The sequence below is a fragment of the Melopsittacus undulatus genome, chromosome Z, assembly GCF_012275295.1.
Source record: "Melopsittacus undulatus isolate bMelUnd1 chromosome Z, bMelUnd1.mat.Z, whole genome shotgun sequence".
In the NCBI taxonomy this organism is placed as follows: domain Eukaryota; kingdom Metazoa; phylum Chordata; class Aves; order Psittaciformes; family Psittaculidae; genus Melopsittacus; species Melopsittacus undulatus.
In genome coordinates, this window is record NC_047557.1 from 35869361 (window position 1) to 36013539 (window position 144179).

At 39.0% G+C, this 144179-nt stretch overlaps 1 protein-coding gene across 1 annotated transcript; it reads right to left on the reverse strand.

Moving 5' to 3' along the window:
• Positions 1-4647: 4647 nt before the first annotated feature.
• On the reverse strand, positions 4648-120022 carry SLC24A2 (solute carrier family 24 member 2). Its single transcript, XM_034072843.1, has 11 exons — positions 119982-120022; positions 116985-118067; positions 55404-55442; positions 54211-54319; positions 35864-35914; positions 28975-29070; positions 27513-27601; positions 13590-13718; positions 7110-7199; positions 6538-6704; positions 4648-4897 (listed from the first exon to the last, which is right to left on the reverse strand). The coding sequence occupies exons 2-11, from the start codon at positions 117927-117929 to the stop codon at positions 4648-4650; spliced, it is 1965 nt and encodes a 654-aa protein (XP_033928734.1). The 5' UTR covers positions 117930-118067; positions 119982-120022.
• Positions 120023-144179: the final 24157 nt, after the last annotated feature.

The following is a 144179-nucleotide window of genomic DNA, read 5'->3' on the forward strand; positions in this document are numbered from 1 at the left end:
GCTCCTGTAGAAATGATGTGGCCACTTTTGTGTCTCACCTACTCATGCTTCAAGTGGCTTCTAGGCTGGGGCTTACCTGGCTGGCTGGGGGCATGGACTCAGGGCCGTGCTAATATGGTTATGTGGCTTTTGGAGAACACATGGCTTACATCCAGTCAGGCAAGAGCATAGGCAGGAGAAGACGCAAACTGTTGTTGCACCCACCCAGGCAGACAAGTCCTGAGATGTCACACACTGACAAGTAGCAACAGCAGATCCACAGGATGACTTGTCTGGACTACAGCACTGTGATCCATATATGACCTCTGTATCTGATGAGGGCACTGAACTGGATAACTTCAATCTGGAAGAATTGCTCTCAGTCCTGATGTGAATGACAGACAGATAACTCAATACTGATATTCTTGTAACTGATGGCAACAGATCCAAGAAGGATAATTTTAACATCAGTCAGACATGTTGTAGGGCTGGAGCAGGACTTTTCTCCACACTGCCGAGTGCAGGCTATCCCATTTGCTAATCTCAAAATCACTTTTTCTAGCTCAAGTTATTGCACTAAACTTCTCAGGAACAGCAGGAAAACAAGAATTATCTACTTAAAGAAACTAACATTGCCTCTTTCTCAGTTAGTTTTGTCATTGTTATTTACAAGAGGTAAAATGGTTTCTAAGAATACAAGTGAATCCAATTTTTCTGTTTGCTCATAGATCCCAGGACAATTATGTTTGTTACGCAAATGCATTTATGAAATATGGACTCCTATAATAAAAATCTGTGTCTTCCCAAGTCAATGGCAGAAATCTTTGGGATTTAAGTGGGCCAGTTGTTGGAGAAGGGATTATTTCTTTGTTATAAATTAAATAAATCTACTTGATACAGATTTATGTTTGATTCAAAACATAATTTATATGGACCACAAGTTGCTATCTTAAGGAATTACTGCTGAAAAAAGAATAATTAAAAAATGCTGTATATCCCCGTTTTCATAAAACACGTAATGAGAGACAACCAGAGAAATAATCCCTTAAAAAACACCCAAACACTAAGAATGTTTCTAAGCATCTACTAATTTTATACAGTACTTGGATTAATCACATATAACCTACTGCACTGTGGACCTTCATATCCACACACAACAGTACCATAAGTGACAATGACCATAAACTACTTCAGAGTAGCATATTAAGAAATTACAAAGTAGGTTCATTGCCATTACAAACAGCAAAGGACATCTACGTAAGCTGCATTGTCACGCACTGTGGTTTATGCTTCGTGGTTATGCAAAAAAGCCACGTCAATGGAATGAATAAGCAGAGGCATACAGACTCAAGAGAGCCTATCTGCACTATAAGCACTAGCTTTCAGTAAAGTAGTTAATCTAGTCTATACTGAGCCTTGCTGAAAGATTTTGCCATGTCTATATAAGAACCCTGTTCTTGAGGAGATCATCTTCTTGTCACTCTCTTTATCACAGTTTTATAGCATTTACCCTACAGATTTGACCATGGTGGCTTCTGGAGAGAGAAGTCAGGATTTTTTTTTTTTTTCATTTATTTTTTAGTGGAAAACTGTGAGCACTTTTCAAACTCCAGTGGTATTTTATACAGCTGGGGCTATTTTCTTTATTAATTCCAATGAAGTTAGTGCAGCAAATCTTTAATTGCAATCTGACCCACGATCCTACCCAAATGCTACTGGAAATCCCTTCCGAAAACAATGTACAAAATTGGTTCTTTTGCAGGTGTTACGGTGCCACAGAGTTTTCTGTTTAAACTGATTTTGCATTTTATCTTACTTGCCGCGTTACCAGCCTGGTGCTGCTGGCCATAAAGTCAAAACAGAACCCCAAACCAACCCAAACCCCATTCCCCCCAAAAGAACCCCAAACCCCCAAACCAAAAATCAAACAAAAAACCAAACCAAAAGACCCCCCCCCAAAAAAGAAAAAACAAAAAACTAAAAACCAAACCAATCAAACAAACAAAAACCCAACAGAAAAAGAGTAATGTCCTGAACAGAGCTCTACTCATGCCCTTCCCTGGTTTCTTGATTAGAAATGTCAGGCCTGCGAATCTGGACATCTTATTTTATCATAAGCACCCACATACACAGAAATATCATGATCCTGGAATGCTCTTTTAGTTTGCTCTGTCTTGTTCTGCCCACTTGGGAAAAGATCACCTGTTTTGAGCTGTGTCATCTGAAATAAAAGCATTTGATGACTTTTCCGGAACAGATTATGCTGTGGAGCCACCTCTGTATTTTTGGAACACCTGTTCCATTTGAGGTCAGAATTTGGGTTAGAGCTGTTTTTGCAAGATTGCTGTTCTAGTCAGTAGAGGGCACTGTAGATACACATAGAGAGAGGTGTGTGTGTATACACCCTCCCCTCAGTCTTCCCATAGTGTACACCCGCAGAAACAAATGTTCAGAGGTGGACAGCACAATCGTTAAGACACGTAAGGATTCTGGAGCAATGAAAGATCTTAAATGCACAGCCAAATTTTTGCTCACAATGAGAGAATCTCAGACTAACCAGCACTAAGAAGCAAGAGTTGTTGCAAACGTATGTTTAAGATCAAATACTGATTCTGAATGTAACTAGGACTTGATACCACAGGACAAGACATGAGCAGCAGACTTTGTAACTCCTAGTTTTCTTGCTATATTACTTTTTTTTCATGATACCACATATTAAAAATTTAGTAATTTTATTATGTATTTTTTTTAGTTTCCTCTACCATTGTTTTCTGTCAAGTCCTCATCTAACCAGATACTGTTACATGCAAACACATATAACAGGAAAACAGTAAATGACAAAGGAGATGAATGAGAAGCAAACAGCACGGAACACAGAAAAACAGACAAGACAAAATGTGCTGAGCCTTCTGTTACACAGCTGTGAGTATGGCATTGCCATTGTGAGCATAATATGAATACAAAGCAATGCTGAATCAGGTCACAGAAATGTGCTGAAATTTCATGAACTCTGAACTGCACAGATGACTTGAGCAAACAAATGACGATTATCACAAATATTTTCATAACACCAGTTTCAGTCCCCCCCCCCTTTTTTTTTGTTTTGTTCTTAAAATCATCCAAACTACAGGAAAGATAAACACTTTGTTGCTTTCTCTTTTTTTTTTTTTTTTTTTTTTTTTTTGTTCTAGGTTGGGACCTTCTCCTTCTCTCAGGATTTCAGTAAAATAATATTGTATTTTCACTCTTTCCTTGGTTTCTCCAGACACTCACGCTTTCAGCAATACTGAAAAATAATTATGTATGTTTCCTGAAGTTCCACTGTATTTAAATTGTTAGTTTCTCCTACCTAGTTTCAAGATTTATAAGAGCAAATATGAACTGCTCCAGCTTTGTACATCAGCTGGGAATCTCTTCCAGCAATAGCTATATGTAGCTGTGAAGGTCCTTACACTCCAAGTAATAGTGAAAGACTATAAAATATATATCTACTTCAGCAATTAGGCTGTCACTTTTCAACTACTTCTAATTTCGATATGAAGTACTATGCATAAGCAAATTAACCTTTTTCTTCTGGCATGTAAAGGCAAACTCATTATGATAACAGCATCTGAATATTATTATTGCTTGTATTGCTGCAAAAAATGTTGTGTTCACACAGTAGCTGTATGGTGTCTGCATGTTGCGTAACTATTAATGACAGAGTATCCCCATTCTCGTCTTTGCCACTGCATTGCGTTGAATGCAGTTAAAAAAATGCACAAGTTACAGCACTAATCACAAAATGGCCAGGCCCAGGCAGTGTGGCCTCTTCAGTGCCAGAGCAAGAGTTTCTGGAATCTGACGAGTTTTGCAAGATGTAATAAACCACCATTAACATCCTGATAATTGCCCTTACGGACCTGCTATACAGAGGATGAAACTATTTACAAATACCCTGTCGTTGATGAAATCGCATTATATAAATTCACTTACAGGAAGAGCTGCTTCTCTCCGCTGTCTGCTACTCACGCGCTTGGTGTCTGTTTTCCACTCAGGAGTTTTAGCATCTTATCAGAAAGCTCCCACACCAGGGGGTGTGTGGGGGTGATGTTTCCATAAAGTTAGTATTAATGTTCCCTTACAAGATCAAAGCTTTGAGAACTGAGCACACTGTATATCTGTGTATACTAAAACAGAGAATTAGAATTTTGTGGATAGGTACGTACACACAGGAGAAGCTGTAGCTTTCACTGTTTCCATGCATGAGCAGCAGCTCTGGTTCTGAGTGGTGAGGATGCTCTGCAGCAAAGAAAACCTCAGCGCAGCTGGACTCAGTCCTTCACTTGTGATTGGACTGTCCAACAGCAGTCATTCTTCAGCTCTGGCATCCATCCTTTGTATCCTATTCTTTCTTTCTCTCTTTTAATGAGTGAGAGGAAATTTAGGAGTCCATGGGCTATTCTCACAGAAACTTTCCATTGTGGGTTTTTGCTGTTTCATATTCATGTATATATATATTTAAATAAATATATGTGGGTTTGGATGAGGGAAGGGTTTTGGTTTGTGGTTTTGGTTTGTTTTTTTTTTTTTTTGTTTGGTTTTGGCTGTTTTATTAAGGTTTTTTTGTTTGTTTTTTATTTTTTTTTTTTTTTTTTCTTTTTTTTTTCCTCAAAACAGCATTTTTCGCTAGATGGAGACAGGACACTGGATCACTTTGTCCTCTAGGAGGACACTGACAATCAGGAACACAAAATAAAGCCCAAACATGAGAAAACCCAGGATCTTATTCATCCTCCACTTGCAGAAAGCAATCGAGAGAATGACAAAGAGCAGCATGATGAAAAGCAGGACAATTGCACAGAACAGACCGTTGCTGCTGACTGTCACCGGGGCAAAGCTGTTAATGACAGCATACAGGAGCCATGGAAGAGGCAGGCTGTTAAGAAATTAAAAAAAAAAAAGTGAAACATTGCAGAGGTGCAGGAAAAGTCACAAAAAAAGCTTCTGGGGGCACTTCAAAATACCACCAGAGGCTTCCTGCAGAAAGAGAGGCAGGAAGAGTTTCAACTCTTCTAATATGTACACAAATCTGATTTGTTAACTTGCTCATGGTTCCCAAGGAGAATACACAGGATTTAGGCTCTCTACTCTTCCACCAGTTAGTTACATTGGTGAATTATATTTCCCTTGGCCGTCAAATCATCTGGAATCCTGTCTTTGATCAGGAAGACCCCTTTCATTTGTTTCTAGATTTCAGACCATCTGTGTAAGAACTACTTACACTCTCTTTCCAAGAGTCTGTGATGGGACAGTAGGTCAGATAAAGACACATCCTTCCCACAAAGAACCATCACTTTGTAAGGCACTGTCCCCCACTTTGTCCTATAAAAGCTTTGATCCATATTTACGGTATAAACCTACGTAAAATCTGAATTTCAACTGAACTCCAGCTTAATTTCTATTTCTGTATTTGCTGTCATCACATTTCTTATTTCTGATGCCACAGAACAAGGCAACATCCCTCTGGAAGATGTCAAGCTGAAATAAATATTTAAGCCACTGTTCAGAGCTTAGCAGGCTTAGGAAGCATAAAGAGGGCTGTCAGAAGCTCAGAGCATTCAACCGTTGAATAAGCAGTTCAAGAGAGAGTAATTTGTTACAGCTTCAATACTAACTACACCAGACTACAGCTCAACTGTGCCATTTCTTCTGTAAATACCCAGGTCTAGCAGATGGGTACAGAACAAGCACATTTATACTGGCAGGAAGACTACAAATTTTAAGAAAATTAAGAAGGCATGGCAAACCAGAAAATTTTTGCAATGCACCATGTAGATTTTGTAGTTCTGATGCTTCTGGATTAATAGAAAAAAGTAGCCCATTTTTAATGCTGTGTCCAAAGGTACTGCCATTAGCTGACAGAGTAAAAAAGCCATTTACAATCCACTCTAACTTCAGTTAGATGTGCAGTTACAATGGTACAATGTGCAGTTGCTTGTACATTTTCAGCAGCAAAAAATAATGACCTGACTAGGCTGCTTGAAACTGTGACTATGACTAGATCTGATCTCCTGCATGTGTGATAGGAAACAAAAATCAAAGATGGAGAAACTGAGAGTATGGACATGATTCTCGGTGCCTCTATTCCTGTATTGAAGATGGAAATGTGGGAATAAAGACAGAGTTTGTCTGTATATTTCCTGCATGTTTTTGAAACACTGAGGCATCGATCACAACATTTCTGGACCTCCTCTAACTCGATCTCAAAAAGTCAAAACAGAATCTGAATGCCAACCACATGCCACACATTATTATGCTAGAGCTGCTGTGAATCAGTGTATCAAAGAGTGAATTAGGCAACAAACTTGTAATAATTCTGTCATGCAAATGTCTATAAACTTTTGAGAACTTAGCACAGTAACATCCATTTCATATTTGCACCATTCTTCATTTTCAGCTTCAGTGGCATCACTTTTCAGCATCAACTGTTGTAGGCAACACCTTGGCAAAACCACAGCAACATGCTAAGAACAAAAGACTTGTTAAAATAGACAATTTTCTTGCTGTAGGACTTACCCCACTGTGATGTCAAATATGTTGCTTCCAACAGAACTGGATACAGCCATGTCCCCCAGACCTTTGCGGGCGACAATAACACTGGTAATAAGGTCAGGAATGGATGTGCCAGCAGCTAGAATAGTCAGTCCCATGATTTCTTCACTAATACCAATGGTCTCTCCAACCTAAAGGGTTTAAGCAAACCCAGAAAATAACAACAATAGTAATAATAATTATTATTATTTAACAATATCACCTGGATAATACAGGCAAGATTGAAGAATTATTCATATTCACAGATTTCTACATGTTTCAGGAGAAAGACTGTCAAATAGAACCAGTAGGTACAGACAAGCAGTTGCTGATGGCTCTGACGTTACCAGAATGATCAAGCCCTACGGTCAAGACAACCACAGTTCTCTGAACCTCTTTTCATTTTCTGAGTAGTAATTTACTTCATCCATGGTTGCAGTTCCAAAAATAAAGCACTACTCAGCATGCAACAGATGATGGACTCTGATTTCAAATGATGTCTCACAGTGCAAAACACAATGCAGGGCTTGTATTTTGTACCAGTGTTACCTCCTTACCTGATGCGCCCACCAGACCATTAAGTAAGAAAAAAATGCAATCCAGCTGATAGAGCCAAAAAATGTGATAGGAAAAAATTTTCTTGATTTCTGAAACAGAAACAAAGACAGACAGTGAACACCTATGTTGAAGGATGACATGCTGCACTTTCATTTGTTTCTCAGAACATAACAAAAAGAGATCAAGTTAACTACTAAAGGAAGGAAACACAACTGCAGTACTGTACAAGGCAATCACTGTCTAAATCCAATTAGTGTTTAAAACAAAATTTGCACTAAGAATGGATGCTACCAGTCTTGAATGAAACCACAGTCCTTATGGGCACTGACCTGAACACAGATCCTTACCCCAGACAAGTTCTGATGTGCCGCTACTAGAGTACTACAGGTTTTCACGAATAACCAGTAGGACTGATTTTGGAAGTAAATTATACCAGTTTGAATACTTGTTCCAGCTGCTGCTCAATCCTGAGCTACCTTTTCCTGTTAATTCCTCACTAAATTCACTTCCACTTTTTGCTACAGAGGGCCCTTCAGTTTTGGGGCAGCACACCTTGCCTGTACCTCTCTCTATTGCACAACATATCCCTGCAGCACCAGCAGACACATTATCCTAGGTGTCATTCCTAGGTGTGTGACAGCAGACAGGACTGCAGGGCTTTTCCCAAACACGACTTTTGGAGAGAAAATACCATTTGGCTTTTACTGATTCAGTTTTCTCAAGTAATGATAAACCTCTCTCTTTTTTTAGAGAGCTGTACAGCCATCTTTTCTTGTGTAACAGACACAGGAGTCATTTATAGAGAACAACCTAATGTTTAGGAACTGATCAGCATGGGTCCCTGAGGAGTAAGAGGTGCTCAGTGAATTGGGCTGGTTGTTAAAGACCTAGTCATGCAGGAATGAGACTCTGTTAGCAGAACCAGAAAAGAGCAAGGCTGGTTCGCAGCCCACTGAAACTGTGTAGACTCTGCTAATGTAAATGGACTGAAATGAGGTCATTACTAATGGGAAAAAGGTGAAAGTCAGCAATAGCAGTTGTGCACACTCGCCAACAGGACTGGACACTTAGAAGGTCCATATCTGCCCTAGCAGCAGGTGCAGCTGTGAGAGCACTTACTCCCTGGGGGAGCTTTACCTAATGCTCAATGCCCTCCTGAGCTCATAAACACTAACATGACCTATACAATTCCACAACTCAATATGCGCACAAACACACTAAATACGAAATAGATTTAACAACACTCTGAAACTCCCTTACACATAAATAAAAAATTAAACTTCTGTTGGAGTAAGAAAATCATTCCAGTAGGTGTCTTAAATTAATTATCTTTAAATAAAGGCACAAATAGCCCCAGTGGCACCTGGAAATATCCTTTTCCTTTTATACATCTATAAATTCTATTACTGTCACAAGCACTGTTTCTAGAGATGTCCCAGGCTACTTTGGTTGACCTGCTTCTTAAATCCTTCTTAACTCTTTACAGAGCAACCATTTAATTTTTCAAATCAGAGTTCTAAATCTTTATCGAATCAAAAAATCTGATGATGAGCTTCTGGTGTCTAAACCTACTCAGATGTACTTATCATTTTCAAATCAAAACTTCATATACACTGTGGAAGAGAAGACCCTAGTCTGAAAAGGAACATGATTTGGAAGGAACACAAATTGGCTCTTAGTGGTCTGACACCAGTGTGAGTAGAATTGAGGCTGGAAGGAATAAATGAATCTGGCTAGTATTTTCTTTCTTTCTTTTTTTTTTTTTTAACCAAACAGCTAGCACTTCTTTTTCACCATTCTTAGTAGCCACCTCTCTCCACTTTCAACATTTTTTGTCCTCTTTCTAAAAGCTGTGATTTTCTGGCAACACATGCGGTGAAAGAGATGATGAAATTATAAGTTTGTTGCAACCGGTCACAAAATCTACACAGAGCACCTCCTATCAATGCAATTTGAGTAATCACCATACAACACTCAAGATATTAGCACACATTGGCTTATGTAAAACTAATACAGCAAGAGCTGTACTGGACAGTAGTGGCTGTCTGTAAGTGTGAATATATATACCAAATGGTTCTTGCAAAATAACAGGACCTTGCCTGAGTGAGACACTCACAGAATTTGGATGGCTAAGAATGACAAGTCGGTAACTTTGCATCATGTGTATTCCTAGCCTGTCTTAGTCCTCTCCCAGTAAACTTACCTGATGAGCAGTGGTTCAAGACTAAGAGTACTTAAAAGGCTTAGAAGTCTAATTACCTATTTTAAAAGGTGGAACATTTAACTCCAGAAGGGCAAAATTTAAAGCTTGTACATACTACAGGTGATTAAATCAAGAATGGGCTCCATAGGTGCTGCTGTATAATTTGCTGTCACGATTTAATCCCAGCCAGTAACTCAGAACCACACAGCAGCTAACTCCCCCTCCTCTTCCCCTGCACTCCCAGTGGGATGGGAGGAGAATCAAAAGAATGTAAACCCCACAGGTTGAGATAAGAACAGTCCAGTAACTAAGGTACAATGCAAAACTACTACTGCTACCACCAATAATAATAATGATGATAAGGAAAATAGCAAGAGGAGAGAATATAAAACTAAAAGGGGGAAAAGGAAAAGAAAACAATAAACACAAGTGATGCACAACACAATTGCTCACCACCTGCCGACTGATACCCAGCCTGAATCCAGCAGCAATCTGGCCTTTTGGGTACCTCCCCCCAGTTTATATACTGGGCATGACGTGCTGTGGTATGGAATACCCCTTTGGTTAGTTTGGGTCAGGTGTACTGTCTCTGCTCCCTCCCGGCTTCTTGTGCCCCTCCTCACTGGCGGAGCGTAAGAGACTGAAAAGTCCTTGATCAGAGTAAGCGTTACTTAGCAACAACTAAAACATCAGTGTGTTACCAGCATTGTTCCCAGACTAAAGCCAAAACACAGCACTGCACCAGCTACAAAGAAGTAGAAAAACAGCTGTTACAGCTGAACCCAGGACATTTACATATAGATGAAACTTTTAAAAAGCAGTAATCAGAATGCTGATTCTTTATTGGATGATGGATTTTTATGTTTTTTTTTTTTTTTTTTCCAGAATATAATAATAATCACGCTTGTTTTGCAACTAATGACAGCATTTTCTCAAGATTTACCTCTTTGCAACTCCCTAGTTCTTGGAAATATAAAGACATGTTAGTTCCAAGCATTTTTCTGGAAGAATTAGTCAGAGACAGCAGACAGCAACCCCTCTCTTCACCTTTTCTTGTTGTCATGGTTGCTTTATAAAGACAGAGAGCCCAATGTATTACCATTTGGTTTTGTTGTGGTCATGGTAACAGACAAATGAGAAAAAGCCATGTCTGATTCTGTTCATATGCTATTCTCTTTTAACAGAAGAGAAATAATTTTGTAGTTTCACATTAGTTTGGTCAGATTGGTACTGTTCCTGTCTATTAGTAATCTCAAGGACACTTGGTACATTTCTGTATTGATGTCATGTGTGTCTGAAAACAGGACTTTAAGTAACACGAATATTTCAAGTATGAAGGTTTTTCTTCTAAGAGCCTGATACTAAAAAATAGTGCTTAATAATTTGCAAAGTGTCTATCTTATTGTTAGCCAGTATTATCATCTACTTTAACCTGAATGAATGTTTGTCTCCCACATAAATTTATTTGCATTCAAGCTTTGATTTTTCTTTCATACTTGACAGTGCTTAAATCTGTTTACTCAGAACCTGCTTCTGTAACTGGATCTGTGCAGGAACATCTTGTCCTTTTCCCCTTGGTAACAGTGCATCCCTGTATGGCAACAAGAGTTCATGTAAGTCCTTCCTCCTTGTTGGTAATGGAAATTTGCAGGGTTACAACAAATTGCCCCATACAGGTCCTGTGACAGCAGGACTACAGCTCCTATGGCCATTTTTATGGCCTGTAACATAAAGGGATGGACAACACAGCATGGCTATTATAACAGAGGTGGTGCTCAATATCTGCCACTGACCAACAGGGCCACCTTGGTTGTGTCAATTTTCCTTAGCCCTTACTGCAGGAGGTGGGACAGTTAATGTCTGTGGCCTTTACAGAGGCACTGGGGAAATAAGCTATTAGTTCAGGAAAAATACCTGCTGTTGTTCGAAACACCTGAACAAAAAGTCAGGTACAAATTTCCCCAAGGCACACCTACTCCTGGTGTACTGCCAGAAACATTATTGATGTTATAGTAAGGATTTTAATATATAGTGGCTTAATGCAAGCAGGTATGATTAAGGCACTAAACACCCATTAAAACATGCCAGCTGTCGAATCAGTTGTTAGTTGAACTAACGCATAATCTACTCTAAGTGTATAAAAACCTGCATATATGTGCACAAGAACGTAAGGAGGCAAGGACTTTGCTAACTTTGTAACTGGAGACTTGTGTATTAAACAATATTTCTAAAGCTTCTGGGTCTCATGGATGTAAATATAGCTTGGTATAGTACAAGTAAATGCAGTCAAACCATCTTCATTATGTGCAGATAAAACATACTTTAGGAAAGAGACTCTAGGAAGAAAGGAGAACTCATTTTTGAAAACTGGACTCCCACAGAGAATGTCAAAGGCTCCATATGGTCTCTCTAATCAGTATATAGCACACAAGTGTTCATTTTGTATACCCACATGCTAATCTGAACGTCCTGATGCACAATTTGGGTTTCTGACTAAAATTACCACATTTGCAAAACAAGCCCCTGATGACAGGCCTACAAAATCTACTGAAGTATTATTTTAGGTTTAACTTTGGCCTCACAAGTTTCATGAAAAGTTGTTTTCAGATGCACATGCTGAGCTGTGTTACTAGGTTTTGTTTCTTTTAGAAAGGGAATAACAGGGATGGCACCCAGGCATAAGTGAGAATACTTCACAGATAAACACACTAATGAAGTATCCTTGAAAAGTTAGACGGTTTATGCAACCGTCTGGTTAATTATTTCACAGCAATGTTAAAAGTAAGCAGCTTGTCATACTGATACAGCCTGTTACCTCTTCGGTTATTACTACATGTAACCACAAACTGCATTTCTTTTACTTCTGTATAAAAAGCTATTCCTTTCAGTGAATGAAATTTTAAAACTCTGTTGACATTGACGTATCTGGGCTTATCTTTTGTGTTATAGCAGGATATTTTAGTTGTAGGATGCCAGCATGCAAGTCTTGTGAACAATACTATTGTTAATAATCAAATGCATCACACAATTGCATGCAGCTTCTTGAGCTATCACTTTACAAAACCACTACTATTCTCATTTGTACAGTACAGAATATTGGACAAAGCTACATGTCTATTGATGTCAACTTCAGATTTTCAAAATACAAAATAATGCACATAATTATTTCTTAGCAGCACTTGTTCACTTTGGGCCAAACTATGAAAGAAAATACAGGGATGGGTTTGAGTAATAAAATGAGGGCATAGATACAGAAATAAACAATCTTAGAATTCATTAAGTATGCTCTGTGTGCTACCAGACAAGAAATGTTTACTAAAGTTGACTGAAAACTTGAAGAAAGCTTAAAGACTGGAAAGGAGAATGTCAGAAACCTTTATCTAAAACCAAATCAGATTCTTATTTTAGCTTGATTCTTGCAGTGATTTGCAGTTTTTCAGTGTGTGCTATGGGAAACTTTTTGCGTGTGTGTGAGTATGGAAAAAGAATTAAGGGTGTTGATTTATAACCTTATACACTGCACATCCCTTCTTGCAGCAATTTAAAATCCATTTTTTGATACAGATAGGAAAAGTGATTAGAAAACTACAAAAGGATTTTTTCAGTTCTTGACTTTTTATCTTTTACTTTCTATGATTCTCCCCAGTCTGGTCTCTTTATATATGTTAATATGGAAGTGGTAAGAATTTATAACAATAAGTCATTTGTATCAGTAATCAGTCTTAAACTATGTAAAGCTGTGTCTGGGACAAAGCTAGCAAGTATTTTCCACACAGAAGGACTTACGTATCTTGTTCTAGTATAAAGATTAGAAGATAATGAATAGAAGAGAAAGGTCTAGTAAAACATTCATATAAAAGAATATTCATTACTTTTGAAACATAGAGAAAATTTAGACAGACTAAAATCTTTCCACTTATACTTTTTAGTGCACTGGAAATGCACAGACTTCATCATCAATTATGTGATATTCAGTAGGGATCTAGGAATGCCAATGTGAAGGCCCTAAAGAAGTTTCAAGAGCTTTCACTTTGTATCATAAAATATTAGTGCATATGAATAGCAACCTTTATAGAGCTATTACTAACCAGTTGCCCATAGCCACCCATGTGAAGATCTGAAGACTGATCTTGTGACCTCTTCTTCAAAGAAGAAACTATCAAAAAAAGTCATTATCTCTAGTTTAACATAAATCCACTACAGTCCATTTCTGGGATTTAGATAGAGAGCCACTCTCTTGTGCAAAACATACTGACATACAATGACAGTTACTTACAGGATTTCTGACATCTGGGAGTGAAACCCACAATGGAAAAACAATGGGTAATACAAGAAGGTAGGTGAGCTGCTTGCGTGGGGTGTCAGGCCAGGCCAGGCTAAGAGGCTGGTCCTCATCCTCTTCATTCTGTAAGAAAAGCCACAGTGAGTAGAATATTAAAGTGGATGAATGAGGTTAGGGTCTGTTTAAACAGGAGTCCTGAGGACTGTGCTGCTTTGGTGAGAACCCATGGGTCTGAAAACACTGAATTACCACCACACCTACCTAACAACATTAACTAGGACAGAGTAAAAATATTTTGGCCAGACCATGAGGTATCCCTGCTGCACAGGCTGCCTGAGGATGGCCATTTGCAGCTATGCTGACTGTGATGCTGGTCTCTAGAGAAAGAGACCTCCTCAGGCTCCCTGAGCCTCAGCTCCACCACTCCACCAGCTCCACTACTAGGCTGTTCTCTTAGGGAAAAGGCTTTTTCCTTATCTCCAGCCTGAGCCTGACTAGCCATAATATAGCAGTCTTTTTAATAACTTGGTGCTAAAACTGCAGGAAAGACATCCCTCTCCTGTTTGTGTAACTGATTTTCTCATCAATCTCTAGTCTCCTTTTACATGTATGCCATTCACCTGCCACCATTATTACAGCATAGGTGTACAGGGACCTTCTCTGACAATTGAAAACATTTTGGCTACCATGAACTTCTCTTTCCTTAGGCTGCTTCTGATAATAAAATGGAGCCCTCTCAGACTGCCACAAAAAGAAAACAAAGTGAGCATGATTCAACCTTTTGGGTGTACATATTAGATTACTTTTGAACTTTTAAGAGAATCCCACGTGGATCTAACTTATACTACAGAATAAGGCTCCAGAAAAAATGGTCTAAGTGATTCTTTCATTAGATGCATGTAATGCAAACCCTACTGAGCCTGTGGAAAGATTCCTAGAGAGCTCAGTGAAAGCTAAAAGTCCAGAAGAGAGTACCTGGTGAAAACTGGTTTTGTTTGAGAACATGAGGTATATGTTTGGGAATACTCTAATTTTCTACTTTTAGAAAAAGTTAATAATTGATAATTCAGTCCTCCCTGCAGTGTGCAAGTTATTCTTCCCACAGATTTATATTATTTTTTTTTACCTTTTTATTATTTTTTGTAATATTTATAATAAGTTTCTTGTCAGCTATTGCCTGATCTTAAGATTGTTTACATAAGCCTGATGACAATGCTATGAGAAGCAGTCATTTGAATCACCACATCAGCTATTTTTTTCTAAGCAAAGCATTATCAATGAAATGTCACCACATGTTGGTATTGTGACATTTTCTACTTACTGCTGATTTTGATTGAAGAACTAGTCTTAATTATGCAACTATTATGAGCTCCTAAAATGTTCAACTACTCAACTACCTGAACTAATCAGTAACCACAGAAGCAAGCCAAAATCTTAGCTCAGGCCCTTACATCATGACTGTATCACTTGATATTTATGGACTGGAAGCAAATCCCTATTTACCTCTTAGCACATTGACAAGCTGCAGCTACTTTAGCAGTCCAGTGTAGATGTCAACAGAAGACAGTATTTTGTTCACCCCTACACCTTCTGAAACTCCCAAGTTGTATGCTTGCAAGACAACAGTTGAGCGAACAGATCATAATAGGTATAATCATTAGAAGATCTTAAAAAGTACATAGGCAAAATTTATCACACTCCTCACAGTACTTAAGAAGCTCCTGAGCAGCTTAAGAAGCTAGCTTTTGCCTTTAACTTTCAGCTCTTTACCAAAGAGGGCAGATGATCTGTATTTCACAGCTGCAATCTGGTGAAGCTTCACTTCTGGGGGATCAGGCTGGTGTGGGATTTTGTGGGGCTACTTCCTGAAAACCAAAAAAATTCCTTTTCCATTGTGGTAGATGCTGTTGGAGTGGCAGAACCAATCTGAGGTCGATGCTCAGCTCTGAAATATGATGACTGAGGTAAAATTTGAGCACAAAAGGACGGATTGAAGGGTTGCCTCGGAAACTCTTTCTAAGTGGCCTGTGTATAATTCAAACAGCGGACTCAGCTGGAATAAAGCTGCACAAATGACTGCTTCATACATCACTGAGTGAAAAAGTACTTCCTGAATTGCCATCTTTAAGAGACTAGCCATGATTAAAAACTGTATTTAATCACAATTAAAAGCTTTACATTAGTTTGATTGTGCAAAATGTATGGAAATTAATACTTAAGATTGTTCATGCAGTACTGTGCCAGTTGTTTCAACACTTGGCCTCATTCTGGTCTTGTGTCTGTGTCAAACAGCATTGGGCTAGCACAAGAACACAGGCAACATGAGTGGATGCAGCAAAGGACCACAATTACATATGGAGATTGCCAGATGTCTCCTAAGAAACCTTAATCCATCTGTTTGAGTTCTTTTCACCTTCAGGTTGTACTGCTTCATTTGTCTTCCTGAGACAACCGTTCTCTAAATATAAGTACAAAATTGAGTTCACAGTGTAGTAGGGCAAAACCCTTTTTCTTGCTAGTCTAACTGCAGGATGCATTACAGATGCTACAGTCTAGATCTCCATTTCCTATTTTCTAACTTAGAATAAGCATCTGATTTTCAAAAGTTGACCTTCCAAAAATGAGTAAGGAACTTCAACATATTTGTAAATCTAGCTTCCATGAATTTCAAAGCAATACTGAACTATTCACTGAGGCTGAAGATATGAAAGGGAAATAATTTTGGCAACTATAAAATCACACAAATGTGGGTGTCATGCTGTGGACAGTGACACAAAATGACTTAGCACAGATTTATGGTAGAGATAGTGTGCACTGTCCCTGTCTCCAGCCTATCTGCAACGTAATACTGAATATGCATTCTCGGAGTTTGTAGAAACTATTACTTTGTCCTGGGTTCAGCTGTAACAGTTGTTTTTCTCCTTCCTAGTAGCTGGTGCAGTGCTGTGTTTTTTACTTCAGTCTGAGAACTGAATGCTGGTAACACACTGATTTTTTTAGTTGTTGCTAAGCAGCCCATATGCTGATTAAGGACTTTCCAGTTTCTCCTGCTCTGCCAGTGAGGAAAGGCATGGGAAGCTGTGAGGAAACACAGACAGGACACCTGACCCAAACTAACCAAAGGGGTATTGCATACCACAGTGCGTCATGCCCAGTACACAAACAAGGGGGAAGTACCCAGAAGGCCAGATTGCTGCTGGATTCAGGCTGGGTATTAGCCAGCGGGTGGTGAGCAATTGTACTGTGCATCACTTGTATTTTATCAGGTTTTTTTGCCTTTTCTCCTTTTAGTTTTATATTCTCTTCCCTTGTTATTTCCTTTATCATTATTATTATTATTATTGGTGGTAGCAGAAGTGATTTTGTGTTATACCTTAGTTACTGGACTGTTCTTATCTTAACCCGTGGGATTTACATTGTTTTGGTTTTCCCCATCCTGCTGGGAGCAGTGGCAAAGAAGAAGGCGAGGTGGTTCTGAGTTACCAGCTGGGCTTAAACTACATCATACTGAAACTACATTTTTATTTATTTTCATCTTATGATGAAAACTCAGTATTTGCATTGGTCAAATGATGCACAATTCTCTTCTGCAATGCTAAGACAAGCATAATGATGACATGACATACACACTGGAATCCAGCTGCCAAAACACCCATATTGTGGTGCCATTTTAGATATCTTCAGGTTTTAGATATCTTCAGGTTTATCCCTTACCTTCACATGCTCTGTCAGAAGGGCAGAATATTCTGCTTGTTTATGAAACACCACTATGCAATAATCTCATTTTCTCTAGGCCAGCTCATATGGTAGTACCTACCCATCTACACACAAATGAGTCCTACCCCAAAATTCATTCCCTGCTATCACTTTGTAATTAACTAGGTTTAAAGATACTGGAATGAACGTAAGGAAAGCTGCATTAGTTGACATTATGAACTCTGATATATACACAAAGTTTAATGTGAACCCAAATAAACTGCTGCCACGAAACCACAGGTCATATTATAGTAAAACCTGATGCTATATAGACAATCATGGTTCTCCTACATATCCAAGTCCATTTCAGACTTGTCTAAAAGGATTGTCCAAAATACGCTAATGAATATAGAATGAAACAGTTTACTTATATTAATATAAACTGCATTAATTCTAAGTGTTCTAGATAGTCATTAAACTATCAGTACTCTTTCTTACAAAAATGACTGGCACCAGTATCACTTTTTCTTAAGCAGCATGACCACCTGAAGACCTTTTCCAAGGCTGCATTTAAAGCTTGATGTCTGGTAGATAAGAAATTATTTAGAGGAAGTGGGAGACGATAAAGTAGTGGAAGATTTCAACAATTTTTTATAATATGGTGAGACTGACTGGACTAAAAAAAAAAGAAACAGCTACAGTAAGTCAGATCAGAGGGGCATTTACACCAATATTTTGTTTCTGGCAATGGCCAGACACAGGCACTCAGGGAAGTCCAGGGCAGTAGTTCTGCTGCCTCCCCTGCTCTTTAGGTCTACAAGAATCAAAATGTATCATTGAATGTGTGCTATACCTAAGATGGCCTCCTTCTCTATTTAGTTCCCTCACCACCTGGGTCAGAAAGTTGTCTTCAACAAACCCCAGGAGCCTTCTAGACTGTTTCCTCTTTGCTGCATTGTATTTTCAGCAGACATATGGTAAGATGGAGTCACCCATGAGAACAAGGGCTAGCAATCGTGAGATTTATTTCAGCTCCTTATAGAATATTTAATTTGTCTCTTCACCCTGGCTGAGTGGTCTGCAATGTGGTTCTGTGGAAGAAGTTAAATTTAGGTTCTATAATGATTTCTGCCTTACTGACTTTTCCCCTGATTCTTATCCATCATCCAGCTCTAGACAGCCAAAACACCTTCTAACATACAGTGTTATTCCACCACCTCTCCCTCTCTTGCCTATCCCTTCTGAAGAGTTCATAGCCATCCACTGCAGTACTCCAGTTGTATGAGGCACGCCACCATGTTTTCACAATTGCAACTACATCATAGTTTTCGAGCTGCACAATGACTTCCAGCTCCTGCCTGCTGTCCATGCTGTGTGCATTAGTGTAGATGCACTTCAGTTGGGCTACTGATTCTGCCATCTTTTGTGGGAAAGAAGACTTAATTCTTGTGTGACTGTTCTCAGATGCTGTTGTTTCTAACACATCTACAAACCTTGCATCTCCATTCCTGCCTTCACTGAGGTGGCCAGGGTGCTGTGCACATTAGTACAGGCACATTTCAAATGTGCTCCAGTGTGCTTGGCACATGGTGGAGCAGAACCAAGGACCCAGCTAGCACCCCATTCCTCAAAGCACTGTCATGCCACCCCCAGGCTTATATCCAGCAAGCTTGGTTTTATGCCTTCCCCCCTTCAAATCCAATATAAAGCTCTTTCAATGAGCCCTGCTAACTCCTGTGCAAAGCTCCTTTTCCCTCTTTGAGACAGGTGTACACTGTTGCCAGCAGGTCTGGCATCATATAGGCCAACGCATTATCAAAAGCCCCAGAATTCTTCTGGTGACACCAGACTCAGAGCCAGGTATTGATCTCTGGCTCTTCCTGTTTCTTCACTTTCATTTCCTGTAAGTGGAAGGGCAGAAAAGAACACCGCTTGTGCTCCAGTCATTAGACATAAGCTACATTAGATCTTCATATATAATAGTAATTAGTGTGTTTCTATGAAATTCTTACTAGCTGTCCTAATTCTTTCCACTCTTATTTCTTGTTTCCTTTTTTTTTTTTTTCGCTTGCGCTTAGGACTGTCTTTTTGTTATACACACATGTGCACTGCTGACCACCACAGGCATAAACCACTCATGCCTAGATGGAGTGGACATGGTACCCTAGCAAATAATAATCAACAATGATAACCAAATCAATTCTCTAATAGAAAGACAATCCCTTTGCATATTATATGAGGGTTAATGAGATACATGTCTAAACTACAAAAAATATAGTTATGATTCCCTAATTTCAAGAAATGAGATTAGAAATGTTTTGCTCTGTTTTGTTTTACACATATATATCAAATACTCTTTTCTTTTAAACGAATCTACATAAATTATAACCCTGGTTTTGCTACTTCAATTCCTCTTCATATAACTCACTATGAACAATAAAAAAGACACCAAATCTCTGGATGCTCCATATTTCTCAAGCTGTTAATCCAAGAACATCTATCTAATACTTGCCTGTAATCACACAGAAGAAATCTCTTACTGTTTTGCTGAGGACTGGTCTGACAACTTTCCCCAGTCTCCCAAGAAAATTTTTCCAAACAGAGGAAATCATGGTATGTTTCACTTTATATAAACAAAACATATTGTGACATTTAATATATATTTTGTTTACAAACAACAGCTTATAGCAAACTCCATCTGCTAAACTCATAATCTAGTCAGTGGTTTTAGTAAACATTATTAGATCCTTGTCTCCATGGATGCTTATGCTCATCTTAGGAAAAACAGCTGCTTTTCTGGCACAACATCAAACTGCATTCTTATACTTTTTTCCTTACAGTAGGAAAAAATGGAAAATAAGTACAATTGAACACCTCAAACTTATCTGAAATACTTAATCTTCCACTATTTACCAACTAATCTGTATTGCTGCAACAGCTATAGCATAAGAATTCTAAATACTATATTCTGAGGATTATTCTGTTAGCCCAACTAAGCTGAAGAGCTGAGTTATAAATTCTCATGCTTGTATATTTCACATGCATTTTGACTTCTGATATCATCGATCAATACAGAATTAGCATTAGGACTCCAGAAGAAAGGAAGCTGCAGACAGGAACTACCTGCAGTTCAGTTTGCTTATGCTAAAGTATAGATATTGTGTCATCTATAAATAGGCAACTTTTTTTCTTTACACAATTGTACTGCAAAAGACAGCTGAGGGTTATTTTTTTCTTCTCTTGGAAGTGGAAAGCTCTGTACAACCCAACTTCTCACAGTGAGTGAATTTAGAAAAAAATATGATGTCTCCAAATGTTACCTGTCACAGAGGTAAGTAGAAATATTCAGAATTTAAAATAATTTTCCTCTTTAGAATAGCAAATCTCTTGTTAATTTATTTCACTAGAAAGGCAGAGAACAGGCAATTGAGCCTTACTGTGAAGAACTTCAGGTCTCTGTTTTCTGTTTCTTGTCTGTAACTTGAATTGCCCATTCATGCTCCACCTCTCACTTGAAGAAAAACCAAACAAATGTAAAAGAAGTGAGATAGTAAGCTCATACAGTAGAATTCAATTTCTATGGGGTAAGTAAGACAGAAAACATTTTTCCTCATGAATTCTTGAGTAAAACTCAAATAGGGAATAAAACTAAATCTCTGAGATTTCAGAATGCATTTCTTATATATGGTTACTCTTCTTAGGGCAAAGAATTTGTATTAATCCTCTCTGCAACTGTAAACTCACTAGGAGCTACCTTTTAGTGGAGCCTATGGGAAGGAGCAAGGTAGGCATTTGCTTGAGATTCTTTCTGTTTGTGTCCTCCTAGGCTCTTGAACAAATAGTTCAAAGCACAGTTCTTGCAGGTTACGTTTTATTATGTCCACATTAATGCCAGCACTCTTCGGGGAATTTGAAAAGAAATACTCAGAATGTAATAGTCAAAACTGCAGTCAGCCCACCAGAAGAAACAGCTATGGTGTGATGGAGGTACATTTGAAGAATAAGCCTTTGTCTTCATGCCATTTTTCATTATTCTAGTTTTCAAGTAAGTGAAACTGGTATAGAGCAGAAAAAAAAGTGGAATAGGCAACTGAGTAGCCTTGGGAAAATAAAGATCAATCTCTTCTGATGGCAGTGCCATTCTCATTAAGTTACAAAATGTCAAACTAGATGCGGTCATTTACATTAGAGTGAGTGTGGCAACTGAGAAAACGTTTGGGCTTCGGAAAATGTAATTTTTAAGACTGGTTAAAGAAATACTAGGGATGCTGGAATATATCATGGCCTTACAACAAAGGCTGCTCTAATCTTCTCTACCCTCTCCCTATAGAATATGAATATTTAATATAGTCCAGAATCATAGCCCAAGTCACAGAATGCAACACTACTTAGATTCACATCATGCTAATTTGATGGAGAGTACTCCAGAGTGGGGGAGACCTGTCCCCACTAGGGGCCCTATCCTGGAATGCAGCACACCATACTGCTGCTGCAATTCTTTGGTGAAGAATGCGAAATGTGCTTTACCGCACTGTTGCTCAGGTAAGCAGATTAGATCAAATGAAAAGAATAAAGCATTTGAGTAATTTTCCTAAGATGCCACCTATTTTTTTGGAAAAGCTCTCTCTGACATGGTTATCATGTAAACATTTTCCAGTAGGGTTTCTATGGAAACAGGAAAAAGTGTGTGCATGTGTGTGTGTTTGTGCGTGTATATGCATATGTGCATGTGTGTGGGGGAGGAAAAGGTGTTATCTTCAGATTGGAAACTATTTTTAGGAAAGCCACAGGTTAAAACGACTGTGACCGAGCACACTTAATGAAATGCTTGTTAAGAAGATGGCAGGGGGAAGGGAGACAATTGGACTTCCCAGAAAGGTAATTTCTGTGAAGGGCACCCTATAAAACATTTAATGAGACAGTCAGTGCTCTTTTAGTCTTCTTTCATTTTCTCATACATGCTCAGTACCACTTTATGAAGTTTTCTCCTTTGTGGCAACCCGCTAAAGGTTAAGAGACAGACTGCTCTAAGTAGAACAAAATCCTTGAGGAAGAAGCAATATCTAGCAGAAGGGAAGGCAATTTCTGTCTACAAATGAACCAGGAATGCCTTTTAGACTGTATGGTGTGAGGAGGTATTGTTCCCTGCTGTGCTGGCTAGGGTCTGGGAAGAGGACCACAGCTGTCTGTCCTCAGCTGAGGATCCTGCTTTTATCAAAGTGCTTCTCCTTACAGTGGAAGTGAGATTATATGAGTCTTACTGTCTGGGACAAATGAATGAGTTGCTAGGGACAGTTTCTGAAAGCCTTTTTGAACTCTACAAGCAGCATAAGGACATAAATTTATCTTGCTGCTCAAGGGACTGGGCTAGCAAGAGGTCAGCTGAAGTTTCTTGGAGGAGAGTGGACTGAAAAGAATGGAATTAAAGGCCTGGGAAAAAGGGAAAACCAAGACAGTGGGGTTGGAAGAGACAGATGAAGAGATCAAAAGAAAAAAAAAATAAAGTAAAATTCACCCAGTTCATGAAACCCTATGAAAGTCATTTACTGACAGTGTCCTCAACACTGCCTTGTATAGTGTTTCAGCCTTGTGTAATTGAAAAAGAAGGAAAGGAGTGAAGAATCTGAAAATAATATAAAGCTGACCAAAAAAAACCGCTAAGAAACCAGTAAAGGTATAAGGAAAACTAAATCATGGCACTTGAAGTATCACACTTTTTAAAAAATACGATTATATTACAAATACATGAAAAGTAATATACGACATAAAATCTATTTTTCCCCTTTTTCCTGCAGTCTTAGCCTGAGACCTTCCTTTTACAAGGGTCTACATCACACTATAATACATAAATAAGATGGGTTTATTTTGCACATTCTCTTTCTAGTAGTGGAACAAAAATTTTTAATGTACTTATTTTCAGACAATGTTAACTCCAATACAGAACTTCATATTACTAAAATTCTTGGGTCTAGGGATTCAGATCCAGGCACCCTAATTTGAATCACTGAAAAGTAAGAAAATCCACAAATATACTATGGTTGTTTCTGAAGAAGGAAAAGCAGGAAGACCATAGTAGAATTTGGCAGTGGAGAAGAAGGAATTAGATCCCTATTCACCCCTTCTGTATCCTCAGTGAAAACATGTTTTAGGAATACTGCTATGTGAATATACCCATTTCCCAGCCCACAGTCTCCAAGACAATTTTTTTTCCCCGAAAAAGGTATATTTGTGGCTTGGTTCCTCAATAAGGATAGTGTTTCTAATTCTCCCAGTTCTGAATGTTCATTACTGGGACATGAGGGCACTAATGGTTAAGTTTTTTTAAGAGGTTTTCTAAAGAGTGCTTATGGGTCACAAAACCATATCTCTGGCCATATACAAGTGGAAAATTGGAGAGAAGCAATGTTATATTATATTTCAAGATTACGACACTATAACACTTCCTTTTGCATTGGAGTAAAGAAAAATAATCAAAAATTCAAGCTGCCAGATTGAATTTTGTCACCCATGCTGGGCACCAAAGAGAACTGTCATGGTTTAAGCCCCGTCGACAGCCCAGAACCACGCAGTTACGCACTGACTCCCTCCTTACTCGCCCCACCCCCCACCCCCCCAACCCCAGCTCCTAGAGGAATGGGGAGGAGAATTGAAAGAATGTAACTCCCACGGGTTGAGATAAGAACAGTCCAGTAACTAAGGTATAACACAAACCACTACTGCTACCACCAATAATAATAATGATAAGGGAAATAACAAGGGAAGAGAATACAATCGCTTACCACCCGCTGACTGATACCCAGCCTGACCCGAGCAGTGATCAAACCCTTCCGGGTTGACTGCCCCCAATGGGCATGACGTGCTGTGGTATGGAATACCTCTTTGGCTAGTTTGGGTCAGGTGTCCTGTCTCTACTTCCTCCTGGCTTCCCCTCCTCCCTGGCAGAGCATGAGACTCACAAAGTCCTTGGTCAGAGTAAATACAGAGCAGCAACTAAAAACATCAGTGTTATCAGCGTTGTTCTCAGGCTGAGAGTCAAAAACACAGCACTGCAGCAGCTACTAAGAGGGAGAAAAAAATTACTGCTACTGCTGAACCCAGGACAATTCTACTCATCAAATGGAAACAATTTATGTTCTCAGTGTAAAATTGAGAACACTTGTTTTCAAAAAGATACAAATTCAAGAGCATTTGTAGGTCAAGACTGACCTGTAATGACTTCGTTCTTGTTGCTCAACTTCAATGAGCTAGGTTTTTAAAGAGAAGGAGAGACTATTGATGAGGACTGGCTGGCATACTATCCTGTACCTTCGGTATTACTCCCCTGAACACAACTGCTCTTAGAAGTGATACCATTGTCTTTGAAGACAGACTATTTCCTAGGGGTATGTAGTGTCTACCTGAAGTTTGGAAAAGCTAGACAGAAGACTTGGGAGGGCAATGACCAATGTACCTTCCTCAAAATCTAATCTTAGTCAAAGAAAAAGGACATGTGAATGCTGTATGATTCTGTTGTTGCCTACACTTCTATAAATCAGGATTAATCTTATTAGTGTCCAGGAAGCCAGTAGACAAAGCAGAAGTAAACCAAATAGCCAAGTGTTAGCTTCAGAGTGATGCCACAGCCTGGTAAAGTGTATCAAGAAGCTGTGCACAAAAAGCTACGTCATATGTTGAGGAAGGGATCCCTGTACAGCACAGAGTAGGCAGAGAACCTTTCAGCAAAATAGAGTCCTAAGTATCATAGAGATCTATTTATTTGTTACATGAATGAGTAGACTGTTTTTATTGAAGCTTTTCAAAACTTCCAATATATATTTTTAAATTTCAAAGGAGATTCCAGCATATCAATAAATGAAACAGCCTGAGATAGCAGCAGCTATCAGATTATCACTGGAAAAGTAAAAATTAGAAAGGCTACTGGGGAGGAACCCAGCACAGGACATCTCAAAATGTTATTAGGGAATTGCTATTTTTTACTGTGAGAGCAGACACCTAAAATTCTTTTTTTCAGACTGATGGAGCTGAATCTGTAGGGAGCTGAATCTGTAGAATCACTCCTCTGTCGGTTACAAACCTCCCTGCTTGCTACATGTTGCCATTTGGATAACGACAAATAATGTACACCACCTCTGATACAGCACAGTAGTTTTTCAATACTTGCCGAAATGAACATAAAAGTTCCAAACCCTTCCTCACTGAAAGTTTAAAATGTCTAGAGGGAGATGAGAGGAAGACATTGCTGAGGAGTGTACTCCTGCAATAATTTTTCCTCCTTTCTGTGGGGTTGCTTGAAATTGAAACCATTGTCTTGAATGATGAGGCTCCTTGACCTTGCAGATTTCTGTACAAGCTTAGAAACTGCTTCATTGCAATGCAAAATGATAGCATATGGACATGGCTGTGACATGTGATTACTTAAGATTGCTTTTCCTTCATTGTTTTCAATGAACAGTCTCAGTGGAAAAGATCTTACAAAGCAAGACCAGTCGCTTTCTTAAGCTACCAAACTCTATTAGAGTCAATCAGATTTTTCATCCATCCCATGTACTGATTTAAATACACCCTACTGGGTTACATCAGGCTATGTCATCCCTTATTAACCTTTGATAACAGAAGTCTAAAAGCCACTCTGCTTTGGATTTTCTTTTTTTTTTTTGGGGGGGGGGGAAGGGGTGGAGGGGTTGTTTTGTTTTGTTGTTTTGTTTCCTTCTGAAGTTAAAAAATAGTCTAAAGACCTATTTTACTGTAGTGGTAAGGGTTGGACTCTCAGAACAGGATCCAAATGGATCTGAAAATTGATCTTTCCTTACCTTAAAGTGTTGAGTGTTGAAATGCAGTGCTGAGAATCTTTATTACATAGATTTTATTAATCTCATTTACATAAAAGTAACGCTTTCTTGGGCTGACATGGGTCTTTAAGTGGCACGTCACTCTGAACAACTTAGAGTAACAGAAAAGGTGATTTACTGTTCTTACTACACTCTCCTTCCCTTGGGAGAGTTATTAGCATTACTGATCACTCAGGATATAAAATTTACCCATATCTTTTACATCCCCTGATGATCTCTGACTTTGACTAACAATTTTCTGAAGTTATAAATAACCAAGTATCAACTTGCTATAAACCTGGGATGATTCAAAACAAAACATGGCTATTTCCTTGTTTTGCATTATTTTGCTGTATGTAAATGCAACACAGCTCATCCCACTTTTAATAAGGCAAAGCACATGTTATGGTATAGACCACTGCTCAGCCATCTCTTTTAGTACATTCTTGTGTCACTATGGCCTCAAGAGAAGGGTAAGAAATAAAATTGTTCAAACAAAACCACTGAAGCTTCTGTGTCAAGGATTATTTTTAGAAGACTTTCTCTATCTGCAGCTTTTGCTGTCTCAGTCTGAAAGAGCAGTGCCCATGTTTAGCAAAATCAATTCACCACCACTTTTCCACTTGTTTGCCCACCTGGGATGCGTGTGGTATTAATAATTTTCTTTAAAAAATTAAAAACCTTACAAAAGGGCCTGTCAGGACCAAATTTTGTAGTCAGCAAAACTGGGAGTTGCAATGTGTTTAAGAAAGAAGCTAGCTCAACTGTATAGCTGTTTTAGTAGACATTGTGCAAGACAGATACATTATGAGTTAGTTACAATTTACCAAAGGTATACACTAAAATAAATACATTTTAAGTGTTTAATTACTTCATTTGCAGGTTTTAACCATATGCAAGAACAGTCATGCAAACACTAGTTTACTGTACCTCATTCACCTTATTTTCTTAGTTGTCTCAAGATAAAGGAAGACAGGCTGAGAAGTTTTTGTGTACAGCTCATCATTTACAACTACTTTTAACTATCTCACGAAGCACAACATGACACTTTCAAGAGAACAGGTTGCATACAATGGTGATGATAATCAAACAGTATCTATTAGCTATATTTAGGGTTGTGAACATCTTATCTGATAAGAAAAAATACATTTCGTAAAACAATACTTTCGAGAGTACCATTTTGCCTTATGCTGAAGGGCAGGAGCACAAGAGAAGAGCTTTTTTATATGGCAAACAGTACATTTGGCTCAGTTGTAAATGAAGATTAAATGCATTGTAAACAGTTCATATTAACAGCTTCTTGCTATTAAAATGTATACTTTGGTGAAAAGCACAATCAAGCATGCAATGTATTTACCAATATTAAAATAAAAAGAATAAAAAATACATTAACCTCTTCTTCAACATTATGTGCGATTCCATTCTGCACTGGTCCTGAATCACTTGGTGGTGTTACTGCAACTTCCACTTTCACACCTTTTTCTGTGTCATCGTCCATAAATAAGAGTGGGAAAACAACACAAGAAAATATTAAGTAACATATCTATTAGTGAAACTGCTGTCATATATTGAGTAAAAGTAAACCATCAAATACGGATGATGGACCAATATTTGCCTTTAAAAGAGCCAAACATTTTGTCTTCCATTCGACCAGTACACATTTTAATAAAATTCTTTTGAGTGATCAGCTTGCATTTGAAGAAACTATTCTGCTAGTACTCGTGTCCTAGAAAAATGTACATTCTTTACAATATTCAATGCTCTTTTTTATGCTAGACTCACTGAAACTAATCCTTCACGTAAATACTGACATATAGCATTCTCCCCAGACATTAAAGAAGGCAGCATGTTGCATTTACAGGCAGGAGGATATATTCAGTGAGATAGAAATTTTATAACACAGTAACCCCTGCAATTAGTAATTTCCAAGCTGTACTCATGTTCCTTCTCATGCAAAAATGTGTGAAAAGAGTAAATAGATAGTCTAATAACATGCAATAACAGAGGATGATCTTTAAAATAGAATCCTGTACTCCTTGTGCTAAACTTTTACAGGAATTAAAGGGATAAAATTGGGCCTTTAGTTTCTGATAGCAATTTATTCAAATTTACCCTTTGACTATCACAGAAATCTCTAAACAGGAATTACCTCTGTAAGTATGTACTAGATTTTTGGCAATGGCCAAAAATCCCTTGGACAACATAAAGTTATTGGGAATAGCAATATGAAATGTCTAACTCAAGTTCAACATGCTTCATGGTGTGCTTTTACGTACAGAAGTAAATGCAGCTGTCTAGTTACGTTACTCCTATCCTGAGATTCTATTAAATTAAAAATCCAAGATCACAGCCACAGTGGAGTGCCAGACGACTTGTAACTATTTCAGTGCATGTGTGCTGTCTCCTAATCCCACAGCTAACATTATGGCTGTCCCATCCAACTGCTTGATTTTGGAAGCAAATAGTACAAAGGCTGTTTCTTTTGTGACAAGGGTGATATCACATAAAACATATTCTCCTAGGGCAGCTCAATAAATTATTTAAATTATCACATATAAGCTGTGAGTAACTTTTGTCTATTTCTGTAACTGCAATACATATCCAAAATTAGCATTGCTTTTTTCTATCCAGCCCTGCCAGGAGGCTTTAAAAGCCTTAACTGACTTTCTCTTCTTGCACTTAACTCCCATCCCATCCAGAAGTTTTATACTCTTTTGCACAGGGAATCAGAATTTTTTACTAACATAGCACAAATGAAGTAGAAGGAGAAATTAATCCCTAAGGATTTTCAAGAAAAATGAAACAGCTAAAAAGGCCCACAGGAACAGGTGATAAATCTGTACTGCTGCTCTCACCATGATTAGCAGCTCCATTTTGCCTTTCAGTGTCTTCCACCTGGCACTTCTTTTTGGCGATCTTATGCAGAATTGAGGCCTTTTCCTTGAACTTTCCTAAAAAAAAAAGCATTTTCATTATTTAAGTGCAGCCATTTTGAGATGCAAAGTTCCTTTGCCACAGCTTAGACTCCATAAATCAGTGCTGATAATCCACTGCCATCCCTCCTCAAACAGCAAATGTTACTAAAACTAACTGATGTTTTCATATATACTTTTCTCCTTTTTTGTTTTTTTATGGATTTTTTTTATTTTCTATTATGAGAATTCAGCAAGAAATTGAGAACAAATGCTATTATTTTTCTTTGAAAGCAGTCAGTAAAGTTCCACCTATAAAACTGCAGGTGTAGGATTTCAGGCTAAACAGAAGATGAATTTGGCCACATGCAAAGACTTATGGTCAATGGCTCAATGTCCAGCTAGAGACCAGTAATAAGTGGTGTCCCTCAGGAACTGGTGTTGGGACAGATCTTGTTCAACATCTTTGCTGGTGACATGGACAGTGGGATTGAGTGTGCCCTCAGCAAGTTTGCCAATGAAACTGAGCCATGTGATTCAGTTGATACGCTGGAGGGAAGGAATGCCATCCAGAGGGACCATGACATTCTTGTGAGGTGGGCTGATGCCAACCTCATGAAGTTTAACGATGACAAGTGCAAGGTCCTACGCCTGGGTTGGAGCAATCCCAGGCACAGCTACAGGTTGGGCAAAGAAGAGATTCAGAGCAGCCCAAGAAGAAGGACTTGGGGGTGCTGGTGGATGAGAAAATGAACATGAGCCAGATTCAGGGTGCGCTTACAGCCCAGAAAGCCAACCATATCCTGGGCTGCATCAAAAGGATTGTGACCAGCAGGTCGAAGGAGGTGATCCTGCCCCTCTACTCTGCTCTTGTGAGACCTCACTTGGAGTATTGTGTGCAGTTCTGGTGTCCTCAACATAAAAACATGGAATTGTTGGAACAAGTCCAGAGGAGGACCATGAAGGTGATCAGGGGCTGGAGCACCTTCCATATGAAGACAGGCTGAGGAAGTTGGTGCTGTTCATCCTGGAGAAGAGAAGGCTGCATGGAGACCTCATAGCAGCCTTCCATTATCTGAAGGGGGCCACAGGGATGCTGGAGAGGGACTATTAGGGACTGTAGTGATAGGACAAGGGGTAACAGGTTGAAACTTAAACAGCAGAGGTTTAGACTGGATATAAGGAAGAAATTCTTTACTGTTAGGATGGTGAGGCACTGGAATGGGTTGCCCAGGGAAGTTGTGAATACTCCATCCCTGGTGGTGTTCAAGGCCAAGTTGGACAGAACCTTGGGTGAAATGGTTTAGTGTGAGGTGTCCCTGCCCATGACAGGGGGGTTGGAACTAGATGATCTTAAGGTCCTTTCCAACCTTAGCTGTGCTATGATTCTGTTCTATGATTCTATGAATACAGATAAATCAGGCTGTTATAAACAAACCAAAATAGTTTCAAGTCTCTATTAGTATCATAAGACAGAATTTCAGACGAATGCATACATAGCATGATGGTGACTGCAGTCAGCTGTGTCACTTTGGACTTAACTATGTGTCTGTGATTTCTACAGATACTTCAGAGGGGGAAGAAGAAATATCCAGAACACAGGATTTCAATACAGCTTCTCAAAGGTAAATTTTCTTTTCAATCTGACAGGTGCTTTTTGTCTCCTATGAGGTTAACCATGCAGCTCTTAGTCTAGACTGTTTCCACAGCAACTCATTCCATCCTAAGCCAGGCCTCAGGTCCTCTCACTGTTTATTGACCACTGAGTCCAAATGACACACTCAAGCTAGATCATGTCAAAGATGGCAAATTTTAAGTGAAATTAATTTAATCCTTCCTCTACAGTGGTTTATTTTTCTATGTAAGGATTCTTTGGACAGCTTATGACAGTTTGTGCAGTGTAGAAAGATTATATATATGCCTTTATTTATTTATTTATTTATTTATTTATTTATTTATTGTTACCCTCATTGCTATTGTAAGTCTTTTTTAAACATTTTAAAAAGTGTAACTGGTGAATATGGTACAGTACCCTTCTAATTAAGAATGTTATTACCAGTACACTTCTAATTAAGAACACTGATTACCACACAGGACAGTTTTAGTTCTCTATCTTCAGTTAAAAAATCCATTGAAAACTGTTGGTGCTCTGCAGCAAAACCAGCACAGGCTTAAGAACAAAAGATATTTCAGAGGAATCACAAAATTGATTAACAGTAGGAAGTGACAGTGAGAAGTCACAATTAACTCAGCTGGATAACAGTAACTATTTCCAAGCTAAACCAATAGACACACAAAAATAAATGATTAGTCAAGAAAGAGATCCCCTCTTCCCTCTCCCAAATGGGAAGTTCAGCCCCCTCCACCAACACTTTTGTATGTGAAGAAACATATGCACAGTCCACAGAGACTAGCTGCTGTCATTTGCTGGGAAGTGGAATTTGTCAACAGAAAATCACTTGGAAAGTAATAAAAATGCCACAAAGATTTGATAAGTGGTACTGTCCTTTTAGCAGTCCCTATATTTTCACTAACTCCTCATGTTCCAAAAAAAAAAATAATTAGCCATACACGAGACATTGCAAAGATTACCTTTTTTGGTACTTGGCACCTAGAGTAAAATTGCCTATAGAAGATTATCTAGCTTTAAATCATAATAAATAGAAAGCCACCTCTTTATTTCAGTGTGCAGGGTGAAGTGACAGAGATTTTTATTAGGAAGGGAAGAAGAAACAAAAGAGTTAAAGAAAGAAAAAAAGAAAGGGAATTGCTTGGGATATCAGATAAGAGAAAGAAAAAACAGAGGAAAAAATGCAAATCCTATTTCCAAATAAGTAAGCTGAAATGCTAAGAATTAAGTCTATTCCTGGTCTCTTTTGAAACACTATAGGCGCTTGGGAAGTGCTTATCCAGAAACGTGTAGATACTAAAAGATGCCACCATAATTTTCAAAGAACATGTAAGCCAGTTTGACAAAAGATTGCTTTAGGTTTCAGACTCCAGCTCAGCTATGTATGCTTGAGAATTTGGCTTGTGATGCCCCAAATACACAAATGTATTTTTTGCAAGCAATGCAAATTATGTAACTGAGATATTTTCTGAATGCTGAACCATCCATGTTTCTACCATGTCTCCAGGATGGTGCAGGACCTTGTAACTTAAGTTTCAACTAAAGAAGTTAATTAAAATGATACAGAATTGTGTAAGGATATTCTAAATTTTTGTTTGAGATTGACTGAAATGGTTTAATTTTTTTTTAATAGAAAAAACTTGAGCCATTATTGAATTGCAAAGAAACTGTCTCCACAGAGATGTACACTATTTAAATTAGCTTAATTGAAGTTGTTTTCAATTTTTTTCATATTTCTAAAAGGCTCCTCCCCATCCTCAAGAAGAATTTCTTACCTTGACTTTTAACACTAAGTTGTACTGCTTCATTCCAGAGACTGTTCCACATTTATAAGTCACTGTCATGGAAACTAACTTCAACATTTGAAATAGAACTGTGTTTTGGTTTATTTGTATTTCTCAGTACATACATGGTTCGGCCTATATTGTTTTACACCATGGCCTTCTATTTGATTTACTCAGTGTAGGTAAAACACAGCGTCAGGAATTGCCCAAAAGACATAATATTGACTATGAAAAGCATGAAACTAAGGCAAAAGCCGTAGTTCTAGCCTGCATGAAGACAGTGAGATGTAAGAAACCAGCAGAGATATGCCTCCTCCCTCCCTTTTCCTGATGTTCTTCTCCTCCAAAACAAACCAAAACTTTTTCCGCAAAGGTGAAGCACAGAGCCACAGGAAAAAGGACCAGCTCAGGATGTTTCTAAGTCATTCAAATTTACAGCACCTCCCAAAGCTCTCATCTTAGATCTTCTCTCAAGCCTTTTTTCTCATCTTTAGATGGGTTTACTAAAACATTCCATAGGAATTTTATGTTGCTCTTCTTATTTCTAGGAGAAAGTAGGAGCTTATGTTTCTTTTTTAACAGTCCTATGCTGTACTATGTGTTTGACTAGCTAAGAGTAATTTTCACACCATCTGGTACCGTAAAAGTTTAGGTAAATGAATATTCTTGATTCCATGGACCCAAAAAAGGATAGGCTGTTGTAGAAAATTCTTAATTTATTTAGATTCACTGAACTCAGATGGATTTTGCAGTTTATTTTAGTTTACAAAGAATGGGTAGAAGGAACAGGAGAACAAGGCCAGGTGACCAGCAAAGAAGGTAGCTTAAAACCTAATTAGTTTTATTTGAATATATGCAAGCAAAGTAGTATTGTATAACATAGATATGACTTGATCTGCATGAGTATCTCCAGCTGGCACCAGTTGACAGAGATTCTCCTCCTGATCAAGGATATGTTTAAAAACCAGTCCTTTTACTACAATGTGAATTGCACACTACAGATTCCCTGGGTCAGGAAAGCTTGTGCTTTGACTGGAAAATAGTTTATCTTCAGAAATTCACTATTTAAAAAAAAATCATTACCATTTGTCTAGTTTTCAGTATCAAGCGCATATTACTGCATCTATGCAGCTATCACCAAGTTTCCATGAGTTTGAACATGTCAAATCTGTATCTTTTGAGCAACCTGAACCATACTTACCATTCCTGCTTGCGGCCAGTTGTGGAACACAACTAGTGAGTCACAACTGATCAATTTCAGAAATCCACCTCATGTGCTTTCTCCTTCAACTTTAAAATCCCGCAGAAGCATAAAATGAAAATGTATGTAATTTTGTCACCTTAGAGGCTGTAGGTGAAGGTGATCTGATACCACAAATTATTGTGAGGGTCTCTTCCCAGGGTAGGGTATATTTTCTCTTCCAGTTTGGCCTGATTAATCTGCAGTTTATTTAGTCATTTTCAGACCAAATAAGAGCAAATTCAACAATAGATATCAGCTTCTAAGATATGGAGCACAATGGCACTCTGGCTCTTAGGTTAAGTGTTGGGACCTAACTTTTACTTCTTGTTTCTGTTCTGAGGCTGAAACAAGAATAGATGTGCCTGTGCTTCTCCACTGCAGGACTACCTACCTTCACTCAGGGTTTGAGGACATGGAGGTAAGGATGTACTACTTTAGAAAAAAAATCCACATATTTGTAACTGGGTTTACATATTCTTGTGACAAACTTTCCATACAAAATGTATAAAAAGGCCAGTCAAAAGAAGGAAAGAAAGAGGGAAACAGATAATGCCAATAAGCATGATCCATAATGAAAGTTATTATATTTCTGAAGATCCAAACAGCAAGTTTGATTGAAATACTTCTGGGTTGTATCATACTTGTACAGGCATTTTCTCACAAACTGCTACATTTAACTGACAATGGAGTATTTATGAACATCAGAAGGCTACTAACACAGTGACTTTTTTTTAAATGATAGATTAAATACTTTAGCGTAAAAATAAAAACCTTAACATTCCAAACTCTGGTTACAATGAGAATTGATCTTCACATCTTGTTTGTAATGAAGACTGAGATAAAACATACTGCAAAAGCCTTAGCTCTAGTAGCTGTGTCTAATTGACCTGGGCTAATGACTTATTTCAGGTGCTTGAGATAAGTATTTGAACAACAGAGACAGCACCATTTGCCTTCAGATGGTGGATCTGGGCAAAGGAGGATGATGAGGCCGAACTGCCCAATGAGCTCATGCCTGCTACAGAAGTAAACAGTATCTTCCAATATCAAGAACAAAGGTGCAAGGAACCATCTCCTACAGCCATCCCCAGAATATTACGGTTATATTTGAGTATCAATACCAGATACAGACAGTGGGAGATAGTCAGAAGTTACCACTTTCTTTGTTATGCCCTGGAGAAATGATCACAAGTAAGTCATATAAAGGTTTTCTTAAAATCTTTTCAACTTCAAGAATAATCTGAACTAGTAAACAACTGTGGTTTTAAAAACAGATAATTAAATTATTTGCCTTATATCCCCAACATTAAAAATAAGTAGGAATAACAGCTAACTTTTCCACAGGCCTCAGGCTTCCCTCTATCCTCTGTCCCTAAGCTGAACACCCATGAAACCATCTATCTGGCATTATAATCAGAGTGCTGGACAAGAGGCTTTGATCCTACAATCAGGTCGTGGTCCAGAAAAGCTTCCAAATTATAGAAATGCTGACTGCACTAGAACTGAAAGCATGGGTTGGAAATTCTGTACAAAATTAACTGCTTTTCCTAAATTAGTGTAATAACCTGCAGTGCTTTTGAATCAGCAGAAAAAAATCCTGAGATTTCACTTGGTCCAGGCTCTTAATTACTTCCTTCTTGATTGCTAGAATCAGGGTTTTAAACTGTATAATTTTTGCATGGCAATTAAGCATACAATTAATACCCCAGGAACAATCATGTCGATATTTTAAAGTTTGTTCATTACTTTTGAATAAAAAAAGTTCATTACTTTTGAATTAAACTGAAGTCCTTTAACAATTGTTCTCAAACTGAATGATTTGAACTTTCATAAGTTAATTCATCTTTTTCAATGCACTGGAAAACAGAGCATAAAATAAACATCTACAATCAATGTTATATTATGCTGTGTAATTTGTAAGTTTGACTTTGCATGTATGTTTCTTAATAAAAGCATTTAATTGTATTTCCTTATCTGAAAAAGCAAAATTGCAATGCTGAAAACAAAAAACTGAAAAAAGAGCCAAAACTGATTGCACCATCAATGAAGACATGCAAAAAGAAGTTTTTTAAAAATGGAAAAACTGAAAATAGGACTATGAAAAATGAAGAAAAGAAATAAACACATAGAAGGGGCTTAAAAAGCTCATACAAACAATTCTAAAATATTTCTTACCTTCTTCAGTCATTGTGTCATAATATTTTAGGTTTCCATATGATCCAAGCTCTACAACATCACAGTAAAAGACACAAAGATAAGGAACCAGCAGACATTCAAGAAATGTACACGTTTTTGCATGTGCTTCATAAACTCAAATAGTGATTATGCAAAAAATTCTGCAGCACAGTGAAAGACAGATTACAGAAATGGCAGTGCTTTCCCCGCCTGAAACTTCACAAGTCACTGGCTTTAGATAAGTAACTTGCTAAAGTGATATACAGAAGCACTGAAATCTAAAATTTAGCCTTCCAATCTGTTGCCTCATGTAGGAAATAAAACAAATATAGGCAGTACTTAATCAGCATGAACTTTGGAAACTAAGTTCTTTACACATTCCCCAGGTCAAGCACTCAAATATTTATGCATCCAAACTGAATAAAAAAATCTCAAAACATATAACCTAAGGAATTGTTCACAATGCTTCCACAAACCAGTGCTGATGTTGACTTGCTTTACAGGGTTTTTTAATGCAACAACTTTTGTCACTTGTGAAATCAGAAAAAAACTGTATTTATTGCATTGGGTGGCATGAGACCTAAATTAAATAATTAAATAGATCTGATGATATTGCATTACTCTATTCTAGCAAGGCAGAGAAAAGAATGGAATGCAGAGATCTCCAGATCTTTAAGGGTACTATTATTTTTCTGTGTGATATTGATTGAAATTACTTTTTTCTTCAGATGTTGCTATATTTATAAACATATATATAAAATACAGTAATTAATGTAGGTCTACAAACAGGAAAAATTAAAATTGAGCTCAAGAAAGAATTTGCAAATGATTCATATACGGAATTTGTGGATGATTTCACTCATCGTTTTATGTAAAGCCTTAAAACTGATCTTCTGAGCATCTAACCTTTGAGAGGTGTAAACATTAAAAAATGGATACCTAACAGTTCCAGAAGTGCAGTTTTCCTTGGAAATATTCTCTCTTTATGCTTATGAATCAGATAAAGCACTTAAATGTACAAATGCTGTCCAATTGCTTTGTTTTTAGCCTACATACCTCATGAGCTTTCAATATTTTTCCACAGAGGTTAATTTCAATAGAAGCCTGGCTATTAATTTTTAATGGTAAAATTCTGTGATGATGTGCAAATCTGACACTTTGAAAGATCTGTTGTTTTTTAACCTATTTGCAGATACCTGAATCTGCCAAATTAACACTTCTTACATCATTTGCAGAGTCACAGAACACTTTATGACATGTAACTAAAAAATACAGGATATTAGCACTGTTACATTTTAAAAATAATTATGATTGGATTCTTATAATTTTTTGATAGACATACTTTATCAAAACCAGTTACAAATACTGATGTACTCTTACTCATACAATGGAGTGTCTTACTTGCATATAATTATAACCAATAGAATATGACATTACTCTAAGTCTCTCTTGAAGCAAAGGAAGCTGTTATTTAAAGACATATTTTAATATATTGCTTTATAATGGTGTATAACACATATACTCTTTTGTAAAAATGTTCCTAGGGTTACAAAATAATCTTTGTAGCTGTTTTTACATAAAAGAAGCTATTATCCTACCATCTTGACATTTTTCTTAAAGATTTGTATTGCTGACCGGGGAAGAGTTCCCAGTAACTTCTGTATGGTCTTCCCTGCATACAAGCATTTGAGACTACATGTGCTGTTTAATCGGGGCTCAGTATCTGATGACTCTACAGTCAGAACCTTTGCTTCAACTTATTCGTACTAATATTTGCCTTGAGGTGTCTGGGGTCCACTTTCCTAGAACTGGGGTGATTGATCCGCTGGAGGATGAGGCAGGATTAGAAAACATATGCCAAAAGGAGTGCAAGAGTAATCAGGGAAAAGGAAGTACATGCAGGAAACAACACTGCCATGTAGGGGCTGTATAAATCATGGAGTAAGAATGGGGGTGCAGAAGGACAAAGTTGAGATGAAGTTTCTAGCATAGCAACAAACTTAAGAATTAACAGGATGATGATGAGCATGAGGCCTCTGATTTAACAGATGAAGCAGAAGAGGTTTCAGAGGCAGCCAACAACAATCACGAATTATGCTGTATCTCCATAGCAAATAAAAGCAGCAGCAGAAAGGCAGGGCACTTGATATAATGGCAATCCAATTTAGATCTGTTTGCTTCCCATCTGAAGTGAGAGATACAAGAAAAACAGGGAAGAAAAAAGGACACTATGAACTTCTGCAGAGGTGAAAGAGAAAAGAAATAAAGAGATGCATGAGAGTGTATGATGCTGATGATAATCATATCCTGGGCACTTCAGCAATTCAACATGCCAAGGATTAAACTAGGTTAATTCTTGCAGTTAGCAACATTATTTCCAGGAAAACTCTAATCTTGCTGGTGATTGCATTCCTCCAAGCCTTTATAGTCCTATACCCAGAGCAGAACATTTTATATAATCACCAGCCCACTGACTGCAATGCACAATAATGATGCCAGAAAACATCAGCTGCACATATTCATATGAATTATTTTGTGGATTTCAAGATCATTTGGGTCAGCGTTGCTCAGCAACATGAAAGGCCTGCTTTTATACAGTCTGACTCCAATATATGTTACTGGCTTCTGCTGTAAAATCTGATCTTTGGCATTTATTTTTTAAATAATAAGATTCTGTTCAATATGACTCTAAGTAAGCTGAAGCTGAATTGAAGTACTTGTTGAAAAAAAATATAGCATTGGAAAAAGTTCTCAGCTTTAAAAAAAACCTGACTCTAAATGGAATTGGAAATCTGAAATACTGTGACAAAGGGTACTTAAAAAAATAACCCAAATCCATCACTACTAAAATTTGACAATTCCAGTTTCATGAACATGCTATGTGTTCTCAGACTGACAGCCAGTATCTTCATCCCTCCTTGTCACATGAAACAAAAAGCATGAAGGATGCAGCTTAACAGCTGATCCTCAACAGTGACAGTCATTGAATTTGTTTTTTCTGTTCTGCATATTTTTACACCAGAAAAGAACAGAGGGTTCCTGATAATCCAGTCTGACACTTGTGAGGGATTACAATATTTGCTTTATTACCTACTGTTCTCTCCAGTGTATGTAGGTACCACACAATGTCAAAGTAAACAAGAATAATGTTAGTCAAAAGTGCTATATTATTTTTAATTTCAAATCAATAACTAAATTTGAAACATGATTTTGCCAGCAGCAAATGATTTTGAAATTTGAAACATGATTTTGCCAGTGGACAAATGAAGAGCTACAGCTGTCATCTTTGGCATGGTCTCCAGCAACACCCTTCTCTCTAAATTGGAGACATGTGAATTTGGCAGATAGATTGTTTGGTTAGATGGTCACATTCAAGCGATTTAGTGGTCAGTGGGTCAACGTCTGGATGGAGATCAGTGACAGGTGATCACTGTCCTCCAGGGGTCCATAATGGGACCAGTACTGTTTAATATCATCATAAATGACACAGACACTGAGACGGGGTGCATCATCAGCAAGTTTGCAGATGACACGAAGCTGAGTGGTACTGTTGACACACCCAAGAGATGGATGCTATCCAGAGGGACCTGGACAAGCTCAAGAAGTGGGCCCATGGGAACAGCATGAGGTTCAACAAGGCCAAGTGCAAGGTCTTGCACCTGGGTCAGAGATAAGCTGTCAATACAGGCTAGAGGATGAAGGGGTTGAGAGCAGTGCTGCAGAGAGGGACTTGTGGGTACTTGTGGATGAGAAACTGAACATGAGCCAGCAGTGTGTGCTCACAGCCCAGAAAGCCAACTGTACCTTGAGCCCAGAAAGCCAACTGTACCTTGAGCTGCATCAAAAGAAGTGTGACCAGCAGGGCAGGGAGGTGATTCTGCCCACCTGCTCTGCTCTGGCAAGACTCCACAAGAAGTACAGTGTCCAGCTCTGGAGTCCTCAGTACAGGAAAGACCTGCTGGAGAGGGTCCCTAAGAGGACCACAGAAATGATCAGGGGGATGGAACACCTCTCATATAAGAAAAGGCTGAGAGAACTGGGGTTATTCAGCCCGGAGAAGAGAAGGCCCTGGGAATGCCTCATTTGAGCCTTTCAGTACTTAGAAGGAGAATAGAAAAAAGATGGGAACAAAATTTTTAGTGGAACCTAGTGCAATAGGACGAGGGGTAATTGTTTTAAAATAAAAGAGGCTAGATTTAGAGTAGAAGAAGTTTTTCACTGTGAGGGTGGTGAGACACTGGAGAGGTGGTAGATGCCCCATCCCTGGAAATATTCAGGCTAGATGGGTTTTGGAGCAACCCGTCTAACTGAAGATGTCACTGCTCATTGCAGGATGGGTTGGACTAGACAACCTTTAAAGGTCTCTTCCAAACCAAACTATTCTATGATTCTACCATTCTGTGAAACAATATACCTAATTACTCAGTCTATTTTCAAAATTCACTCACTAAGTATTGTAGGTACAGTCTGTTATGAAATACTTATTTCTGCTTTTTAAGCACTTTAAAAAGTGCTGCCATAGAAGGAGAGCATGCCAGTATTTCTCTTTGTTTTCCTTCTCCAAAGATCTTTTGATACACATTATGTTAGAAATAATCCGTGCTCAGAGTTTCTCAAAATAAGACAAACAGCTATTTTAGAGATAGTAACTTGCATTGCTAGACATACGTACCCCTTCATGAAGAATGCATACTCATACTCTCAAAATAAAGTAATGCATTGTGGGGTTTTTTTTGATAAGTATAACATTTTCACTTTGCATAAAAATCATATTTGTATAACAAATCATGTCACAAAAAAATCTCCAAGGTGATTAAATAGCTTCAAACTTGACAGATCTTTTATTCAAAGCAAAACTGCTAAAAAGAAATTACTGAAGACAATCCCTGAACTTTCAGTGCAAATCCACCATTGCATTTACTTGACCTTCCTTGTGTTTGACTTCCACAATCATGAAGGCGTAAGGCATAATTCTGTATGAGCATCAGTGGGAGCTCACCTTAAAAGGACTTGTGAGGCATTCTGGAGCAAGCAGATGGAGAGCATATATTTTTCCTGAGTTTTCATACCCATAAATTGAACCTAACAAAAGGCTAAATATGTAAGATGTAAGGGAGAAGTGAAATGAGAGAGTAAGGCCTCAAAACTGATAATGAAATTAAGAATGAGCATGCAGCCAAGAACTGCAATTTAAAAACCAGCAAATAATTATCAAAAAGAATGTAGACAGGAAGCCTAACAAACTATTCAAAACAGATGTGAATTTTTTGTGTAAGAGGCTGCATACATAATTCTGAAAGTCAGCAAGTTCCTGATAATTAAGGACATTAATTTGGTAATCCACTCTTCCCCTTTGAATCTTTTTCACATGACCTCTGATTTATACTTTCTGTTGTCATCAGGCTCAAAAGAATCTCCTTTTTCTTAATTGCATTTTTTTAAAAGAAGGCTGAGGAGTTACACCAAAGAACATAGAGGAATTCATATTATATCATCAAGAAGGACTAGCTTGTCTTTCCCTAATCTTTACTGTTTCTTCTAGCTGTCAAGGTCTTGAGAAAATTCAATTAGATGATCAGAGACTCATCCATAAATAAAACATGAAGCCACATCTAAAGTCTTCCTAGATAAGTTGTAGTGGCTATCTAATCTAAATTGGAATCAAAGCTTGATTTGGTTTCATCAGTGATGTTAGATTAGGAACAAAGAACTCTCAGTGCTAAAAATTTGTAAAAGATGCAGTAGAGATTAACATTACAGGTATAAAATGAGAGTCCTAACCTCTAGCAGATCTCTAATAAAAGAGTAAACTGGGGTTGTGTAGTGTGGAGAAGTGAAGTTTAAGGGGGAACTTTACTGCTCTCTATAACTACCTGAAAGGAGGATGGATGGAGGTAGTGGCTGGTCTCTTCTCCCAAGTAACAAGAGACAGGACAAGAGGTAACGGCCTCAAGCTGCTCCAGAGGAGGTTTAGACTGGAAATTAGGAAAATTTTCTTCATTGAAAGGGTGATTAAGCATTGGAACAGAATGCTCAGGGAAGTGGTGGAAACACCATCCCTAGAAATGTCAAGAAAATGCATGCAGATGAGGTCCTTAGTGACATGGTTTAGTGGTGGACTTGGCAGTGCTGGGGTACCGGTTGGACTTGATGATCTTAGAAGTCTTTTCAACATAGTTGATTCTATGATGATGGCTTTGAGCATAGACTATTTGAGACAAAACACAATCCCACAAACTGAAGGGTATCAGGCATTGCAATTTTTAAAAAGAAAGGATTTTCTTTTTAATTAATTTTCTCTTGGAGAACCTAATTTTAATTTTGATTGCCACCTTTTATGAATCCCATAAACTTCTTAGCCTTTTCATAAAGTACTTATACCCCATTTGAGATAGACTGGGACTGCTGTTGGACTTCATGTGTATTATGACTGCAGAATGAAGAGGAGAGAAAAGAAATGCTGTTTTAAAAAGCAAAAGACTTTTTCTCTTATGGAGTTTATAATTGAATGTTGTAGACTACATTTTCACTTGTGGACCTTCAAGCTGCCATTTCTTGCAGAATAGAGGCTTTGTCCCTGAGCTGGTGCAGTGGAAAATACAAAGCAACTTCTTTTGGATCTCAGTAACATAGTAAAAAGTAACAGTTGCATGCATTTTGGAATTACATCTTCTTGGATTATGCTGCTACCAGTGCTGCTTTATTAACTGTCCTAAGCAAATAAAGAAAACCATATGAATGAAGACTTCCAGGTACTTGACCAGTAGGCAATACACTGGGAGTAACTAAATTATGTAATACTTTGTGCATCTGAGCTCTAAAAACACATGTGTTTACCTTTCATCTTGTCTTTAAATCTCAAATCTTCTATTCCTGTTCTCTCTCCTCACGTGTCCTTACTCTGTTTCTTATTGTAGGTGTTTTTGTCATGATAATAATCTTATTAAAGTTGTCTGCTTTTATTCTAATTAGTTTACTGCAATTCTATCAAATTGTAGTGTGAATAGAAATATAATTAAAAATTTCTGCAATCACACCAATAGAGTTCTGGGCAGCTCAGGATAGTCATAACACCCCCAGAAAGATCTGCCTTATTACTTTGCTCTTAATGCAATATTAAAATGAAGACCAAAATCCCACTGTTCTTACAGTCCATACTGTCTAGCAAATCTTTGTGTGGTGAAAAAAGGAAATTTGTCAAAGTATCTACAGGGTTTTAAATCATAGAGTTAAAGATCAGATATTTTAAGGAGGTGATCAATGGCATGTTTTTAATACACACATGAGAATAAAGTAATTTAAGTTACTATTATGTGTCAGAATCTGCTTTTGATACTTTTAGCTGAGGGATTTTTTTATTTTTTTTAATTTTTTGTTTATTTGGTTTGGTTTTTTTGCTTGTTTTGGTTTGGTTTTTGGTTTGTTTGTTTTTTATTTAAGTAAACAATTAAGTTACTTGCTCCTGAGGGATTTGTTGCTTTTTCCATCTTCTTTCACATGTAAATTACTCTTGTGCCATCAGCTACCAAAATCTTAAAGACGAGTGCCATACATTCTCTAAAATGTAATGACACCAAAATACAACTGGTCTGTAACAGAACAGATCCTGCCTGATTAAAAACAATTCTCACTGGCTCTGAAAATGGCATTATCTTCATAGAATTTTCAAGTATTCATGAAAATGGGAATTCCAAGATACAGAAGTGCAAACCTCATCCTGCTGATGATACTGGGAGCTTTACTACTGATTCTGATGATGTCAGGATTTTACATTAGTGTTTCTGGGTCCAGGCACTGTGGGATACTGGACACACACATCTTCAACTGCAATAAATTTCAGTGGATCTGTTTTTCAGCATGTCCAAGAAGCATAATGCAAGGGCAGCATGCATTCCTCTCTATCCAGCCAACTAACCTGTGGACGATAAAGTCATCTACCATATGCAAACTGTTCTAAAGGAAATCTTCCACTTTCAGTTTCAGTAGGAAGTCCCTCATATCTACTACTATTCCCTGATCTGTACAGGTTTACAAATTATTCATGGTCTTCATATTTCTAACAAAGAAATCCAGAGTTAGGAAGGAACTTAAAATGAAGCTGAAGCTATTAAGCATGGAAATGCATAGTCATGACAGATGTACCCTGCTCTGGGATCATGCTTGTATTTAAATATTCATGTCTTGGTTGTACACTTTGTAGGGAATCCAAAGAATAACATGCTGTCTCAGGAACAGGGCATCACTGGAAAATATGGAGATGAGAACCAAGAATTTTGCCTGCAGAGAGCAGCTTGACTAGATTCCAGTTAAAAGAATGAAATACAGCATGCAGAAATAAATTGTTGTAAAACCTGACATTTACCACAAAACAAACACAAGGATTAAATTTCAGATTTTCAAAAATAAATTTTAAAAATGCATCAGAAAACGTCCATTATTTAAAATATGCTACATACAAAGAGCATTACAGCTTTTAAAGGGAGACCTGCTCTTCAGTTTTTAAGTAGCTAGAAATTCTACCAGTGAAGCTAGCAATTAGTGCTGCCTTCTCTCTGTATTTTGGAACCATTGGAACACATCTGAAATTAAGCAGACGTGACATTTATTGCCACAGTTTGAGAGCATCACAACAAAACACTACATTTTGACATTGAACTGCCCATTCTGAGAAATTTGTAAGGATATCTTTGCACCCCAAGTTATGTATAACAAAAACATACCAATTTTGATACCTGTCATTAATTGTAAGCACATTGTATGGACAGAACAAAAATTGCAAATCAGCTCAGTCTACAGTCATGGGAGTGCAGCCACTGTCTTTAGAAATATAAAGACCAACATCCCCAAAATATGACAAGGATGAAGCTATCCCTGCATATTTGCTAAATAAACCCATTCAGTAAAATACTTCAGACTTTGAAAGTCTTCTTCTTAGGTTATAGATATACAGTTATGACTGTCATTCAAATAAATCAGATGAACCAAAACTCTATAATAAAATCATCTTCAGTAGCCTAAGATACCAATTTATCTTTTCCAGAAACACACATCTTTTAGACAGCTCAGGTTCCACAACTGTTATAGTGACATATATGTGCTGCATGGAAGTTTGTAAACTGAAGTGGTAACCAGTTCTGGCTTTGAAAGCCTAAGTGATTCAGGGGGAAACAGCTATTTAATTTCTCTCTCTCTACTTCCTGACAGAAATTAACAGGGCTATTTGAAATACCATTTCAGCCTATTCAAATAAATCTGCCCTTATCTGCCCAGAACCAACGTTTTCTATTCAGCTGCTGCTCACTCTGGCAGCGTGGAGTGTTCTACCTACAGTTTCTAAATTCAGTTTGATGTTGGAAATATCACTAAAAATACTCATTTCAACCAAAGAGGAAAGGAGGCCTCACTGGAGAGTGATGTGCCTCACTTCACCAATCTCAGCCGCTTGAAAATGTTCCCCAGGAAAAAACTTTCTTGCTAATGACTGTGTAAAGAACCATGCAACTGAACGCTGAGCTAGCAATGTGTCTGCAGCAAAGGCAGTCAACAGCGTCCTTGGCTCCATTAGGAAAAGCACTGCCAACAGGTCAAGAGTGGTGATATTTTCTCTCCAATCTGTGCTGGTGAGACACAGCTGGGTGCTGGGTCCAGTCCTGCGCTCACCAGTACAGGAGAGTCATGGACATATTGGGGCAAGTCCAGCACTGGGCTACAAAAATCATGGAGGAACTGGAGCATCTCTCATGTGAGGAGATGCTGAGAGAGTTGGGTTTGTTCAGTCTGAACCAAAGAAGTGCAGGGAGATCTTATCCACATGTATAAATACCTGACAGGAGAGAAAGAAGAAGGAATAAGACTCTCCAGAAGTACCCACTGACAGCAGGAGAGTCAATGGGCACAAATTAAAACCCAGAAAATTCCATCTGGACATAAGAAAACACCTCATACAGTGATGATGGTCACACACTAGAATGGGTGTCCCAGAAAGTCTATAGAGTCTCAATCTGTGGAAGTATTCAAAACATGGCTGAACACTGTCCTAGGCAGCCTCTCCAGCTGATCCTTCCTGAGCAGGGTGTTGGACTAGCTGAATTCTGCAATTCAACTGGTCACAACAATCAAACAAACAAAAATTCCGTAAAGCTAGCTGCATGAAGAAGGTATGAGTATCTGCCTTTGTAAAACAACACTCCATTTTGAAGGTAAGCCTAATTGCCCTTTTTATCGGTTTCCTATCTTCTATATTCCATGAGATACCATGGGATGGAGATAAACAGAAGATGCTAGACTATAACAGCTATTAATTTGCATGTGAGTCTGGCAGGGAGCCCCCATCTTCTCTGGCTGAAGTTTCTTGCAAACATTTCAGCCTTCAGCAGAGGAGAAAGCCAAAATGCTCTAAGTGCCCTGCAGAGGGCTGTTTTTCCCTGATGCTCTAGCAGAGGAAGCAAGCTGGGTAAGAACAAGTTACAAGCTGGGTAAGAACAAGTGTGCAAGCAGAAGGATGCTGAACTCCTTTGCAAGCCCAAGGGTATGCCTAAGTACACTCAAGATTCCATGCAGCCTTCTCTTCTCCAGACTGAACAGCCCCAACTTTCTCAGCCTGTCTTCATATGGGAGGTGCTCCAGTCCCCTGATCATCCTCGTGGCCCTGCTCTGGACATGTTCTAACAGCTCCATGTCCTTTTTATGTTGAGGACACCAGAACTGCACACAGTACTCCAAGTGAGGTCTCACAAGAGCAGAGTAGAGGGGCAGGATCACCTCCTTCAACCTGCTGGTCACGCTCCCTTTGATGCAGCCCAGGATATGGTTGGCTTTCTGGGCTGTGAGTGCACACTGAAGCTGGCTCATGTTCATTTTCTCATCCACTAACACCCCCAAGTCCTTCTCTGCAGGACTGCCACGAATTTCCTTTTTGTCCAACCTGTAGCTGTGCCTGGGATTGCTCCGACCCAGGTGTAGGACCTTGCACTTGGCATGGTTAAACTTCATGAGGTTGGCATCAGCCCACCTCACAAGTGTGTCAAGGTCCCTCTGGATGGCATTCCTTCCTTCCAGCGTATCAGTGGAACCACACAGCTTGGTGTCATCGGCAAACTTGCTGAGGGCACACTCAATTCTATTGTCCATGTCAGTGACAAAGATATTAAACAAGACCGGTCCCAACACCAATCCCTGAGGGACACCACTCGTTACTGATCTCCAGCCGGACATTGAACCGTTGACCACAACTCTTTGCGTGTGCCCACCCATCCAGTTCTTTATCCACACAGCGTTCCACCTATCAAATTGATGACACTCCAATTTAGAGACAAGGATATCATGTGGGACAGTGTTGAACGCTTTGCACAAGTCCAGGTAGATGACATCAACTGCTCCACCCCTGTCCATAACTTTTGTAGCCCCGTCGTAGAAGGCCACCAAATTGGTCAGGCAGGATTTCCCCCTAGTAAAGCCATGCTGGCTGTCACCAAGCACCTTGTTGTTTTTCATGTGCCCTAGCATGCCTTCCAAGAGAATCTGCTCCCAGATTTCACCAGGCACAGAGGTGAGACTGACTGGTCTGTAATTCCCTGGGTCGTCCATTTTCCCCTTCTTGAAAATGGGGGTTATATTTCCCTTTTTCCAGTCATCAGGAACTTCACCTGTCTGCCATGATTTTTCAAATATGATGGCCAGTGGCTTTGCAACTTCATTCGCCAGCTCCTTCAGGACCCGCGGATGGATTTCATCAGGTCCCATGGACTTGTGTACATTCAGGTTCTTAAGATGGTCTCGAACCAGATCTTCTCCTACAGTGGGCCCAAGGTCTAGGTTTTCACAGTCCCTGTGTCCACCTTCCAAGACTTGGGTGCTGCGGTCAGAGCCTTTGCCAGTGAAGACCGATGCAAAGAAGCCATTCAGAACCTCAGCCTTCTCCAAATCCAGGGTAGCCAGTTCTCCCAAAAGCTTCCGGAGGGGGCCTACATTGTCCTTAGTCTGTTTTTTAGCCACTACATACCTATAAAATCCCTTCCTATTATCTTTAACATCCCTTGCCAAGCTCAGCTCCAATTGGGCCTTAGCTTTCCTAACTTGGTCCCTAACTACCCTGACAACATCCCTGTATTCATTCCAGGCTGCCTGTCCTTGCTTCCACCTTTTATAAGCCTCTTTTTTCTTGTGAATTTTTCTCAGCAGCTCCTTATCCATCCAAGGGGGTCTTGTGCCCCTCCTGTTGCACTTCCTTTTAGTCGGGATGCAACACTCCTGAGCTTGTAGCAGGTGATCCTTGAATGTTAACCAAGAGTCTTGGGCCCCTCTGCCCTCTAGGGCTATATCCCATGGAACCTTTGCAAAACAACAGCCCTCTGCCTTGTAAATCCTACACTTTCATAATCCATAAGTGTTTGTTTCAAAACTAAGACAAAAGTATCTGTGTTATAGGACTCAGAAGAAAAAAAGCTACAAATGATCAATGATTGTTATGATTTTTTGTGCAAGTTGCTTGGATTTTGTATTCGGGTCTAACCAACACAGCAGGTCTGATGGTGTTGTCCCTATACATGTGGGTAATGCTGTTATGAACAGTCCAGCTCACTACATGGTGAATAAAGGATTGCCAGACAAGCACTTAAGCAGAGGCAAATATGTCACAGGATTTCCTGGGGATTAATGACTGGCTGGGAGTTGATGATAGTCTGATGCACAGTAGTCATTAATCTTAATCCTCAGGAAATGATCTGTAGCAAGGTCATTACTTCTGTAATAAGACAAAAGCAAACAAAAATCTAATGTCATACAGATATTTGTATTTTTAACAAATGATGAGGTTTCAACTGTAATTTAAAGCTCATGTCCACTAACGAATACTCGGCACATTCTCTGAGCCTTGTCTTCTTAGAAGCTTTTGCTAAGACCAAGATTTTGAAGAGGGGAAGCTTTCCTTGTCTAGACTGCTAAATCCACTGCATGGCTGCACTCCTGCTTTAATGCAGAGTGGCAAACATCTGGCAGCAGTACTGATCTCGACAGTACCATCAGACATGGGCGGAGCAATTTGCAAGCCCACTGATTCCAGACTTTCAAGCTGGCTTTCACAAGACAGGTACAAGCCATGGCAAAAACACTTTGTGGAGAGAGAAAAGGAGGGACAGGTCCATGAGTGTGGAATCATGTCTCAGGATCGCTCTGTTTACATTTTGTATAAAGTCAAAACTTCTTAAGGTAATTTTTCATATTTTCCTACTTTCAATCAAGTGCATTTTTAGGAGACTTTCAAATAAAGCAGAGATTGGTTCTGACTTCAAAAATGAATTATTCAGGAGTAAATATGATGAGCTGGTTTTCTATGAGTACACTGCATGTTAATGTAATAATACCATTCTGCAGGTGACCTTTTTAATGGTCACACAGCCTGTTCATGCAGTCTACAGTGCTTATGCTATCAAAAAGATTTAGATGGGACTTCTTTTCTGTCAGTCTTTCAAAGCTCACAGAACTCTGATCGACAGAGAAGTGTCCCTTTATATACTCCACATTTTTCTTGCAAATATTCAAGGGAATAATTCCTTGAAAACGTTCAAGAGAACCCTTGGAAGTGATCAAGGCCAAGTTGGATGGGGCTTTGAGCAACCTGGTCTAGTGAAAGGTGTCTCTGCCCACATTGGACTAGATGATCTTTAAGGTCTTTACCAACCCAAATCATTCTATAACACTATAATTCTATGAATGTATCAGTGAACTTTATTCCTGACATAAAAAGAAAAGCTGAAATTTTCAGTAGCAGTGCAACAGCTAGTAATTTTACTTCTAATTGCAATATTTGATCTGGAAGCAATGAAGAGTCAAGCACAGAGCTCCCAGACTTTCCAAGTGATTTTCCAAAGACTGAAAAGCCAGTTTGGTTGGCTGTGCCAGCTGCAGGGCTGCTGACGTCTGGTTGGCAAGTGCTTTGACTGACGGACCAAGCAGCCCAGGAGAGCAAGCTCTAAGGAAGCCATCTTAAGGGAAGAGACTAGAAGAATCTGGGTGCAGGTGAGATGCAGCATGAGGTAAGACAAAGGTGTAAATGGTAGCAAAATGGGGAAAGAGGAAACGGGAAGAGGAGGACAAGAAGAAGTACGCCAAAGTGCAATGTGTACCAGAGTACCTCTGTATGCATCAGCTTTGATATACACCTTTCAACATTTTTTCTTTGAGAATGGTACTTTGTAATATTCTCATATACTCTCAACCTCTTGAACCCCTTCTTTTAATTCTTTACAGTGAAATGCTATCAGCTTAGAAATTATTTAGCAGCCATGGTAAAGGTGTGTCAAAGTAAACATGATGCATCAGATGATTATTTGATGTTAATTGTATGCAGGAAGATTAAAACACAAAATAATGGTGAGAATTTAGTAGATAAAATTTATACAGAGCCACACAGATGATGAATATTCTACAGCCGACACCCATATCTGTTATCAAACACATTTTTCAATTGACAGTAGGATTCAAGTACACTGCCACCTAAATTTGTTAACCAGTATTACCTACCTTGGCCAGCCACAGTATTTACATCAAACTAAAATAAATTTTCTTTTATGGAGGTTTGCAGAATTATCTTAATACAGAATAATGAATGCAGACACTTAAAAGCTCAAAATATCAGCAAAAAATGAGTGTTCAGTACAGATTTTCAATACTCCCTGTGTCTGCCTTCCAAACTGCCTGCAGTGCAAAAGATACTGAAAGGCAAATCTGCCTACAAATGAGCTGGTGGTTCAAAAAAGGTTAATGACTATAATGTGGGACAGAAAAGTGGGTGGATTTTTTTTTCACATTTCTCCTACATATCTGGGCATATCTGTAAAAAAATAAAACCTGAGTTCCACATAGAAAAATATATATTGAATGCACTCCCATACTGGCACTTTCATGCTCTCATTAATTAGAATATGAATTTTATGAAGTTGGTGGAAATTTGAAATATTAGCTCCTTTAATATTAACACTAACTTAGATGTCTGCAGATACATAGGGTGTTTTCCAGTGTCTTTTAGCCATTTCTTCATGAAAAGTTGTGCATTAAAATACAATATTTACTGCAAATGTAAGTAGGTTAATTTTTTTCCCTTTTTTAACTACACAGTGTGTCAATTTTAATGAAACATGCAGGTTGTTACTGCTTTGCAGTAATTTATTTAAAGGCTGCAAGACTTTTGTCTTCCATTTTTTGAAGAGTGTTAATTCCAGGCAACTATATGAGTTTGGAGAGAAAAAAAAAACACCAAAAAAACAAAACAATCAGCAAAGTATTATGAATAAAGAAATCCTGAAGAAAATTTTACTGTGGAGTAATTTAAGTAAGATTTATCCATTACAACCATCTCTATCAATCCATATTGACTCAAGTCAATAATAATGAACAATAATGAATCAAGTAAAAAATAATGAACATCACTGAGTTACCTGGTAAACTTAATTATAATACCTAGTTTTCAAAAGTGCTGGGCTTCTGTGTCTCCCAAGATGGATTTCAGATTTCAAACCCCTTTCTTCCTGTACTGTTGTGAACAGGAAAGCCTATGAATCACAGAACATGGTGCAAGCTTGCTACAGGGGAAAAGTAGTGAGCAAAGATCTGAATGCTGAACAGGTTATGTTTAGGTAAGAAATGAAGTAAGCTTGAGCAATGGAAAAATACCTGAGACCTATCCTATTTCTGAATTTTTCTTAAGTCCAAATTGAACCCCAGTCAATATTTCTAGCTTTCATGGGGTCTTCAATGTGTCAAAACAGTCCTGTCCCTGCTAATGAGCTCTTCCCAACCTGTTTCTGTTTTCTCTTATTTTGATCAAGCCTATTTACTGCTTTGGATGATTGTTATTTTTGTTTGCGTTAGCAAAATCTAGACATCACAGAGGCATTTGCAGCAAAGGAACTTTGCTCTAAGGGAAAATATGACTGCAAAGGATTGTAATGAAAAATTACAATTTTTCATTGAAAAGTGAAAAATTGAGATTGGAAGTGAAATGCTTGGCCTCCAGACAGATAAGGACTAGGCTTACTGGATGCAGCAGTTAGAAAGCATGCTCACCTACTGCCAAACATGATGAGGATGATGGCTTGGCTTCACAGGCGAAGATTTAGGAAGGGCTTTAGCCATGCCTACTACAAGCACGATGACCCAGGGCATGTGGGATAGGCAAATCTGACAGGAAAAAAGGCTGCTTAGGCAATCAGGAAGTGTCCGACCAGGACTGTCATCTCCTGGGGCAATCGCAAGCGACCAATGCTCTGGTTCACCAGCATGCAAGGTTGGATCTGCTGCTACCCAAGCACCTTGTCACCTGCTGATTTGACCCTCACCTGTCCGTACAGACAAGTGAGAGCAAGCCCTTCCAGCCTGTGCAGTGGATGTTTTAGGTGAGGCGCAGTTTGCGCGCAGAACTGGTCCCATACTTTACACCTGAGGTTTAACTGCCAGGCCTAGTGAGCTAGGATGGTGACAGCAAAGTCCACAGGTCATAGGTTTGGTTAGAGTGTCCTTCTCTTAGATGGCAGACCATACAAGGCTGGACAAGCTCCATCAGCCCAGGTTTGAAGGTAGGAGTTTTCCTTCTCCTATGAAGAAGGCCTGTCTTCGCTAACAAAGATTCGGACAGGGCTTTAACCCACATGTTCTGAACAAGACTGTCATCTCCTGGGTCAATCTCGAGCAACCAATGATGCAACAGCACAACAAACGTCTAGGTCGGATTCTGACTTAGAGGTGTTCAGTCATAAGCCTGCAGATGGTAGCCTTGCGTCAGTGGCTCCTCAGCCAAGCACATGCACCAGGGGTCTGAAGCTGCGTTCCTCTTGTGCTGAGCAGGATTGCTATTGCAACAATACATCATCAGTAGGGTAAAACTAACCTGTCTCACGACGGTCTAATCCCAGCTCATGTTCCCTATTAGTGGGTGAACAATCCAGCGCTTGGTGAATTCTGCTTCACAATGATAGGAAGAGCTGATATTGAAGGATCAAAAAGCAATGTTGCTATGAATGCTTGGCTGCCACAAGCCAGTTATCCCTCTGGTAACTTTTCTGACACCTCCTGCTTAAAACCCAGAAAGCCAGAAGGAATGCAAGACCCTGCTTTCACAGTCTGTATGATTTTCAGAGAGCCAAACATATAACTGCTGTAAATGTCTTATGTGCTTTTTCAGCAACGAATGGGAATAGATTGGGCACAGTCTGCTGATGACTGCACTCTAACAGGCAATAGACTTTGGCAGTGAATAGTGCATCATTAACCAAAGAGAGAGGCAATGTGAATCGTGATCAGAGTAGAAATAATGGTGTGGAGTCTGCAAGGGCTAAAATTGCCCTTGTGTTGACAAAGTGAGTATCAACTTCAGCTTTTGAAGACAGAAACGGAAAAGAAAGTTTGCCTTGTCCAAGAGATACAGAGCAATTTGAAAAGCAGTATGCAATTTTGCAATGAGAAACATACAGGAACTTAAATGCAAGGAAGTGTTGAATACTTTTTGATCACTGAAGTTTAGAAGGGCTCACTGTCAGTAATTTCTCATTAGTCGCTCACAATAAAGTTCTTTTTAGTCCCTCATAATTTGTTCCCCAGTGCTATTTCTCAAGACATTTATTACTGCTGCAAGAGAAGTCCTACAAACACAAATTCACCAAGCACCTTTTCTTGAATTTTATTTTTTTTTAACTTTACCAGAAGCTGAGATTTGTGTCGCCCCACACTTGCAAAGCAGTTATGGTTTTCCTGACAGCTTCTCAGAAAAACCAATCATGGTCTCCCTGCTAACTTCTCAAAGAAAAATAAAAATGTATACCACATTTGGCTAGAGCAAGCAAACTGTTTATATGCATGTAACACAGGGGGATGTTTGTTGCATTTTTCCTAATGTCAGCATTAAACCACCCCTCGTCAAAACAGCAGAGTCTCATTCTTTTCTATATTCCATATGACAAATTATCCATCATTTCAGCTCTTCTTTTCCTAAGGTACTAAAATCAAAACCAGGAAAGAAAACAAAAAAGGCCTTTACAAAAGTACAAGAGGATAGAATTTTTTTAACTTTTAAATTGCTGTTGAAGCCAGTGGTGAAGTGAAATAGTTATGATACTCATTAACCAAGTGATCAATTTTAGTTAGCACCACAATGAACACATTTCCTAAGTTGTAAGTCTTGGTGGGAGTATGTATACTATGCCATAAGAGTGCAAAGCTCTCAAAAAATTCAGACACACTCAGAAAAGGCTGGTGAAAACAACAGAAATACAAAAAACAGTTTAATGGGGAGAAGGGAAAAGGAAAGCATTTGTTTGCTTTTGCAACAGAAAACAAAAAAAAATTGATAGGAATACCTTCAGCAAGAGGGTCGAGTGTGTGAATCATGAGCTGGAAGATGCTGTTCCTCATTAGACTGTTGTGGAGAGATGCAGAGCTTCCTCCCCGCTGGAGCCGTGGCTTGGTCTAGGTGCAGGTGGAAAAATAGGGTAAAGAATTTAGGGCTTTTTGCTGTTGTTTGTACGGAAACAGGTCTAAAATACCATTAAGTAATCTCACATCTCACTATACAGTGAAGCATTTTCAACCATCACCTGTAGCAGATGATATTATAGTATACACTGTATTAAACATTGACATTTGTATAGAATATTTCTCTGGAGGGGATGGATCATCATATCAGTAATTAGACTCTAGTGATTTAGGAAAAGAACAGGGGAAAAAAGAATCCTTCTCTGTGAAAACCCTTAAAATGTTAAGAAAATAAAAACCTTATACTTGCATCAGGGAGAATTTATAGTTTGTTTCTTTGTAGAACCTTGTGGTTGAATCCCTAAAATAAGTTTTAATTTTTATTCCCTCAATACCTGGAAAATATGCATATTATTGAAATTATGGGACAAAAGGGCAGAGAGTACCTTTTCTTAATGGAAAAACCCTAAAGCTCAGTGTGAAATACACTCCTCGCTTTGGTCCAATCCACTAAGTACTGATTGCAGAAACAAGGCTGTAAGTATGGTAAGGTAGCACAGATTCCTGTAGCAATGGAGCTAATGTACACGCATCTTTTATGTGCTTTTAAAGAAATTTAAAAGATATTATGAGGTTCTTTTCCCCATGTCATTTTCTAGTACAATAATCAATGCATTTAATATATCCCATAGAGTAAGATGGCTTTGTGGATGGCTGGCTGCTTGTCTTGATCAAAAAGGATAATCACAGCTAACAGACTGATGACTTATAAGAACCTAAAATCCAATTATAAAGAAAAAACAACCCTGAAGAAAAAAGGGGTTTTGCAATAATACATGGTATCTGCATTAATCTTTGGTTTCATATAAATACTAACTGAAAAATTATAGGAACTGCACAAAAAAAACCCACCATTATATCTTTGGAAATATTTTTTTTTTAAATTCTATAGCACTATAGGAAGGGAAAGAAATCACAGCAATTTACAAAAATGCTGATGTGTACCAAACTGAAGTAAGGCTTGTTTCACCACTACCCTGAGAAATAAATGCTCAGACACATACTAATTGCTGCCTACCGTTAATGTTTGGTCATCCTTGTCGTCAGCATTAGGTGACTGCATGAATGGGAAAAAGAACAAAAAGAAGTGTCAGATGGAGCATGCATAAAATGGAAAGGCTGTAGAACACCTTGGATATCTGATCCTATGAATGCTGCTGTGACAGGTTTTAGAACCACTCAAATTAAAGCATTCTAGTGATCAAGTAAATCAGAGTAAATTCACACTGCAATGTTGCAGGAGTCTTTTATTCTTGTCAGTTTCTTGGACAGGAACTGTGTCATTTCAGGGTCTGGCACACAGCAGCTGGGCTGTGGATCACAATGTTCACTTCATACAAATGACACAGGGAGGAAAAATGCCTGTATGTCAACCAGTTTGAAAGAGTGAGCACTGAAAAATTAAAAGAAGTAAGAAACTCAGGATTGACCAGCTGCCCAATAAAAAGCTGAAAAAGAAGTAACATTACCGTGTGTCGTGGTTTAAACCAAATCCGCACAGTTCGCTCACTCCCCCCCTTGCTCCCCCAACTCCCAGAGAGTTAGGAAGGAGAATCAGAAGAATGTAGCCCCCACGGATTGAGATAAGAATGGTTTAATAGCTAAGGTATAACACAAATCACTACTGCTACTACCACTACAAATAATAATGATAAAGCCAATAACAAGTGAAGAGAATACAACACCTCACCAGCTACCGACCCATAACTCACTCCACCCTGCCCGACCGAGCACCGAGTGATACCTCCTCCATCCCCCCAGAGCTCCAGCCCTTCCGGGTCTCTCCCGGTTACGTCCTGGGTATGACGTGCTATGGTATGGAATACCTCTTTGGCTAGCCTGGATCAGGTGTCCTGTCTCTCCTTCCTTTTGGCCTCCCCTCCTCCCTGTCAGAGCTTGAGCTCAGAAAGGCCTTGGACAAACCAAACATTTGATCAGTAATTCAAAACATGCTTGCTATCAGCAAGCGTTCTTAGCCCGAAAGTCAAAACACGGCACTGCACTAGCTACAAAGAAGGAGAAAAATGACTGCTACTGCTCAAACCAGGCACCATGGTATTTTGTAGGAAGGGATTAGGGAAGGAAACGAAAAAAAAGGTGTTTTGTTTAACCACTCCCTACAAATGGCCATTTAGCCCAAACTGGCAGCTCTGGTTAAGGGCAGACAACATGGCCCATGCTTCTCTGCTATGGAGGCAAATGAGACTCTGGACAGATTTTAAACGCAATTAATGCTTTCAAGTAAATGATGTATCCTGGAGATGATCTGAGATTCCTAAGTCCCATCCCTAGGACAGCAGCACCAGACAAATCACTAGTAAAGATTTCTGAGGAAGAGCAGAACTTGCACTGAAAACAAGTACACACAAAATTTTGTAAGTGACTTTTAGTCCTGACTTTTGCTTGTTTCTTTAATAGAATTAACTTTGGTGTTACACAGGAACACAGAACTTTCATCATGGAATATTTTTCCATGACATCTTGAAAGTTGCGTGATGAAGGTATGTTATTTTCCTAGTCGTCCTGGTTAGCCTGAGGAAGGAAAGTTAATACCAGAATACACAAAATATTAAACTCCAGTCATGAAGTACTAATTAAAATGGGACACAGTGTAAACTCCAGCTGTCTCACATTTATTCTTCTTTGATCATAACTCCCCACAAGCTGGCATTAAAATAATTTCCTCCATCTCAAGACTCTTGTCTGGTGCATTATATTGAAAACAAATTACATCACAACTGTTCTATGGAAAAAATTAACAATGCAGTGGAGCCCAGTTTTTTTGACATACATCAACACTAACTTTCAGGACCTGCCTTTTTATTTAGTGAATTAGCCTTGAAGGTTCAATGGAAGGCAAGCAGTTATGAGCAAACACCGATAACAGAGAAGATCCTTCCTGTTTTGTAATAAGTAAAAGAATAACCAGAACTCTTTGTGAAAAATGTAGCCACCCCCAGCTATGAATACTAACTTGAAGAAAAAATAATGAGGCAAAGGATCTTCGTTCTGATAAAGGCACTACCTGTTACCTCTGAATATAGTCTGCCCTCATGGGAGAAATGGTTAGAAAACAAGTTTTACACTTATATTGAAGACAGTCATCACAGAAAACACTTTCAGCAGAGTAGAAAGAAAATGAAGGAAAAAAGAAAATACAAAATCTGTGTTCTAAAATGTCATTAAAATTGCGGGTTCACCTTAGAAAATTTTTGCATAATGTGTATATACAGATATATGCATACACATGCTCTTTTAGATACAAATACACAAAACAACTTGCAAATCTGTGATTTATTTGTGCATACTTTGAGGGTCCCTCATGGGAGGGAAAACTCATCTTGCAGAAAAAATTGCAAGAAGGCAAAAACACCAAGCAAGGAAAAGTTCCTCTTCTCTTAAAAGAAGCAATTTAGGACAGCCAAGAACTGGAGCCCTGTTATTTGGCACTCTGCCTGCTGAAAATAGGAAATTTTAAAATTGATTTTAATATTGAAAGACATAAGGATATATAATTGATAGATTCCAGTAATTTGTTGGCTGCACTTCAAAAAGGGCTGAAGAACGTCACTTTTCATATGCCCAAAAGTAGCTGAAAGCATTCAGTATGCCTCAAGAATTCTCTAAGCTTAATGTGAAGGCATTTCTAAAAGAAAAGTTAAGGTTGAAGAAAGCACTGTCATTTAATTGAAAGGGAATGGGATGAAGCTGCATGAGTGTATAAAACCAACTAGATGATAATTAGTACCATATCATTTAATTTGTAAAAGATGATTATGTTATAAAGAGAAAAAATAATGAAGGACATTTTGAATGTAAGTTAAGGAAATAAAAGAAAAATGAAAAAAAATCTGAAATAATTTAATTCTTTGTCAGTACAGAATGGGATATAACACCAAGAAAAGGATTTTTTTAAATTGGTTTTTCCACACATGATTAGTAAAGCAATTGTTTCTGAGCATAACTTGACAGTAAAGTTCCATCCTAGAGGAAATGTTCAAGACTGGAATATAAATACAATTTTAAGGCAGAAACGCCTCCACAGTTTTAAAAACAGGAATGAAAACAATGGTTTGACATTTTGGTGATACTAAATACTTATAGTGCCTGGATTATCTGCTGGATTACAACAATAACACCTCAAAATAGTGTTTTAAACTGTAGTAGTGGGAAATTCAGTTGCAGTGTTGCTATTCACATAGAATCTTAGAATCATAGAATAGTTAGGATTGGAAAGGACCTCAAGATCATCTAGTTGCAACCCCCCTGCCATGGGCAGGAACACCTCACACTAAACCATATCACCCAAGGCTTCGTCCAACCTGGTCTTGAACACTGCCAGGGATGGAGCATTCACTACCTCCCTGGGCAACCCATTCCAGTGCCTCACCATCCTAACAGTAAAGAATTTCTTTCTTATATCCAATCTAAACTTCCCCTGTTTAAGTTTTAACCTGTTACCCCTTGTCCTGTCACTACAGTCCCTAATGAATAGTCCCTCACCAGCATCCTTGTAGGCCCCCTTCAGATACTGGAAGGTTGCTATGAGGTCTCCATGCAGCCTTCTCCAGATTGAGCAGCCCCAACTTTCTCAGCCTGTCTTCATATGGGAAGTGCTCCAGTCCCCTGATCATCCTCGTGGCCCTCCTCTGGACTTGTTCCAACAGCTCCATGTCCTTTTTATGTTAAAGACACCAGAAATTATGGCTTTTTGTCCCCATTACGATGGCAAAACTGATATTTTTTTCCCTATTGTTTATTTTGAGCTTTGCATTTACATGTTCATTGCTATGTAATTTGAGTATCACAGACTGCAACACAAAGTATTCCAAAGCATCATTTTTCCCTTGTAGAAAAATGTAGTATTCAGAAATTTCCTTCTTATTTAAGTCAACACTTCCAAATTGGTCCAAGGTTAAAATGCTTGCGTTTCTTTGCACTGGGAGTGAAAGCTGTATTTTTGAACATACTCCATAGTGATTTCTTTAAAGACAAGACACATTTTCTTAAAAGATAAGTCTTCTCCCAAATCATGGCAACCATTGTATAGTTCCCTCAGGAACTATTCCTTCAGGATCAGAAAGAGACAGAAATTCTGTGTCATCTGTGCATTACATATATTTGTGAGAGAATTACTAGTAAAAAAAAGTTATCTTTTGCAATTGCATGTTATAACTTATTTTAAACTATTAATTTATTATAGTGCTACAAAATGAAAGCAATGCATTCTTGTATACTCTCTTATTCAAAGGTATCTGGGCACAATGCCTTATTATGCTTTTATCAGAATTATAAAAAGATTCATCAAGAGACAGTTCACTAATTTTTGTAGAGACTTCATCAAAATATTTGTTGCTTTTCCTGCTTGTCATGGCAGCATGTAAGAGTTTGCCCATCCTCCTTCCTGTACTTGTGATCATGTAGTCAAGATTGCTCCACCTCAGCTAAAAGTTTTAAAACATTTTATTTCAGGAAGAATATAAAAAAAGAGAAGAAACGGTCTATAGTATCCTTTTCACATATCTCTTTTTCTCAGGGACATAAGTCCATCAGAGATTAAGCCTGCCATCTTCCTTATATTGTTTAGGAATGCATGCTCTTGAGAAACAAGGCTGCTGAAGTAATACATGCAAGAGATGATGCCCCACTAAATACATGCTTAATCAGCTCACGCTTTCCTTTGAAACAAAAGGCACCATGACAGTCAGATAACGAGCAGAATCTGTTACAGGTTCAATAGTCTGAAACAATTAGCAAATTGGACTGCCCATCCCCTTCTCCTAACATGAGAAAAGCAGGCTGTCAAACAACACCAGGTAGAAGGGTGACTGGATTCCAACACCCTTTCTACAGTGTGAGTTCACATCTCTTTCCTGCCTGCTAAATCTTTTCCAACTATAATAACTAATACAATAACTAAAAAGCTGCCTTTTTTTTTTTTAATCAGCTTTGATGGGAACAATGAGAGTTCATGATGTTTGGTGGCTGGCAGTGTGCTGCCACCATATTGCTGCAATATGGTGTTTCTAATTATTGTAGACTATGAGTCCAGATAGGATTTTATTAAATTGTCTCAAGATGTCTTATAGTGAAGAACTTCTGCTACTCCATTATGCCTGTTTTCAAACGTGGACCGTATAATTTTATACCTATTTGTGAGCCTGCCAGTCCTGAAGTAAATTACAGGTGATAGTCATGGAGCACAAGGCTATCTAATCTCTTACCTCTCTAAGGAGGTAAAAGCTTTAATAGGCACACTATAGAAAATTAAAATTCCCTTTTGTTTTGCCTGCCTTCTTCCTTCCTTTCACCTTTCTCCTTCCTAAAAATAAAGTAAACCAGGAAGTTCTACCTAAAGAAACAGACTTCTGTATTATTGAAAAAAATAAATATGGTTCACAAGAACCATATCCAAAATTAAACAGAGGTTGTAAGCTCTCATTACTTACCAAAATGAAAAATTTATTAAGTTAGAGCTTGAACTGTCAAAGACATTGAGCTGGACCATCACACTGGGATACCTGGCTGCATTTAGGAGCTGCTTGTTTACAGGCACCTAGTGTGAAAGCTGTAGCCCTGGGCAAAGCAGAATGGCTTTGTTCATTCAGATCAGTTGCCTCTTTTATTCCAGTCTGTTCATGCAATTACTCAATGTGGATACACATAGTGAATCCTCATAAATGTTCAGAAGAGATGAATCTTAACTTGAATGCAAGTAGTGACAAATGAGTGGTTTAAGGTATCAGTTACTAAATCACATGCTAACGTTAGGTCAACTGATTTAATTCCAGAGTTTTATGCATTTTATATGAAGTAGAACTTTTCCAGTCAGCCTGTAGGACAAATCATATGATATTTAGTTATTCAACATGTGTAAGAAAGTCAGGGTGTGCCTCATGTCTCTTACCTTCTCTGAACTTGCTTAAAGTCTTGTATCTTTGGCTCAGGATGGCAATGTAATAGCTCAAGCTTAAAGACTTGATGAGTTTTTAATCACCTTAGTGTCACAAGTAATTATGTAATTTTAAGTTGTCCCCTTATCCTCATTTCAAAATTTGTCAATGAAGTCACCTTTTGCTGGTTTTTAAATATATAAATCAGCAGCACAATTCTGTGTGTCCACCTAACTTTCAAGGGGACAAAAGAATTATTAAAAAAAACCAAACCAAACAAAAACAACACACACACCCCCAGTGAAACCCCACAAAAAAACCAAAACTAAAGCTAGGTATTTTCAGCAGCCATTAGATACTCATGCACACAAAACATTTGTTCACAAGTGACAGTTTATAAGTACTTCAGTACGGATTTATGTGGCCAGCTTTGAAATACCTGGATTTAAAATGTTTAATATGCTGCTACTTTATCAATAATATTACATGGGAAAGCATTAATAAGTGTTCCAAGATTAAGTTCTCAAAATTTAAAACATTTTTGAATTAAAATCACCCATGAAGCAAAGTGCAATTCTGGGCAGAAGACAGAGAAGGTTTTCAGGTGAATTCCAAGTACACCACTGAGATTCCTTATAGGAGATGCCTGCTCTTCATTTCTTACAACTCAATCAAACATGAATAGCTTATAAGAAGCCAGCAAAAAAGCATGTCCTAGAACTTCAGTTTACCTAAGTACACAAAGGCTCTGCTACAGAATATGGAGATTTTTGAGTTTGCTTTAAAAGTAATCACAGTAATTCCCAGAGAGAAAAGGGTTCGATAAATCTTAACGTTTGCTGATGCTATGCTGATTTGCAACTAGCAAATAAATCTCATTGCAGTAAGTAGGCTGCACATTGAGGAGGATTTATTACAAGGGTGAAAAAGGCTGCAGTTTCACTGCCTTTCCACCTCCAACACCCTGGAGATCCTGAAAGACAAGGTCAGCTTCAGCTGTAGAGAAGAACCCAGCCAGCACAGCCACTAAGGAGGAAATGCTGAATCACAGCATCTTCAGCTGTCCTGTTCATGTCCCCTTTTCTCTAAGATCTCACTTTTCTGTCACAGCTGCCCTTCCCCTTTAGGTGACTTTTTGTCACAGGGTCTCTTCCAACTTTATTGTCAGCTGGCAGAAATGATAGACCCAGCTCTTAGGATAGCAACTGCAAGAAGAATGTAATCAAATATAAGGGAAATACAAAATAATGAATGATACTGAGAAAGCTAGCTGAGCACTGCTAACAGTTGATGTTTCCCAGTGTTGGAAGAGGACAGGGAACATAAAGTAGAATGTTGGCCCCTGAAATGAAACAATCGACATGCTGAGTCTGTCCTGAGGGACTATCTTTTCCAGAAAACAGTAACAACATTTATAGTGGTCTAACTCACCTACTTTGAAAAAGAGGGAGCAGGAAAAAAGCAAAGCACCACCAACAAAAGTTAGGACAATGCTTAAGGTCCAAATGCTTCAAGTAACTGCTTCAAAATGTAAAATCCTTATTCCCTGGGAGCACATCACCACCCCTAGGCTGCAGGACTGTAGGTGTCAGTTTTACACCAGCCTAATAGGCAAAATATAGCAGCTGGCTTTCATTCCTTCATTTCTCATCCATGAACTAGGACTAGAGACACTGGTTCTGTTCGGATTAAGAGGGCAGACTGCTTTAAGGGCAGATCGCTTATTCAGCTGCCTTCTCTTCAGCAATTAACTGTGCTTTTAGGCCTTGCATCTTCTACTAAGCACAGGTTCACGGCAAGAAGCTAAAAAGCAGAACTCCTCTGAGAGCAGGATCTCCAATAGCTATATGTAAAGGATCCTTTTACATATAAAGGATCCTTTAAAATGTACCTTTTACAATGTTTTGTTAGCTAAAACATAAAATATTTTGTTTGTTTGTTATTTGTTTTTGTTTTATTTTATTGTTTGTTATTTTTTGTTTGGGGGGTTTCTTTTTTTTTATTTTAGTTTGGGACTAGTTATGTCTCAAATGGGTCTGATACTATGGGTTTACAGGATCATATGAGAATCAATGCAACAAAGAACATAATACATTTGTACTTTTCACGTGCAATAGAATGTTAGACTAATTCTTCAACATAGTAAAAGGAAAATCAATGAAAATATATTGGGTTTACTTTTTTTATTCACCCACTAACTGGGTGAATAACCACTGGATTATGTTATACTTTCTCAGTTTTAAAATGGGAAACTAGGCATTAAGTGTGAAGAAAAACAAATTATTACTAAAAGAAAATATCTTACTTTGGCATATTTGACTCAACAGTATTTTAGTCTCACTGCCTTTATAATTAACACTGAATACTAGCTGCTTCCATATTCATCCTTGAGATAACGTTTTCATCTATTTATCTTCACCACTGCCTCTCTGGTCTTTCTGATCATCTCAAACAAGTAAATGTCATAGGATCATAGAATAGTTAGGGTTGAAAAGGACCTCAAGATCGTCTAGTTCCAACCCCCCTGCCATGGGCAGGAACACCTCACACTAAAACGTATCACCAAAGGCTTCATCCAACCTGGTCTTGAACACTGCCAGGGATGGAGCATTCACTACCTCCCTGGGCAACCCATTCCAGTACCTCACCACCCTAACAGTAAAGAATTTCTTCCTTATATCCAGTCTAAACCTCTGCTGTTTAAGTTTCAACCCGTTACCCCTTGTCCTGTCACTACAGTCCCTAATGAACAGTTCCTCTCTAGCATCCTTATAGGCCCCCTTCAGATACTGGAAGGCTGCTATGAGGTCTCCACGCAGCCTTCTCTTCTCCAGGCTGAGCAGCCCCAACTTTCTCAGCCTGTCTTCATATGAAAGGTGCTCCAGCCTCCTGATCATCCTCGTCATCTAAGGTTTTGTCTAATACCTGGCAAGAGTGTAACAAATGGTAGGGAGAAAAAATAAGAAGAAATAGAAGAAAGAAGAAATACAAATTTTACAGAATAACCTGTAGATAAGACACCAGCACTGTATCGAAATAAGCCTTATAATGCTGTGGACAGAAAAGCACATCTGAATTTCCAAATTTCAAGCGTATCTACCAGCATCCAGGAAAACAATGTTTTCTTCACATCAGGTGAAGAAAAAAAAAAGACCAGCTTCTGTCTTACTCTGATTTCTCACACCTCTAAACTATTCTTCTACAATGTTCTGCTTTGCATTGAGATGAAAGAGATCTGTGGCTTTGAAACCAAAAGCATCTCTGTATGCTGGAATTCTGGAGACCACCAGGCATGGATTCTGGAGAATCTGCGGCATGCACATGCCAGGTTACTTTTAACTTCTGTGGAGCCAGGAGATGAAAATGAGGCAAAAAGACCCGTATGTCACTGTTTCTAAAGAGTTATAACATTTAGAGCTTAAATCAGACCTCTGCTATTTTAGCTATCAATGTTTGGACACCTCATTTGCAGAACTGCGTCCTATGCAGCACAGCAAAGGATAGACAGAAAGATCTTTGTGCTCACCTTTCTTCATCAGTCTGCTATTTGACAATGCTTCTCATGCTATTGATTTGTCTCCGCAGCTATAAACCCGATGGCTGCAGATGACCCACTGCCACACATAATGCAGAAGCAGTGACTCTTGTTGCTCTTCTTGGAAAAGTCTGGTCCTCCCAGAACAGCTTCCTATTTAAGGTAAACATACAACTACAGGAAGTATTCCCACTGTGATAAAAGAGAATAAGGCACTAGGGAAAACAGATCCTCAGGAATTAGGAAGGCCAGAATCATAGAAGGGTGTAGTACAAGACCATGGCTGCAAGAATTCATGAGAAAGTACATGGTGAAGTGCAGAGGGTGGCAGCTTAAGCAGCTAGCAGTCCTAGCTTAAGCTAGGATCCACCCATTTACAGCCTAGGAAAAAAGCATTTATTTTCCTTCAAGCTGCTAGGTGAGCTTCACAGCAAATCATGAGACTTCTCAGAGACTTTTGCTGAGATATATTATTTTGCACATCAGCCAAAATCACAGTCTGCAAATTCTTTCAATTAAAAACTCATAGTAACCCCATCCACCTTTCATATAATCCCATTCCACTATAAAAAAAAAAAGTCTTTTTCTCTGTAAACACTGAAGGAGTCATGAGCTATGACTCCTTCATAGATAGAGGGACCATGCTATGAATAGACTATGCTATTACCCCCACTGTAAACCTGCTTTTAGCCAACAATTTCTCCTTATATGTTCAGTGAGCCTCTAGCTTTTTCTTTCATTATGCCTTGGACTTTCCTGCTGCTTTTTTTCCTCCCAACTATTTTGACAGGCACATCACACAATGCCAATAAAAAACTAGTTCACCATGAACATCTCTGTTTGGGGGACTGGCAAAGCTCTTTTTCTAAGATGGATGCTCCTACAGTTTCAGCTATCTGCTTTCATTAAGAAATACAGTCATAATTATCTGCATTTAGCAAGAAGAGAGCTGTTACCCCTGGTTTCAATATTGCACAGCTCCACTAGGCTCTTTTCAGTGAAAAAGGTACAAGAAATGGAAGGACCAGAGGAAGTCTTTAAAAAAAACTACATCCCTGCATTAAGTGAAGTCACAATGACAGAGGGGATATGAAAACAAGAATTGGACCTGCACAGCAAAGCCAAGAACTCATAATGAAATACACTGGGTTTGAATGCCACTAAAACAAATAAGATTACTTTCTGAGCCTCAGTATAAATACTTGGTGATTATTTGACAGCCAAAATCCAATTCTTCTGGCTATGCCCTAGGCTGGCATGTTTTTGGCTTTACTGACTTTCCGCTTTAAACTCGTTTTCAGGTAACTTAGTGCCAGATCTACAAAAATCTGGTTGTTCTTAGGGGGAGCAATCTAGTTTCCTAGATAAACCTTTAATACAACTAAATTAGTCATATGAGGAAAATCGTAAGGTAAAGTAAGCCAGAAACCATTACGCACTTTGCAGTCTTAAGCTGTCTGGGAGTAATCCATAAACTTGGTTCTATGGAGAATTCCCATCGCTATGAATCTACACATTTCTGTTTGGATGTGACTTTGCAATCTTTCTGTAAGCACATAGAAACTTCAGTAAATGATGCACACAGAATTCTCTTCACAATATTCACTTGAACTTCAGGAAACTGCAGTCCCTACCAAATTAAATTGTCAGTGAACATGGGGAAAGTTTGTGAGGCTCCAATCAGGATTTTATGATTAAGACACATTTTATTATACTGTGTTCTATAGATGATCTTTTATGTTAATCAGCTTTTGTGTTTACAATGCTGACCAAGGGAGTCAGAGAGAACAAATGTATTTGATTCTTAAAATATCATCTTTCCATTTGTAAAACACAGAATGAGAGTAACACAGATTGAAACTCCCTTTGTCTGTCTTGTGTTTATTTCACTGGCAATTTCTAATATGTTTCGTAAGTAGTAATCCTGCGATCCTACTGTGGGTATCTATGGCAATATTTGAAGGGTACTTTTCATATTAAAGTCTTTTTTTTCATTTTAATTCAAACCAGTCTTTATTGAAGGGGAAAGAATCATTAGGACTGTTACTGTCCAATTCTTATTAACTATGTTCAATTTCCAAACTGAACTCCCTTACATAAAATAGCAGAAATCTCTTCCCAAACCATTCACATTTTTCAGTATTCTTAATCTGAATTATTGAAACCTTTTCATTCTGTTTCAGAGAGACTTGCAATTACATGACAAAAATTAAGAAGGTCAGGTAAAATCATGATCTTTATAAAGAAATAACTAGTACAGGGGGTACTGGCATGGAAAACCTCCAGTAGATTAAACGAACAAAAAAAAGGGTGGCTCAAAGTCCAATTTCACACCACTGTGAAGTAATTCCATGGGATTAGCATAAAACTACATTAATTGAAAGCAGGTTCTAATCGAGCATGCAGGAAGAAGTGTGTTATTTATTCCACAGCACACTAAAGCAACACACTGTAGCGTTAAAATCCAAGAAGACTGGGGGCTCCAGATGTAGACTGATTATCCTGACAAGCAAGATCAGATTGGACCGGAGATCTAGAGTTCAGCTGATACAAAAATACCAATTGTCAGAATGTTTTTTGAAAAATAGTTTGGTAATTTCATGTCATACCTTTGTTAGTCATCTCTCATAGCAATAACTATTTTAAAAAAATGCTATGCATTTTTTGGTGGCTATGTCAAATTATGGTGAGATTTGCCACTATTTCTCCCAGCTAAAGGACTGCATGGCCACTCATTATCAGCACCCAAGGCAGCTTTACACAACACCAGATCTGTCACCCTCCACACCCCTCACTGCTTTCACTCCTGGCCTCCACCACATTCAGAATCACAGGCAAGTAAGGACAACGTTATAAACTACTCACTGAGCTCATTAAAGGACAGCAAAGCAGGAACTATAACAGGATGCAAACCCTTTCATGTCTCATTTCTAGCTGAAAGCTTGTTCAGGTTGGGCATAAACAAGGCTGGTCCTGTCTGCTGGATTAATAGTGCCATCTGTGAAACAAGGACTGCATAATCGACCCGGGTTATAGCAGATTTTGGTGTACTAACAGAATCTCTTGCAACCTTGCCAATGCCTAGCAATCTTCTGTGCACAGATGGAGAAAAGTGAAGTACAGATTTGCATGGGGACAGACTGGTTGTTTCACCAGAGACCTTGCACGGAGCCATAGTTTTTTTTGAAGCCTTTAGAAAATCTGTCCTCCAGACTCTTTACCGATCCTGTGGAATGGATAAGTATATTCATTCCTCTGATGGAAGTTATTTAACACAACAGTAAGAGCCTTAGTTACAATTGTATTAATACAGAAAAGGCTCATCCTTTGATTTAGACCACAGGGAATGACAAGCTGTCTTGGATGGAAACAAGAGATATACAACTAAAAAAGACATTTTTGTTGCTAAATCACAGAAAATATTTTTTTTTATCATGAAGAAAGTGCTTTACTCACAGAAGGAGGGGTGCTTTCCTCTAGTCTCTTATTCAGTAATAACATGCACTGATGGAAAGAAAATTCTGTCTTACAAAGCCTTTCTTTTTTTGTCCAAGAAGCAGCCACAGATCCTGGAGCAGACTGACTTCTAACCATTTACTTTTAGGGGGGGAGACACTGCGTGTATGTTATTTAGCTCTTAGAAACACAGGACAGATATTTTTCAGAGATAGATACATAGATCTAAAATCTTTCCAACCATGACTTGACATAGAATATTAATCCTGCATCTAGGATTAATATTAAAAAAGACTACATCTTTTTGTATGAAAATATTAGTGACTATGAAACATTTGTGGAGCAAGTTAACTGTGCCTTCCCAGACCATAAAACAATACCCAACAAAGGGACTTTCTTATGCCTCTGAGGGAAGTACTGTTAAAAACCAAATAATAGAAAGATACTCCATCTTGCATAGCTAAAGACAACTGAATAAGTCAGAGCAACAAAGGACTATAAATAGCAATATTTTAACAAAAACACTCCCAACTTCATCACAAATTCTGCAAAAAGGAGTCAGGTTGCATGTAGGGTTGTGAAAGTTTGATATGGCAATTTGGATTTGGCTTCCATAAAATTTGTTTAGAATGACAAATTTCTTCATTGTCATCACTGCTTTATGAATTTCCTATAACAATACTCTGCTTGCTATTGAATTAAAACAGAGTGCTCTAAAGCTTTTGCAGCAAATCTTTCATTATCCATTTTCAAGTAATTCTTCCTTTTGGGAATTGAAGCACTATTTTATTTAATCATTTCAGAGGTTTTATCTCTCATAATGTGAACTCCTATATGGAAAGGAGAATTAGAATCATCCCTGAAGTTTATTTTTTTTCATTTAGGACTTAAAGCTTATTGTGATGCGTGTGTGCTTGACTTCTTTATTAAAAAAATACATTAATTTTTTCTTAATTAGTTTTCTCCCTTCTGTCATTAGTTGAAGAGAAATCTTCAACCATTCTATGATTCTATGATGCTACAAAAGTTTTATTCCTGCAGTGAAAGGCTGCAGTGGTGTAATCATATGCAAAAGCTAGTCTAGCACACAGTGAGAAGCAGCCCTTCTTATGCATTATTTCTTGTATTTTTGTATTTATCTTCCCCAAGGTATCAGCAAAAGTTTTCAGCAGTGACTGCATCAAGACCAAGGGCTCCTTAAAAAAGTCATGGGTAGAAGGTATCTGTTTCTTGATAGCTGCTGGTTTTTACATTCTTAGTGAAATTTCAACTTAAAGCAGTATGTGACTCACTCTTGCAAATGAGCAAAAAAAAAGAAGAATTTTTCCTGTGCTTTCTGAAAGTCCTTTGAAGGTAATCACAATTTTAGGATGTTAAAAAGAAACAATCCTATTCCAAAAGTAAGGTTGCAGAATCTCCTGCAGAAAAGATTTGATTCAGAATTCTTAGTCTGATTCCGGTCTGATCTTCAGACTGATACTACCAGAAGGACCATTTGATTGTGTTGGGGTTATTTTCCTCAAAATTTTCTATTTACTCTTGCTTTGTCATCTACACCCCTTCCCCCTCTTTTTCTTTGTTTTCTTTTGATAAGGTCTATACCACTAATACATTCACTGTCTTGTCTTGCATTTGTCTTTAAAACTGTCAGTTTTTCTGCAAGATCTGTCAGTGACCTCATAACCTAAAGTTACATGTTACCTTTGCTGTTATCAGAAATGTCTGATAGAACTTCTAATACCTGCGCGGAAATGCCGGGCAGTGCAAATGTCACCTCTTTGCGAGAGATTGACAGGACTATTTAACCCACCCCCTCCCCACCGACAGCAGTGAATTCAACTGCTGCAGATGAAACAGGCTCAGTTTTGAGTAAGTGTCACAGAGAGATGCAATTATGGCTCCTGTTTTTTCACTCTAAATGTACATACTTACGCTACTTGAGCCAGAAAATATTATAGCTACAGCTGGTCAGTATCTCTTCCCTGAACTACACTATGGAAGGAAAGAAACATCTGGAGGAAAAGCTTATAGAAATATCTAAATAACAGTTGTAAAGTCTTAAAAAAAATAAAGGAAACGCATTAATCCCATACACTGGAGAACTCTGTACGTGGAAGAATCGTCAGCCTGCGCACAGTTTTCACAAGTAACTCTTAATTGCATATTTTCTAACTTAGCCAGAAATGCAGGCATATGGCAAAACTCTCATCAGCATCGATTCTGGGACATGGATGGTAGTATAACAACAGACATAATGTTAGTTTAACTGTCCAGGAGACTTGGTCTAATAGAAAAAGATTAACATCACAAGGCAAAACAAAAACTAAGGCAAGAAAACCTTATAATACTCAAATGGATAGGCACCCAGCAGTTTAGGGGATAGAGGCAGTGCAACTTAATCCCCAGGAAAGCTATGGCAAACTAGGGGAGATTTATCTTTGAGTAGATCTGTGCCTGCTTGTGAGGAGCTTGTTTTCTGAATTCAAATGCAGCAGAACAGACTTTGTAGCCTGATGTTCCTATAGGAAAACTAACTTCTGTGCAGTGCCTACTGTAGGTAAGAACTCCTAACTCCTATTTATTGTCAATGTCACTGAAACCCACTGTTTTCAAACAAATATGTTTTGTTTAACATCTAACACATACAGTTTGGGTTTTTGTTTAGCTGCAGCATGAACACAAATGGGACAAAAATTCTTGGGAAGGGATCAGGTGGAGTGGAACATAATAGTTTTATAGAGTAATTGGGTCCCCTTGGGAATTGTTTGCACTTTCCTTTCTTCTCCAGTATTCCTGCAAGCACAGGATGATGACTGTACAGACTCTTATAGATCAATGGCATTAAATCAGGCAAATCATTGAGGGGCTCATGCAAGTAAGAGTTTATGGGACTGAGCTCGTCATTTCTAAGAGCAAATACATCAGGATTTTACGAGCTCAAAAAGACTTGTGAGAGTAATAATCCATAAAGCCTATTAAGCTATTAAGGTAACCAAATAAAGCATCTGCATTTTGATCTCTCTCCAATCTAAATACTCAGCATGAAGCTTTCTTAGTGATATAAAAATGTCTGAAGAACTCATTCTCCATAGGACAAATTTTTATGGCTCACCTTCTATTAGAAAACAGTATCAATCCCTGAAACTTCTCCCAATTTCACAACATCTTAAGTCGATGTTATGCTTTCAAAATTTGAAAGTGCCCTCTCTGTTAAAAGAATTTTTCATTCCTGAAGACAAAGGATAATATACACTGGTTCCTCTAGCTTATTTATATTTTCACATGATTGCACTGTTTCACCTGCTGCAAAATCCATCACTCATACTATTTCTGTGGACACCTCTGCTTCACTTACTACTTTTCATTACTGCTCCATACTATTAACTGGGTGTTCTCCACAATTATTAATTTCTTTTTCATTCTTTTCACTTTTATTCAAAATCTGCTTAAAGACAAATTTCTGTGCTGATCATAACACACAAATCCATGACCAAAACAAAACTAAATGGACATTTTAGCTGGTGTTCTTTGGAGGTTGCCATTTTGCATCCTGTTTTGGTTTTTAAATCATGAAGAAGTAAGTCCTTAGACTTCATGGTTTTTGGTACACCAAGTAGAGCCAAACACATAGCTAGCTTACTATGCAATTCTTAGAATTTTTTATTGAGTGTTATGTGCTAACATCACAAGCAATAGTCCTAGGTTTTCTGTCAAAGTAATTAGGTGTACATTTGCTAGCCACAGCAGCAGTCTATTTAATTTGTGCTGTAAATAAACCTCTAGAATGAAAATAGTTTACAGTTTTTGTTATATAATTGTGACTTGTATTCTCAGATGTGAGATTTCATACACGTATCTTGAAGTAATCATAAGCAAATGACAGGAAAATGGCAAAGTATGCATCATACTCTGCAACAGGATTCACCAATTCATGCAGTATTAACTGCAGAAATATGTGTGGTATTGCTCATCTCCTAAACTTGTCTATTTCAGAGTCACAGAAATGCCATTCTTTTGTCTTTCTAGTAAATGTGGTTAAGTTGAAGCCATTCAGTATGATAATGTACTGTTTCTCACTTAATTGCAAAGTCCCTATTTTGCAAAACTATAAATTTACATTTTCTCTAATTTTTAGTTTCCTTTTCCAGCCCTGGAAAAGTTATATTTCAAAGACAATTATAGTCTAAAAATAAAGACAAGAACTGCTTTACACGTAAGCCAATCAAAAAATACTGATTATGATAAGAAATAAATATGTCTGTTTCCAAGGTAAAATGTAACTACTGTATTAGACACAGCTACTGCAGTAATAAAAACCTGCAGAGAACACACCTTCTGCCTTAATACAGCAACAGGTCAGAACTAATATTTTTAAGTAATGCTGATTTTATTTCCCCCCTTTACTTTTTCTATCCCAGGTGATATTTAATTACCACACCCCATACCAAATAAAGATATATGTAAAAAGATCTTTGATGACAAAACCTGGTGGTTCAGAAAGTTTATTTGGAGGATGAAGTGAGAGGGCAGAGAAATATTCCCTTTGTCATATTTATCATTCTTACCGTCACTGAATAGTGCTCACTATCTGAATGACTGAGCACTATTACTGAGCACTATTCAGAATGAGTGGGCATGGTAAGCTTGGATTTCTATAGAATACATTACAAACAGTTGTCGTATATTCTTATATAAGCAGTCAAGGGTACAATTAGATGTTTTTTACATTTTTTTCTCCACTATATTCAGCTACAGGTACTCAAGGTTTAGTCTCAGTGACATGAAATGAATAAAAACATTCTTATGGTGTAAGCTAAAAACAAGTATCCTTATCCAAACACTAAGCTTTTCCTTTGTTCAGTCAGGTGGCTTGCAAGAGGAAAGATTGTAACACTGAAATTTCAGTAATTTCATTTATTCCAAGCCTTATGTAAATAACATTAAAGATTGTGTATTTATTTTAGAAAGCATTTTTGAGAAAGTGGACTGAAAATCTCCAGGCCCGTTCCTGTACTGATAAAACCAAACTTCTACTCATTTTCATGCCTGTAGTTCATTCTGTCCATCACAAAAAAATCACTATTTACCACTGAGATATCTCTGGCTGAACAGCAGCTGCAATTCACTGTAAAATCACACAATAATTGAGACAGGGAGAGGCAAAGAAACCACTTGAGAAAATTGGTAATAGGGGCTATATGGTATATATTAAATATTGAGAAGCATAATATTTTCCTTCATTTTTATTTACGTTGCCACACACTGTTGCAGTACATTGCCACATGGCTGCTGTGTTCCACCTGCATTTTGCACGCTTGTCAGGTGGTTCCTGAAGTACTTTACATGCATTTTGCAGTGTTCTTCATCCAGACATCTTTCTGGATAACATGTAACAGCAACTGTTCCTTCCAATATTTTATTATTAAAAGACTTTTTACCTAAATCCCAAGAGGCTGAGCCAAATCTCAGCTGAGGCCCAGCACTTCCATGCTGTCATTAGATAGGTTTCATTCCTTGCTATGTACTGCTTCTCATGGCATCCTTAGTAGAGCTACACCTGCACAAAGACAGAAGCCCCATTATCCCAAGGGACTTCTCATTGTTGTCTCTTGTTCTACATCTTAATGCAGTGAACGCTTATACATATCAGCAGATTAGACTAACATATCAGAAATTTTGCTTAGGCACTTGTACTGCTTTGACTATAAACCAGTGAAGTGGGAACAAGGGCAGTACCCTGTAGGTTACCCCGGGATATGGGGCAAACACTGACCTGCTGCTTCTCCTACACAGATGATAAGCAAATAGCAGGGTTAGTGGGAAAGACTGCAAGCTGTCCCTATAATCCCTTGAAGGATCCACAGAAACACTGATGAAATTTCACTTCCATCTGTATCTGGAATTTGCCATGTCTGACAAGTTGGATAAATATGTTCTAAGTAATTGTGCATAAATATCTTTGCTTCAAACAGAATAAAATTAGTAGCAGACATAAGTCGCATTTAAATATAAGATCATTAGGCCATCCAAATCACTCTTACCAGAGGTGATTTACAGTCAGCTTAGATCAGCTGTGCTGTCCCCTATGCAAATGGCAAGGATAAGCAGGATCAGACAAATTCGTGACATCTTATTCTTCCCTGTGAGTTGCTGGGACACAGCTGGAACATAACTTTCCCTGGCAGAAGTGAGGGAATAAGACTTTCCTTGCATTTGTTCTATAAGAACAACCACTTCATTCATCCCTAGATGCTTGCAAGAATGCAACTGTCTGGGTACTCCAGCATTTTTCTCTTAAAAGCCTCAGAGCTCTTTCACATATTTTTTTAAGAGGAAAAGCTATGCCCACACTAAGTCTGAGAATATCTATTTCCTGCAAGCCTTAGGGAGCTAGATTTCCACTCTCCCAGAAGACAGAATCATAGAATCATAGAATGGTTAGGATTGGAAAGGGCCTTGAGATCATCTAGTTGCAACCCCCCTGCCATGGGCAAGGACACCTCCCCCTAGACCCTGTCACCCAAGGCTCTGTCCAGACTGGCCTTGAACACTGCCAGCAATGGAGCATTTACACTTCTTTGGGCAACCTGTGTTCCAGTGCCTCACCACACTAACAGGAAAGAACTTTCTCCTTATATCCAATCTAAACTTCCCCTGTTTAACTTTAAACCTGTTATCTCTTATTCTATCACTACAGTTCCTAATGAAGAGTCCCTCACCAGAACCCTTATAGACCCCTCCCTTTCAGATACTGGAAGGCTGTTAGGAGCTCTCCACGCAGCCTTCTCTTCTCCAGGCTAAACAGCAACAACTTTCTCAGCCTGTCTTCATATGGGAGGTGCTCCAGTCCCCTGATCATCCTCGTGGCCCTCCTCTCCACTTGTTCCAACAGTTCCATGTCCTTTTTATGTTGAGGGCACCAGAACTGCACACAATACTCCAAGTGAGGTCTCACAAGAGCAGAGTAGAGGGGCAGGATCACCTCCTTTGACCTGCTGGTCATGCTCCTTTTGATGCAGCCCAGGATATGGTTGGCTTTCTGGGCTGTGAGCACACACTGAAGCTGGCTCATGTTAATTTTCTCATCCACTAACACCCCCAAGTCCTTCTTCTTGGGCTGCTCTGAATCTCTTCTCTGCCCAACCTGTAGCTGTGCCTGGGATTTCTCCCACCCAGGTGTAGAACCCTGCACTTGTCATGGTTAAACTTCATGAGGTTGGCATCAGCCCACCTCACAAGTGAGTCAAGGTCCCTCTGAATCGCATTCCTTCCCTCCAGTGTATCAACGGAACCACACAGCTTGGTGTCATCGGCAAACTTGCTGAGGGCACACTCTATCCTACTGTCCATGTTGCCAACAAAGATGTTGAATAGGATCGGTCCAAACACCAGTCCCAGAGAGGATAAAATAAGGGAGCCTAATCCTAGCTCCATAATAAGAAAGGTCTCTTGCCCTCAATACATCCACATTTTTATTTAAACTGTGTCAATTCCCAAGTTTACTTTGATGTCAGAAAACTAGGCACTAGAGGAATTTCGCCTCAGGGAAGCACCTCCAGAAAGCTACAGCAGCTTTCAGAAAGTTGGAGAGTGACTACAAAGACATGTAGTGACAACAGGGATTTGCTTTAAACTGAAAGAGGGTACATTTGGATTAGATATTAGGAAGAAATTATTTACTGTAAGGGTGGTGAGACACTGGAACAGGTTGCCCAGAGAAACTGTGGATGCTCCATTCCTGGAAGTGTTCAAGGCCAGACTGGACTGGGCTTTGAGCAGCCTGATCTAGTGGAAGGTGTACCTGCCCATGGCACAGAGGATAGAATTAGATGATCTTTCAAGTCTCTTCCAACCCAAACTATTCTATGATGCTATTATTTAATGTTTCCAGACTTGCCATGTCAAAATCACAGAATGTGCCTCAGTACACAGTATCTTAACATTTTCTTTAAGAGTGCTTACTTATCTGCCAATACATATATTTTGGTCAGAGCTGTTTCCAAGTGAAGGCTGACCCAGGTTTTATCACCATGGGGACTGCCCAAAGCTCTAAAGAGGCTGCATGGAATACAGCAAGTAGCACTTAATTCCCGTTCTTGTAGGATACAAATAGTTTTAGTGGGTCTGACAAAGTCTTTGACATTTTTAGCATTTCCTCCATTTCAGACAGGTACATGGTCTCAGTTATGCAACTTTAAGGAAGAACTAAAAAGAAATGCGAGCCCCAACAAAGAATATGTCAACTTCTTGAGCTAGACTCAGGTCCACTTTTCCTGTTTTCAGAGAGAAAATGGAACTGCATTCTTTATACTCCTGCTGAATTCCTGGTTTAAATGCTGGTACAGACCCACATGGCACCAACTGGTGCTGCTGAATGCCCTCAACCTCAATGACCAAAGACAGGGACAGAATTTCTTATACAAGGTTGTGGGAAGAAAATGGTTCTACCAGTTACTGCAAGCTCTCATGTTTCATTTTGTAAGTAGCTAAGCAGACATCTACGTAGAACTTGTATATGAGTTTATCTAATTCTTTGAAATGATCCAGTGATGAGCATTACTATTGCAATGTTTATATTCCTATAAGGCAGGAGCTGATCTAAACTCTAATTTGCCAATAAACGGCAGGTCTAAAAATGTTTTCAAGGCACCAGTTCTAGTCCTGCAGGGATAATGATGACCTAAAATAGGAAGATCTCAGCTTTATTGAGAGCTTTATTGTTTATTAAGACAGGTAAGACCTGAATAACCTTGGCAGTCCTAGGAGAGATGGAGGAGGAAAAAAGTACAGAGATGCTTACAAGAGCTTCCTGTAATACATCAAAGCAAAAGACTGTAAAACATTAGGATTGAGGCAATACTGGTAATGCAATTTGAAGCTAAGAACAAATCCATTTTCTGCTTGTAACTGGCATATTCCTTTTCCCTGTCCAGGCTCTGCAGCCATGCAGAATGCTTGCATTTCTCCAGATGCTGAATGCTGAGGAGTCTATTCTGAAACTGAAAATCTGATTGAGTGTATCTTTCTTCCCACTAAAATGTGTTTAAAAAACTCGGAGAAGCAGGTCATCAGTGAATACTGCAGCTTTTTGACAAGCCGCAGAAAACATGAAAAGAGCAAGAGCAACTTGCCAAGACATAAATTATTTTTTCTGTGATTATCTCCCTTCTAGAGAGGGCTGCACTATCCCTGTATGTTTAGGACAAACTACAGAGTTTTAAATTCCTACAAATAAGCACTATGTACTCACATCAAACAGCCAAAAGATTAAGAAGTATTCTTGGTTCCCCCTTTGATTGTATTGCTGTTTGTTTCCCCATGTGCAAAATTAAGGTAATAATACAGACTTTTTAGTGAAGTGCTTTGCCAGTCACACATGGAAAATTCAGTGAATAAGCTAAGTATTTTGTTCAGTCATCCTGAACCCTTACTATTCCCTTGCCAATTGGTACTTCTATTTCAATCTGCTTCTAGTTAAACCACATGCATCTTGTGCAATGTTTTTGGCTGGTGATGAGAAGTATTTGAAGAGCTATGGCTGATGGCCAGAATGCTTTTTATTGTTGAAATGCACATATAAATTCAAGTAAGAGATTCAAAGTATGTCTTAGTCTAACTCTAAATCTGACATATTTATTTTTATGAAATTTACAAAACATCCTCTCAACACTGTATTGAAACTGCCTAGCAATGAAAGTATGTACCAACATGTTATCCTGTTATAAGCAGGGACTGAATACTGTAAGCAGAATCATCAGCAGAGTGGTGAAATAAATGTGTAAAACTTCCCTTTTATATTTTCTAGGGTTCTGCTGCTATGGCATATTTTCCAATTAATTTTCTACGAGGCAGGAATCTTCTGAACAGAGCAAAAGTTGCTGATGAGTTGCATCAGATCCACTTGAAAACTCTTCTCTGATGTTCTTTGTTCTACTGATTAGATGGGTGCTTGCGTCAGCAAGGCTCTGTCAGTCACACAGGCCAGGCAGTTTATGTTGTTTACATGAAAGACCTTAGCTCCTATGCTTTGTTATTCACTGCTTTGCCAGAACTGTTACTTGGATAATGGTAAAACCTGTCAAGAAATGAGCAAACCCTTCCGGTCAAAATGGAGTCATGAACTTGTTTTCTCTGGAATCATCAGTAAAATATCTACAACAGGGCAACCTGTTGTAGATATGCAATAGGGACACCCCCCTAGAATATATACTGCTCTTTTTTGAGAATCTTTTTCTTTTTTTTTGAGAATCCTGCAGAAGAGCAGGATACTGTCCTTAGGGTAAGCACTTGCTGGTGCCACTTCTGAAGTCTCGGTGTGAAACAAGAATAAATTCCAAATTAAATTTCCTGACAAACTACAAGAAGTTCTGACATTCAACAGCCTAAGAGGGCCAGCATAGCATTTCTGAAGTTTTGTAAATCTCAGATTTAGCAGAAGGCACATACCAATTCCTTTAGAAGTCTTGGTCTTTGTTGCTTTTGCAGTTAATGATAATTAGGGAAATGAAGGGATATTGACATTAACTTACATTTTCTTAGCTATGGACAACAAGGCCAGACTGTTAAAATAACAGGATCTATAAATCTCAAGATCTGTTCTGTTCTTGCTCTAGTTAAACTTCTCTCCTAGATCTGATGTTGCTGTACCAGCGTTTTTTATGTGTACTGTTCAATGACTAAAATGCCTGTTCATTATAACTGTTTCTTGCTCTGCTGAAAATGGCTGAACTTACAGGTGCACCTTCCATTTGTTTGAGTTCTTCTTGGCTTTATTTACTGATTTTAAGTCAATGAGGCTCAAAATATGATGCAAAGAAAAATGAAGGCTTAATATACACACTCCATTAATTTTAATTTTTTTATCAAACCTACAGAGAAAGATTTGAACAAAAAGGTAATTTTCCTGTCTTTTTTATATAGCTTTCCCATCCACTGTTTTTCTCCTTCATTCCAGTCCCACTTGGTGGAACTTTTATTTATGCAATGACTTCCACTGTATCAACTGCAATGGTATGGAGGGTTGTTTGGTTTTGGTTTTATTAGTTTTGCTTGAGTACACAGTTTCTGCATTCTCTAGAAATAATGTGAGTCAGGCTTTTGTCACCTTTTATCATTCTGTAATTTGTTGGACTTCATTAAGAATATTGACTCTTAAGCACTGCTTTTAGCAGTATCAGCTATTTAACTGAAGAGTTCTTTGTACTAAGGGGGCACTGGAAATGAGTCCACATTCTTCTGTGCTTGTGTCATAAAGTGCCTCTTACTGTGCAGATACAGCACGCAGGCTGACAGCACTGACTGCAGTCTGCTCTAGTTTGATGAAAACAATATAGATGTTCCCCATTAGACATGGAACACTCAAATAATGCTACTGAAAGCTGCCTTAAAAGAGACATAATCAGGCATCAGTATTTAAGTATTTTTTACTTGAATTGTTTTGTGACTTAATGAAAAAGTGAGTGAACATGTTAACAAATGAGTTTCGCTTTTTTATTATTTTTTTACCATCTGTAAAGCTTTCAAAGCATTTAATAGGACCTAATTTACAACTTGCAAAAAAGCACATATTGCTTAAGAAATACACAGCAGCAGCAACAGCCCATGAGAAGACAGTGGCAAAAAAAGACCATTCTGAGTACATTGCCTGTCCTCAGACACTTCTTGAAGCAGAAAGCTGCAAATCAAGGTATATTGTGCCTATCTCACTCCCTCAGTATTTCCACTCCCTTCAGCACTGATAAAGCCAAATTTGGTGGTTTATCAACTCTGTAAACTCAGCATTCTTGTTTTATTAAAACGTTTTTCAAATTTAACAAAATTATAATTTTTTTTGTCATGATTTCTAATGATTTTCTGCACCATGGATAGACTTTAGTCTTCATTGCTTTCACTAACTTGCTGTTAAAGCAAGGATATCCATCTGCTTTCAGAACTCACCCACCATAACTGAACAGTGAAAATCACTGGAATTACATTGCTAAGAAGCAACTTGAGCATTTTGGATAAGTCTCTACAATTATGTTCACATACAGAAAGCTGTTTTATAAAGGCATTTCATTACCTCCATCATGTGGAACTGGTCAAAATCTAGAGAATCACAGTTCATTAAGAAATAACTGTTCATAGTGTCTTCTGTCAGCAAGGAGCTTATCAGTAAAAAATGATGGAAAAGGAGAAAGGTCATATTCTGTCACAGAATGGTGATGAGCCATGTACACATTTTCACTGTGGAAAAGCTAAATGCTAGGATGTGTCAGGAAAAGTATTTCCAGTAGAGATTACCAGCCTGTCAAAAAGGCACTGAAAAAGTCTCAACTGCAAGATGGTAAGCAGCTCTAAACATATGTCAAGAGGAAATAAGGGTTCTGACTAGGGCAAGGTGCTGGGAAGGACACACAGCTGAACAGGAGGCAAGAGGAAACTTCAGGACTTGATTTCTCTATATAGGAAAAGTGTCAGATTAAGAATACAAAGGCATTTAAAAAAATTATCAGTGAAACAAGGACAGAACAAAAAGAGAAACTGGCCAAGGAAATTACTCGTCTAGAAACGAGCAGGGTTTCTATACATGGGAATGGTGAAAACCTGAGCACCAACACTATCTGCCTTTTCCTTAGATCTTTTACAAGTGTATACAAAGGATAGCATAACAGAATTCTCTCTGATTGCAAGCAACAGGACACAGAAGTCCACCTCAAAACTATGCTAACGGTTTTGCAGTAGGTATTTGCAGTATATGCTGATGAAAATCTAGAAGCAGATTCTGATTTTATTAGGATTTATCAAAAGATCATTTCATCCATTTGCTATGTGCAAGTAATCAAATTCTCTTTCATTATAAAATGGAAACTGTTGATATTTCAACACATACCCCACCCTTGAAAATAGTCCATATTAGAATGAAGCAAAATTTGGTTTTTATTTATTTAGGCATTTTATTTTAATAAGTAAAACCTCCTGTTTTTATTCTTTTTTCAGAAATGCCTTCTAGCTAACTGTTGCTGACTGAACCACAGGTGATTCATCACTTCAGTAGCTGATGATAGACTTCTGCAGAGTCATGGCTGAATAGGATCTCATTGTCTCTCTTCCCCACTTAAAACAGAAGTGGGAAAGAGAAGATTGATGAAATAGGGTAAATGGTTTTCCAGAAAGGAACTCTGGACAGAAAAGATACTTTAGAAAGCTTTCTAATTATTTAAAAAGATAAATCTCAAGTACAGAAAATGAGCAAATTTTCGCACCTCGGTGATTTTTACATGTTACTTTGAGAAATCTGCTTATTTTCAGGTTGGAAGAGCAAAAGGGTTCATGCAATTTCTTTCTCTGTGTAGGCTAAATGAAAATTTTGAAATAGACACTTCTGCCCTGAAACAGCTTTTGACTATATTCAGAACTATTACAAATGAAGTAGAACTGCAAGTGAAGTAACAATCAGAGTTAATGCAAGTTTATATGCTGTTTCATGGCTATGTAAAATTTTTGTTCATTCTACTAGTGCCTAGATGGAATATTTTGTGCCTACGCCATGGAAGATGGCAATTAAGTTCAAGGACTCAGTAGGTGTTTATATTTATATCCCTGCTTTTTAAATCCTCACATCCTAGCAATTGTGAAAAGCATTCTTTACAGTACTATAACAGAACTTAGTTGCTACATGCAACAGCATTCATTCCTTTAGAAATCATGTGGATAACTAAGTCTAGTATGCAAATGTAATATTTTTAATTTATCAGAGCCTATGTTCACTGAGATACTTAGCCATATTGATAAAATATTACAAAATTACATGAAAAATTAAAAGTGAAATATGATTTACTTAAAAAACTATACTTTGACAACACAGTACTCAATTACTGCATTCTCATAATAAACCCACTTAGCAAATAATCCCACATGGCAGAACTAAAAACTATATGGCAGGCAGTCCAAATAAATATTACCCTAAAGTTTCCATTTGAAGCCAGACTATTTAATTTGTATTTTATAAAGGAATTTGGTTTCTGTATTACTTAGTAAGAATGCAGCTATTAATTTAGATGCAAAATGACTATGGAGATATGCTATGAAATACTGACCTTCAAATGCAAATGAAAAATAAAACATTTTACTAAAACGGCAGGAGAGGGCACTGACTTGACTACCTATGAGAGTATTTAAGTAACCCTCCTAAGAGTTGTATGTGTGATGTAGCAACCCCCTTACTCCTCCCTTGGCCTAACATACATGCATCTATGAGTACATAGGCACACGCGCATGTGTGCACACTGCTGTCCATAGTTTTGAAAAGAGACAGCAAAGCAAGAAAAAACCCAACCCATTAAACCCTGTTTAGTTCTAAGGAGTTAATTTTACAAAATATCCTTTAAATCCAGTAATGATAAAGTATGCAAGCACCTCCTTATGCTTAACATAAACTGCTTAGATTTAAGTCAGAGTGACACAGAAACTCTACCTTAAAAGAGTACTAAAATGTCATAATTTCTGTAATTCGCCCTTCATTAGAAAAAAAAAAAAAAAACAAAAAACAAAACCACCACCACCCCTCAATATGAATTTCCTATTTCAAAGAGAGCATTCAGTGCACCATTCTGAGTCATACCACTGGGGTCTGGCAAACATTAAGCTGTATAAACCAGATGGTATTTTAAACTTCAAATGTAATTCTGGTTCCTTAAGGAGTCTGAGTGGTTAAAGACACCTTAAATCCATTGTACCTTGGCATTTTGCCTTGTGTAGCAAGATACCTAGTAGTAGTATATCAAGTATATAGGTTAGGAAAGCTAAGGCCCAGATAGAGTTAAACTTCGCTAGGGATGTTAAAGATAACAGGAAGGGATTTTATAGGTATGTAGCGGCTAAAAAACAGACTAAGGACAATGTAGGCCCCCTCCGGAAGCTTTCGGGAGAACTGGCTACACAGGACTTGGAGAAGGCTGAGGTTCTGAATGCCTTCACTGGCAAAGGCTCTGACCGCAGCACCCGAGTCCTGGAAGGCGGACGCAGGGACTGTGAAAACCTAGACCTTGGGCCCACTGTAGGAGAGGATCTGGTTCGAGACCATCTTAAGAACCTGAATGCACACAAGTCCATGGGACCTGATGAAATCCATCCACGGATCCTGAAGGAGCTGGCGAATGAAGTTGCAAAGCCACTGGCCATAATATTTGAAAAATCATGGCAGTCAGGTGAAGTTCCTGATGACTGGAAAAAGGGAAATATAACCCTCATTTTCAAGAAGGGGAAAATGGATGACCTGGGTAATCACAGACGAGTCAGTCTCACCTCTGTGCCTGGCAAAATCTGGGAGCAGATTCTCCTGGAAGGCATGCTAAGGCACATGAAAAACAACAAGGTGCTTGGTGACAGCCAGCGTGGCTTCACTAAGGGGAAATACTGCCTGCCCAATTTGCTGGCCTTCTGTGATAGGGGCTATGGAACTGATGGACAAGGATAGAGCAGTTAATGTCATCTATCTGGACTTGTGCAAAGTGTTTGACACTGTCCCACATAACATCCTTGTCTCTAAATTGGAGAGACATCAGTTTGATAGGTAGACCACTCAGTGAATAAAGAACTGGCTGGATGGACACATGCAAAGAGTTGTGGTCAACATTACTGATCTGGAGATCAGTAACGAGTGGTGTCCCTCAGGGATTGGTGTTGGGACCAGTCTTGACTATCATCCTTGTCGCTGACATGGACAGTGGGATTGAGTGCGCCCTCAGCAAGTTTGCCGATGACACCAAGCTGTGTGGTTCTGTTGATACGCTGGAAGGAAGAAATGCCATCCAGAGGGACCTTGACACACTTGTGAGGTGGGCTGATGCTAACCTCATGAAGTTTAACCATGACAAGTGCAGGGTTCTACACCTGGGTGGGAGAAATCCCAGGCACAGCTACAGGTTGGGCAGAGAAGAGATTCAGAGCAGCCCTTTGGAGAAGGACTTACGGGTGTTAGTCAATGAGAAAATGAACAGGAGCCTTCAGTGTGTGCTCACAGCCCAGAAAGCCAACCGTATCCTAGGCTGCATCAAAAGGAGCGTGACCAACAGGTCAAAGGAGGTGATCCTGCCCCTCTACTCTGCTCTTGTGAGACCTCATTTGGAGTATTGTGTGCAGTTCTGGTGTCCTCAACATAAAAAGGACACGAAACTGTTGGAATAAGTCCAGAGGAGGTCCACGAGGATGATCAGGGGACTGGAGCACCTCACATATGAAGATAGGCCGAGAAAGTTGGGGCTGTTTAGCCTGGAGAAGAGAAGGCTGCATGGAGACCTCATAGCAGCCTTCCAGTATCTGAAGGGGGCCAATAAGCATGATGGTGAGGGACTATTCATTAGGGACTGTAGTGACAGGACAAGGGGTAGCGGATTAGAATTTAAACAGCAGAGGTTTAGATTGGATATAAGGAAGAAACTCTTTACTGTTAGGGTGGTGAAGTACTGGAATGGGTTGCCCAGGGAAGCTGTGAATGCTCCAACCCTGGCAGTGTTCAAGGCCAGGTTGGATGAAGCCTTGAGTGATATGGTTTAGTGTGAGGTGTCCCTGCCCATGGCAGGGGGGTTGGAACTAGATGATCTTGAGGTTCTTTCCAACCCTAAGTATTCTACGATTCTATGATTCTAAGTGTAGACATTTTAAACTCTTTCACAGCCATTTCCGCAGTCTAATCCAAGGGTGCTCCTTTATGTTGCAGACAAACCGGGAAACTGATTCAGAAACCTTCATATCTCCCAAAAAAACTCTTGCAATTTCCCCTCAAACTTCTGGTAAGGTAGAAGTTTAAATCTTTAGAAGTAGCACCTGTGAAGGTTCAAGCAGGTGTAGCTTTTGGAAGAACTGGACATGTGACATTAAATTGCAAAAGAGAATATTTCTTCTTCCATTGGCCAAGTATTCTTCTTTCCCTGCTTTCCCCAGTCTACTTCTTCAGAGACTGTTCTCTTAGGTCTCATGACTCAGACAAAAAAAAAAAAAAAAGGTGAAGTTTTATCAGGAGAAACTAACTATTTTTTAATTTTTTTCCTCTTCTTCCTCCCCACCTCCAGAAGGGAGCAAAGTTCAGCCCTTGCAGCTCAGAGATTAGATGTTGCCAGGCTTCACTGTGTAGCAGTGTCTATCCCTTCCATTTTTTTTTCGCTTATTTTTTCAAGAAGAATGTTACTTGCTAGTAAAAAACTTGTTTGATGATGGAATCTTCTCATTCATAGCATTCCTATGAAGTTGTTTCAATGTTTAATTAATTTCTGTATAATCTTTGACCAAAAATTACTTTTAAGCAAGAATAGAAGAAAAATCTCTGCTTAAAATTAACACATATATTTGAGGGGAAAAAGCATATTTACTTCTTTCACTACTTCTGCCTTTATATTCTTTACCAGCAGCAGCACTGCAATGTGATAATGCGACACTATGGCATGATACGTAAAGTTTTGACTAAACTAGTGACATAAACTTCAAGAAAACAGTGCCTTTCACTTTAATTTTTCAAAATGCCAGAAAAATGTGTATCAAGGCTATTACAGAGATGACAAAAAATGCTAGAATAGCTTGTAGTGGTGAAACAAGGACAGTCTCTAGAGCCAGGAGAATGAAAGAATTAAATCCCCAAGGCAGAAATCATGGCCCATGAACATTTCTTTGTGAAAATAATGGTTTAGAGTGTCTTTTATTCTTTTTCAACGACTGGAGAAAGAGATTCTGATTTACTCTTTCATTACATTTACAGTGAGCTTCAGGTACAACTACATTAGTCATTGTGCAATGGTTTTCTGATCATACCTGCTCTGCTCCCTTTCTCTAGAACTTTCCATGGGATCATGCAAAGAGACATTTTGCTGACTCAAATCTGTAACAAATTCCTAATGTTATTCCACAGAAGTCACTAAAATGCTGCATCACTGGAAAAAAATTGTTCCTTACTGTTATTTCACAAAAGGGATATAAAGTGCACTATAACCAAGTGCACAAATAACCATTCTTGCATATTGATGAATCTGAAACTAAGAAAGCATGAACTGAGTTAAAACACTCATTTCCAAGCAGTGCTGGACACTGCACAGACCCAGCTTAGCAACGCATAATAGTTTCCACCCCAGTAGTTGTAACATAAGTATCATCAATATCTTGCTGCAAGGCCTAAAACTTCAAGCAATCCTCAGCATGACTGTCTAGGTGACAAAAAGATATGCAAAGTGAGAAGAAAGGGGAGAGACATTTTCATGTGGATACTCAAATCTTATTTCAGTTGTTAGGAAAAATGGCATTTTATATCTCTAGTAGGAAAAGTGAACCAGTGCATCAGAAGAGCTGTTAATGGGGAGCATTGTAGTGAATGGCAGCCCACTACATACACCAGGTGCACTGTGGTGCCATGGTGAGCACTGGCATAAATTGCTGCACACAGACAATTATTTACGGTAACATCTCAGAATGCACTGACTGCATGCAACAGACACTGTAAAAGATAACGACTTAGGAATTCTGGCTATAGCAACCTGCTGCTAAATCTTTCCTGAGAAGAGGGGAAACTGATAATTTTTGTGTGGATTAGGAATACACAGATTATTGTGCACTTTGCCATTTTAAAGTTAATTTATCATTTTTATTTTTCATTAAACTAATTCCCTTGGTAAAGAGATTCCAAAGAACACTTGATATTAAAACAAAACAAAAACAAAACCAAAAAACAAACAAACCCTAAAAACTTCCAAAATTAAATAGCTTACAGAATTTGTGCAACTGACTCATTTAGAATCAGTTTACCCTAATGATATTAAAATATTTAATTAAGAATATGGTTTATAAAAGAAATCAAGCCGTCATCAGCTGTATTGTTGCAACATATTGTCTAGTATAATAGATGATAGTAATCTTACTAATAGAAGAATATTTTATGGCAAGTGTTTCAATAACAGGAACAAATTCATTATCTGCAGATGTCTATTACAGGTAATGAATATAAATTGGAAAATCACATGAAGCAGTCTATGTTTTTTTATGGGAAAATGACTTTACCCTGAATAAATCATTTACTTAACACCTATGCTATTCTGTAGATAAAAAGTGTGTGCGCACACAGTAACATTAGATAAATCAACACTTTTCACTTGTAATTTTGAGTTCATAAATTACGAGTGACAACTTAAAGACCAAGTAAATAAAGTAAATATGACATTAGATAATTATAACAGTAAATGCAAAATATGCATAGCCTTTTTACCATCTTACAAAGAATTCTGCTTATACTTTAGACATACAGAAATTACTCATAAATACACATATTGATAATTCTCAGAATTTGGAAAATCCTTAGATAAAAATGTACCCCACAAGTGAGCCAAGAACTTCTGGAATTAAATATGTCATTCTTTTCTTGGAAAAGGAGTACTAATTTAAATTATCCTGCACACTGCCAGCAGCAGTGTAGCAGAAAATGCCATTGTGAGCTATTTGAGGTGTGATTTAACCATCCTACTCAAAATTAATAAGGAATCCCAAAAAATCTGTTCATTTGGTTCTTCCTCTGCAGACTTAGCAGTCACGGAAATTAACGTCACCCTCAGTAACCTCTATTTGTACATCCTTCTTTACCTTCATGTCAATAGCTCTTGTTTACCCAGACCCTTTTTGCATAGCAAACAAGCTGTATTCTAATATACACTGAACAGAAACATAGCAGAGACTTACACAGAGTTGGGGACAGCTCCAAGAAAAGTCTTCAGTCCAGTGAACACATAAACCTGGAACTGAATTCCTAAGTGAGGTTCATGGTCTTTCCATTCAATGCAGGAAACAAGTGCCTCAAGTGCCCTGGCTGTGCCCAGTTGGATCTTGAAAATCTTTGAGGTAGTTCATTTTGTGAGAAGCCCAGTCCTCCCATATGTGTGCTGGCTAACCCACAGGTCTTCTACAAAGAGACAGCTCAGGCAGTATGTCAGAGGATGGCTGAGTTTCCATAGCATGTCTAGGTGATGTACAAGCTTGCTGCTCAGTTACTGAATGCTACTGACAGAGAAGAGTTGCATACATGTGCAGACCTGCAGTTCAGGAACACTGGTGTTATGTGCTTCCAAGATTAGCAAACATTATGAAAATCACCAAAATCATCAAGTTGGACAAGGTGATCTTTGTGGTTCCTTGGTATTCTATGATTCTGCTAAAATTGTACACTTAGGTACCTAAACTCCGTTCAGTAGGGTGCAGGTCTTCCTAACTAACTTCTCTAACAATAAACACTATAGTTCAGAAATTCAGTCTCGGCTAACATCACTTACCTAAGAACGATTAAATGATATGAAAGTTTTCAACAGTATCAGCTCATAGAATCATAGAATAGTTAGGGTTGGAAAGGACCTTAAGATCATCTAGTTCCAATGTCCCTGCCATGGCCTGGGACACCTCACACTAAACCATATCACCCAAGGCTTCATCCAACCTGGCCTTGAACACTGCCAGGGATGGAGCATTCACTACCTCCCTGGGCAACCCATTCCAGTACCTCACCACCCTAACAGTAAAGAATTTCTTCCTTATATCCAATCTAAACCTCTGCTGTAGCTAGCTTGTCTAATGGCTAAAATTAGCACAGTACCTGAATGAGATGACAGGTACTGTAATGCAGCAATGTAATGATTAAAAACGTTAATTGTTTCTATTGAGAGACTCAGTAATTACTCAATAGTTGGTTGACTTTGTCAAAGAACTACCCTTGCCAATTAATAGTGCTGCCAAATATAGACTTTAATTAAATAACAAGTAACCACTTTTCATGGTGGCAACAATTCTGTTCTGAGCTAAACCTACGGAATGCTATCCTTGTTCAGATACCAGGAATGACAGCTGCAAGCTCCATTCAATAAAGTGAGCTCCATTCAATAAAATACAATGCAACAGTTTACATAACAGTGCTGCTGAATGATAAATCTTTGAAAGGTGAAGAGAGGTGCCTAAAGTAGGAAAAAAGTCAAACTATACTAAATCAAGTACTTCTGCTTTCTGCTGGATGACTGGAAGAAAGTGTTTCTACAGAAAGACTTGGCATGTCTGTGAAAAGACAGCTTTGGTTTGAATCATAACGACCTACTGGCCTGCTCAGAATCAAACATTCTATGAAATACGATCTTCTCTCCCTTCACAGTGCTGAAATGTTTTATTAATGAGCAGGTACCAGAAAGATATGAGGATACCTACTGGTTAACAAAACAATTTAACTCCGAATTTCTAACTGTCATGTAGATACTTACTTGGAGTAATTACTAGGCTTTCTAAGCTTTTAAGATGACAAAGGAATAATTATCCATTTGTCTGGCTTCCTTAAAACTAATTGCCCATGATTCGCCATTGCTTTACAAATTTTTACATAGAATAAGATGATATAGGGTCTGGGAACATCTGGAACTGGGCTGTGTCCCCAGACTACACAATAAGTAAAACTCGTTCATCAAAAAAGTACCTTTGACTCAGAAATGGGTTTACTCCGTATCTTCCTTGCTCCAAAGGATACACACAATGTGATTTCTTTGGCTTGTTCCTGCAGCCATTTGCAGGCATGAGCCCAGAGGTTCCAGCTGCTTTGCCTAACTATGCTTCTCTAAACACACAGCCTTAGTGACCTGCTTTTCAGAATAACTTCTGCGAATATTAACCATTCATGCTCCTACACATAAATTGGCACTCCACAAAATCTTTTATTTTGTCAATACGTAAAGGAAGGTCTGTTTCATTTATTGACTTGTATACTAGAGAATATGACTCTGAGAAAGGGCATGGGCTCTATACCCCACCTGTTTATTCACTCTTGGTTTCACGACTCAGATACTTTCTCATTGGAAAACTGTTTTTCTTGAACCAAGAGAGGAGGATTTCCTAGGGACCTGTAAAATAAAGTTGTCTTCACTGTTATATTTCTCTTCATTCTACGTCTAAACTATCATACACAAGTCTCAAAAACCTCCTGTAAGAATCTGAAAAGATTAGTCTAGTAAGGACTGTGACAGAGTCACAAATTGAAGGTTTTGTAGTATTGCTCTGAATGTCTCCATTTTCCTATCACCTTTCTCTATACAGGATGAAAGACCACTTTCTTCCTGTGAGAAAAGAAAGATTATGTTCTACCCAGAGAACCATCAAATAGCCAGCTGGATTTATGAGAACCTTCTTCACACATATGTTGAGTGCTTCCAAGAGAGAAGAACTAAACACAAGACCCAGTAATATTTAGGTCTTGTCAAAAAATGAATTTTCTCCAAACAATTTCAGTCAGGTGTCACATAGATTTAATGCACTATTAACACCATCCACTATTGCCTGTATCTTACAGTGAGACACAAAGGCAAAATACCACACCTCCACTGCTTTTGGGCAGGTTTCTGCAGCAAGCCTGTTTAGAGCAGGTTTAACTGAATGCCTTGACACTGGAGTATCATGTGAAGCAACCTGCCTTTGGCTGTATAAGCCCACAGAGTAGAAGGGATTGGTTTTACAAAGAGCAAGTATGCCTAGTTGCAAACTGCTCTTACTTCACAATCCGTATTATGACAGTGCGTGGTAGAACAGATACATTTCAGCTGCTTTTGCTGAGTAACAACCCTGCACAACCCTACTTAGTCCAACCATAATGTATGCAAAATGCTTAGTTAATTGTAATTCAGGGAGGACTCCTACACAGTTAAATCTTTCAAGGAAAACTAAAATCTAACCATATTTGAACCAGACTACCACTTTAAAATGCCCCTTGATTACTGAATGCAAAGAACACTGCAGTGCCACAGCAGTTCCTGCAGATAATTGAAACCCCTACAATGCACTCAATATTGGTGCAACAGACATCAGCAAACCACAGCTTTCACTGCCCTCTGCACCATGTCCTAGCACTGAGAGAATGTGCTGTGATTCCTATGCAAGTTTATGTGCTGGTGTATCTTAAGACAATTTAATATAAATACATCTATGTTTAGTACATAGGCATAAAGCTATGAGCAAAGAAACCTGAAATAAGTAAACTGTTTTGTTTGTCTATTTCACTCAAGCTCACAGCAGCTAGTGCCCATTCCTCCCTATTCCTAAGAAACTCATTAAAAACTACAATTAACTCTTTTGCTTGACAGCTGCCATTCATCCTACTTAAATCTTTGGTAAACGAGTTTTGTTTTATAAAGATTTAGGACATCTTCTATCATCAGTGAATGGCAAATAGAAAATGGCAATGCTACAGTGCATTCCAGCTCATTTTTCTACTCCTGCTCCCTCTTGATCATTTACAGTGCATTTGGCAGTCACTCATTACGATTCAATTGTTTTAATCCTTTCTGCTCCTTCTGATGCAAAGTGCTTTCTGCTGGGGAATGAAGGGGGTGGTAGTTGAAATCCTTGTGACTCTGTATTAGTATACTGAAGATATTCACTGGTTTCTTGCAATAACAGAAATTTGGTCAGATTTAAGGCTTCATACCAAGGCACACCCTGGTCTACTGGAGGGTGTCTGTGCTGCTGGCGGGGGAGGGGAGAGGTGGAACTAGATGATGCTTTCCAACACAAACCATTCTGTGATTCTGTGATTAGGCTGAAAAGCACGTCCTACATAACTACCATGGTTGCTGGCTAAAGACTCCCAGACAGGTCAATCCTGTATTGGTAACCTTTGTCACTCTTCTGAGTACTGTTTGTACTGCTGCTTGTAAAGAACCTTGCTGGTGTAATGAACAAAGTGGACCTCAAAAAAGTGGGATGCAGCCCTCCACTACACCTCACCTCATGCCTCACATACCTGCCCAGATATCTGTCTCTTTCAAAAGATCTTTGTGTGTAGGGACTGTCACACATGGTCCAGTAAAAGGAAGGGAAGCAGCTGACACTAGGGCTAATCAATTAATTCATCATTTAGGTTTAGCCACCAAATCTAAGAATAAAAAAAATAAAGATTTTCCTAGAAAATTTACTTGGAGATTAGCCCTGAAATTGACTGAAACCCCCAGCAGGTCAAAGGAGGTGATCCTGCCCCTCTACTCTGCTCTTGTGAGACCTCATTTGGAGTATTGTGTGCAGTTGTGGTGTCCTCAACATAAAAAGGACATGGAACTGTTGGAACATGTCCAGAGGAGGGCCACGAGGATGATCAGGGGACTGGAGCACCTCACATATGAAGACAGGCTGAGAAAGTTGGGGCTGTTCAGTCTGGAGAAGAGAAGGCTGTATGGAGACCTTATAGCAGGCTTCCATTATCTGAAGGGGGCCACAGGGATGCTGGTGAGGGACCATTCGTTAAGGACTGTAGTGATAGGACAAGGGGTAACGGGTTGAAACTTAAACAGCAGAGGTTTAGGTTGGATATAAGGATGAAATTCTTTACTGTTAGGATGGTGAAGTACTGGAATGGGTTGCCCAGGGAAGTTGTGAATGCTCTATCCCTGGCAGTGTTCAAGGCCAGGTTGGATGAAGCCTTGAGTGATATGGTTTAGTGTGAGGTGTCCCTGCCCATGGCAGGGGGGTTGGAACTAGATGATCTTAAGGTCCTTTCCAACCCTAACTATTCTATGATTCTATGATTCTATGATTCTATTTGCAGTGAATAATTTCAAATAAACTTTTTTTCAGGTGAGTGAGATGGCGTGCGTCTGTCTAAATACAGAAGTCAACCTCTGATCAAGATCTGTAATTTCCCACAGTACATAATAGAAAAAGTATTTCCTGGGTGTAATTCAGCAATATTTTTCTTACATATCCACTGTAGGCGCATCTGCTTCTCTTTGTGGGATATAAAGAGACTCAGATGACAGTACCCATACTGGAGGAGTCTTACGCCACACCAATCTCACCTTGCTGTAAGTGCAAGATCACATGATGTGATCTTCTATGCATTTTTATTGCCCTTCAAATTGAAAAAGCTTCTGTAACTGCAGGGAAATATAAAAGGGGGAGTGGGCTCATTCCAAGAAGAAAAATCTCAAAAATCAGTGAGGCACACAGAATAAATGTGTTGAGGAACAAACAGCTGCTAAAACAAAGGTGATAATAAACTTATTTTCAATTCATGTGAAAAAAGTATCAGTTGCTCAGAAACAGGCTGTTACTACTAGTTTCAGCAAAAAATGGGGAGACAACTGAATTTTAATGCTGTTCAGAGTTTCCTGGAAGTCCAAGTTCTTGATGAGATGTCACTGCTACAGTAAACATATCCATTCCAGTCAGTCCTAGTTAATACCTCAGATATCGCTCACAGAAAATGTGTTTGGCTTCCACTGTGACAAGGTAGTGCTGCCAGCTCATAATGGCAATCTGAAGAAATCAAACAGCTCCTTTTGATCTTCTTTATGTTGTGCCTGAATAAAAGCTCAGTAGAGATTGGTATGTTTCTCTATGTGACTTCAGAATGGGAAAAACATTTTCTTAATGTAATTCCTAGAACACAGTGACATCATAGTTTCATCTGTTTTCTCTTATAGCTGGCCAAGGAACTAGGGTAAGATTCTACCAGCAAAGTCTTAACTGTTTGCATTGGGTATAAATATTTTTCACATGGTTCATAGTTTATTATCACTAAAACTGTATTTCCTCATGTCCCATTGGAATAATCCATTTATTTATCCTTACACATAACTTTGATGTGCTTTGCTGCCTATTTCTGTGGGCAGATCACAAATACTGTGATGGACAACGAACATGCCCTGCTAAGTAACACCTATCAAAACTTCTCAAAAAATTTCACCTTCTGTCAATGGTCTTTAAAACTTGAGTCTACAATTAAGAAAGCCAAATTTCACAAATGTTGTCCCTAGACTTCCTGGTTTTAGCTATACTCACACATAAAGTAAAACTAGTTTTGTGCCCATTAATATTGTTTCTTCGTAATCTCAGGGATACTTCATACCAGGCTCATGCATCAAAAGAAATAAGAGATACTGAAGTACCTCTACAATGCAGACTCTCTAGAATTTGGCATTAGTGGTACTTTAGAACACCTTGGTTTTTGCTCTCCTGGACTTTCTGGCATCTCTGCACTTCTCAGAGTTTTTCCAGGAAGAGGAAGCCATGAGGCTGTCCTGTGCAAGACAGCCAAACTGATCAGTAGAAACAGGTTTGTGCTATTAAAAAGTGGCATATCTCAAGTGTTTCCAAGAATCGTCTTTTACCTCATAACCCCATGAGAAAAGTGCCCCATTCTCTACTTGTGGGACACCAGAGGTTGCTCTTCTTTGGCTCATACCATGCTCTTCATGGACAACAGTTAATAAGTTGTTCTGTTACCTCTAGGTACTCCCTTTTTTTTTTTGTGTGCATGATTTTTCTCTAACGTGTGTTAAGTAGGTAGTAGGGAATCCAGGAAACTCTCTGTATCATTCCCTCAAACTTAGCTCTGTGCAGTCCAAGGTTTCCCTTTCTGAAGCTATTTAAAATGAAATACATCAGAAAGAATTTAATCTGCAAAATCTAGAACACTGATCTAGGAAGACAGTATCTGTAACACATAATACACAGCATACAAATACACACTGCCCATTCTTTCTCCAAAGTGACTAAAAACCAGACTTTGAGGTTACTAACAAGAATTTTGCCTGATACACAATTAGCTACTTGATGCAAGGACTGTGTATGTGACTGAGCTTGATTTAAGTTCTTGCTTCCTTTTTATCTCACGTATAAAACAAATATGAGGGATGTCTTTATATCATTAATGGTGATATCAGACAACCCACAAAAAATTAATGATCAGATACGAAGATAATGACCTAAAATATCGACAGCTTTCAGCCTCAGGAATTCCTGAATTTGCCCATATAAAAGAAAAATAGTTGCCCATGTATCATTCCAGATGTTTGGGGTAGTATGCAGACCAGACCATGTCATAGGAGGAGGTGCTGAAAGAGCTAGGGCTCATCAGGCTGGAGAAGGTTCAGGGAGAGCTCACACACTGTGAAAATACCTGGCAGGAGGGTGCAAAGGGGCCAGACCTTTCTCAGTTATGCCCACTGAAAGGACAGGAAGAAATGGCATAGACTGAAACACAAGAAATTTCTTCTACCATGAGGGTGGTCAAACGACGGAATAGGTTTCCCATGGACCTCCCTCCTGGGGCATATCCAAACACAACCAGGTACGACCCTAAGCAGCCTGCAGTAGCTGAGCCTGCCTGAAGTGGGCTGGGACTGGACAATTTCCAGAAGTAGTATCAGCCTCAGCTCTGGTGTGATTCTACATGCAGAACCTCATTAGAGGTACTTTAAGGAAAGCTGTTTATTTCAATAAGCTTGCTTACATTCTGTGTGTTCAGAGGCAGAATATATACAATCAGATTCCTTCAATAATAATACTAAAAAAACCCCCTAAAAACTGAAATTATAATAGTCTTGTCTTTCAGGCTCAGAAAATACAATGTTGGCATCTGATTCCCAGAATTTAAGGTCTTGAAGAGCAAAATACTTTTGCTGGTGAGTGCTTTGGAGTATTTCTTTTTACTACTGCTGGAAATTAAAAACATGCTATTTGTGAGTACAGTCTACCTGCTAAGAGTACTTATTTATCTGTATATTTATCTTTTTGTCTGCAGCTTTGGTAACTTACTGAAAAACATCCAACATACATTTGGGTATTTACACCAACTTATTTGTTGTGCATGATGTACGTGATGACTGATCTGTGCCAGAAGTTATTACCTTCTGGCCTAAAGTCTGTGTAACTAATTATCTGCATAGTAAAATGAAGCATGTTTCTCATTACATGTAACTGTAACTACTGGGAAGGAAATGTGATACCATACTTTATTATAAGTACAGTATACATGCACTAGTTTTCTGTTACTTTGAGCTCCAATACGAACAACCGTATCTCCTCCCTGCCTCTCTCCCCAAAAACACAAAGGAGGAGAAAATCAGAAATATATCTAGAAAAAAATATTTAAGATGATCCTTCATTATCTCAGCCACTGTTGAGCAAGACACGTAACCAGGTTTCTTATCTTTGCTCTGAGGAGGCACATCTAGGACACAAAGACAGACTTCCAAGCCATTCCCCCTACAAAACTAGGGGCCTGTATATTTTACTGCTGCTCTTTTCAGCCGAGAAATTGAACATGCTCTTAAGCCCATTAATTAAGGATCAAACAAGTGACTGCATGCCATGGCTTGCAGCAATGTGGAGAATTTTCTGCTCCCACAGGAGATCAAGCCCTGTGACAAACGCCATGATGAAACAGCTCTAGTCAACAATAGCGAGGCTGGCCTGTTACAATAGGTGTCATCCCTCTTACTGGAGAAACAGTGTTTTAACAATAATTCCATTTCATCATCAAACTGTTTGGGTACCGCAGTTCACAGCTGAAGAGAGAAGCCACATATGCCTATCAGGATACATAAAAATTGTTCAACATTTTCAATGTCAGTATCTCTAGAGGAACAAACAACCTGAAACATTTTATACCCATGCTGAAAGAGCATACCTTCAGCTATTTCTAATGAGCTGAAACAATATATACTTTTGGTAATTCTAAACTTTGAGGGAGTTTAAATCTAAAAAAATAAGTTTAAAGGCTTTTTTTTGCGTTTCTAAATGACATGTCTTTTGTGAATAACATATTTTGACTCCACAATCCAAAAGAAGGTCACCAGATGGCCCTATTACATATTGTCTTTCTGATTTCAGTCTCCTAATGCACACAAAAAGTTTTTACTTGTGGAAGAACTGGTAATACTGTTACTGTAGCATCACATTTATCTGGGGGCAAGTGTGATGAGCAGCATCTTTGCTTTTATCTCTGTGATCTTCACAAATTCTTCCACAGAATGTGTCCTCTAAGAACCAGATGCTGTATCACAGATTTAAATACAGACATGAAAAAGAAAGGAAGAGACTGTTCTATTAGTTATGTCCTTCTCTGCTCAAGAACTAGCATGTATTCTGTAACAGGAACACATCACAGCAGGAATGCCCACACATTTGGCTATAGTGATTTCTCCTCTGTGGTAGCCAGAAATCCTCTGCTGTCATTATACAGAAATTAAATGCCCTAGGCATACTGTAAATATGTACTTTTCTCAATTGTACTGATGGAGAGCCAGCATATCCAAGCTGCACCTTAGAACCAATTAAAATGCATCTGCACACCTTCAGATGACTGTCAAAGCTGACACTGTAACCTCTCTCTTGATTGTCCTAAGCTCTTTCTCTAAAAACATGAGCAGAATTATTAACCTCAAGACTCCTAATTGATATCACACTTACAAATGGCTGAGCAAATCCTGATATTTGTATTTTATAATGGCAAACCATTTCTCATTTCTCTGGATACTAATTTCTGATCCACTGATGTGTGAGTCATGATTAATTCCATAGTATGTTAGAAGAATAATTTAGGACAGTAATAGATTTGCTAATGCTTTAAGGCTGTAGAGCTCCTTTTATTTTTGTTCAGATATAGTTATGTTGAAACCTTATGTAAGCTGCACGTTATTTTTCCCTGACTCATAGCATGAAGAGATAGACTCAGCAAATTATTATTTATTTTCCACATATCCCTTTATACACACTTTTTAGGAACTATACCTTATACTCCACAAACTCATAACTGGTGAAACAGTGGAAAAAATCAGGCCATGAACTTTTATGTGATGAAAATAGCCAACTGTCACAGAAAGTCCTGAACCACACATGGCTGACTGGATCTACGTCTGACCAAACACAGTCACTCCTCTTATATCTTGACTGTGATTTTTTACAATAGTAGCTTTACTAAAAGAAGTTTACTTCACGACAAGTGTATCACTGGCATACATGCTGTTAGAGATAGTAACAAACTTGCTAAAGAAAGAGATTGGGAAACATCAGAAACATGACTGTTTCTGCTGACAAGGAGGCTAACTTTTCGGTATTACATCTAGTCTTCTGCACACAATCAAACTTTTCCTCCTAAATTCCAGTTTGGGGGTTCATGCTGGCCTGGGCATACAAGACCCAAGTGGATCTAACCAAAACCAACAAAACTGACACCACAGGTCCACGGAAGCACTGCCAGCACTCATCACACACAGCTCAATCACATTAAAACATAATTTATTTTTTAAGATCTTGCACATTGTACAAACAATAAATTCACCCTATGTACGTACTATTTTGTCCGCCGAATAATGATGCAACATTTTTCACAGGAAATGGTGCTGCATTTTACCAGTAGTAAAATTTATAAACACAGGTATACTTTGTATACACTTCTGCTCACAGAAATGTGCAATTCTGCTCAACACTAAGCTTTATATTAATCCTACGTAGCTTCATGAATTTAAGAAAGCTTCTTACATTAGGAGCATAGCACACACCCTATGGTAATAGCTCTGTATTTCTCAAGCCTAGAAAAATTGGATTTTCAGCAAATTCTCCTTGCTAGGAAGGTTAATACTGGACAATATAGGCTTTCTTCCAAAACAAGAAGTCAGAAAGGTAGATGATGCCAACAAGAGTTTGAAAGACCTGTTTCTCTCTACCACAATGTTTGGTACAAAGCATCATCTTAACGGTCATCACTTTCTGTAGAATATGCTGCAATTACTTAAAATTGTTCTAGCGCTCTGAATCTACCCAAAACCCATTAAAACTAACAATGGCGATACCTATTTACCACAAAACAGACCTCATGCAGTTCGTCAAGCTTTCTGCAAGGTCCAGTCCCTTGCTGATGTTTGGACCTGAAAGAACAGGTTCTTCTGCTCTTGGCATCAGGAAGCACTTTGCTATGTAGTCTTTTATAGGCTGTCAGAAAGGGTTAAGCCATGTCTCCTTGCCCAAAACCTGCTTCTTTTCCTTATTCCCCCATTTCTGTAAGAAGCTTGGTGAAAATTGCAATGAGTGTTGGCCCTAGAAGAGGTCAGGGAGTAATGACTGAGGCTTGGCATTGGCCAGTCCTCCACACCTCATCCCCTACGCTTAGGAGTAATGTACTTATATCTCAAGAGAGGTGCCCAGGAGAGGGAATACCTTTCAGCTCAGTAAAGTTTGGTTTTAACATGACAAATGGATAGTGTTATATACTGTACAAATTCTGTGGTTAGTATGAAATAATATGTATAAAAATGAGGTATGGAATAAAAGCCTTAATTTCCTATCCTTCCTCTTTTATTTTACTCTTTTAGCCTTACTTTTTTCTTATGCTTATACAAGATGATGCTCTAATTGCTACTTTGACAATTCATTGATGATGTCAAAAAAGACCGGGGTCCAGAATACACTGAAATAGATGTTCTGCATTTCACAAGTGAAATGCCACTCTTTTCTTGCCATATGCAGACATTGCAACACGGATTATTTTACTGCAGTGACATTCAAGGACATCTAGGGTTGTTTTATTTTTTTCCACAACAGAATAAGGTAGGCATATGATTTCACAAGTCTGAGGGTATCTGAAAAATGGTGAAAGAAATTACTTGCCCAGACTCAGACAACAAGTCTGAATAAGCCACAACTTTAATCTGATTTCCTTTCATCAAGGGACTACGTGCACATACACTTCCTCACAGCAGGCTCTATTCTCTCACTATATTGTAAAATATTTATATACAACAATTAGCATATAATTGTGAAGAACAAACTTCCAAAGGCAGTGAAAAGCAGATGGAGCAAGAACAATGTAATCTGAATTTTTGTAATTAACCACTCATTTTTCCTTTGGAAGCTGGAGCTGTGTAGTCCCACCATGGGTGTTTCTTATTATAGAGGCTGCAGATAATTTAGTTAATTCATTGTAAATATTCAGTCTTCCACATGGAAGGCTAATTAAGATTTAATTAACTGATTAATTAATTAGTTAACTAATACTGTACTTCTCTGAAAGTTAAAATTATACTTCCCCTTATCAAAAAGATAATCCATAAATCTGCTCTGAATGTTAACACTTTCTGTGACTGCAGTGCCAGTGATCTTTCTATAAATAATACTACGACTCAGTAGTTTATTTGCAACGTGCGCCTCTTTGGAACTACATGTGGTATCTACATACTGACCTGAATAACTAGGAAGCAAATGAAATGTTCACAGACTTGATTAACATCTAAATAAGCATCTTGTTTTGCTTAGTGGCAGAGAAAACCAGTACTTTTTAATCACCCCTATCTTTAATGTCACCCTGTGCAAAAAACACATTAGGTTGTCACCCTCACCACAACCTAATGTAAATTCAGGTGTTAGAAAAGGCAATGCAGTAATATATATCAGCTATTACAATAAAAGCATGGGAGCTGGCTTTTCAGATTTTACCAACCTATTGTCATACGTCACAGCCCAGGCCAATTTTGCCCCATTTCTGGATTAATCCTTATAATGAAAGATATATGTGAATTTATTATAATATAATAAAGTCACAATATTGATGGGGTATTGGCCGATTACCAGCTGAACATGAGCCAGCTTGTACCCAAGGCAAGGCCAACAGCATCCTGGTCTTACTGGTATCAGCAGTAGTGTAGCCAGCAGGGCCAGGGCAGTGATCATCCCCCTGTACTGGGCACTGGTGAGGTTGTACCTCAGATCCTGTGTTCAGTTCTGGGCCCCTCACTACAGTAGAGACATTGAGGTGCTGGAGCAGGTCCAGAGAAAGGCAATGAAGCTGGTGAAGGGTCTGGAGCATAAGTCCTTTCAGGAGTGGCAGAGGAACTGGGGTCATTTAGCCTCAGGAAAAGGAGTCTGAGGGGAGTGCTTACCACTATCTACTAATACCTGAAATGAGACTATAGCAAGGTGGGTGTCCATTTCTTCTCCCAGGTAACAAGCAACAGGGCAAGAGGAAATGTCCTTAAGCTGTGTCAGGGGAGGTTCAGACTGGATATTAGGAAAAATTTCTTCATCAAAAGAGTTGTCAACCGTTGGAACAGGGTGCCCAGGGAAGCGGTTGAATGAGCACCACTGGAGATATTTAAATGCTGTGTAGGTGTGGTGCTTAGAGATCTGGTTTAGTGGTGGACTTGGCAGTGCTAGGTTAACAGTTGAACTCAACCTTAAAGGTCTTTTCTAACCTAAATGATTCTATGGTTCTACAAAAAATGCCCACATTTTCTGACTGGTCACAGAAGTAAACTGAGGAGACTCTATTCTTAGGTCAGTCAGGACAGCTAAACTAGATTATTCTGGGGCCAAGAGTTGGATTCTGAAATTGTCTAAGTCTTGTACTTCTCACCTTCAATTGTGAATGCAGATTAGCTAAATCTGAGAATTAGTTAATCTGCCTTTTATTTGTGCATACTATTTTTCCATAGGAAGACCAAGTTAATTGCAGAGAAGAGTTCTCTGTATCCACTGTATAATTTACAAAAATGTGTGTGTTAGTTAACTGTAGAACAGTACCTTTTCCTGTATTTCAGAAAAAACTGACTTTACCTACACCCAGTATTCCCCTTAAAGAGATGGGCCCCCTAAAAATGATGAAGACAGCAGTGATTTCTAGGGATGAGTTGTCTGACTAAAAAAAAAAAAAAAACAAAAACTATTATGGGCTCACCAGATAATAATTGCTTTGAGATTCATCAATAATTGACAAACTACTCACATGACAGGAGAGATCAGGCTGTGGAAACACTGAGTGCCTTTTTCCAGTTCAAATCCAAGGGCACAGAAAGCTGATAAAGCCTGGTTTGCTTGCTCTGAAACCTAAAGAAATTGCTTTGTTTGCTAGAGATGATTTAATATGGAAGGAGAGCAGCTCAGAGGCTTGGAATTAGAACAGAGAAGCAGCAAGATTGTAATTCTCTATGTCCACTTTTGGCCTTAATTTCACTTTCATCAAAATCTACAGCAAAACTTATCATTAACTTCAATTCTACCTTACAGTCAGTTTAGTCCTTTCCCGCACAAAAAAAAAAAAAATTAAAAAAAATCTTGGAATGATAAAAATCTACAACTACATCTTCCTTCAATTCCAATTTCCTTTTTGAAGGAGGGACAATAATGTTAATGATGGGAAGAGTTCTTAAACAGGAAATCTACTAACATTTCAAACTTTGGCTAAAATGCCTGCTAACAAGATTACGCTTATCAAGATGCTTCAAAAATAACATGCCACTTAATTAGAGCCTCATATAAAGTATCTGGTTTGATTGCCAGCTTCCACCACACCTCACCGGTGCTTTTTCTATCACCTTTCTCTCAGATGACACATATTCATAGAATCATAGAATCATAGAATAGTTAGGGTTGGAAAGGACCTCAAGATCATCTAGTTCCAACCCCCCTGCCATGGGCAGGGACACCTCACACTAAACCATATCACCCAAGGCTTCATCCAACCTGGCCTTGAACACTGCCAGGGATGCAGCATTCACAACTTCCCTGGGCAACCCATTCCAGTGCCTCACCACCCTTACAGTATAGAACTTCTTCCTTATATCCAACCTAAACTTCCCCTGTTTAAGTTTTAACCCATCACCCCTTGTCCTATCACAACAGTCCCTAATGAAGAGTCCCTTCCATGCATATAGGCCCCCTTCTATGAGGTCTCCATGCAGCCTTCTCTTCTCCAGACTGAACAGCACCAACTCTCTCAGCCTGTCTTCATACATGAGGTGCTCCAGTCCCCTGATCATCCTCGTGGCCCTCCTCTGGACATGTTCCAACAGTTCCATGTCCTTTTTTTGTTGAGGACACCAGAACTGCACACAGTACTCCAAGTGAGGTCTCACAAGAGCAGAGTAGAGGGGCAGAATTACCTCCTTTGACCTGCTGGTCACGCTCCTTTTGATGCAGACCAGGATACGGTTGGCTTTCTGGGCTGTGAGCACACACTGAAGCCGGCTCATGTTCATTTTCTCATCAACCAATACGCCCAAGTCCTTCTTCTTGGGCTGCTCTGAATCTCTTCTCTGCCCAACCTGTAGCTGTCCCTGGGATTTCTCCCACCCAGGTGTAGAACCCTGCACTTGTCATGGTTAAACTTCATGAGGTTGGCATCAGCCCACCTCACAAGCATTTCAAGGTCCCTTCGGATAGCATTCCTTCCCTCCAGTGTATCAACTGAACCACACAACTTGGTGTCATTGACAAACTTGCCGAGCGTGCACTCGATCCCACTGTCCATGTCACCAACAAAGATGTTGAACAAGACTGGTTCCAAAACTGATCCCTGAGGGACACCACTTGCTACTGGTCTCCAGCTGGACATTGAGCCATTGACCACAACTCTGCGTGCTGCCATCCAGCCAGTTTGCTTTCCACCGAGTGGTCCACCTATCAAATTGATGACACTCCAATTTAGAGACAAGAATGTCATGTGGGACAGTGTCGAACGCTTTGCACAAGTCCAGGTAGATGACATCAACTGCTCCACCCCTGTCCATCACTTTTGTAGCCACATCACAGAAGGCCAGCAAACTGGTCAGGCAGGATTTCCCCTTAGTGAAGCCAACCACCTTGTTGTTTTTCATGTGCCTCAGCATGCCTTTCAGGAGAATTTGCTCCAAGATTTTGCCAGGCCTTGCCTCCAGACCATTTTGCTGTCAATATGCTGGCCACTGTTTCTCTTACACGTAGTAATCCAATCAAGCAAGCAGAAATAAACCCTCATACATCACGCTGCACAATGTTCTACAAGGCTTGGAAGCCACGAGCTTTTAAGCAGATTAAATGAAACAGAGAACCACATCTCAGCCCTTAAATCCAAAACTAAGGTGTGAGTTTGCAATTCAGCCCATGTCTGTTACTGAGCCTATTGCTATTATCTTAAAATAAGTGTCTGTTGTGGTTTAAGTCCAGCCAGTAACTTATAATCGCACAGCTGCCCACTCACTGCCCCTCCTTTTTCCCCCCTGCTCCCAGATGGATGGAGAGGAGAATCGAAAGAATGTAACTCCCATGGGTTGAGATAAGAACAGTCCAGTAACTAAGGTATGACACAAACTACTACTGCTGCTACCAATCATAATGATGAGGGAAATAGCAAGGGGAGAGAATATAAAATTAAAAAAGGGGGAAAGGAAAAGAAAACAGTAAACACAAGAGATGCACAATGCAATTGTTCACCACCTGCTGACAAATACCTATCCTGACAGCCACAGCCATCTGGGCCTTCCACGCAATTCCCCCCCTGTTTATATACTGGGCATGATGTGGTTTGGTATGGAATACCTCTTTGGCTAATTTTGGTCGGGTGTCCTGCCTCTGCTCCCTCCTAGCTTCTTGTGCCCCTCCTCACTCCCAGAGAATGAGACTGAAAAGTCCTTGATTGGAGTAAGCACTACTTAGCAACGACTAAAACATCAGTGTGTTATCAGCATTGTTCTCAGACTAAAGTCAAAACCGCAGCACTGCACCAGCTACTAAGAAGGAGAAAAATGACTGCTACAGCTGGACCCAGGACAGAGTCTGTATTTCTTTATGTCAACAGCTCAGTACATCATGCCCTCTGCCTCAGACAGGAGGAGTCCAAAATTAAGGGGAAAACACAGACATACTTTCTGAACAGCTAATGTGGAAAAAAAACTATGAGAAATGTGCTGCTCAGAAATTTTAAATGTCTGAATAAGTCTTATAGAAATGGGTTACTAGGCAGAGGACAGGTGAAATAGTGTAGGAAGCGTGCAAATTACCATTCTATGGATCTGTGCTGTATCTCATTGACCTTTTATATGGCCTGCATGGCACCTTGGAGATTCACAATTACATGTGCACATGTATACGTAGGTGTGGCCATACACAAACACACACAAATAGTAAATGGTTCCAGTACAGACCAACAATGAGACAATTAAAAGTTTAAAAAATTACTTCATTATAACGTGTAGGGTTGGACTGGGAGTGGCAGCATGTAGGGATTTATCTCAGAAACTGAATATAAAAGCCAATAGTAATATTTCTCTGAAATTCAGACCATGATCATTCTCTGACTAAATTTTGGAGGAAATTTGACATTGGTTTTGAGTAAGAGGAGATTCAGGTATCGTGTCTGTGACTTCTGGAGAGAAACAAGAATTCCTGATAACATGGGCCAAAATCTCCTTATGAACTGGAGAACTTCAGTGTTTTTCACAGTTTTCAATACAGAAAACCACAGATTTCTTAATACAAATTTTCCAGAGAATTTCAAAATCATTACAACTATCACTGCATCATTGAGAAATCCAATCAAGATGAAGCCTTCAAATATGTTATGCCTCCATCCAGAAACATTCTAAATTAAAACAATATGTGGCAAATAAATACAATATTAAGAATAAAGCAAAAAAAATAGTATTTAAATAAAAAAAATCACACAGAAACAAAAATTATCTGCTAAGCAGTATGATGCTTTCAAATTACTTCAGATGCCTGCCTTAAGAATGTGTAAGTAACTTAATAATATAAACTATTTCTAACTACTCCTGAATAGAGCATTTCTAGGGCTCCAAAATCTAGGGCTTCTTCCACTCTAACATAGGACTGCTATAAATTTTAGCTAATTGATAACTTTTTAATTGTACATGGTAGCAATAAAAGGTATTTAATTAGTAATTTGATAAAAGCTTGCACCACAAATCAAAATACAAATTAATATCTAATTAATCCCCAGGGAGGTGCTTGTCCTCTGGCATTACAACCCCTGCAAACTTCAACCTCCTCCCTCAGGCAAAAGGCTGCATAACTGGACAGGTCTCAGATGATGTCCTGAAGGTCACCATACACAGCCTGTGACAGTGGATGTGCCTTTTCTTTAGTGCTCTGTATCCGCTCGAACTGTTTTACAGCAATGTGAAAGGGTGAAAAGTTTACACTAGCTGGTTATGCAATAAATGTCACTGGTATTACCACTGACTTTAGACTCCCAGCAGTAAGCAGTTAAGAGGTGATAAAGCAGGATTAATTCCTGAAGAAAATTTATTATTAATTTGTCAGTGTAGTATACAGTACAAGCTCTCTATCTTCATTCTTCCTCAAACAAGAAATTATTTTGCACCAATCTATTTAGCCTGTATGTGTAGCACTTTACAGGAGTGTGAATATCACTGCACACACACCTTTAAGCCTATTCTCACACACTCACCTTAGAAGTCATCCAAGATCATTGCTGTTTATGGCTTTTCATGTAAAATATTATAACTTCAATGATCATAGAATCATAGAATATTTAGGGCTGGAAAGGACCTCAAGATCATCTAGTTCCAACCCCCCTGCCATGGGCAGGGACACCAAAAGTGAGTGCGATGATACAGAGGACAGTGCAACAATAATAGAATAGTGCAAAACAGAGTAACTGAGCAGTGAAACTATTCTTTGAAACACCCTGATGAAATTGTGTCTAACAGACAGTAGAATTACCCAAGTGAGCCACTGTTGACTAAGGCAGAGCAGTAGTTATAACACTAGATAAAGCAGCTTTGGAGACAACATGAGCTCTGAACCCTCCACCTGCTGTAGAAGCAAGTACACAATCAACACTTAAAACTCTCACTGCCCACCCAAGCCATGAGGTTCAGTTCTACTCAGCAAAGCAATGGCTGATTTGCCAAGCCTGCATTTTCTTCACTTCCTCTTTTTGGGTAGGAACACATGTAAGACAACTAAACACCTATGACAGCAAATACCGACTTTGAGGAAATAGTTACAGGTATTGCCTGTAAAATAATGAAATACGTGGTAATGTACTACAAAATAATTTGTCAGATATAACTGGTTTGCCAAAGTAAGCCCTAAGGCTGCTCTAATTCAGGATTTTCAGTTTGCCTGCACATACCACCACAACTGCAAGTATTTCACACACAGAAATTTACAGCAAAACCAAACTAAACCCAAACCATCAGAATTGCCTGTTTGCCCAAAAAGCAAAAACAGAGCACCAACATGACTATTTTGACTTGGGTCCTATTATACAACAGATATTGCCTCCTACTAGATTGACTGATACTTGAAAAGATGTATTACTAGATCATACAGAGAAATAAACTATTTCTTTAAATTACCCCTGAGACCCTTATCTGTAATGAAGAGTCGGCAACTCAGTGACAGCTTGGATGATGAGGAAAAGACTGATGGTATGCTGACTATATAGAAGGGTAAGCATGTAACAATGTACATAAAATTACATAAATGATGAATCATATTCTTCGTATCAGGTGTTATGGATGGCATTTATCTTTTTCTACCATGAGCTACAGAGGGGGGAAATTGTGATTTTTCATACAGTTGTATAAGCATTTAGTGTGATGGAGTCTGGATTATCATCTCAGTACTTCGGTATGAAAATTAATAATAGTTAAAATATTTGTGCCTGTGTTAAAACAGAACATTACAGAGTCAAGAGTATTCTATAAGAAGGAATTCTCATCGACATTGCTAAAGTTCAGAATTTTGAAATGCACAGCTAAGTATTACTAAGGTATCCGGTTTGTACTGATAAAGAAAAGAGTATCATAGAATCATAGAATCATAGAATAGTTAGGATTGGAAAGGACCTCAAGATCATCTAGTTCCAACCCCCCTGCCATGGGCAGGGACACCTCACACTAAACTGTATCACCCAAGGCTTCATCCAACCTGGTCTTGAACACCGCCAGGGATGGAGCATTCACTACCTCCCTGGGCAACCCATTCTAGTACCTCACCACCCTAACAGTAAAGAATTTCTTCCTTATATCCAGTCTAACCCCCTGCTGTTTAAGTTTCAACCCATTACCCCTTGTCCTATCACTACAGTCCCTAATGAATAGTCCCTCCCCAGCATCCCTGTAGACCCCCTTCAGATACTGGAAGGCTGCTATGAGGTCTCCGCGCAGCCTTCTCTTCTCCAGGAAGAACAGCCCCAACTTTCTCAGCCTATCTTCATATGGGAGGTGCTCCAGTCCCCTGATCATCCTCGTGGCCCTCCTCTGGACTTGTTCTAACAGTTCCATGTCCTTTCTATGTTGAGGACACCAGAACTGCACACAGTACTACAAGTGAGGTCTCACGAGAGCAGAGTAGACGGGCAGGATCACCTCCTTTGACCTGCTGGTCACGCTCCTTTTGATGCAGCCCAGGATACGGTTGGCTTTCTGGGCTGTGAGTGCACACTGAAGCCGGCTCATGTTCATTTTCTCATTGACTAACACCCGTAAGTCCTTCTCTGCAGGACTACAATGAATTTCCTTTTTGCCCTACCTGTAGCTGTGCCTGGGATTGCTCTGACCCAGGTGTAGGACCCTGCACTTGTCATGGTTAAACTTCATGAGGTTGGCATCAGCCCACCTCACAAGTGAGTCAAGGTCCCTCTGAATGGCATTCCTTCCCTCCAGCGTATCAACCAAACCACACAGCTTGGTGTCATTGGCAAACTTGCTGAGGGCACACTCAATTCCATTGTCCATGTCAGTGACAAGAGTGGTCCCAACACTGATCCCTGAGGGACACCACTCGTTACTGGTCTCCAGCCAGACATTGAACAGTTGACCACAACTCTTTGAGTGCAACCATCCAGCCAGTTCTTTATCCACACAGTGGTCCACCTATCAAATTGATGACACTCCAATTTAGAGACAAGGATGTCATGTGGGACAGTGTCAAATGCTTTGCACAAGTCCAGGTAGATGACATCAACTGCTCCACCCCTGTCCATCACTTGTAGCCCCGTCATAGAAGGCCACCAAATTGGTCAGGCAGGATTTCCCCCTAGTAAAGCCATGCTGGCTGTCACCAAGCACCTTGTTGTTTTTCATGTGCCTTAGCATGCCTTCTAAGACAATATGCTTCCAGATTTTGCCAGGCACAGAGGTGAGACTGACTGGTCTGTAATTCCCAGGGTCATCCATTTTCCCCTTCTTGAAAATGGGGGTTATATTTCCCTTTTTCAGTCATCAGGAACTTCACCTGTCTGCCATGATTTTTCAAATATGATGGCCAGTGGCTTTGCAGTTTTCAAGAGAAGTACTTAAGGGGTTTGGATCAAAAAGTCACTTTTATTTTTCTAAAGCACCTCTGTCTCACTTTATGATGCATTAAAAACTGATCTGTGCATAATAAATGTATTACAATTATTATTTTGGTCTATCTTGTCATTGTAGGTTCTAAAAGAGTTGCTAATGCCAAGACAGTATTTGAATCTCTAGTGTGCAACAGCAGCTCACTTACTGCTGCACAGATTAATGCGGCCAGCCATTACGTTAAATAATAAAAAGTGGTATTTAAATAAGAGCTGGCTGAAATACAACGGAAGCTGGCTGAAATACAGTGGAATGTCTAGGTTAAGGTTAAAGACATACCATTCTTTATTCCACAGAATTAGTAGTTTGAAGGTTAGGCAAAACAGTTTCGGTGACTAGGGGAAATTAAGAAGTCTTATTCTTTATAAGTTTATTTTACAAATAGCAAAAAAGGTTGCTAAATAGATGAGATGTCTTAATCAATTGTCATAGATATTACAACTATTTATTTGTACTCATCTCTAATACATCTTCCATCTGTTCTATACCTTGTGTATAAAACACTTTTAATACTCATTCATCCCACATGGATCTTTCAAAGTGTAAGCTTTCAAATGTTCTTTGTCTCCTTATTTCTTTGCTTTCCTGACTAAAATGAGATTTTAAATTTTGGTTGAAAGGGCCAATGGAAGCTATTTTAATTCTCAAATACTGTTACTGTATTGATTGCTGTTTAACAGAAAGCATTCAGTAGTTTTGTATGTTTGTTCTCTTTACCTAACAGGTAAAAGGTTAATAAATGTCCAAATCCCACATTGCCTTACACCATTTTTGTAAGACGTATAAATGTCCACCCACAAGTGACAGAGAATAGGAACCCAGACTGTACACTTAAGTTTAGTCTTTTCAAAAGCTTTCTGCACAGAAGGTTTCTGATTTCTATGGTTAAAAACCCTGTGTGAACTAACACCAAAGGAACTTTTCCAGCCATTACACTATGCAAACTTCTACATTGCTTTTGTTATAGGATTTTCTTCAGTATGAACATACTATCTATCCATTATGCAGTAACAAATTGAAATTTATTATAATCTTATTCTACAGTTGCAAAATCAAAATGTCTGAATTCTTAGAAACAATTTCAGAAGAAAGGAGCTAAAAGTGGCTGTTTTCTCACCTCTACAATTGGCAGTGGAAAACTTATTCCTGCTAATAAAACCAACAAAACCTTAGATCATTGAAGAGGCAGAAGTGCTTCATCAAATCTGTTTTCTGTCATGTGAACCTGGCAGTGTAGTGCAATCTGCCTATGGAGTTTCACCACTCAGAAATGCCAAGGCCACCCTTATGTCAGTAGTGCCCAAAACATCACTGTACTGTGGCACCAAAATAACACCGGAACAAGCATCACCAAGGGCAGCTTCCACCACCCACATCTCACAGTTCAGAAAGACAGCTACCTACACCTACTCTTTAAAAACACAATGTGGAGGGTTCACTGTTGCCTCTTAACACAAGAGCAGAAGAAGTAAGGGAGTCAGTTGTGCCTTACCACACAAAATTTTTATATGATGAGTTGGGCCCCACAAAGTGAGCAGTGAATATGGAAGAGATGTATATAATTGCATAAAATTAGAGCACTCTCACCACCCGAATCTAAAAAGGTTGTAAAAGCCACTAGATTTTGTTTATTAGTCTGGGAGGTAAATCTGGAGAACTAGCTTGAGGAAAAAAAGTAGAGGAATGTGAATTAGATGGAAAAGAAGTGCCATGCTGCTCCAGCTGGGTGTGTCATTTCTGAACAAACCTGGAAGTGAAACTACAGCATCTGAAGATGTCCACTGCTCAAAAGAGAAGCTACCTCACAGTTCAAGTGCCCCCAGACAGGCAGACATTTTGAGGTCTGGTAGGCTGATCTGGGGATTGAAATTCTACCTATGGTGTCCTGTAGCTCCCACATCCTGTTGAGGATCTGGACCAAAGTATCCAAGACTGAGATGTCAGAAGGAAAACAACTTATGAAATCTCCAGAATTCGGGACTGCATATTCCTTTGTACGGCTTTTAGCACAATGAATTTAATCATGTCTGGAGCTCTGAAGTACAGGATGGTGAACATGAGACAACACAGCTGGCTTTCTGCAGCCTCTAAGAAAACTGACTTCTGACTTCTTTTTAATTACATATGCTTTTCATTTTTAAATATATTGATGGATATGTTGTCTCGTTGTTGTTAATTCAAGGTGGCACAGTTTTGCCCTTCCTTTTTCCAGCACAATTAACAAGGATTGCCTAATGAATATTAGTGGATGGCCATGATTTAGGAGCATTTAATCTATACAGAATTTCCACTCTGTCACTTTCTGTTAATTACAAGGGTACATAGTCACAAAACCAAGAGAATATAGTGGTGAAAACCACTATAATAGTTGCTTTGTAGTCAGTAAATTTCTGAGCAGTACTAAAATAAACAGAATAGTAATCATTTTACTGTACTAATGGTTGCAGGTATAAGGTATCAGCCTTTGGGTATGTCAGTAATAGCCCTAAATTGAAACAATGCTAAATATTCAAGGCAAATTAACAGTCGCTGCTACTGAACTAAGTCAACACAGAAGTATCATGAAAGTTTTTGAGATAATAGAAGCAGATAAAACATAGGGCAGGAGGTTTGGAACTAGATGGTCTTAAGGTCCTTTCCAACCCTACCTATTCTACAACTCTGTGATTCTATGATAATTTAAACCCAGGCTTTTAAAAAAAAAAAAATGGTACAAGGACAGTGATGATGCTCATGCTCCAAAAGTACTTAAAACAATGCAACCATCTTGGATACATTAGCATGCAAGATCCAGACACTCATAGCTCTATATTCATTCACACACGTTTGTACAAGTTGGCCGACTGTGAAATGTCTGTTGAATAAAACTCCAATCTCCCTGTAAGCATGAAACACTGCTTAAAGATGTCGTGGTGAGAGAAGAGCTATGCTATAGATTGAGTTATCTTTACTGAGTCTGTGGATTCGACATTAAGAAACCCTGACAAAGAACTGTACAGGAGTTCCAAGCAACTACAGACATGGATCTTTTGCACATTCCATTTTTTTTCTGCATGCATGCAGGTAATTTATGTTTTCCTTAAGCAACACATAAATCATAGATTATAACAGTGACAGTTCTTGCACTGTTAATACAGCAACCAATTAGAGAAGTACCCAAAAATACTGTTTAAAACTTTTCCTTTGGACTGCAAATACCACCATTAAACACAATGAGGCAACACTTGAGATCAGTATAGATCTTTAAATATCACACACAAGCTATTCAAGTTTCTTAACACAACAAAATTGGCAATAAAATAATGTCAAACTATGTGTTGTTGGTAAAAATAGCTCATTTTCCAAATGCAGTTCTCTGTAAATGCAGAAAAACTGCAACTGTCTTGTATATACCATAAGGTATTTATCTAAAATGGTGCTGTCAGTGAAACAGATGTCACAGCACAATATCCCTGTGCCACCCACATTCTGTTCTCCCAGTTGCCAAACAGAACTGTTTTGAGTTATTTACTGAGTGATCAGATTCAAGTAATTCTGCAGTGAACTCCATGCTACATTGAAGAAAAAAAGTATTGAAAACTGAAATGTAATTTCACATGATGTGTTACCACGATCTAATATAGTCAACATGTCTTCACCAGTAAAAACTTTGAAAAAAAGACTGAAACCTTGGCAGAAGGTCAAAAAAATCTTATTTTTAAGAATATTGTACATCAGTTTTATCCATTGTTGTCTTCCTGTCCATTAAACTAAATCTCAAGCTTCCGTTTTTAAACATCTTCACTCAACTGAGGAAGATGTAGAAATAACATCAGTTTGCTCCCCAGTCCTAAAAAATCTTCTGTTCTTTTCAGGATAACAGCATAAAACCTAAAAATCATGCCACAGAGTAAATTAGGCTTGAAGGACTTTTGGAGGTATCTGGTGGTAAGGATCACATTACGTACTAAAGGGCCCATTTGGGGCAGCCCACAGGGTTCAGTGTCACTTGTCAGGGACCCATCTTGGTCTGCATATGCCATATGCCACCCTATATCATGGGACTTTGCCATCTGGTTTTTATTCTGTCCTTTCACGCTGTCTTGCTTTTTCACCTTTCCTCCTTTTTTTCATCCTTGCCTCAGACATCTATGGAATTTATGGGTTATCAGGCTTCCTTAAGGGTGAGAAGTGGCATGAGGCTATCCACAGTTCAAACAATGCACCCCATGAACATTAAATGCAGAAACTTTGTAGTCTGTTCTCATCTCTCTCACAAAATTGTTGCCACAATTCAGGTCATCAGGTTTTCTCAACCTTTGAGAAACCACACTGCATTTGTTTGAAAGCTTCTGAAGGCAAATAAAAAGCACAATTAAAATCACATTGAGTACTCTGTCTGCATTCACATTTTTAAAAGTAACTGACATGCCAAAGAAAGTGAGATCAGAAAAAAAAGTAGATAAATTTGAATATTCACAGTTTTCTAGTACCAAAAAAAGTGCTTTAATTTTATAAACAGGGAAGAGAGAAAGGAATCTACAACACATCTAGAGATACATACGTATTCTAGCAACCCAACTAATACATCTAGAGCAAGTGACAGGCAAATAATTTTGTATCAAAGACCTTTTTCTCATGGGAAATACTGTCCTTAAGAATGTAAAACTTTCGTCAACATTTCAAGATTACTAATTATAAAAGTACTGAAATTAACATTAAAATACATTTTAGTATCTCAAGAGGTTTTTCATCTGATAAGATTTTTTACTCGTTGATACTTGTTTGCTAATAAGCCACCTAACCCTTTAACTATCCAGCTTTATGATTCCTTATTTAGACCTCTCAACTTTGTTGAGCTGCTTTCAGATTACAACACAAAGTCTTAAAGATAAATACAGCAGGCACATTTTTTAGCAGAACACTTGCCAGTTTGGCAACAACAGAATCAACATATAAGCAGGAGAATCGTTGGTTGGAGGAAAGAAGAGAATTTTGTATATACTTCTGTAATAAAGTTCTTTCAACAAAATAGAGAGCAAAAGAGAGAGAGAACAAGAGAACGAGAGAAGCAAAGAAAGTTATTAGAACTTTCAACTCCAATTCATCAATTTCAGAGACCTGCCTTTAGCACTGACGTAGTGCAGAAAAAAAAAGTGAAAAAATTTTCATTAGAAATAAATAAGATCACAAATTCTGAATTTGAATTAGATATATGATTGTATACAATCTTATTTTGCATTGACATAGCACACTTGTGATGACTGGAAGCAATCTAGGCTAACAGTTAATACTATAAAAATGAAACAACATTTGCCACTATAGCCAAGCGTATTACTTCCACAATACTTAAAATCCTTACTGGGTAGCAAATAAGCATCCATGTGCATTGCAATCTGTACTAGGCACTAGTACTTGGACTAGGCACTAGATCCCAGACTACAGTAACATTTTATCCTTTGCTATAGGCAAAAACTTTCAGGCTAAATTCTTGGGCATTTCTATCAGACCTAGGATTGAATGTCACAACGTTTTTTTTTTAAATACAAAAAGCAACAAATAAATTATCTAATAACAATAAATTCAATGAATTTATTAATGATATTGATGAATACCTAAATTCAGTGAGATTCTTTCCAAAGAACATGATCTGTGACATCCTTGCTACCACGAAATAAGGTCACCCTGCTAAATGCTGTTGAATAGAACAGCAAAGTTGTTAAATTTTATGAGTTATGAGTTATAATTTCAAAGTGTTAGATGAATATTCAAAAAAGATGTCTTTACATTATGTTTTATGAGAGAAATACATTGTCTGATACTTTCAGAACCTACTGCCCCAGTAAGCAGAAAGTGCATATTAGCTAAGTTCCAGCAAAATCAGAGCACCTGTTTCATCCCCCTCTCCACATCAGTTTTACAAATACATTATTTTACTATTTTAATTAACTTTAAGTTAATTCAGGAAAAATATCTTGATGAAACATATGATGCAAAGCCTGTGGGTTTTTTGCCGTTGTAGTCACTGTTTTTCCAGCCCTTTTATTTTATTTTTTCATCTCCATCTGAACTCTGTGAGCCTATAATATGACTAAGCTCTAAGAAAAATAAATATATCAAACACTGAGTGCTCCTAAAAGTATCTTTTTAAAAATCAAGTACATCTAAAGTACTTTAAGCATTTATTCTGTTCAATATGACTTGCAAATGATTTATTTCTCTATCCAGTAGAGAATAACAGAATGCTTACCATGGTTTATAGCTACTCTACTCCACCCTATAGTTTGGACAACCCAAACAGTTTCTTTTCACATGGAGTATTGTTTAAGACAATTATATTAAGTTACAGATTCAGACCTCCTTCATATCCAGTTTATGGGCAGATGAAGGTATATAAACAGTTCCTTTATACACCATAGTCTCTATCATTACACACATTCAGCACAAATTGTTAAGGTCCTTACAGTGCACTGTGAAATTATTTAGAATTATTTAAAACCCAACATTCTTTAGAAACCAACTAATGTAGCTAAAGAAGCCTTTCATTAATTACAGTAAATACTTTGTTGGTTTTGATGTTCTTTCAATTTTCTTTAAAAAAAATCAACAATTGCGCATTTTGAGAAAAATTAAGTACACTGATTTTGGAAAAGGAACAGAACAAAAAGGAAAATATAAAATTACAAGTAAATATATAGGTGCTAAAATTGGTTAGACAACTCAAAAACCTGAGAATTTTCTGGGTTGAATTTTGGTGGACATTTTGGAGGATGTTTTGGCTTGTTCTAAAAATGAAAGCACCTACCCATACTGCTAAAATATCACTCTTTCTCTTCAAAATTAGGAATATAGGCAGAATAACCAGTTTTCTGTGAGTCACAGGCCAGTACCCCTCTCCATTTCTCTATCCTTCTGTATATATGCCTGCACAGATCTATAGGTGGATTGAGTCTTCTGAACTATTCATACAGGGCTGTTAAAAAAACAAAGTAGTGAACAGTTCCCTGATACTCTGAATAACTGGTGCGTAATAAAACCTTAGCTGATGAATAACCCAAATCCCATATAAACCCAGACATTTCCATTTCAGTATTAAGTTTCCAGTTAACATACTGCTATATACATCAGCACATACGGGTTCACCTTTGTAAGTCACCCGCTTTAAGAAAATAGATGTTTAAAAGATAGTAATAATTGCTGAAGGCCCACTGAGCCCTCTGTGCATAATTTCCCTTCCTTACTTATATTAGGCCAAAAATCAGTTTGCTAATCCCTCTGCCTAAACAGAGGACCTCCGCCTTTTTCTCTCATTGTCACTGCTTTTCCAGGCAGTTTTTCATGTAATTGCCATTAACTATAATTGGAAGTAAACACTATATATCAGTGTCAGTAGATAAAACACATGTATAAAACACCTTAGTATACTGATTCATTTTTTTTGAGGAAGAAAGTGCATTACAGATCTTTAAAAAGCCAAATTTTGTCACAAAATCCTCTCCAAATGTTGTTACTGCTTAATTCAAAAGCATAGGGAAAAATAGTAGCTATATCGCAGACCTCATCAATATGACAGTAAAGGTTTATGTTTTTTTCCTGGCATTTTTTCTTGATTTCTGTGTGATTAGGATCGTTCTGGAGTTAAAAGGTATTGATTTACTAGAAGGCTGCCTCATGTTTTACATTTTCAATCCTATTGAACGGATTACACATAAAGACCTTTTTAGAAAAACGTGGAACTGTTGAATATTGCTTATTCTGCTATATTGGGATCTGCATGATACAGAAGGACTCAGCACTTATAAGGACATTATTACATACATACTAATTAAAAACTGACCAACCTTTCCTTCAGCATCTGCTGCTGTTACCTTCTCAACCTTGTTCCTGTTTAAAAACTTCTTCACCCATTCTTCCACTTGAACGTTGAACTTCATGAAAGTCACATAGCAAAAATATGCTGTCAGAAGTGTTAAGCTTTCCCACCACATGATCAAGTTATCCAGAAAAAAGATGATTAGCAAGATCAAGTCAATGATGTAAAAGGACACATCTCGAAACAGTGGCCACCAAGTAAGGTTCAGTATCTCTCTAGAAAATAAAGCACACATTCCAATAACAAACAGAATATTGAACACAGCAGATCCCACTATTGTGCCAATGCCAACATTGCTGTGGGATATAAACACTCCTATTAAAGAAGTGAACAGTTCTGGAGCTGACCCACCAGCAGCCATGAAGGTTGCCCCTGCCACATCATCAGATATAGTCAGTTTTTCTGTGATGACAGTCAAGGAAGGAACAAAGAACTCATCGCAGACTATGGCTAAGGCTATAAACATGTAAATCATTCCAATTACATGGAGAATCACTGCTCCGTTCCTTCTCTCCTCAAGAGAGAAAAGGTCTTTGGGGTACTCTCCCTTGGCATGATCATCTGTTGCATTGTCATGTTCAGCTTCATATTTCATAGCAGTGGATGGGTCTGGACTGCCGTTTTCATTCTGTTCTGTGAAATCCAACAGAGTTCTTTGGTGCCCATGCACTAGCTTTTGGCTACCTAGGCTGCTGGCCAATGCCATGCTCTGTGGTTCCATCTTGAAAAAGGCACTAATTGAAAGAGAGAAAGTGCTCATGGCCACTACACTAACAAGAAGACCTATAATTCGTATCGGTCTCAGTTTTTTCCTAACATTCTGGTGCCGTCTGCAACCGAACAGTGGTTCCTCCAAACACCACTCCTCCAAGACACCAGCAACACCAGCAACAGTTTTCTTTTGAAGAGACATTTTGTGTTCTGTGCAAGATACTGAGTCAGATGGATTGTTCCCTCATGCTTTTCTCCAGCTTTGAAGTTAGAAGTGCTTTAAGAGTTTTCTCAGAATCAAGTACTTCTGCTCTTCATAGGAAGCAATTTCTTCATTCGTCTTAAAAGGACAAACAGATATTATTAATATTAGTGAAATAGCACGTGATTCAAAGTGTCTGAAACACATTTTACAGGCTGGGTTAAATTTAGACTTTAAAGCAGAATATTAGCAACTGTAACAAAAACCCCTGTCACATCCCATCAGACACAACAACACGATGGTTGTTTCAGCAGTAACCCTGCAAATAACAGTCTATCGATAGATCACTTTATGCCTCTCATATGCCTCTGAGCCACTGTTCTCTCCAAAAAATCTTAGTGGAAGGTAAAAGTGATCCCCAAATGTTGCATAAAAATGAAGAAGCTACTATGTTCATGGATACACCAAAGACTATTACCTTCTGTAATTACTTTTTATCATGATCATGTAATGTCCAAATCTCAAATGCAGGGGCAATAATGGATGAAAAGCAATCAAAGTGCTAACATGTATCTCATCACACTTTAGGCAGCTGAGGAGGTATTAATTGAAATGTTATGCATGCACTGAACAAGACTATTGATACATAGGAAAAACACTATGCCAACTATGCCGTTGGAATAGGATTGAAATGAAGATCTAATACATCGGCTTATTTAATTTCTCTGCAAAATCGACTGAAGTTTACACACAGAGAACTGAGTTTGCTTCTGGTCAGACCTAGGATACTAGCTTGAACTAGCTAAGACCTCTGGTTTTGGTTTATGTCACACATTCTATTAAAAACATAGGAAGTTATAAAGAATACTGTGTGGTAAATATCTTTAAAAAGCACTGCTCTTACAGATTCTTAAGAAAATAGTTTAAATTTACACAAGAGTTGATCCTGAAACAAGTGAAATGGTGCAAAATTAATCTATGTGAGGAGAACTTTTCACGTATGCCAGAGCAGAGCATATTAAACCAACAGAACTTTAAAACTTGGAAAAAACCTCACTATATAATATGAGGTGCTTTGGTTACTGATTTTGAAGAATATATGTGATGTAGAAATGCACTGTAAGTTACATTTTCTGTGGCAGGAAATAGAAAATATTTTCGAAATAAAACTAGGAGTCCTTGCTACTGGAGTCAAAAAATACTTTGTTACACCACTTAGAGTAATTTGTTGTACTGGCTGAACACTGAATAATCAATCTATTTATCAGTAGTATATTGTATTTCTACTATCAAATACAGTTACAAATACACCCTGTAGTTATTTACATTAAAGTTATTAAGTTATGTGCAGTCCCTCCTGATTTTTACAAACAGCTTCTGTACTAAGAAGATGTCACAGATTTACACGCCATCTGCAAGACACAGCACCACCGCAGATATTTTATTTTCCATATCAGATTTACTGCCCACCGGACTGTCTTAAAAACATTAAGCAGGAAAGGCACCGACACGGCGCTACTGCTGCTCTGCGCGACTTACGGCGGATGCGCCAATCACCCCCTCGCCGTTATGAATCACCTGAATGAGAACGGTGAAAAGCACCCGGGATGTCCTCTGCCTAGAAACTCTCAGCGCAGCTCCCAGTCAGACCGCTCCCAGCACCCATCCCGTCTCCCCTCCCTGCCCGTCTGCCCTCCCGCCGCGCATCCATCCCCGAGCGGCCCGCAGCGCCCTGCATCCCTCGCCCCGCAACCACATCCTGCCCGTTCCCCCGCGAAGATGCCGCAGAGCCTCAGCTAACTCAGCCCAAGTTTGCACCGCGCCGCGCCCCGCTGCACAAACTTTTTTCCCCTCTGCGAAAGGGGAGTGAGTCCAACCCCGACGAGTCACGCAGCTCCAACCGCGGAAAGCCGCGGAAGGACTGTCCTGCCGGCTCGGAGCACAGGGCACCCCTCAGCAGCCGGGTACCACCCATGGAGGCGGGCAGAGGGGGAGGGGAGACCCCGCACCGTCTCAGCCCAGACCCCACCCGTGCAGCCCGGCTGCGCTCACCCGGAGGCGCGCTGCGCTGCGCGCCGACCCGCGAGCGCTCGACAGGGGCACGTGAACTGGCACCCGCAGCCACGGCCCGTTTGCGGCGGGTGGCGGCTGAGAGGTCCGCCCTGTCCCGCCCCGCGCAGGAGGGGCAGGCGGCGGCCCGCCCCTGCCCGGCGCCAGGGTGCCAGCCGCGCGGCAGCACCCGAACCCTTCCTCCACCCGGTCTTCTGTCCATCCGCGTCCGCACGAGCTGCTTGGTTAGTGGTGGAACGGGGGTGACAAGGATTTATTGTGGTTTGGGGTTTTTTTTGTTGTCGATTTTGGTTTCCTTTCCCCTTTAGCTTGTATTAGCTGATTAACCAGGGTGAAATTCTACAAAGACAATCAGTATCAAGGAGTGGGGTAGTTTTAAAAAGGAGAGTTCTTCTGATCAAAATACCCTTGATTCCAAGTGTTTTCTGAAGTAAAATCGATAAATGAAAGAAAAGGACATCACATTTCGAGTTTAATTGTAAGGTAACATGTCTGCCATAAAGTTAATGTACTCATGAAATCAAAATTATCATTCATTTACTGATTAGCAGATATGTCTCCAAACTGCATCTTGAAGTTGTCACAGAGAACAATAAAGATGCATGGAAGACCTTAGAGAATAGTTGAAGTTCTTAGCCATAACTGTCCCTTTTTCTTTTGGTCTCTGTCTATTCGTCCAACAAATTGTGCTTCATTAAGTAACTGCTTCAAGATTCAAATAGAATCATAGCATCATAGAATTGTTAGGATTGGAAAGGGCCTCAAGATCATCGAGTTCCAACCCTTCTGCCATGGGCAGGGAGACCTCACACTAAACCATATCACCCAAGGCTCTGTCCAGCATGGCCTTGAGTATTGCCAGGGATGGAGCATTCACAACTTCCCTGGGCAACCTGTTTCAGTGCCTCACCACCCTGACAGTAGAGAATTTTTTCCTTATATCCAGCCTGAACTTTCCCTGTAAGTTTAAAGCTATTACCTCTTATTCTATTGCTACACTCCCTGATGAAGAGTTCCTGTACAGCACCCTTGTAGGCCCCTTCAGATACTGGAAAGCTGCTCTGAGGTGTCCACACAGCCTTCTCCAGGCTGAACAACCCCAGCTTTCTCAGCCTGTCTTCATACAGGAGGTGCTCAAGCCCCAATAATCCATGTGCCCTCCTCTGGCCTTGCTCCAACAGCTCCATGTCTTTCTGTCATGGTTTAAACCCAGCTGGTAACTCAGAGCCACACAGCCACTTATCACTCCCTTCTTCCTCCCCCCTCTCTTGGCAGGATGGGGAGGAGAACTGAAAGAATGTAAACCTCACAGGCTGGGATAAGAACAGTCCAATAACTACAGTATAATACAAAATGACTACTGCTACCACCAATAATAATAATGATAAGGCAAATGGCAAGGGGAGAGAATATAAACTAAACCGGGAAAGGAAAAAAAAAAAATCAAACAATAAACTCAAGTGATGCACAATGCAATTGCTCACCACCCGTCAACCAACACCCAGCCTGACCCGAGCAGTGATCTGGGCTTCCCTTTGTCTCCCCCCCAGTTTATATACTGGGCATGACATGCTACGGTGTGGAATACCCCTTTGCTCAGTTTGGATCAGGTGTTCTGTCTCTGCTTCCTCCTGGCTTCTTGTGCCCCTCCTCACTGTCAGAGAATAAGAGACTGAAAAGTCCTTGATCAGGGTAAGTGCTACTTAGCAACAACTAAAACATCAGTGTGTTATCAGCATTGTTCTTGGACTAAAGCTGAAACACAGCACTGCATCAGCTACTGAGAAGGAGAAAAATAACTGTTATGGCTGTGCCCAGGGCACCTTCTTATTCTGGGGACGCCAACATAAGTACTGCATGCAGTACTACAAGAGGGGTCTCACAAGAGCAGAGTAGAGGGGCAGGATCACCTTTGAGCTGCTGGTCACACTTCTTCTCGTGCAGCCCAGCATCCAGATGGCTTTCTGGGCTCTGAGTGGAAACTATTATATTGCAGCTTTATCATAGCTAGTTACCGGTGCTACATGCTATAGATCCACTGGAGTACACAGGTGCTGCTCTTCTGAAATAAGACTTAGAATCCTACTCCATGCTATTGTTAGAAAAAGCCACATGGCAATGCATTGATAATGGTAAACTCATGTAAGCGAGCCAACACCCCAGGAAGACCATTGCTGCATCTAGGCACCTGGGAAAGATCTCCATGTAGAAATCCTTGAAAAATGCAGAGCCCAGGTGGCAGCAGGGAGATTCAGACAGGTTGGATGGGGAGGACAGCACAGGGCAATAGGTGAGATATGTCAGTGGTTTGGTAAGAAGCTCACTAGCACTACTCTGCTTTCAGTTTTTCATATTCTGAAAATTTTACTGTGAACAGTGAACTCTCATCCTCTTTGGGCCAAAGGATAACTTTGATTTTTACAACTTCTACCTTCTTCATTTTGAACTCTGACTCGTGGCTGCCCCATCCCTGGCAGTGTTCAAGGCCAGGTTCTACAGGGCTTTGAGCAACCTCTTGTAGTGGAGGATGTCCCTCCTATGGCAGGGAGGTTGGAACTATATGAGCTTTAAGGTTCCTTCCAAACCAAAGCAGCCTATGACACTATGATTTATCATGTAGCAAGCAGCACCACGGCAACCCAAATGGCTCAGGTGCTGATTGAAAACCTGAAAGTTCTTTTAAAGGGTTATGAGATGGCAAAAGTAGATACACTAAAATACAATAGGCAACTTAGAGACTATGTGGACATGCAAGAGATAGAAAAGTTTCAGAAGATATTTCCAAAATTTCAGGAATTTCCCATGAGAGCCGTGGTTGACTCACACATACAAAATGTCTTTGAAAACCAAAATTTGCACAGGTGGTTTACATTTATTTCACATTACACACTGGGATATTTTCATTAGTGCCTGACAGCTGATAGAGGGTGCCTGCTGATTATCCACACTTGCATTGTTCAGGCTTGGGATGATGCAATGAGACATGTGGAGATTGTCTTACCTGTCCTTCTAGAGTCACTATGTAAGTAAGAATTAGTTAAAATGCAAATCTACTGCCTGTATGCACATACACAAGACGCAGATGAAGTGGTGACATGTCAAATATCAAAACTGTGCTTACTGTACATTGCTATACATTGATGACAAGGATTAAAGGTAGACATGCTTTCATGACTTCTTGTATTGTTTTCATGACACTGTATTGTTGGCTTGCAGTCTGTGAGAAGTGGCCACTTGAAAGATACCTAAAAGATGTTTCCACAGCATCACAGATGGACATAGGCAGGCTGCATATGTGTGTAGTACCCCAACTTCTATCAATTGCTGAAATAAAAGTGGAAGCATGTCAGTTTTGCAAATGACCATGGGGAGAATATGTAGAAAATCCCCTATAATTATGTTATTATATCCCATATAATTACATTATCTACTAACCAAAAGTCCACATATCTGAATTGTAATATCCAACTGTTTCGCTGTACTTGCAATGCTTTTTCTCCCAACAATAGACATGATTGCAATCCAAGGACAAGAAAATCTTAAATGGAATTATGTGGATCACAGGTGGGTATCTCTACCAATGACTTAAGCATTTTGAGTCAGCTGAACTGTTCTTACATAGATGCTGCATAATAATGACAGGACAAAACCCCCCAAAGTTAAACTAATATAAGGAGGATAACAAAATAAATTCAATATTTTCCTCATAAAATTAAATGTCAGAACATGTCTTGGTTAAATACAGAATAATGAGATTATTTGAATGAAACAGTCTTTGGCTTACAGCTGGTTCAATGTTTCTCTTCTTAAGTGAAGACAGAAAAGAATGTGTGAAGTACTTGGATTCTGCACCTACACATTTGTATATGAGACTAGGCTTTCATTTTTATATATGTTGAATATGTAGTTTTTAGTAGCTTATATGTAGTTTACTGCACCATGTGTGATGAGCCCTCTGAAATCATAAGCCACTTTTCACCACTTCCTATTTCCAGGAAGCTCCACGAGGTAGGGCTTTTATTTTTATTTGTTTTTTTTTTTACAGTATTTTGATTTTGGCTCTTCTCTTGCTGCTGTGAACCCTCGACATGTTAAAAGCAAGCACAGAAGTGTCTTTTGTGCACAAGGAGAAGGAAGGAGAAGAGAGCCAAATGAGAAATCCTGAATGACAACATCTCTAAGTAGCAGACCAGCACCTTCTAAAGCTGGAAGATAAAGCTGATGAGGAGGTTACCATGACTACAGAGACGGCATATTTGAATAGAAATTGATGTTAAGCTTTTAAATGCTAATTGCAGCTGGGAACAGATGATATTTGAAATATCAAAATTATTTCAACACTTTGCAACATAGAACAAGTGAAAGAGGGTGAAAAAGAGGACAATGTAGAATTAAACATTTGTGCTAGTTTTGGTTGGGATAAGAGTTAACTTTCTTCACAGTAGCTGGTATGGACTATATTTTGGATTTGTGCTGCAATGTTGATAACACAGGGATGTTTCAGTTATTACTGAGCAGTGCTTACACAGACCTTTTCTGCTCCTCATGCCACCCCACCAGCGAGGAGGTTGGAGGTGCAGGAGGAGCTGGGAGGGACACAGCCAAGGTAGCTAACCCCAACTGACCAGAGGGATATCCCATACCATATGGCATCATGATCAGCTTATAAAGCTGGGGAAAGAAGAAAAGGAAGAGAAGGTGTTTGGAGTGATAGTGTTTGTCTTCCTAACTCTTTCTTGGTTACTGGGATCTTTCTGATTCTCTCCCCCATCCCAATGGGGAGGAGTGAGCTATCTGAGGCTTAGTTGCTGGCCGGGCTGAAACCACAACAGTCATTTTTGGCACCTAGCTAGCCACAAAGGCTTCAAGGGACAATGGGTTTGACTGAAATGTGCTAGATTGAATTTATAGTTGTTTTTGCTGTTTAGCTTTTAATTGACAGGCTCCTGTACTTGCCATTGGGCTTGCTTACCAATGTTAGAGCTGCAATCATAATGGTCATTAGTGGATGCTTTTTGCTTTTGCTGCTTGCTGTCCTGCTTTTCCTCTTACTGTTCTGTGCCTGGGAACATTGTGGTAACAGCAATGGCCATACACCTAACTGGCGGATGACCAGGGCATCATTGCTGTTTCTGTGCTGCTGTACTGAACAGGCTGGAACTCCAGTGTGAACTTAAGTCTGAGGGATGTTAGCTGTGGATGAGTCCACATGGAGTAGGACACCTCTATCTGTGGCCATTGTTACATCCGTGCCACAGCAGGTCTACCTCTGAAGGGATTGTGGCCCAAGGTTAAGTCCACGCTAGAGAACATACACCTTGAAGTATCAGTGGCTGTGCATGAGGTCGTGCTGAAGCACCTCAAATCATGTTGCTATGGATAAACACATGACAGAGCAGGTTCATTCCTGGAGGGACTGCAGCCATAGGTAAGGCCATGCTGGAGCAGATTTACTCCTGAAGGGACGGTGACTGTGGGTAAGAACCCCTTCTTTCCTCTCCCAAGTCCTTGTGCACCCCCAGCCTGCTTACTGGTGGGGTGGTGTGAGAAGTGGAAAGGTCTCTATGTAAGCAGTGCTCAGCAATAACAAAAACATCGCTACATTATCAACACAGTTTTCAGCACAAATCAAAACCATAGTCTCATACTTTATCCCGGCCAAAACCAACACAACATTAATATCATAGAACCACAGAACTGTTTGGGTGGGAAAGGACAGTAAAGCTCAACCACTTCCAATCCCCCTGCTATGGACAGGGATACCTTGCACTAGACCAGGTTGCTCAGAGCCTCATCAAGCCTGGTATTGAACACTGCCAGGGATGGTGCAGCCACAGCTTCTCTGGGCAACCTGTGCCAGTGCCTCACCACCCTCAAAGTGAAGAATTTCTTCTTAATCTTTATCATTAATGTATGTTACATTATTTACTTTTTTGTATTAATAAGCCAACCTATTGTGTATAAGTTACAGTGCCTGAGGGGCAGAAACTGTTTATATTACCTGAGAAGAATGTATTAATCAAAATTAAATACGGTTCTTTAGGTTTCCAGAAACCCACATTAAAAAGGCTATTAAAACTTCATATTTGGAAGGTACTTTAAATTCTCAGTGATGGGTAAATCTTATAAGTGCCTGAAGTTAGGAAGTTTTTTTATCTCCACTCCATGTATTGGGAAATAAAAGGTGAAGATATACACAGTGGTACAGAGTCCTCACTGGACTCAGAACCGTAAGCTAAAATGGCATATAGGCTAGTATCCCTGTGTAACAACTACAGTTTGCTGTCACGCCAACATCTAATCAGACTTATGGCTTTAGCTGTGAAAGATATGCTTCACATTCAACTATAAGTATTGGCTTACTAAAAAGTCTCAGAGATAATATGATGTTTCTGTTTCACTTGCAGTGGTGAAATTCTACTTTCTAACACATGCTTTTTGAAACAGTCTTGATACCATTACTGCATGTCATGATCAGTTGTAATGCAGATTTACATTTTGTAACAAATGATTGATTTGAAAAGCTTTGAGAATTTTTGGGAGCTTTTTTTAGTTTTTAATCTATTAAGAGGAGAAATCTTCACCTGTGTTCTGTATAGTTGCAATGAGCACAGTAAACACCTTTATTATGAAGACTAAAGCTAACTTTTCTTTAATTTCAGTTTCTGCTAGTGAACACAGTAATAGGAAAATATAAATTGAGTATATCTTTAAGAAAAAAGCTTTTATTTTCTTTTCTAATGTAACATTTAAGATACTAATTAGACATATGGCAATTGTAAATGTTGTCATCATAGCATGCCAGTCTCTTGAAAGGACAATCTCCTTCAATGAAAGTACAAATTTTCTTCCTCTTTATCCAGGCTTGAGAGGTCCATACAGAGTAGAATGACCATGATCTAGCATCTACTGATATGACAGAAGACAATGCTGTGTGGGATATCATTACTGAAATCAACTTTAAAAAATCTCTGTGTGTTATATCTAGATGATTATTTTTATTTATAGGCTAACTGCACTTTTCAAAAAACAGCAGGATGGCGCAGCATGACTTTCAGATGACTTTCTCTTCCAGACTTGATAATTTGCTCTTTCGAAGCTCCTTGTGTCTAAGTGCTGTAATGTAACCCCAGTGAGCTGTCCTGAAGTGAATGAGAATGCTTATTTTGCTATAATCTGTGGCCTGCCAGCCTCATTTATAAGAACACCTGCAAGCTGGCAAGTCAGCAGCCTTAGGAACAATTGCTGGTTTGGTGGATGAGCTCCAGCATTCTTGCCTATTTTGCAGCAGTTTCACATATCATGTTGCTTGGAGCCTCAGCTTGAAACCCTCTGCTCCCTGTGACTTGAAATACTTCAGAGCGCCTCAGGGATAGAGGTCAAACTTGATATTAGCTACAACTCAGATTTCTTACACAATTTATTTCCAACTAGGCCATTGTCTAGGCAGAGGTGGAAGGAAATGTCTCCCACTGATTGTACTCTTCTCACAAATTAAATTATCTTCGTTGCTATACCATCACACAATAATTATCTTTTTGTTCCTTTTCACTTATGTTTAACCTTCTCATATTCCTTGTACTTAATGAATTACAAGCCATTTGTCTTCATCTCTGCAGTAGTTTGTTTTTCAAGTAATCTCCTCAACCCTTGTGGAATGTTTGAGAGACTTAAATATAAGATAAAAATTGTCCTTGATGAGATGTGAAATTATGAGAATTTACAAAATAAGTGTTGCAATCTGCTGATTAATGATTCACAAAGCTGGTGTGCAAAGAAGGCAGAATGCAACAGAAAGAGATGACAAAAAGTTTTAGGACTGAAGTCAGTGCTAACCCCTTGACATATCCAGTGAAAGGAAAGGAAATTCATGGAGTCGTTTCCATTTTACATTGCAAGGTACCTGTGTGCAGAGTACCAATTAGCATTGCCTAGTTAGAGAGCCCTGCACACATGCACTGAAAATGCTTATACCACAGACTAAAATGTGACAAGGTCAATAGACCAGAGGCCCCACCTATCAGCAGAGTTTCAAAAGCATCAGTGGTTGTAATAGAAACAAAAATATTTCAAAGAATAGCTGACATACTGGCCTTTGTATTTTTGTAGTGTTCACAGAACTGAGTCATGGTATACTGAATTTTAGAGTGAAATCAAAACAGTGGTTTAAAGTAGTACCTTGATATTAGTCCCATCAACTGAAAAAAAAACCAGATCTTTCAAACTAGTAAGAGAATCTGGAATCAGAACATAAAAATAAAATTGGAACAGAAATAAACTGATGTTTTGAGAAGCTTTCAGAAGACAAGATATGCAGGTTTTTTAAAATGGAAGACTCTTTGCCACAAACTGAATAATTCAAGTATGTGTAATCTTCTGCATTCATTAAAAGCTTTTTACAGAAATTCATCTCAAAACCTAGCCCAATTTCCCCAGCTTACAAACTTGTATTCTGTAGGATGATTCTGATCATAGAAGAAGTGTAATGATCTCTTTGGTGTACTGGAGCAGCTTTTTTAAGAAGCAAACAAAATAGGCCGACACAGCAGTTCAAGAGAAGCAGCAAAAAAATATTGCTGTAGTTGAGATTTAAAAGATAATGTAGCAATGGGATCTGGAATTAACCTTATGAGGTTGTTGGGTTTTTTTGAAATCCATCTTGATCATTGGAACTTGATGATCTTAAGGTCCTTTCCAACCCTAACTATTCTATGATTCTATGTGCAGTACAATGTGCAGGCTAAGACAGAAATAAACAAATGAGATATAATTCAGAAGGTTGCTTATATATTCAAAAAGCTAAAATGCACTGCTCATTGGACATTCTAAAGGTCACTGTAACATGTTTTTACATTAATAACAATTTAAGAAGACAGATGCAATTGCCTGACTTGTTTTTGTTTTAGGTTTGGTTTTGGTTTTGTTTTTTTTTTTTTTTTCCCAAATAAGTGATCCATAGTGCTGAGAACCTCTGCTGTATGTTAGATCAAAAAGATGTTGACTTTTGCAGCTGTCTCCAACTGGACTACCAGCACCAGTTCCTGCAGCATCTGAAAATCTCCCTCTAAATACCAAATGGCCAGTACCACCTTGAATGTAATCTCCAGTGATAAGTATTTCATGCCAAAAGAGCTGGGATGGTGCTGCTCAAATTTGTTTTCCCATAGCTTTCAGACAGATTTGAACTGTCTTGTTGACTATTATTGATTTGTGACAGATTGCTTTATCTTTTCATCTGTGATAAAGAGACATGAAATTGCATATAAATATAAATAATATTTTAAAATACTTAGTGTGTGACAAATTATGTTCCATTTAGCTCCATTTTAGTGCCAAGAATGAGTACAGATCTTCACCAATTTCTGTAATCACTGGGAAACAGTACCCCTTTCATTATATCTTTGTATTTAACATGTATACACATTGTTAAAATTAAACCAAGGATTATAAGTATGGCATAAAATACAGGTCGGTCCCTTTTCAAACTTGTTACCAAAGATTTTTTCAGCACTAGCAAGAGAAAAATGCAAGATTTGTATTTTTCAGTACTAGCAAAAGAAAGAAAACTCAGGACATTCTTGTGGCTTATGAAGTCTGTCACATACATAGATGATAATTTCTGCAACTGGAAGTCTGATTTGTAAGAAACAGATACAACATCAATCATCAGCAGTTATAGCATTGATTATGCAGTTTCTTCAGGTGAGTGACCAGTTTTATGCTAAATATTAGACTACAACAACCTTAAATCCATTATTTTAGCTAAATTTGTAAAAATGCTGAGGAGATGAAAGTGGAACTAATCAATGCTATCACTGGAACTAAGACTCAAGGGAGCACTACACCATGGTGGGAGAAAGGAGACTGCCTTTTCCACTGTTGTGATAATGCAGCTGATGCTACAAGGGAAAGCTTTCGACAAAATTAGCAGTCAACACCAACACACAAGCTCTAGTTCAGGTTTGAAAAAGAAGATTATCTTAATATAAGTTGCATAAAGAGTTTTAGCCACAAATGCTCAGGGTTAAGAGCATCTCTGCTTTGCACAGGGAGAAAGAAATCTGCCTCTGCAGACTGTACCTGTGGGTGACAGGGAGGTAACAAAAATAAGTGGTGTCCTGTGGTACTCTCCATCCACCTACCTGTAGGGCCCAAGTAACAAGGCTCTATACAACTTGTCTGCTCTCCCTGAACAAGCAGAGCAAATGATTGCCAGCCATTTGCTGGCCTGAAGTTGGTTCTACTCAGCTTGCTGGCATAGTGCAAGAAAAGAACAACCTGAAATCTGAAATAGCTTTTTCTATAATAGAATGTTTGGAGATGGAAGCTGTACATCTTTCTTTTATAATGCACTTGGTAGTGAAACACAACTGTCTAAGAACAGTGCTGCTAATTGTTGTGCATCTACTGGACAGATATCAAGCCTATGACAGTATGATTTTTTTTTTTCTTTCAGCAATTAGTTTGTTGTCAGATCTTGAAAGAACAATGGATGAACAGGAGAGCATGTTCAGTGGCTGTTTTACACTATTAAGGGAAAAGGGTGGCTGCATGCATGGAGATTTTGTGTGTCTAAGCTCAAGCAAAAGACTGGAAATCCCTCCTGGCAAAAGAAGGGCAAATATCAAATCTACTTTTTTGAACCAATTCCTTCCTTTTGTCGTTTAAGGGGATATCCTCATTCACTTGTGTACAGCAAAAACTTGTAGGGTCAAGCAGTTCAACACGCAGGGTTGAAAGACAATTGGGTAGGTGTAGAAGTTTATACAGAATTCAAGTTTCAGATGCCTTCAGGACAGACCTAGCTCTACTGAAGTTGCTTGTGTGAGCTTGCTTGCAAAATATAAAACCCAAAATTACTTTGGCAAAATTGCTCCCTCTGTGAGTGATTTCTAGCACCTCCTGGAGGGCCCAGAAGACATGTTTTGTTAGATTTAATCTGTGGCCTAACTAGTCCAAGAGTTCAAACTGGATGAATCAGCCATAGTATTTACCTGAATTGCCAAGGTTTTGTGTGGTTTCTGAAATCCTGACTGCCAACCTAGCTGTAACTCAGTTTTATCCCAGCTTGATGTTTTATTCTGGGGGAGTGAGAGGGAGAGGTTGTCTGCTTGTGATGTTACTTACAAAACAAAAGACTTTTCTGGCAATAGAAACTGGAAATGTAATTATTTACTGGATTTGTTTTCACATCAGACACCAGTCCGTAATTTTGTTAAACTGCTGATTAATACATTTTCAAAACCAAAACTAAATAGCAGACATGTTATACTCTTCTTGGTGTGGGCATGCTACATTCATCTTTCAAGGCAATTTTCTGAAACTTTATTTGGAACAGAAATTAATGCTTTCTCTTACTAAATCAACACACTTTAGTCCCAAACAGTCTCTCTCTGCTCTCCACCAAACTTGTATTTCCCATAAATGAGCAGACCACATATACCATGTGTCTCAGAGGGGAATAAAAGCCTTAATGTGTTAGTGGGTCTGCAAGGAGACTGATAATGGCCAGGGTTCTTCCCCTTTCACAGCAGTACTACAGGCTCTATGGCACATACGAAAAACAGAACGGAGATTGAAGGAGGAAATGCTAGGTGGTTTTGCACAGCTTTCATGGCTGGTCAGACAGAGCTTCTGGGGCAGTCATGAGGATCCATAGGAGGTTGAGCAGCCACAGCTTGGTGCAGGCTACAGGCTCGTGCTCTGCAGAGGCAAGGAGGATCCCTGCTCCCCTGTTGCTCCTCACAGGCATGGAGATGCTGCCCAGCCCACGGTTGCTGCATGGTAATTTGGAGGCCACTGCATGCAGAGAGACACAGCTCTCTCCACCTATCACACATCACACTACTGTGAATTCTGGGAGAGAGACTGTATGTTTTCAGACACCAATGAACACAGATAGCTACAGATCCCAATGCTCTCAAAGAACATGTGCATTTCTAAGCAATAGTTCAACTACTACAGCAGACCTACATGAGATTTCCTAATTTTCTTAAAGCTTTAGCTCCCAATTCACACCTGCTTTTTCCAAAGCAAATTACCTGCTTAAACATTTTATAGCATGCACTGTCAAATACCTCTTGCTAGCCCACAAATTAAACTTTCTAACCCTTTTCATTTGATCTCTAAGTATCAAGTTCAGTTGCTGGGACTTTCAGGTGTATTTTTTTTTCTTCCCCTATGTGACATCCTGGGCTATGTTGATGTGGGTGTTGCTAAATTTGGGCTCTCCTATGTGCTGCAGCATGTCTCTTCATATCTCTTTTCCCTTCTCCTTCTGAAAGCAAATGTATCAGCTATTCTTTTGTTCCATCTATGTGACAACCCTGTAGTGTGCAACCATCAATTTCCATCATAAATATATAAACATCTGACAGCTCCTATAACTCCAAATAGTTTCCTTTTTATTGGGTGCAGCTTTGCCCATTTTTTCATAATTCTGCATATTGACAGATTCCAGCCATCAATTTAATAACATATTCCAATTTTCAAATTGCTGTCACCAAAAACCTCTGTAGTGGCAAACCATGATTTAGTGATGCTATCTTATGATTTAACATTCTAACTATCTTCAAAGTCTGACATCAATTGCTTTTTTTTTCTGTAAGTATAAAAAGAAAATAAAAGACTGTATTGCGAACTTAGAACAGCAGGAAGTTTATTTTTTCCTCCTAAACAACGAATCTGCATTGCTTTTCACATCATACAGAAAGCAATCAAGACAGGGAAACTACATTTAGGAAATAATTTCAGAGACAATGTCCAATACAGTATGTATCTTCCATTCCTGATGATAAAAGTGGTTACTGCTTTGTCCTTTTAAAAGGTATTTCCCCAACATGCATATGCAGGTCCAATGCTCATGTGGTCTTCTGGGTTCATGATTAAGAAAAAAAAATTGTAGAATGGTTTTGGTTGGAAAGAACCTTAAAGCTCATATAGTTCCAACTCCCCTGCCATGAGCAGGTACATCTTCAACTAGGCCAGGTTGCTCAAAGCCCCATCCAACCTGGCCTTGAACACTGCCAGGGATTGGACAGCCACAGCTTCTCTGGGCAACCTGTGGTCACCAAGACTTCAAAATGTTTGTTACTCAGTTACTATAGTTTTCATTATTACACTAACCACAGTAGCTGTATGATTCAATCTAATGGAGTAAGTTAATATTTCTGAGCTACAGAAAGCTATTTCTATAATAACAAGGTAAATAAAATAACTTTGCAGGTTCTCGTGGCCTTTCAAAACCAGTGAAAAATAAATGTCTACATCCTTTACCATGTCAATATTTCTGCAGAGTTACAAGTGACGAAAGCAATCTTCAAGGACAAACTTACATGCATCATAGCCAGAAAAAAAAATTAACTAACTGTGCTTTCTGATAAGGTGGGAATGAAAGCTAACTTCTCAGAGACAGGAAGTTCATTCGATGAGCTGATGGCAGCAATAATGCTGCTTTTTTATCTTCATAGAATCATAGAATAGTTAGGATTGGAAAGGACCTCAAAATCACCTAGTTCCAACCCCCCTGCCATAGGCAGGGACACCTCACACTAAACCATATCACCCAAGGCTTCATCCAACCTGGTCTTGAACACCACCAGGGATGGAGCATTCACTACCTCCCTCGGCAACCTATTCCAGTGCCTCACCATCCTAACAGTAAAGAATTTCTTTCTTACATCCAGTCTAAACCCCTGCTGTTTCATGCAGTTGTATACTCTAAGATTATAAATTTTGAACTTCCTAAAAAAGAAAATTAAAATCTTACATTTTATGGACTATGCTGATGTTCTCATTTAGTGAGATACTTGATCCTTTCAATGGATGCATTGTCTCTCCAAGTAAAAGCGTATGGGAGTTCATCCCATACGGTTAGGAAAATGTAATTACATATGCCACTAAAAAGTACCTTCTGTTGTTTCCACTGAATTTTTTTAAGAACTGAATCAACTTTTTAACATGCACTTTTGTCTTTTAAGAGGGTTTTTCTTTGCTCTGATACCCAAACATGTCCAAAGACAAACCTTAACTGTAAGGGAAAGTAGGGATCTAATCCCGGTTGTTGGGTGATTTTTACACCACTGTTAAGAACATCACCCAGAAGATACCCTCAGTACAGTGGCCTGAAATGGCCAAGGATCCTCCCAAAGCTAACAAATTCTGAAATCTACTTGCAGCATAACCTGGTACAGTTGGTGGCATGGGCAGTACTGCAAACCAGGTTTTCCCAGTCATTCTAGTTCCACACATAAGTAGACTTATTCCAGATTTATACTGAGCAGGTGAGATTGACCTTGTTAATTACTTTAGCTACAGCATGACCTCACCTAGAGAGGCTGAAATCCAGGAGAGCAGCCAAACAGCCTCTCTGTGCAAAAATAGCACTTTCAGAACTCTCCCCTTTTACAGCTTTCCTCTGCATGATACCAATGATATTGTATATTATCATTAGCATTGACAGTTATATTATTATTCCTGCATTTCATAGAATTTGAATAAAGAGAACATAGTGACCAAATAAATTTGCTCACATCACAATCTTATACTTTAATATGAAAGTATTATGTCGAGATTGAAAATACTACAGAAGAATGCTTTTACTGAAAATACTGGGAAAAAAAATAACACAAGAGTACTGTTAGTTTGATTTGGTGTTTGGCAATCCTTATGCTTGGCTTTATCACAAATCGAGTTGAGGCTTATTACTTGGATCATGTAGACATGCTTGTTTCTGTGGTACCTATAATGTAGGTGTTCAACCGAGATTAATTGAAAACATCTTAGTGCTGCACAATTAGCACTTTCATGAGTTTAAAGAAGAGAAAACATATGAAAAGAAGCATTGTTAATAAAACAGGTAATAAAGCAGAAATTTTAAACACAGTAGTAAATGTAAATCTTGATAATTCCTAGTTATTTAAATTCACTTTAGTTTTATTGCTGTAGAAAATTGAAAATACATGGAGATGAGTGAGAAAAAAATTAAAAAAAAAATTCTGATATCCATATCCATGTATTTCATACATAGAGTAACAATTCAGATCTGGCACCAGAAAACAATATACTCAAAGTCTGGTTTCAAAGGTGTCACAGGGACAAAAACACCAAAAAATGCCTTATATATTTTGATGTACAGGACCCAGGACCACTGCAAGACACCATTTCTACAAAGTGATTTTTGCAAAAGAATAGTAGAAGAGTTCATCTGCAGATGTTACTCTCCCAATCAGATGAGCTCTAATCCCATTTTAATCTCTTTGGGCTATATTAAACAAAAGCAGAAGGTCTGGATTTTAGAACAGATTAGCCTCGACCTCACAGAGATCAGACTTACTAAGTAATCAGGTGTACATAAATTGCCACCAACCAGGGCTTCTAATGATGCATTATGGGTATCAATACAGAAACAAAGTAAAACTTCCTTGTAATACAAAGCAGGAGAGAAAAGTAGAGCAATCACTGCACTGCTAAATTGTACTGAAGTGCACACAGTGTACAGTAAGGTCCCCTCCATAGAAATTTACTTTCTGTAGCTATTAACAAAGGGTGAGGAAAAAACCTCTAGGTGGGAGCTACAGAGGACTGTTAAGAATTTGTGAAAACTTTACAATACAATCAGTAAAACACAAAAACTGCAAAAGTGCTAATACTTTTTTGAAACAAACTCACTAGGCTGACCATGATGTTCAGGAGAAACACTCCCAAGGAGTGTTTATTGCTTATCTTTACTGCTTACTGGTTATCACATCTTTACTGCTGTAAAACCTGCTACATTTGATCACCATATAACCACAGTTTAGTGGCTGAATCTGTATCTTCCTGTTTTTAAATACAAGTACTATTCATAATATTATGTTGTTGCACGGTACCAACCTCTCAAAACTTATTTTGTGTGTAAGTAATAAATACCTTTAAAATAGTATTTACTAAATACTCTGTATTTAGCACTGATCTTGCTACTTGGGCTATAATTTCCCTTTCTATATCCTATTCACATTCTCTGTTTCCACTTTCAGACTCATCATCTTTATTAAAATATCAAGTTAAAATACTCATTTTATTTTGGAACATGTGTAGATTCACCTTAATCTTTATTTCAGCCTTGCAGAGGTATGTCCTATCTCTTATTTTCTTTCTGCATGTAGCACTGGTGATGGAAAGCTTTAATTACCTTTACAAGTTCAAATTTATGTTGATTTTTATCAAACATAATTTTATTGCTAACTAAATAGGCATAACTTCCTTGTCTGACATTTGCCTTTTTCCTTTTCCCCTTTTCCCCTTTTTGTTTTTTTTTCCCTTTTTTCCTTTCTTCTCTTTTCCCTTTTCCTTTGTCTTTTTTTCTTTTCCCTTTTCTATTTCCTCCTATTCTTTCTATGTTCTCTGTCATTCTCAAAGACTTTTCCATTTGTTTCTCTTTGCAGTAAGGTCCTGAGCCCTTTCCTAGAACCCCGGACACAAGAAAATATCTGTCCTTCTCTGTGTTCAAGTCCTTCAGTGCTGTTTTCACTAGCAAGTCCTTTTCACTCACTGAATTTGCATGTCCAGGTTTCTGCACATGGCCATGCAAATTATTAGCCAGTTTTTGCAGTGTTCACAGCTTTGAGAAACGTTTTACTACTGAAAAACAACATAGTGTCAGACAGAGAAAGCTAAATAAACTTTAATATCTATGAACCAGAATATGGTTTTGCATTTGTCCCATCAGCCTCATACATTAAAAAGAGTTTTCTTAGCCTCCTATTGCTGAAGGTGATCATCCAAGGCAGCCAGTATTTTTTCATTTCACCTACTGTTCCGTTTAAATACTCTAACCTCTTAATATACCAGCTGTAGCCATCCTGCCTTGCATTTTCATGTTGGTGATCTCCTGCTTAACAGGAGCTGTCCCAGCTGTCCCAGCCTCTGCATCTCTGCTCCAGAGTGGTGGGGTATAAGCTAAAATTTCTTATCATGATCCAAAGCTTCTGATTCTTCTCTAAGTCTTTCAGAAGCTCAGAGCTTATAATGGGCCTCTTGTTATTCCAGAGGCCCTCCTCAGAATAGTATTTAATCACTGACAGCTGTGTGTTTTCATGCTGAGTGGTGACCTGGGGACTCAGCCTTACGCCTACCCTGAGGGGCATGACCTCCAAGCAGGTGCACAGCACCAACGCCTTGCTCTGCAAAAATTAACTCTGTTACCATTGGGAATGGCCCTGTTGACTGTAAGTCTATGGGCAGTGCAATGGGCATGAAGGGTTTGAAGGTTTGGATTCTCTGGGTAAGTTACTGCAGGGTAAAGGTGGAGAGGAAAAGGAGCATCACACAGAGAGATACTTTTCTTCCTTACAGATTGTTTTAGAAATACGAAAAATAAACAGGAATCTCCTACTAGTGGTTGGATTCTTACTACTTCCTGTGAAGTTAGGTTCTTATTGGGTTTTGATATTATTGTGATAATGAATGTCAAGTTAACAAGGTAATTATAAAAAAAGAAATGAGGAATTCAGGACAGAAACAGAAGCCTGAGACAGAGGTAATTTTTCACTTTTTTTTTTCCCCAATAGGGCTTTGGGCCATACTAAGATATTTCTATTACTATCATCATTGTTGTTGTTGTCTATTTCTTTCTAAGCTAAAAAAAAATAGGAAGAAAGCTGCCTCTTCCCAGTTATGAAATATGAATAGACTGCTTTACAACCCACATGTGCTGCTGCTCCACTGGGTTCTGCTCAGTGACTGGAGTCCATCTGCAACAAGACACAGGCAGCAAAGATGTCTCTAGTGAATCCCTCATTTTTAAATAGCACTGTAAGCAAACACCAAAATCTGCTGTCTTGCCAGCTTTATTCAGAAAACAGTAGAAGAATTACAACAGGTTTAACCAGGCATTCAGCTACAGGAAGGGGGTAAAACAAAGATTCAGATTCAGAGAACAGTAGCAACAGCCACAGAGATTTTATGTGCAAAATTCCAATTAGTACCTGGAACATTTTTTGGGTATGTTTTCTCTTGTCACACAGGTAGCACAAAAAGTGTATACACACAAACATGTATATAGGTAAGAAGGAATTACTTTTTACTGCAGCTTAGCTTCTGAAAACACAAAGTGATTTTCTAAATCAAGCCATCACAGGTAGCTGAGTTACGGTAATTGTCCATGTTGGTACTCATGGTAACCTACTGCAGAGGTGAGGAAAAAAATGTCTCTAACCAGGCTAGCATGCTCTACTGAGGATTTTTCACTGGTAAATGGCATGTAGTTACTGCAGTTCAGTGCATGAATGGGAGTTTCTTTAGCTGCTTTCCTCTATTCAGAGATAAACCTCTTTCCACTGGCACTTCTGGGAATAGCATCTTCCCCCTCTCTTCCAAATATTAAACAGAAGTCTCAAAAAAGAAATCTCAGTTCTCTGTCCATCTGTTCACAGCTTCTGAAAGCAACTGGAAAAAATGTCTGTCACCGCTATTAGTCATGAGGTATCAGCAGCTACTGTGTGAAGTGTGCATTGCAACGTAGCCACAGGAACATTCCTTGCACCGGGGTGATTTTATGTGCTTATCATCCTGTATCTGCAAGCTATCAGACAGATATTGTTTCAGTTGTGAATGCAGGAAGCTCTTTGGGCAGCTGTACAGAGATGGTTCTCCTAAAGAACAAAATAGGAGCTACGGTTCACCACTCCTGCGTGCCACAGAGGTTCGTAAAGTACTTGCCAGAGTGCAAAAGGGAATGTAACTACGGGAATGGGGATCTGTAAGAAGGTATGTCTGTTTTTCAGGCTTTCTTCTTTGCAAAAGGGAGAAATGACTGCACAACCTGCAGGAGACCTACAGCTACAATGCTTTTGTGGTTTTCCTGTGTCTGTTGAGATCCTTTGCCTAAAAGCTGTTTTTTGACACAGGATCTAGGATTTGGCCTTCATGAGAAATTGTTGAGAATTGCAGAGAAAAGTGTCTCTTTATTTTCTGTATTTTTTAGAAGGGAGCCTGTCAACACTCTCCTCCACGGAACCTGTCCCTGGGTGAACTGCTGAAGAGAAACACTTTCGCCTTCATCCAAAAGTGGAGCCTTATGTAACTGCTTCTCACTGATTGCACAGATGCATTCAAAAAGCCTTGTATAATTCATTCATCCTCTCATATGCATAGCTCAGCACTGACATGACATGGCATTTTTGCAAGTGGTCTGGAAGTTACTGTGGGTTCATTGTCTGGTGGTCAGGCTGGATTTCGAGGTGCCAGCAAACTTAACCTGGTTTCAGATCAGCAAGGTGACCAGTGGCGTGAAGTAGCTATGCTTTTTAAGGTCCTACTCTGTTGTTTCATTGTGCTTTTTACTGCCATTAGCTGAATATCAGCCATTTGGAAATATGTCCACTGCATGCATTTTGATTTCTTTTAAAGCAGCCTAATTCTTAGTGTTTACTTCCTAGTGGAGCTATCTCTCCCTGTGCCACATCACTTTCTGCAGTCCTTCCTTGGTGCCCCTGGTGTCCTTCAGGGAATCATGGGGCAGGCAGAGCGGGCAGGAGGGAGGGAAGAGCAAATGCTAGGCATAGTTACTGTGGCACTGTGGGTACATCTGTGCTGCAGAATGGCTAGCATACTCCCAGGCAGAGGTTTTGGTCTGTTTTCCCTTCTCTTGGCCCAGACTGACTTAAGATAATTAAATCAGTAATACCAGTAGTGACAGCATATGCAGAAATGTTTTGTAGACCACTAGCAGCAGAATTATGATTTCAGCTCCTGGCTACTTACTGAATGCATCTTGCTCTGCTTTAGCTTTACTGCTTCCCAATTGAGACATTTCTGTGAACTGCAGTCACGCCTTGAATCTGCAGTGCATACGTACCTCTAGTGTGAGAAGCATTAGAGTTGTTAGCATTTCCATGCACTGCATGAAATAACACTACATTCTAGAAAAGCCTCTTAGGATAAAGAGAGAGAGCTTATAAAAAGGAAACTGACTTTCATGGTATTTGTGATCCCCATAATGATCCTTCCCATACTCAGAACTGGATCCTCACAAGATGAAAAAGCTTGTATTTTTTAAATAAAAATAAAAACATATCTGTCTACACACAAGAAAAGACAAAGTACTCTCTCCTTCTTCTAAAAAATATCCAGTTATTTTATACGTGCAAGTCTTTTTCTTAACCACTTTTTCTGTTGGTTAATGGCCTACTGTATAGCATGTTCAATAATTTACGACTGAGCTAAAAATGGGGTTGGTCTACTTTCTTGGAATACCCTCTGGGAATATGCAAAAGAGAACTGGAGAAGCAGTTACTTCATGCCACAGCTGTATATTTAACTGCTTTCTTTCCCACTCTGGTGGTATCTTGCATACTCACAGCTGAGGTAATAGAGGAAGTTGTGATTCTTAAACACATCAGTGAGTCCTGGGAGGTGATTAACACAGCAGCCAGGAACTTACCTCCTTCTTTATGTAGACCATGCCCAACAAAAGTGCTCAGCCTTCAACACACACCATCATCTGTTTACTCAGGTCTTGATTAAAATTTTAACTAATTAATCAATTGATGATGGCCTTGTCCATACATCCCTTTATGACTCTGCATGCATGAATGTGACTTGGGCTGATACCATGACCATTTTCACTCTCATTTTACAAAGGTTGCTATATGATTTGTCTCGATTCTGTAACACATCTGTACAGGCTGACAATATCACAGGCATTGTTATAGGGAGCTGCTTCCAGTTGATCAGTTCTCCACTGATAATAATTATACTCCACATCTCACCTGGAGAACCAGTAAGTGACTTATTTTTTGCCCCCTTGGTACCAGTCTTTTCCTCCAACCTGCCAAGGGCTGGCTCAGTAGACATAAGAGAGAAAAACACCCCCAGCAGCACAAACAAGGTGCAATCAAGAAGATTCTGGGTCTAGCCTGATGTTTACCCTGTCAGCAAATGAAGTTGCTTTCAAATACGAAGTTTCATATTTGAAAATTCATGGCAGTCAGCTAAAGTATAGGGAAATACATAAAGTATATAAAGTAAAGAGAAATATAACCCCCATTTTCAAGAAGGGAAAAATGGATGACCTGGGGAATTACAGACCAGTCAGTCTCACATCTGTGCCTGGCAAAGTCTTGGAGCAGATTCTCCTGGAAGGCATGCTAAGGCACATGAAAAACAACAAGGTGCTTGGTGACAGCCAGCATAGCTTCACTAAGGGGAAATCCTGCCTGACCAATTTGGTGGCCTTCTGTGATGGGGCTACAGAACTGATGGACAAGGATAGAGCAGTTGATGTCATCTATCTGCACTAGTGCAAAACGTTCAACACTGTCCCACATGACATCCTTGTCTCTAAATTAGAGGGACATCAGTTTGATAGGTGGATCACTCGGTGGATAAAGAACTGCCTGGATGGCTACACACAAAGAGTTGTGGTCAATGATTCAATGTCCGGCTGGAGATCAGTAACAAGTGGTGTCCCTCAGGGATCGGTGTTGGGACCAGTTTTGTTCAACATCTTTGTCAGTGACATGGACAGTGGGATTGAGTGTGCCCTCAGCAAGTTTGCTGATGACACCAAGCTGTGTGGTTCTGTTGATACGCTGAAAGGAAGGAATGCCATCCAGAGGGACCTTGACACACTTGTGAGGTGGGCTGATGCCAACCTCATGAAGTTTAACCATGCCAAGTGCAAGGTCCTGCATCTGGGTCAGAGCAATCCCAGGCACAGCTACAGGTTGGGCAAAAAGGAAATTCAGAATAGCCCTGCAGAGAAAGACTTGGGGGTGTTGGTTGATGAGAAAATGAACATGAGCCAGCTTCAGTGTGCACTCACAGCCCAGAAATCCAACCGTATTCTGGGCTGCATCAAAAGAAGTGTGACCAGCAGGTCAAAGGAAGTGATCCTGCCCCTCTACTCTGCTCTTGTGAGACCTCACTTGCAGTATTGTGTGCAGTTCTGGTGTCCTCAACATAAAAAGGACATGGAACTGTTGGAACAAGTCCAGAGGAGGGCCATGAGGATGATCAGGGGACAGGAGCACCTTTCATATGAAGATAGGCTGAGAAAATTGGTGTTCAGCCTTGAGAAGAGAAGGCTGCTTGGAGAGCTCCAAGCAGCCTTCCAGTATCTGAAGGGGGCCTATAGGGATGCTAGAGAGGAACTGTTCATTAGGGACTGTCGTGATAGGACAAGGGGTAATGGGTTAAAACTTAAACAGGGGAAGTTCAGGTTAGATACAAGGAGTAAGTTCATTACTGTAAGGGTGGTGAGGCACTGGAATGGGTTGCCCAGGGAAGTTGTGAATGCTGCATCCCTGGCAGTGTTCAAGGCCAGGCTGGACAGAGCCTTGGGTGATATGGTTTAGTGTGAGTTGTCCCTGGCCACGGTAGGGGGGTTGGAACTAGATGATTTTACGGTCGTTTCCAACCCTATCTATTCTATGATTCTATGAAAGAGCATCCTCCCTTCTTGACAGGTTCTGGGCTGGCATTTCAGGCACTCACTTGTGAATACCAGAAAAAGACAAAATGAAGGTCTGTTCTCCTAAACAGGCATGCAAAGTTGCAGGAGGGCACTTAATCAGCAGATGAGTCAGTTACTGAAGGCAAAATCTTGGGGCTTGAGCCCATGAGAGATTACACTGAGGTTCTGACTTCTGTAGGACCTGTATATTCAGTGCCACCTAAAGAATAATGTCAGACCAGCTCATCTCTCTTGAAGCTTCTTCAGCAAACAGAACATACATATACAACATGTTTCTAAGGCAGGCAGCCTTGCGCTATGCAGAGAATAGGTAGAACAGATGCAGTGGGATAATCTTTGGCAATATGACCCCTGTGCACAGTTTCATGGTAGCAATCCAAAATACACAAAGAGCTTCAATAACACTAAGGTTAAAGAAATAAAGAAAAGTGCTGAGGCATTTTAGTAGTATATTTTCTCTCCAGGTGCTCTCATACTCCTTGTAGAATTGCAAGTGGGTAAAATATTTGCAGGTGGAAGGCAGCCTGAGCCTTTCCTAAGTTTTCCAGTAGAGTACTGTCAGGGAAAGCATTCTGCAGTGCTATGCAGCTGAACTCAGAAGGCCTAGTTCTCTTCCACTAGTAGTTAATGTGATATTTGAAATTTTGCCAATTATTTTTTAATGATCATTTTTAATAAGTAATACTAAAAAGACATGATTGCAGGTGGCACACACTGCATCTAAGCTTTCAAATGATTATGTATGCTACAGAGACTCTATCTCATATGTCTTACTCAGCATCTTAGGTTAGCCTGATGATGCATCATTCTATTTTATCTCAATCTTGTGCAACTCTTTCAAGCTTTAGAAAACTTACAAAGTACTCCTGCATTTCACCAATGGCAATAAATGCAAGAAAGCTGTCATAGAATACACTAAGGTAAATAATCACACAAATTTGCCGAGAAGTCTCCAAAGATAGTCCAGAGTAAATTTCCTCATGCCACAGGAAGAAAACAGCCACCACAGCATGAAAGATCAGAGGTTCACTAAGCCCAGCAGCTGAATGGGGCTAACTGAGGAAGAGTAAGCTCACAGCAGCACTTTCGCAGTATACACTGCCAGACTGCAATGTTTTCATGCTCAAGGACTTAACCAGAGATGCCTTCTTTTTCTTTCCATTTTATTAAACCCACTGAGTTTGTCTTCCATGAGCTTTTGCAGTCACCCCTTAAGCCCATTGAAATCCATCCCATGCCTGTGACCTCCATAGCTTTGTTCATAAGACAGGTTGTCCTTGTTTCAGCTGTAGCAGTTATTTTTCCCCTTCTTAGCAACTGGTGCAGTGCTGTGTTTTAGCTTTAGTCTGAGAACAATGCTGATAACACACCAATGTTTTACTTGTTGCTAAGCAGCGCTTACCCTGATCAAGGACTTTTCAGTCTCTCATGCTCTGCCAGTGAGGAGGGGTGCAAGAAGCGGTGAGGAAGCAGAGACAGGACACCAGACCCAAACTAGCCAAAGAGGTATCCCATACCACAGCACATTATGCCCAGTTTATAAACTGGGAGGAATTACTCGGAAGGCCTAGATCGCTGCTCAGGTTGGGCTGGGTATCGGTCAGCAGGTGATGAGTAGTTGTATTCTCTTCCCTTGTTATTTCCCTTATCATTATTATAATTGGTGGTAGCAGCAGTGGTTTTGTGTTATACCTTAATTACTGGACTGTTGTTATCTCAACCCA

Bases quoted from the DNA above. Each gene is read 5' to 3' on its own strand.
- SLC24A2 (XM_034072843.1), bottom strand. From the start codon at position 117,929: ATGTCTCTTCAAAAGAAAACTGTTGCTGGTGTTGCTGGTGTCTTGGAG. The intron at 55,443-116,984 runs GTTGGTCAGTTT...CCATTCATGCAG, and splicing joins CAGCAGATGCTGAAGGAAAG to TCACCTAATGCTGACGACAA. The intron at 29,071-35,863 runs GTAAGAAATATT...TTTTTTTTTTAG, and splicing joins TGACACAATGACTGAAGAAG to GAAAGTTCAAGGAAAAGGCC.